This window comes from Oncorhynchus keta, chromosome 22, assembly GCF_023373465.1.
Source record: "Oncorhynchus keta strain PuntledgeMale-10-30-2019 chromosome 22, Oket_V2, whole genome shotgun sequence".
NCBI classification, from domain to species: Eukaryota; Metazoa; Chordata; class Actinopteri; order Salmoniformes; family Salmonidae; genus Oncorhynchus; species Oncorhynchus keta.
Window position 1 is genome coordinate 28,497,343 of NC_068442.1, and position 120,610 is coordinate 28,617,952.

Here is a 120,610-nt window from a genome sequence, read left to right on the forward strand (position 1 = left end):
AACGCCGCAGCCCGTCTGGTGTTCAACCTTCCCAAGTTCTCTCACGTCACCCCGCTCCTCCGCTCTCTCCACTGGCTTCCAGTTGAAGCTCGCATCCGCTACAAGACCATGGTGCTCGCCTACGGAGCTGTGAGGGGAACGGCACCTCAGTACCTCCAGGCTCTGATCAGGCCCTACACCCAAACAAGGGCACTGCGTTCATCCACCTCTGGCCTGCTCGCCTCCCTACCACTGAGGAAGTACAGTTCCCGCTCAGCCCAGTCAAAACTGTTCGCTGCTCTGGCCCCCAATGGTGGAACAAACTCCCTCACGACGCCAGGACAGCGGAGTCAATCACCACCTTCCGGAGACACCTGAAACCCCACCTCTTCAAGGAATACCTAGGATAGGGTAAGTAAGGGTAAGTAATCCTTCTCACCCCCTTCTCCCCCAACAAGATTTAGATGCAAGTGGCTGTTCCACTGGTTGTCATAAGGTGTATGCACCAATTTGTAAGTCGCTCTGGATAAGAGCGTCTGCTAAATGACTTAAATGTAAATGTAAATGTAAGGGTGAGTTTTGTGTTTTACTGAAGGGAAATAAAAGAATGTGCAACTTTCGTTTATTTTTTCAGTGTTTGGTGTACCAACAGGCCCATGCAAATCAAGCTAATGTTTCATGTTCTTGTTGAGAGAATGTTGCTTTTGTTTCATTGTTTTATCTATACCACATAGGGAAATCTACTGTACTGTATCAATCAGCCTCTCTCTTATCCATTTTTCTCCCTTTCTATTTGTCTCAAGTTCTAAGAAAAACATTGGACTGACTGTCAGGTATGATATTCTCTGTTTGGTTCTTTATAAAGAGCTTTTGAATACCAGGAGTAACATTGCTGTTGTTTGTTCCCTCTCTTTATGTGTCATACAGCCTATTAAACTGCAGTTTGAGTACCGATCAGATGACTGGACTGTCAGTTGCTAGCGAGAAGTCCTGGCCTCACTCTCCTAGAGTAAGTACAAATGTACCCAATGTTCTTGAGCAAGTCACATCACACTGTGGGTAAGGACACTAGATATGTCAAGAGAATCTGACTTTCTGTTTGGTGTTATGTTGTGTCCCCTGCAGTCTGTCAGAAGACGACATCAAGGCCGGTACTCTCAAGGCCCTGACTGACTCTCTACAGAAGCTGAACATCTCCAAACAGATTGTGTAAGACTGATCTTTTATTTGAAGTGTTAGACTTTTGATAAAGTCATGATCTTGTGCCTGTCCCGTATTATGTTTGAAACTAGTTATGCTGCTTAATACGGTTATTGTCTGTGTCTTGACAGTCTGAATGACAGCCACATATCTGTTGATGGGCTGATGATTCTGACCAGTTTCCTGTCTGTATGTCCTGATGTGGTTCAAGTGGACATCAGGTATGTTGTGCATAACACCCTTTATTTTCTTAGATAAGGCCAATATAGACAGCACCCTTGTTGTGTGCGTAAACTGCAACCAGACTAAAACCACCACACTACCCCATCACTTCCTGGTGGCTTCACTATTCAGAGGGTGTCTCCTCTGCCAAGGGATTTGCTGTAGGCCCAAACCAGACGTTTTAATCATGTAAGAAATGATGATACTACTGTGGTCCCTATTATACAACTTTTTTTAGAATGTCCTGTAAATTCCTCTCAGACCCTTCCCACTGGGCTCAAACATCAATTCAATGTCTATTACGTTAGTTAAACGTAATTTCATTGAAATGACAGAAACAACACCGATTCAACCAGTCTGTGCCCTGTGGGTTACCACTCACTGTTGTGCATTTTCCCCATACATCCCCATGACAGGCTGCATGACCCTGTTCTTGTCCATGCATTTTTTCTAGGGGATAGAGAAACACCAGATTTCTAAGAGACTTTGGTGTGTACAATATTGTGGATAATGATAATGATGTGGATAATGTTTTAAACTGTAGGTGGTATGACATTGTCTCTGCTTTCCATCCTCTTTTCCCATGGTCCCTGTGTGCAGTCTGACGGGCTGTGCTCTTCGTCTCCCTCACTTGGACCGTCTGTGTGAGAATCTGAGGGACTGCTCTGCTCTGACTATGCTGGAGTAAGTGTTCTCAGGGAGAGGCTTTGGAGTGTGAAATAGCAATAAGGATAATTGTTGGAATGCACATATACAAGGACCTGTTTGTTTTTGTTTACAACCCCCCCACCCCCCACCGTTGTCAGTATTTCCAACAATGCTTTGGAAAACAAAGGTCTGAAGAAGTTGTTGGACCTCATGCCTCACCTTAGCAACATACAGGAAATCAAGTAAGAATTTCTATAGCAACTCAAATGTCTTTCTTTTCTTCCTTTTTTGTCTGTTTTTTTTCCTTAAAAGCTTTTTTTCTGACCAGGGAGTTTCTGTATACCCTCATTTTGTTTTAGTGTCAGTGAGAATGCAGTCCGCATGGAAGGAGTTGTGCAGCCTAGCTGGAACCCTGAGCTCACACAGGAACATGAGTGAAGTGAATATCAGGTATTCACATCCCATTACTGTCTTATACAGACCAACACTTATGTAAACAAACAGACATGCTTGAAACCGGCATGGTAGAAAGTGTTTGAATTCATGTCTAGTAATATGTTTGCATTTGTGATGATTATTAACTATAAAACGGTTATATTTATCAGTCATGGGGGGAATAAGAAGCTGTTTCTGAAATTCCTCTCCATTAAAATGTAATAGAGCAACAGAGTAATAGCAATATACTGTATAATAACACCTCTTTCTGATGATGTTGCTTTCAAAATACAAATTCTATGACTCAGTAAGATGTTGTAGTCCTAATAACCGTTCACTGAATCTCTGTCATTTCAGAATACAATCAACAGGATTGGAACAGTGTAAGAAACTCAGGTAGGACAAAGAACGATATGTAACTTTTTGGGCGACCCGACCAAATTCACATAGAAACGTGAGTTATAGATCTGTCATTCTCAATTCGAGCTTTCGGTGGCGCGAATGCATAGTGCAAAAAGCCACAACATTTACTACTAGAGTTCTGCGCGGTTAAGATAAAATCATGCATCAAATTATCTTGAGTACCTGTGGCGGTCCTGCGGGTGGTTGGGTGGATACAACTGTTCTGTGGGGGAGGGGTGGGTGGGAGTAGTGGTCCTGTGGGGGGGCTATTCTACTTTACACTTTTTCTCTTGTAGTTGTTCTGCATCTTATTGAATGTGTGAGTGGGCGGGGCTCGGGCTGAGGGAAATTGGGATGAGGGAGGGGACGGGTGAGGGTAAAGGTCTAGCATCCTGCTCTTTTATTTTTTATTTAAGTTCCTCTGTCAATATAAATAAAATAAAATAAAAATGTTTTCACAAAAATTGTACCTATCATTCTCATTGAAAGATCAAGTCTAAGAAGCGGTATATCTGTTCTATGTGCTCTATTTCAATGCTTTCCGTGTTTAAGATTTGTTTTTGTGCCTTTTACTTTTGGTTTTGTACACCAACTTCAAACAGCTGAAAATACAATATTTTGGGTTATGGAAAATATATTTCAGAGGTTTAGACGGTACAATGATTCTCTACACTATACTTGCTTGTTTTGTCACATAAACTGAAATTAGACAAACTATTAGAGTTTTAGCAACCAGGAACCATAGAGCATCTTTAACTGAATTTATGTCCCATTCACTTAACCCTGAAATATAATCCCAAACATGTTTTTGTTTTAGTCTAACTCACAGTGATATCCATCCCACTGACATGAATAAGCTATGTAGAAGACTGGTACAGTGTCCCAGCCTACTTGAGCTAGAGTGAGTTCTACTGTTACCTCTATCTCTGTCAGTGTTCCGTCTCTGTCTTTCAGGGTTTACTACAGTATCTGGGGCTGTGTTCTCTTCTCTCTTTATTTCTTACCAGGTTATACGTTTTCCTCCTTCCCAATTCTCTGAAAATATTCTGCCTGTTGTCTGTTGTAGTTCTTTTCTCAGCAGTCTTCAAACATAATATTGTGATATTATCAGTTTCTCCCATGGATCCCTGAAAGACGACGCTATTGAAAATCTATTGAAGATCCTGCCAAAGATTAAATCTCTTCAGCTGCTTAAGTAAGAACACTTCACCCTGCTCAGTAATGATAATCTCAGGGTCACAACACCGGTAAAGTTAGAAAGTGAATGATATTAATTTCTCATCATTCTCCTTCGCCTCCCCCCTGCCTCCCACAGTATAAGCCATGTCCAGATGTCTACGGATGGAGCATTGTTATTGGTCAGATCTCTGATAGACTGCCATCGTGTCAGAGCTGTGGAACTCCGGTATGTATGGCTCAGGATGCTCAGGTCACCGCTCATTCATGTGGTTCATAAATTTGGTTTTATATAATATATATATATATTAACTGTGTTTACATTAATACCTTAAATATTGATGTGCTTTTAAGGCCACAAGGAGAAGCCTTCATCAAGTTTGTCAACATGAATGCAGAACAAGCAACTTGCAGGTGAATGTGTTTTATATGCTCATGCTGTTCCCACATATAGAAATGCCATATTACATTACATTACAGAAATGAGGTTGTAGGTTAACTGACAGTTTAAAAACAAAATCGGTCAGATCTTATATTGAGTTCTTTCAAAACTCATGTATGTATGTCTGCCTGCCTGCCTGCTTGCCTCCTCTGCAGACTCTGAGTACACACTGAGCAGTGGGGATGTGGAGATACTCTCTGGGATCCTGGAGCAGTGTCCTCATCTGTCTGTCCTGGAGTGAGTGCCTGTCCTCTCTCCTCAAACACATCCCTGTACCTGGGTCACACTGCCCACATTTTAGCAAAAAGAACAGTGTTTATAAATGATGATGTACTCACAACTACTGCACTGTATTCACAGAAATACTTTACACTACTAGTGTATATGTCTTCCTCAATGATCGAACTGTGTTTTCCCTCGCTGAAAATTAGGGTTACAGTATCTTGGCAGTTTTTCAACACATTTTCTACCAACTTTTCTCGTTATGGATATTAACCCATTCTATTAAACGGTGAAGTTTATCCAGTAACCTTCTGAGAGACGAGGGAGTGAAGAGATTTGTGGATTCTCTGCCAAGGTTGCGGATTGCTAGCTCAGTGAAGTAAGACTCATTACAATGACAAGTTACAATAGGTAACAACACATCTGCCACTCTGATCCTCAACACGGGGGCCCCTCAGGGGTGCATGCTCAGTCCCCTCCTGTAGTCCCTGTTCACCCATGACTGCATGGCCAAGCACGACTCCAACACCATCATTAAGTTTGCAGACGACACAACAGTGTCGGCCTGATCACCGACAACGATGAGACATCCTATAGGGGGGAGGTCAGAGACCTGATATTGTGGTGCCAGGATAACAACCTCTCCCTCAATGTGATCAAGACAAAGGTGATGATTGTGGACTACGGGGCTGTAGTGGATCAGGTTGAGAGCTTCAAGTTTCTTGGTGTCCACATCACCAGCAAACTATTGTGGTCCAAACACACCAAGACAGTTGTGAAGAGGATACAACAACTCCTATTCCCCCTCAGGAGACTTAAATGATTTGGCATGGGTCCTCAGATCCTCAAAAAGTTCTACAGCCGCATCATCGAGAGCATCCTGACTGGTTGCATCACCGCCTGGTATGGCAACTGCTCGGCCTTCGACCGCAAGACACTACAGAGGGTAGTGTGAACAGCCCAGTACATCACTGGGGCCAAGCTTCCTGCCATCCAGGACCTCTATACCAGGCGGTGAGGAAGGCCCAACAAATTGTTAGAGACACCAGTCACCCTAGTCATAGACTGTTCTCTCTGCTACCGCACGGTAAGCAGTACTGGAGCGCCAAGTATAGGTCAAAACGGACGTAAGAGGTCCACAAGACTCCTGAACCGCTAATCAAATGGCTACCCGGACTATTCGTATTGTCCGCCCCCCCACCCCCATTTTTACACTGCAGCTACTCTGTTTATTATCCATGCATAGTCACTTTACCTCTACCTACATGTACATATTACCTACATTACCTCGACTAACCGGTGCCCCCGCACATTGACTCTGTACCGGTACCCCCTGTATATAGCCTCCACATTGACTCTGTACCGGTACCCCCTGTATATAGCCTCCACATTGACTCTGTACCGGTACCCCCTGTATATAGCCTCCACATTGACTCTGTACCGGTACCCCCTGTATATAGCCTCCACATTGACTCTGTACCGGTACCCCCTGTATATAGCCTCCACATTGACTCTGTACCGGTACCCCCTGTATATAGCCTCCACATTGACTCTGTACCGGTACCCCTTGTATATAGCCTCCACATTGACTCTGTACCGGTACCCCTTGTATATAGCCTCCACATTGACTCTGTACCGGTACCCCTTGTATATAGCCTCCACATTGACTCTGTACCGGAACCCCCTGTATGTAGCCTCCACATTGACTCTGTACCGGTACCCCCTGTATATAGCCTCCACATTGACTCTGTACCGGTACCCCTTGTATATAGCCTCCACATTGACTCTGTACCGGAACCCCCTGTATGTAGCCTCCACATTGACTCTGTACCGGTACCCCCTGTATATAGCCTCCACATTGACTCTGTACCGGTACCCCTTGTATATAGCCTCCACATTGACTCTGTACCGGTACCCCCTGTATATAGCCTCCACATTGACTCTGTACCGGTACCCCCTGTATATAGCCTCCACATTGACTCTGTACCATTGGTACCCCCTGTATATAGCCTCCACATTGACTCTGTACCGGTACCCCCTGTATATAGCCTCCACATTGACTCTGTACCGGTACCCCCTGTATATAGCTTCCATATTGACTCTGTACCGGTACCCCTGTATATAGCCTCCACATTGACTCTGTACCGGTACCCTCTGTATATAGCTTCCACATTGACTCTGTACCGGTACCCCCTGTATATAGCTTCCACATTGACTCTGTACCGGTACCCTCTGTATATAGCTTCCACATTGACTCTGTACCGGTACCCCCTGTATATAGCCTCCACATTGATTGACTCTGTACACATTGGTACCCCCTGTATATAGCCTCCACATTGACTCTGTACCGGTACCCCTGTATATAGCCTCCACATTGACTCTGTACCGGTACCCCTGTATATAGCCTCCACATTGACTCTGTACCGGAACCCCCTGTATATAGCCTCCACATTGACTCTGTACCGGAACCCCCTGTATATAGCCTCCACATTGACTCTGTACCATTGGTACCCCTGTATATAGCCTCCACATTGACTCTGTACCGGTACCCCCTGTATATAGCCTCCACTTTGACTCTGTACCGGAACCCCTGTATGTAGCCTCCACATTGACTCTGTACCGGTACCCCCTGTATGTAGCCTCCACATTGACTCTGTACCGGTACCCCTTGTATATAGCCTCCACATTGACTCTGTACCGGAACCCCTGTATATAGCCTCCACATTGACTCTGTACCGGTACCCCCTGTATATAGCCTCCACATTGACTCTGTACCGGTACCCCCTGTATATAGCCTCCACATTGACTCTGTACCGGTACCCCCTGTATATAGCCTCCACATTGACTCTGTACCGGTACCCTCTGTATATAGCTTCCACATTGACTCTGTACCGGTACCCCCTGTATATAGCTTCCACATTGACTCTGTACCGGTACCCTCTGTATATAGCTTCCACATTGACTCTGTACCGGTACCCCCTGTATATAGCCTCCACATTGACTCTGTACCGGTACCCCCTGTATATAGCCTCCACATTGACTCTGTACCGGTACCCCCTGTATATAGCCTCCACATTGACTCTGTACCGGTACCCCCTGTATATAGCCTCCACATTGACTCTGTACCGGTACCCCCTGTATATAGCCTCCACATTGACTCTGTACCGGAACCCCCTGTATATAGCCTCCACATTGACTCTGTACCGGTACCCCCTGTATATAGCCTCCACATTGACTCTGTACCGGTACCCCCTGTATATAGCCTCCACATTGACTCTGTACCGGAACCCCCTGTATATAGCCTCCACATTGACTCTGTACCGGTACCCCCTGTATATAGCCTCCACATTGACTCTGTACCGGTACCCCCTGTATATAGCCTCCACATTGACTCTGTACCGGAACCCCCTGTATGTAGCCTCCACATTGACTCTGTACCGGTACCCCCTGTATGTAGCCTCCACATTGACTCTGTACCGGTACCCCCTGTATATAGCCTCCACATTGACTCTGTACCGGTACCCCCTGTATATAGCCTCCACATTGACTCTGTACCGGTACCCCCTGTATATAGCCTCCACATTGACTCTGTACCGGTACCCCTTGTATATAGCCTCCACATTGACTCTGTACCGGAACCCCCTGTATATAGCCTCCACATTGACTCTGTACCGGTACCCCCTGTATATAGCCTCCACATTGACTCTGTACCGGTACCCCCTGTATATAGCCTCCACATTGACTCTGTACCGGTACCCCCTGTATATAGCCTCCACATTGACTCTGTACCGGTACCCCCTGTATATAGCCTCCACATTGACTCTGTACCGGTACCCTCTGTATATAGCTTCCACATTGACTCTGTACCGGTACCCCCTGTATATAGCTTCCACATTGACTCTGTACCGGTACCCCCTGTATATAGCTTCCACATTGACTCTGTACCGGTACCCCCTGTATATAGCCTCCACATTGACTCTGTACCGGTACCCCCTGTATATAGCCTCCACATTGACTCTGTACCGGTACCCCCTGTATATAGCCTCCACATTGACTCTGTACCGGTACCCCCTGTATATAGCCTCCACATTGACTCGGTACCGGAACCCCCTGTATATAGCCTCCACATTGACTCTGTACCGGAACCCCCTGTATATAGCCTCCACATTGACTCTGTACCGGTACCCCCTGTATATAGCCTCCACATTGACTCTGTACCGGAACCCCCTGTATGTAGCCTCCACATTGACTCTGTACCGGTACCCCCTGTATATAGCCTCCACATTGACTCTGTACCGGTACCCCCTGTATATAGCCTCCACATTGACTCTGTACCGGAACCCCCTGTATGTAGCCTCCACATTGACTCTGTACCGGTACCCCCTGTATGTAGCCTCCACATTGACTCTGTACCGGTACCCCCTGTATATAGCCTCCACATTGACTCTGTACCGGAACCCCCTGTATGTAGCCTCCACATTGACTCTGTACCGGTACCCCCTGTATGTAGCCTCCACATTGACTCTGTACCGGTACCCCCTGTATATAGCCTCCACATTGACTCTGTACCGTACCCCCTGTAGCCTCCCCCTGTATATAGCCTCCACATTGACTCTGTACCGGTACCCCCTGTATATAGCCTCCACATTGACTCTGTACCGGTACCCCCTGTATATAGCCTCCACATTGACTCTGTACCGGTACCCTCTGTATATAGCCTCCACATTGACTCTGTACCGGTACCCCCTGTATATAGCCTCCACATTGACTCTGTACCGGTACCCCTGTATATAGCCTCCACATTGACTCTGTACCGGTACCCCCTGTATATAGCCTCCACATTGACTCTGTACCGGTACCCTCTGTATATAGCCTCCACATTGACTCTGTACCGGTACCCCCTGTATATAGCCTCCACATTGACTCTGTACCGGTACCCCCTGTATATAGCCTCCACATTGACTCTGTACCGGTACCCCCTGTATATAGCCTCCACATTGACTCTGTACCGGTACCCCTGTATATAGCCTCCACATTGACTCTGTACCGGTACCCTCTGTATATAGCCTCCACATTGACTCTGTACCGGTACCCCCTGTATATAGCCTCCACATTGACTCTGTACCGGAACCCCCTGTATATAGCCTCCACATTGACTCTGTACCGGTACCCTCTGTATATAGCCTCCACATTGACTCTGTACCGGTACCCCTGTATATAGCCTCCACATTGACTCTGTACCGGAACCCCCTGTATATAGCCTCCACATTGACTCTGTACCGGAACCCCCTGTATATAGCCTCCACATTGACTCTGTACCGGTACCCCTGTATATAGCCTCCACATTGACTCTGTACCGGTACCCCCTGTATATAGCCTCCACATTGACTCTGTACCGGTACCCCTTGTATATAGCCTCCACATTGACTCTGTACCGGTACCCCTGTATATAGCCTCCACATTGACTCTGTACCGGTACCCTCTGTATATAGCCTCCACATTGACTCTGTACCGGTACCCCCTGTATATAGCCTCCACATTGACTCTGTACCGGAACCCCTGTATATAGCCTCCACATTGACTCTGTACCGGTACCCTCTGTATATAGCCTCCACATTGACTCTGTACCTGGTAGCCCCCCTGTATATAGCCTCCACATTGACTCTGTACCGGAACCCCTGTATATAGCCTCCACATTGACTCTGTACCGGTACCCCCTGTATATAGCCTCCACCTATAGCCTCCTGTATATAGCCTCCACATTGACTCTGTACCGGTACCCCCTGTATATAGCCTCCACATTGACTCTGTACCGGTACCCCTGTATATAGCCTCCACATTGACTCTGTACCATTGACTCTGTACCCCCTGTATATAGCCTCCACATTGACTCTGTACCGGTACCCCCTGTATATAGCCTCCACATTGACTCTGTACCGGTACCCCTGTATATAGCCTCCACATTGACTCTGTACCGGAACCCCTGTATATAGCCTCCACATTGACTCTGTACCGGTATATACCCCCTGTATATAGCCTCCACATTGACTCTGTACCGGAACCCCCTGTATATAGCCTCCACATTGACTCTGTACCGGAACCCCCTGTATATAGCCTCCACATTGACTCTGTACCGGAACCCCCTGTATATAGCCTCCACATTGACTCTGTACCGGAACCCCCTGTATATAGCCTCCACATTGACTCTGTACCGGAACCCCCTGTATATAGCCTCCACATTGACTCTGTACCGGTACCCCCTGTATATAGCCTCCACATTGACTCTGTATATAGCCTCCACATACCGGAACCCCTGTATATAGCCTCCACATTGACTCTGTACCGGAACCCCTGTATATAGCCTCCACATTGACTCTGTACCGGAACCCCCTGTATATAGCCTCCACATTGACTCTGTACCGGAACCCCGGAACCCCCTGTATATAGCCTCCACATTGACTCTGTACCGGAACCCCCTGTATATAGCCTCCACATTGACTCTGTACCGGTACCCCCTGTATATAGCCTCCACATTGACTCTGTACCGGAACCCCTGTATATAGCCTCCACATTGACTCTGTACCATTGGTACCCCCTGTATATAGCCTCCACATTGACTCTGTACCGGAACCCCCTGTATATAGCCTCCACATTGACTCTGTACCGGTACCCCTGTATATAGCCTCCACATTGACTCTGTACCGGAACCCCTTGTATATAGCCTCCACATTGACTCTGTACCGGAACCCCCTGTATATAGCCTCCACATTGACTCTGTACCGGAACCCCCTGTATATAGCCTCCACATTGACTCTGTACCGGTACCCCCTGTATATAGCCTCCACATTGACTCTGTACCGGTACCCCCTGTATATAGCCTCGCTACCGTTATTTTATTGTTGCTCCTTATTTATTTGTTATTTGATTTGTTTAATTTTCACTTCAGTTTATTTGACTGATTTCACTGTAAGGTGAAATCTGAACATCTGTTGCGTTCGGCGCATGTGACAAATACAATTTGATTTGATTTTGATTCTTGCCATCAATTTGTACAAAGTATTTATTACTATGTTCCGGCTCCCCGACCATCCGCTCAAGGAAACATCATCCAACAGCTGAATGTAACTGGGGACCCCTGCCATATAGTTTGTGCTGTAAGTCTGTGTATTGTTTTGTCTGTCTGTAGTTTGGGAACTGAGAAGAGGTTGCTCATCCGCTTTGAACTGGACAGTGACTGTGGCAAAACTCTGAGATAAGACACCAAAAAGGCTACTTTCTGCTCATCAATTGAAGTAACAACACAAATACCACAATGTGAACTCATTTAGCTAGGCAAACAGGAAGCATTGTTTATTTTGTTCTCGGAAAAAGAACGTATCGAAACTGGAAGGATTGCCAGTATAAATATCAGACCTCTCCCATAACTCATAGACATGACATCTATCTCCCCACAGCTTCAGTCTCTCACCTTCTTTTTCTGCTTCATGTTCCCTGGATCCTTCAGTCTGAGAGAATGTCATTTTGGGGCTGACCATCTGTAGAAACTAGCAGAGATTCTGAAGAGCTGTTCTGCTCAGTTGGTCAAACTGAGGTGAGAATGGGACTGGGAAAACTGCCTGACCTTTGAGATAATGAACCTGAAACTCATCAAATTTGAAAAAGTTAAAATAACACCACTGAATTTGAAAGAATCACAGAAGTACAGCATGATTGGCAGTAGAAGGATGATAATACACTGAACAAAGATATAAATGCAACATGCAACAATTTCAACTATTTTATTGAGTTACAGTTTATAAGGAAATCAGTCAATTGAAATCAATTAATTTAGGCCATAATCTATGGATTTGACATGTCTGGGCAGGGGTGTAGCCATGGGTGGGCCTGGGAGGGTATAGGCCCACCAACTGGGGAGCTAGGCCCAGTCAATCAGAATGACTGTTTTCATACAAAAGGGCTATATTACAGACATAAATATTCCTCAGCCCCCTCTCCCCTCAGACGATCCCGCAGGTGAAGAAGCCGGATGTGGAGGTCCTGGGCCGGTGTGGTTACACCTGGTCTGCGGTTGTGAGACCAAATTCTCTAAAACTAAGTTGGAAGCAGCTTCTGGTAGAGAAATGGACATTCAATTCTCTGGTAGGCATTCCTGTAGTCGGCATGCCCATTGCACGCTCCCTCAAAACTTCAGACATCTGTGGCATTGTGTTGTGTGACAAAACTGCACATTTTAGAATGGCTTTTTATTGTCCCCAGCACAAGGTGCACCTGTGTAGTGAGCATGCTGTTTAATCTGCATCTTGATATGCCACATCTGTTAGGTGGATGGATTATCTTGGCAAAGGAGAAATGCTCACTAACAGGGATGTAAAAAAAAATGTGCAAAGAATATGAGAGAAATAAGCTTTTTTTGTGTATGGAACATTTCTGGTATCTTTTATTTCAGCTCATGAAACATGGGACCAACACTTTATAGTATTTTTTTCCTCTATGATTCTGGGGAACACTGTTTTCTCTTGTGTATGTAGGTTATCCTGTAACACCATGCAGAGAGAAGGCATTTTGGCTCTACAGAACAGCCTGACTGCACTGTCCTCATTACACACCCTGGAGTGAGCCCGCACGCACGCACGCACGCAAGCACACACACACACACACACACACCCACACACATACACTGATGATTAACTCTGCAAGTTATTGGAAGTGAAATTACTGACTTTTTCCCTTCAGTATAAGAAACAACGGACTGAATGTTCAGGTGATTGAAGACTTGGTGAAGCAGCTGAGGTGTGGTCATGTCCAACACTATATCAGGTGAGGAGGATATGGGAATAGCATTTGTGTGTGGGATCTCTTGTGTGAGTGTGTATGATTCAGGTTAACAGACTGTGTGTATTTCCCATCAGTATTGAGGAGACGTGGATCACAGCAGAAGCAGCTGTTAACCTGGTCTCCTGCTGCTTGAACCTGAACCACAACATACACACCATCAGGTGAGAATTCATGTTGGCATTGGGGTAATATTTAATGTATAGTAAAATAGAACATAATATTCATAATGTATGTGTGAACTTATTTTGCAGGGTAAACCACACCACTGTACACATTACTGTGGAAAAACGCACAAATCACACTCCTACCAGGTAAAGCTAAAATACATTTTCGTTATCTATTTGCAAAATATTTTTAGATGTGAAGATAAAGATAACAGCTCTTTCTGTTTTAACTGAGCTGGCTTCATTTGTGTTTCAGTGGTGATTCTGCAGACATGGCTAGCTCTCTGTCTACCGTGACCATCAGGTGAAAGCAGAGTCCTCTGTTATTCCAACATCAACAGGAATGTGTGTAAGATGGCTCACAATTGGTTACTGCATATTCTCCCTGTTGTATGTTCCTGCCTCTTGTGTTTCAGCCTAGTAGACTGTGCAGTACAAGGGCACCACCTAGTGTCTCTGCAGACTGTGCTCCAGAGATGCCCTCTTTGCTGCAGGACCTAGATTAAGTATCTGCGAGAAGGGACCTGGGAATACTTTGGAAGTAGTTAAAGTGTTTGTAATGTCTAATTTAGTTGTGTTAAGTTATACCTATTTCTTATTTTCCTCTAATTTGCCACACAACCGCATCGGTAGAGTGGGAGCAGAGTTGCTCTGCTCTGTCCTACCATCCTTAGTTAGTCTGAGGAAACTCTGGTGAGGCTTATGTTGTTGTGAATTTGGGGGTTGGAAGAGCTTTACATGGGTTTTGTAGGCCAAAGATGAATATCTTAGGATGCACATGAAAAATATAAACATGTTTATATTTTTCTCTAGTCTTGAGTCAAAAGAAACATCTGAAGATGTGGTATTGCTCCTTGCCGAGGGGTTGTTGCAGGCTAAAAGCCTTGAGAGCTTCAAGTAAGTGATTGTCAATTCTCTATTCCTACTTATGTTTCATTTCTGGCCCTGACTCTGACCTTTCACCACTCCCTCCCTCTTAGTTTTTCTGGTCATGTGATCAGTGACAGAGGAGCTGTAGTTCTGACCAGAACACTCCAGAACCTACCAAATATCAGAACAATCAAGTAATAACTGACACGCTTTGTTTCTCTACATATCACCCCTACCTGTATTCCCCCACCTGGCCAGTGACACAACAATACTTCTGCGGATCCCTCTGTCCCCCAGTCTGTCCCTGTGCTCTGGTTGGACAGCTGAAGGAGCATTGGACCTGGTCAAAGGGCTTGGACAGTGTCTCTCTCTGGAGGGGATCAGGTAAAAAACTTTCGCTCTTGAGATTCCCTCACCAACTCTGACCTCCCACTGCAGCACAGCATGACCACCATGACTGACAGCTATTCCTATGATATACTGTGTGTCCTGGGGTAAGGGTATGAGCTAAATACCTGTATCCTGTCTACAGCCTTGACTCTGCACAGCTGGATCAAGAGAGCACAGTCTCCTTGGCACAGGGACTATGACCTTCTTGACGAGGCTAAAGTGAGTAGAGCTTCCTGATAGAGAACGTAGTGGGCTTTGCCATGCCTGAGACAAATGTGGTGTAGAGTTATCTTTGCCAATGATTTGTGATCTGTCCGTAGTCTGAATAAGTATGTAACCATGGTGACTGGATCCCCAAGGGAGGGGACCACACTGGTCCTACTGGCCTCTCTGGAGGGGCTCAGAGCAATGGAGGAGAGTGAGTAGAATAATGATAACACGCATGTCAAGTAGTATCTGACTTCTGCATGAACTAGCCATCTCTTCTGATGTGGTATTGTCCATGTGTGTCCTGCAGGTTGGAAGGGATGAGGATGTCAGATAAATGAGTGGAGGAGCTTATCAAACACCTGCCCATCTGGACAGGCCTGAGGAAGATCAGGTAGGCTCCAGGGATTATTGAACTGGAGGAATGTCTAGGGAACAGACTTGGACAAAAAATAGTCAACATAACATGTGTCAAATTAAGCTAAGACATGCATCAGCAATCTGTCAAATGATCCAATGTTAGAACCTGTCAAAGTACCAGGTAATATTCAAATGGGCTTCATGGGTACAACTTTGGTGTGTTTAGGATTAAGGCAGACATTTTAAATTTGTCATCATGAAAGAGGTACAGTGTATTCAGACCCCTTGACTTTTTTCACATTTTGTTACGTTACAGCCTTATTCTAATATGAATTCATTTTTGCCCCCCTCATCAATCTACACAAAATACCCCATAATGACAAAGCAATATCACATTTACATAAGTATTCAGACCCTTTACTCAGTATTTTGTTGAAGCACCTTTGGAAGCTATTACAGCCTAGAGTCTTCTTGGGTATTACGCTACAAGCTTGGAACACCTGTATTTGGAGTGTTTCTCCCATTCTACTCTGCAGATCCTCTCAAACTCTGTCAGATTTGATAGGGAGCATCGCTGCACAACTATTCTTATACATTTTCACACACAATACATAGATTTTTATGTTGTGTTATTGACTTGACGTTTGTTTATGTGTAACTCTGTGTTATTGTTTTTTTGTCGCACTGCCTTGCTTTATCTTGGCCAGGTCGCAGTTGTAAATGACAACTTGTTCTCAACTGGTTGACCTGGTTGGTGAAATAAAAAAAATACAATTTTTAAATGTTCAGGTCTCTCCAGAGATGTTCGATCCGGTTCAAGTCCAAGCTCTGTCTGGGCCACTCAAGGACATTCAGAGACTTGTCCTGAAGCCACTCCTGCATTATCTTGGCTGTGTGCTTAGGGTCATTGTCCTGTTGGAAGGTCCTGAGCACTCTGGAGCAGGTTTTCATCAAGGATCTCTCTGTACTTTGCTCCATTCATCTTTCCCTCGATCCTGACTAGTCCCCACAGCTTGATGCTGCCACCACCATGCTTCACCATAGGGATGGTGCCAGGTTTCTCCAGACGTGACCCTTGTCATTCAGGCCAGAGAATCTTGTTTCTTATGGTGAGAGTCCTTTAGGTGCCTTTTGGCGTACTCTAAGCGGGCTGTCATGTGCCTTTTACTGAGGAGTGGCTTCCGTCTGGCCACTCTACCATAAAGGCCTGCTTGGTGGAGTGCTGCAGAGATGATTGTCCTTCTGGAAGGTTCTCCCATCTCCACAGAGGAACTCTGGAGCTCTGTCAGAGTGACCATCGGGTTCTTGGTCACCTCCCTTACCAAGGCCCTTCTCCACCGATTGCTCAGTTTGGCCGGGCGACCAGCTCGGTTCCAAACTTTTTTCATTTGAGAATGATGGATGCCACTGTGTTCTTGGACCTTCAATGCTGCAAAAATGTTTTGGTATACTTCCCCAGATCTGTGCCTCTCCTGTCTCAGAGCTCTACGGACAATTATTTTGAACTCATGGTTTTTGCTCTGACATGCACTGTCAACTGTGGGACCTTATACAGACAAGTGTGGGCCTTTCTAAATCATGTCCAATCAATTGAATTCACCACAGATGGACTCTAATCAAGTTGTAGAAACATCTCAAGGATGATCAATGTAAACAGGATGCACCTGAGCTCAAGTTCAAGTCGCATAGAAAAGAGTCTGAATACTTGTGTAAATAAGGTATTTCTGTTCTTTATTTGTATTAAATTTGCTAAAATGTATAAAAAACTATTTTTGATTTGTCAGTATTGTGTGTGGATTGATGAGGGAAAAAAATATTTAATCCAATTTAGAATAAGGCTGTAACGTAACATATGTAACAATAAGCCAAGGGGTCTGAATACTTTCCGAAAGCACTGTATAGAGAGGGTTCAAAGTTCTGATTGGTTTGTAAAGACACCTTTATTATACATTTAAATTATACCTTTATTATATTGTCCTCACAAAGTTCAGCTTATTCTACTTCCTGAACTGGTTCAGAGGAAACATACTGATATCATGAGCTATGATATGAAGTGAACCTGTTTCTCTCTCAATCATTAGAAGAGGAGAGTGTTGACCCAGATTTCTGTGTAAAACACAGACTGGGGCATCATTTAACTTCTTTATCTTTGTGTGTCAGCCTGTCATAACTATATTGGTGACCAAGCAGGAGAGGGGCTGATCCAGACCCTGGGTAAGACTGAGATGTCTTATTTGAGATAATATTTGAAGAGGTAGGGTTTCAGACATTTTCGGAAGACGGGCAGGGATTCTCCTGTAGGGGTGGAACGGCCAAGAGACCAGAGGTGGCTTGGAAAAGTAGATGGAAAATGTTTAGTTGAATTCTGTCAATCGTATTAATGTACTTATGCTGACTATCAATCAGCAATTGGGGTACTATCTTTGCTGTGTACAATGCCAGTAATACTCATTTGCTCTCCCTGTTTGACCAGACTGTGGAGGAATAGTATCTCTGCCAGTGATGCCCAGAGACTGAGACAGAGGGAGAAGAGGTTTAACTTCTCCTCCACGTTGCCTATGATCTACTCATTCAGCAGAACAGTCAACTTGCACTTTTATTTTTATCATATTTTATGCACTTAGAGACCACATTTCCTTAAAATTATAGCAGGTCATCAAATCAAACAATAAAATGATCCTTGTAGGGGGGGCAGTGAACCTTTATTCCAAACCTGGGAACTGGTCTCTATCGCTCTTTCTTCCTCTTCCTGGAAAGGTCTGTGTGTTGTCTCTATCCACTCTCATATTTATTTCTGCATTGATTTTGAGTCTGGGATTCATTGATTGCTTAAGGTTTGCAGAATGATTTATTTTTCACATCTGACTAAAAGGGCCTGTGAGACAAGTCAATTTGTTCTCTTGAACTGCTGGATTCTAATTCTGTCATTGCTCATGTTTCAAATCAAAGTTTATTTGTCACATGCGCCGAATAAAACAGGTGTAAACCTTACAGTGAAATGCTGACTTACAGGCTCTAACCAATGGTGCATTTTATCTACTAATTTATTCCTTAAACTTGTTGTGTTTTGTTTTGTGTGGCATATTTCTTGTTTACTTGTTTTTGTAATGTCAATTTTGATGTTTTATTATGACATGCACTGGTCTAATAAAGTGGGAGACAAGTCTTCTTCTTCATATTCTATGCTATGTAAATAGTGATTTTCTTTATCTGAACTTACCTCTAGATGGCAATACAATTTCACAATATACGGTTCTATTCTGAATCAAGACATAAATAACCTCCAGTCATCTCCATTTGAAATGTTTACACAATTAATATTTGTTTTTGTCTTCTTTATTTGACAAAATAACCAATACTCACTGATGTAAATGATGAGCTGTTTGACTATATTGTACCTTGTAAATTGAGACTGACAGAGTGTTTTGGCAAATGAGACAGCAGTGCACCAGATTCAATCAAACACTGGGGTATATTCTCCCACAAAAAGTTGAGTGACCTTCAACTATGTCATGTGATGTAATATACTGTACTTCTGTGTCAAACATATTGGCACTGAGATGTACAGAATTGGTCCCTATTTGAGTGATACCTGATTACACAAAAAGCCTATATGTTAAGAAAATATGTAGCTTAGTCTATGTATTACCAAACCAGAGCATTTATATTTTCATTTTGCTGAAGGCAATTATCCCAGAATAGAGCGCGTGTGATTCGGGCGGAGTTCAGAGCAATGCGCGACTACTAGTATCGCTCCTCTACACCACTCGGCTAGAGACTGTAACAGCGCAGAATGACCTGCCCCCGTGGCGAACTACAACAATTTGTTTTCCCCTGATGATATTTTTTGACATCATGAAAATAACTTCAATTTGTGCATAGGGAGAAAAGTGTTTGAGCTATCAAGAAATAAGGAATCTTCAGAGAAGAGAAGTGGGTAGAGTAGTACTTAAATCACGTTTACTAAGGTAAGTGAATATTGGGGCTCTTGGGCAGTGTATTTTTGTCATGTGCTATTCACGGTATGCATATTATGTCTGGAAATATGTAGATTAAGTAAATTAATGACTCTGAAATTAAAATGCAAGGTGTTCAAAGGTGTGCTGCAAATTCAAATATTACCAGTGAATTTGGGATATTGATATATTGTAATTCTCAATGTACTACTTCTGAAACTGTAAACTGATGTAAATATTTAGGCTTGCACACAGGATATGTCAGTGGTTATTGTGAACATAATGTTTGTGTCACATACAGATCTACAGAAAACTCTCACAAAGCTCAAGCTGTCAAGCACAAGAGTAAACAGAGACAGTTGTCACTAGCTCTAAAGCAGAAATGTCAGTCTTCTCATAGACCCATGTCTTTACTTCTCTGGTTCTCTCCTGTCTGTCTATTAAAATGGGGACGTAGCTTATCTCTGTTGGTCTCTTGCTCTCTGCATTGCTCCATCTCTCTCTGGATTTTTTTCGTTGTTAAAATATATTCTGAAATCTATACCATTTCTATTGTACGCCATCCATCAAAGGTGGAGAAACTCTGTTCCCTTCTCACCCACCCTCATAAGTATTCTCCAGTGACATTTGCACTCTCACAGTAGAGCAGATGATGCAGATGGGAATTCAATTTACATCATGGGTTGAAAATGGTCTTGATAGATAATAATCTTGATAAATAGCAATCTATGCATATTTCTCACAGTTTGTGTTGATTTAGCCTGGACCATTTGCACATGTAGCATTATTACTGGCACAAGAGCCAATTTAATATTTTTACCATCTGAATGGTCTGAGAAAAGGTTGCCCAAGGGGCATCTGGGGGGGGGGGGACAACCAGCCCTGTATTTACCTGTGGGGAGGCCACTTCCTCTGCCACACAGACAGGAAGACAACATGACACTGAGGGTGGTGACCTGGGTCTGTAACTCACAGATCGCCAGTCTTTAAGGTTGCCTACTGTATTCAACTCAGTTTTCGGTAAAGTATCAAAGTTCCTATTTGAACTTCAATACACAAACAGTATGTGGCATTGTCTTTTGACATTCCAATCACTGACAGTTCTAGGCTTCCTTAAAATTGCAGTGTCTGCCTCTCCTCTGTAGCCACTTACTTATATCCCATAGCGATGTTTCCCCTATATTTTCCCCCTACATGTTTCCCCAGCATCCATTTAAAAGCGAGATGCGCTTTGGCTCAATAACTGGAAGTCTATGGGAACAGCTAGCATGTCATTGTATTAATGCTAGTAGCAATGCAGCCCCCTCCTCCCAACCCGTTACCGTTACCACCACTACTGAAAAAAATCCTAGGGAAAACACTGCATAGTATTGCCCCATTCCCCTATTCCCCACAAATATGCATATTGTACCCTGGCAAAGAAAATGCTCAATTTCTGCCACTTGTCAGCATACACCAGGGCAGACACGTAATTAGAGTGTTAGAGTAAATTACCATGTACGTTGTGTTTACTGTGCTATTAAGGTGAGTGAGGCACAGTTTACAGTTTGAGCGATAAGGAGTTGTTGGTGTGTGTGTGTTTGGATTGTCGATCTCTCTGTTTGTATAAGGATAAGGATGATTATGCTGTTGATTTGGTAACAATACAAGTTTTCCATGACATCATCAGCCATCAGAAGTGAACAAATAGAATGTGGCTATTATGCTGAAAATGGCCCTTATGGTCAGGTTATATATGGCCAAAGCTTTGCCTTAGGTGTGAAGAGTGTTTCAGTCACTCCAGTGACTGTAATGTTGGATGGACTGAACCTGAGGGGCTGTTTAGGGATATGGGGTGAGTTATCCCCCTTTTTACTTTAGGTATGTGAGCAATACTATGCTGATGTCTTCAGTATAATATTTTTACGGATATCAAAACAACATTTAACCGTTTACATTATACAAGCGAATGAGAATATGATACTTTACTTTTGCGCACTTGCTTGCGCATACATACATCCATGAAGATTGATTATGATTTGGTTGGCAGTGTGTGATGTGTGTGTTTGTGTGACGGAACACGTCCGTATGCTCCCTTTGTACACTTTTTCCATTTGCTTTGGTTGAACCTAATTATTGGTAACGGAAGACCTTCATATGGTAAGAGCTTCATAGAGAGCCTCATCTATAGTGCTTATATAAAAAAGTCCATTAACCATATCAGAAAATGACAATGTAGGTAAATAATCATTTTGGTTTTAGTTGGATTTACAGTGGTTTTATTAAAACCTTATATTGAATTACTTAAGTTAATAAATGATGCTATAACATATGCAGTTGCACATCTGTGATCTCTAGGGAATATAACCAATTTCCTGGTTCCACTAGTAGTGGAAGGAGGGTCTTCCACAATGGCACATCAGTATCTTAGCAACAAGAGCTCTCACCATACTCATCATGTCCTTACAAATTACATTACCTGTGCATGAATGTTTGACAGAGTACAGATCTCATTAGTTATTCTCTCATATGACACATGATGGACCACTGTACTAGATAAATTATTGTGTGTGTGGCCCTGACCTTTGTTTTTCTTGCAGCTGAATTGATTTAGGTAACTCTCTGGATACTGCACATGGATAAAATTACATTTTTATGTTCTATTGAATATGGAATATGAGGTCTCTGTAGGTCTCAAATGTTCTGTCATTAACCACCCTGCATTAAGGATCCCCATGTTTTTGTCAGTCTCTCTACCTTATTTTGAATCTATGAGTCTACAGAACGCCCAGTGCTACAGTAATGTCATTCATAGTGCTGTTTCTCTTTGCTGTGTATGTTCCCAGGCTGTGGGAGGGCTGACAATCCTGCCGGCATGGCCTACACGCTAGGCACGGGGCCCGACTCTGGGCCAACCGTGAGTCCCCAGCACTGCATCACCAGGGTGGAGCTGTCTGTGTGCTGCGGCAACCTGCTGGACAGAGATGTGACCTCCAAGTCAGACCCCTTCTGTGTGCTATTCAATGAGGTGGACAGCAGCTGGGTTGAGGTGATGAGGGGAGGGGTGGACATGGGTGGAAAAGGGTGGATGAATAATGATTCATGGCGAGAGGAGGGAAATGGTTGCTGGAAAAGTAGAAGGAATGGGTGACTGACTGGAGGGTAGTATAGAGGTAAAAAAAAAAGAAGAATTTGTGGTTATGATGAAAGTTGGAACAAGGATGATACTGAGAGATGCTAAAAGAGAGAGTTAAAAATGAAAAGCAAACTACTTGAGAGGGTGAAATAAACATTACGAAGAAATTTCCTCTCACTGTTGAATGCTCTCAATGTTTTATCACTTACTAGTCAAGTTTGCAATAACACTGAGTGTTCTGTATAAACCAGGGAAATTGTGGATTTTTTAAAACCTTTATTTAACTAGGCATGTCAGTTAAGAACTAATTCTAGGGACACTGCCTTGTTCAGGGGCAGAATGACAGATTTGTACCTTGCCAGCTTGGGGATTTGAGCTTGCATCCTTTCATTTACTAGCCCAATGCTCTACCCAGTAGGCTACCCTGCCATCCACCTTTCTGCACCTATCAATATACTATGGAGAAACATTAATCCACAGCTGTCTGAAGCCATGTTGCCTAACACAGTTACAAAGTCATTTTGGCTATATTGTAAAAATGCATGAAAAAATAAGCTTTCTGGCCTTACTATAAGGTTAGAGTTAGCAGTGTGGTTAGGTTTAAAATCACATTATAAGAAGAGAAATTGTAGAACTAGGCAGGGCTCATGTGTGTGTGTGTGTGTGTGTGTGTGTGTGTGTGTGTGTGTGTGTGTGTGTGTGTGTGTGCGCGCTCTGGGTACCCTCTCAGTGCCAGGGAAAAACATGCCTGCCTGCCTGGGTAGTGTTCTGTTGAGGCAGGCTGAGTGTGTTCCTGCAGGCCTGAGCTGTCGGTCAACAGGGCAGGCTCCAACATGAAACCAGCATAGCGGTTGCTGCAGTAACCATGGAAACGTGGATGGAAACAAAGGAATCATGATGTTCTTAATGTGTGGAAAGAGAAATGTGGAATGGAACTAACAGGCAAACAGGGAAGGGACATGGATTTGAAAACGGGTAGCCTATGTATAAAAAGTACGTGTGTGCTATTCCGGGGGTGTAAAATAGTCATCCTCACAATGGTTTCTCTTTGGATCATGATGAAAGCTACAGCATATGAAACACAAAACGATACACACACAGCCAGAAAACATACGGCAGAGCAGGCATTGAGAAGTGAAGGGTTTTTCTCCCTGTCCGTCTAGGCGTGAGAGAGGGGTTCACTCTGGGTGGAGTGGCCATCTGTTCTGTGGGGGTAAAGAGGGACGTGTGATAACACAGAAAGGGGAGGGGGTAACAATCAGAAGGTGGTTGGAGAGACACAGAGACTCAGGGTTCCAGTCAAACAGACAAAGCAGAGAAGAAACATATACAGTCTGCCCCGCTCTAGGCTCAGCGATGGGAGAACAAGAGGGGGTGATGAGTATGTGTACATCTTCTATCAGTCTGAGTCAGACATACACTGTGTTAGTCACCACCACCTGGTTTTATCTTTCACATGAACAAGACCTTATCAACCTTCAACACCCCCACATGTCCACCCTCCACCTCCGCTGTGTGCGCGCGGTGGTTGTGTGTGAGTACAGTACTTGTTTGAGAAAAACATAGTGTATTCCTGTGTATTATTTTCAGATTGGTCGAACAGAGACTGCAGTGAATAACCTGAATCCAGTGTTTGGGGTGAAGTTTAAGGTGGACTACCATTTTGAGGAGGTCCAGAAGCTCAAGTTTGCCCTGTTTGATGAGGACAAGTGCAGCAGCCAGCTGTATGAGCATGACTTCCTGGGAGAGTACATCTGTACACTGGGGGTGGTATGCTACATGTCACACTGTTCTTGGAGTCTGTCTGTGACCCCTTTCTGCATCTGTTTATCACTTGCTTATGTTTATCTGCAGTTGGGCATTTCACTCCTCACTCACTTCTCTCTCTGGTCTGTGACCTTTAGATTGTGTCCAATAAGAAACTTCACCGACCACTAACCTTGGCCAATAGCAAGCCAGCTGGGAAGGGAACCATCACAGTGAGAACATCATACTTATATACCTCATTCCCACAAAGAAATCCAAGAACCATAAACATGTCCCCACACACACACACACACACACACACACACACACACACACACACACACACACACACACACACACACACACACACACAGTAACAGTTGGTCTTGTATGCAGATAACTGCGCTGGAACTGTCAGACAATAGAATAATCACATTGACATTGTGTGGGAGAAAGCTTGACAAGAAGGTAAGAGTTACTGCTACTATATTACCATCTCTGTTAAAAGGTTCTTACTTAATATATGGAACAACAATAATATTTTGTCCATTTATATTTTACATTTGAGTCATTTAGCAGATGCTCTTATCCAGAGCTACTTTAATTAGTGTATTAATCTTAAAGTTGCAAAGTCAGAGATAGTAAGAGGAAAAAACAGTCAAGTGCAAGAGTTAGTTCACACAATTGTATTTGTATTTTTATAGTGGTATGCTGGCAGCTTTGTGGGCCATTGTCAAAACAGATTGTTTTGTTTTGTAGGATTTCTTTGGTAAATCAGACCCCTACCTAGAGTTCCATAAGCAAGGAGATGATGGGAAATGGATGTTAGTCCACAGGACAGAGGTGAGTTGGTCGGGGGTGGCTGTTTAAACTATTTAAATGTCAATACTGCAGAACTGTGTGTTAAATCACCAAACGAGGTGTCTTACCACCTGCTGTCAACAGTAACTGGATAGGCTTGGATTTGCTTCTGAGTTCTGTATTCCAAGTAACATGGAAGAAGTGTTCTCACTGTACCCGTTTTTGTGCTGCAGGTGATAAAGAACACTCTGGACCCGGTGTGGAAGCCCTTCACAGTACCACTCATCTCCCTCTGTAACGGGGACGTGGACAGGAGCATCAAGGTGAGTAAAGGTTTATCAACATGTACATTCATCTGAGGGCGATGGTATGAAAATGGAATCCCCTTTAGATACAGTATGTAAATAGCCAAATACATTTTAAGAAGTTATTTATTGTGGTATTACTGTATGTTGTCTCGTATTTTAGGTACTGTGCTATGATTACGACAACGATGGAGGCCATGACTTCATTGGAGAATTTCAGACCACTGTCAACAAGATGAGTGAAGCCCAAAATTCACTGGAGGTGAGGGATGGATTTGAGAGCTACTCCAGTTTATCTATGGGGGTTTGTTCTGCATGCTTTAGTCGTGCTGTGGTGTGGATCAAACACAATTTTTACATTGTCTCAACTCTCAGTGTTCTCCACACTGTGAGTGGATGACTCACTTAAGACACTGCAGTTAACACAGCAGTTAACACAGCTCAACCATTTCTGAATGGAAGACACCTGTTCATTTGGATATTCACAAGAGCTTATTTACGCCTTGTTTTTAACCTCGTTAATACATGTTGGGTTATGCTTTATTTTACAGCCCGGCCACACCTGGAGAGCTCTGTATTTGACTTACGTTTTTCGCTCCTGACTTCCTGTTGAAAACCTTGTGTCATTAGCTAATGGCAGAAATGCAAATACAGCCGATGTGAGAGTGTACATTGTGTGGATGTGCAGAGGGGTCCCAGTGGTAATTTCTTACTCTGTTCTTCTGCTCCAGATCGAATTTGAATGCATTAATCCCAAGAAACAGAAGAAGAAAAAGAGCTACAAAAACTCTGGAATCATCATTCTGAAGTCATGCAAGGTGAACCAAAACACATAGAGTCTAATAGATATAGTGTACACTATCCCTCTTAATGACTAATTAGTCAACACACTATGGCAACTGCAAAATGCATATTAAGTCTAAAAGGAGACTGCCTTTTAATTAAATTATGAATGCACATTAAATCCTTATGCACACAGCTAATGACTTTCCTTCATAATATTTTTTTTATTACAAACAAAATGCCTGTAATTTTGGTTTTGCTGCAGGCAGCGATTAGAGTAATGGCTCAAATCGCTATTAAATGTATTTATTAATATCAGCACAAAACACCTGTCAGTCTCACACAGTCAACCAGGGGCTGCTGCAGTAATCACCTTTGTTCAGGCAGCCAATTACTGAGTATGGAGACTACTCAATCCTATCAAAGTGCCACTTCCGTGCCTTCTCCAATTATTTATCTATAGGAAAAATCATTTGAACTTGATACAGTATAGATGAAATGGTATGAGCAGAGTTAGAATAATCTTTGAATACTGCATCCTCAGGTTGAAAGGGACTATACCTTCCTGGACTATATTTTAGGTGGATGCCAAATCATGTTCACTGTGAGTATGTCATCACTTACCTCAATGTGTCTCCCATGTTTTACCTGTAAACTCTGACCCTGTACTCCCACTCTCTACCTGTAAACTCTGACCCTGTACTCCCATTTTCTACCTGTAAACTCTGACCCTTTACTCCCACTCTCTACCTGTAAATTCTGACCCTGTACTCTCACTTTCTACCTGTAAACTCTGACCCTGTACTCTAACGCTCTACCTATAAACTCTGACCCTGTACTCCCACTCTCTACCTGTAAACTCTGACCCTTTACTCCCACTCTCTACCTGTAAACTCTGACCCTGTACTCCCACTTTCTACCTGTAAACTCTGACCCTGTGCTCGAACGCTCTACCTGTAAACCTGTAAACTGTGACCCTGTACTCTCACTTTCTACCTGTAAACTCTGACCCTGTACTCCCACTCGCTACCTGTAAACTCTGACCCTGTACTCTCACTCTCCTAGTGGTATATACTGCACTCAATACCATCTACTGTATCTTGCCTATGCCGCTCTGTACCATCACTCATTCATATATCTTTATGTACATATTCTTTATCCCCTTACACTTGTGTCTATAAGGTAGTAGTTTTGGAATTGTTAGCTAGATTACTTGTTGGTTATTACTGCATTGTCGGAACTAGAAGCACAAGCATTTCGCTACACTCGCATTAACATCTGCTAACCATGTGTATGTGACAAATAACATTTGATTTGATTTGGCTGGTTATTTAATGCAGGAAAACTGAAATCCGTTTTATCTCATTTCTACCAGCATGTCACCTGTGCAACTAGAGGCTAAAAACTCTAGATAACCTTTACTCCACAAACAGAGATGCATACAAAGCTCTCCCTCACCTTCCATTTGGAAAATATATGCTAATCTACTTTCGCTAGCACTGCCTGGAATATGTTCCGGATCTCAACCGATGGTCCTTCTGTGGCTCAGTTGGTAGAGCATGGCGCTTGTAACGCCAGGGTAGTGGGTTCGATTCCCGGGACCACCCATACGTAGAATGTATGCACACATGACTGTAAGTCGCTTTGGATAAAAGCGTCAGCTAAATGGCATATTTTTTATTTTTTATTTTTTTTATTGAGGAGTTTACCACATCAGTCACCGGCTTTATTAATATGTGCATTGATGACGTCGTCCCCACAGTGACTGTACGTACATATCCAAACCAGAAGCCATGGATTACAAGCAACATCCGCACTGGGGCTGAAGGCTAGAGCTGCTGCTTCAAAGGAGCTGGACACTAACCCCGACTCTTATAAGATATCTTGCCAAATCATAACCACAAACCATCAAATAGGCAAAGTGTCAATACAGGACTAAGATCGAATCCTACTACACCGGCTCTGATGCTCATCGGATGTGGCAGGGCTTCAAATATATCACGGATTACAAAAGGAAACCCAGTCATGAGCTGCCAAGTGACGCAAGTCTACCAGTTGAGCTATAAATGCCTTCTATGCTTGCTTCGAGGCAAGCAACACTAAATCATGTGTGAGTGCACCAGCTATTCCAGATGACTGTGTGATCACGCTCTCCATAGCCGTGTGAGCAAGACCTTTAAACAGGTTAACATTTACAAGGCATGTCGAATTACCAGTACGCGCACTCAGAGCATGTGCTGACCAGCTGGCAAGTGTCGTCACTGACATTTTCAACATCTCCCTGACCAGTCTGTAATACCTATATCTTTGAAGCGGACCACCATCCCTGTGCCCAAGAACGCCAAGGTAACCTGTCTAAATGATTATCGCCCGATAACATTCACATCTGTAGACATTAAGTGCTTTGAAAGGCTGCTCAGGACTCACATCAACACCATCATCCCATCATCCCTGGACCCACTACAATTCACATACTGCCCCAACAGATCCACAGATAACGCAATCTCTACTGCTCTCCACACTGCCCTTTCCCAACTGGACAAAAGGAACACCTACAGTATGTGAGGATGCTGTTCATTGACTACAGCTCAGTGTTCAACACCATAGTGCCCTCCAAGCTCATCACTATGCTAAGGACCCTGAGACTGAACACCTCCCTCTGCAACTACTCCAACTAGATCCTGGACTTCTTGACGCCCCCAGGTGGTGAGGTTAGGCATCAACACGTCAGCCACGCTGACCCTCAACATGGGGGCCCCTCAGGAGTGGGTGCTTAGTCCCCTCCTGTCACTAGCGTAACGCAGTTTCTCTGGGCCTCCGCAAGGTTGAAGTATAGACTACCGATCTCTGTCCATGGTGCTGAAGTTTAGACATGTCTATGCGGCTTCATGCCTATCGAATCGATGATATGCTTTCTGTGGTGCCAGGGCTTAGCTTAGCTTTAACTAAAGGATACATGCTTATTGGTAGGCCTATTTGATCATAATTTTCTCATGTTATGCCTAACATTTCACGAAGCTATACACAGTGTTGCAATGCTGCCATTTTTAGACTTCTGGCTGACTTGTTCAGTAATTAATGTTGGATATTCGAACATAGCTATGTACCGTATATAGCTGCTACTTATAAACGTTTTATAAAAATGTACACATTAAATAGCCAAACAATGACGAAAAAAGTAGTCGACTTGAGGATAAATTCAGACACTATTTATCGTTGAACGGGTTTTGTCTAGCTGATAGCCTACACAAATGGGCTGCAATATTCAAGGTAAATTAAATTCCATTTGAGAGTCTCCCCTGGTGTTTTGTGTGAAAATGCTTTCCCCACGGCCTGTAGTCCAGGTTGCGGGCCTGACTGTTTTCTGTATTGACAACCCACATAGTCTTTCCTGAGATATTGGGCATTATATGTCCGTTGCGCTGCACACAATTTAAACCTAGTCTTGAATGATGCAAGCCAAGATAGACCAGAGATACGGGACTGTTGATATTGCAACCACTAAACTCAAACACCGGTTCACCAGTATGAACGAAATCGCAAACTGCTTTTTTTGTTGTTCTTTTTTTGCCCTCAAGAACTGTTTCAACTGCTTCCTATACTGTTAAACTCTTTCCGTAATGTATTTAGGCCGGCAATTGAGGAGAATGAGAGGCTCAATTAAAGATGTTACAGAACGGCTGTATTTGAAGGGCAACTCCCTTCTGCCCTGATGTTGCTACGGCAATCATGCTGTTTTTTACCATCCCTGTGTCGCTTCTGCAGAGAGATCATTTCTAAACTAAATCTCCCTAAGAAGCGTTAGGCTCTCGGTCTGATATGCACTTTTGAACACCTGAGTAAGCTCCACTCACTATACTGGCTCCGTCATAGCCTTGACTATGGCATTTGTCCACTGATTTGTCCAGGCTGTATCACATCCGGCCATGATTGTGAGTCCCATGGGGTGGCCCAGCATCGTCCGGATTTGGCCGGGGTAGGCCGTCGTTGTAAATAAGAATTTGTTCTTAATTGACTTGCCTAATTAAATAAAGGTAAATAAAATAAATAAATAAAAACATCCCCGCATACTTTATTTTTTATATATCACTTTTTTTAGTCACATTCCTGAAGAAGGAAACACTTATGGAAATGTGTATGAATTACTTTTTGGAGGGTTACTGTCAAAATGATTTATTAAATTCATAAAAAATAGACATCTGTGAAAGGCACATTGGCCCCCAGAACTCGTGAGCCTTCCGCGGGCTGTCGGGTACGTCAGTGCCTCCTGTACTCCCTGTTCACCCACGACTGCACCCAGGCCTAATCACTGTTGACTATTAGACAGTGATGAGACAGCCTAAAGGGAGGAGTTCAGAGGCCTGGCAGTGAGGTGCCAATACAACAACCTCTCCCTCAACATCAGCAAGACAAAGAAGCTGATCGTGGACTAAAGGAAATGGAGGGCCCAGCACATCCCCATTAACATCGGCGGGGCTGTAGTGGAGCACGTTGAGAGCTTCAGGTTCCTCAGAGTGCTTGGCATCAACTGTAAGGCACTACAGAGATTAGTGCGTACGACCCAGGACATCACTGGGGCCGAGCTCTCTGCCAACCAGGACCTCTATACCAGGCGGTGTCAGAAAAGTACCTTAAAAACTGTCAGACTCCAGCCACCCAAGTCATACGACAAGTCTGTAACCAACAGGACCCTGAACAGCTTCTACCCCCAAGCTACAAACCTGCTTAATAGTTAGTCCAGGTAGCTATTTCTTAACTATCTGCATTGACCCTTTTTTCACTAACTTGTATATAGCCAAATTATTGTTACTCATTGTGTGTCTATTATTACTTTTATTATTATTACATGTTTTATTGTTCTATTATTATTTCTCTATTTCTTTGTCTCTTCATTGTCAGGAAAGGCTTGTGAGTAACCATTTCACTGTTAGTCCACACCTGTTGCTTACGAAGCATGGGCGTCATGTGACAAATATAATTTTAGTTTCTTTTTTGACATACACCAACAACAAAAAAACAAACACACTTGCATATGTTACTTCATTCATTGAATGCACACTATCGTACTGTAAATCGGAGGATCTGTTCCCTTTGTGGTGCCAAAATATGTGCATGATCTATTTTCCGATTTTCTCAGCAAAATAGCTCCACCTGTATTTGATTATTTCCTGAATGGCAACATTAACTTTCCATGAATGTTTTATTCTGCCACACCTCTTTAGTTACTTGTATGTGACCAGATGTGTTTATTTATGTGGTTGTGGACCACAGACATGGTTCTGATTAGCAGGCTCTATGTGTGGTCCTGTTCAAGAAATGATTTTCTCCCCATGTTATTGTCAGAAAAATGTTTAAAGCAAATGGAACATTTGTGTTGCCATAGTTACTGTGATTTGTGCCGAAGCCAGACTGTCTTTGCAGGAATAAACGAGGGAGAGACTGAAAACAATAATAGGAACATGACTGGAGACTATCTCCATGGTTTGGCTTTTGTGTTTGTAATGTATCCATAATGTTTTTGTCCTTTTAGTTTACATTTTCTAAAAACCTAGCTGCTAGGTAGGACATTTGAAATGAACCCTGACAGTTTTACTAAATGTTTCCCATTTTAAAAGAGGAGGTACTACAATTTATACTGGGACAATTATATTTGTATTAAAAGAATTAATTAAAAACACCAGTAGTCACACCTTAATCATCTACCTTAATCCAATATGATAATTTAAATTATTTAAAGAGTTCACACCTGCATGTTATAATTCAGTCAAGATCAGTGTCTGAGAAAGAATGTGAATCTAAATCCTCAAAGGTGCATCCTGCAGTTCTCTTAACCTGCTCTCTTTTGTCAGAGTCCTTTGATTTGTCTCACAGAGAAAGATGTTCTCTCTCTCTGTTCCACTGCATTCAATCAGATTTAGCATGCACCTAATCCTAATCTGTTAGAGGGGAAATCTTCTCTACAGAGATGCAGATGAGAACCCTGCTCATATATAGACTGGAACAAGAGACTACAATGTTTGCAGTAGTTGCATGGGAAAACATATTGACTATATAACACAGTAGTATAGCATTGTATTAAAAGCAGCTTTAGAGTATTTGTCAAACTAGCCTAGAGGTCAGACCTGCGGTGTGGAGTGGTGCTTAGTAGACCAGTGTTAAGACTTGTAGTCATTCATGAGATCATCTGATTGTACATTAGGTTGTTATCACAGCACCGGCCAGCCCTTTCAGAACCCTGTACCCAGAGTTAAAGGTATGGTTAAGAAACATCGTCATTCATCTGGACTAAATTGAGATAAAGCTAAAGATTTGAGTCAGTTCCCTGCTCATGCAGAGTAGCAGCACACTCATCACATTGCCTAGGGCTTGATTGAGATGCAGGGGATTGGGCATATGAAGTGGCACCCTGATTCTGTCAGATCGCATCTCTCTCTCCCTTTCCCTCTCTTTCTGTCTTTCTCACCCTCTCTTTCTCTCTCTCTTTCTCTCTCTCTCTCTTTCTCTCTCCTCACCTTGTCCATCTATTGTCTAATAGAGGCTGTCCAGTTATCAGCCACAACTTTGGTAGGAACTGGAGGAGATCTGAGTAGAAGCCATGCTCTCTGATAGGATTGTTGGTTAAAGGCATTAGCATGGACTGAATGAAGATGTGGGCTTGGGAGGGCTTGTTGAAATCTTTGAGTTAATGACCATGGTTATATTGTAACCATCTTTGCCTGAGGACAGGATCCTGAAATAAGGCTCTGTAGGATTCACTGGATTCTTTTTATATGCTCCACACCTTTGTTCATATTTAAGCTGATTTATAGGCTTTGTTTGTGTTTGTGAGCATGTCTGTCTCCTGTCTTGCTATTCCTGTAGGTTGGCATTGATTTCACAGCGTCTAATGGGAACCCTCGGGAGGCCTCCTCTCTTCACTTCATCAACCCTCTGGGCAGCAATGAGTACTTGTCCGCCATCCTGGCTGTGGGCCAGATCATCCAGGACTATGACACGTGAGTCCCATTAGTGTAAACAGTAATAACAGGACTCAATATGATCAAATCACAGATAAATAAAGTATTATATTTTATACATCACAGTCATAAGTCACTAAAAGGTCCCTTCAACTCTTCTAATTCTGTCTACTCAGTCATATTCTTTGTCACTCATTGTTTCTGATAAAGTACCAATCCGAGTTTATTGAGAAATTCCATAATGCAAAATTGCATGTTGAATTCTGATGAAGTTGCTTTTTACTCATCCCTGTCAATCTGTTGCCCTCCTTCCTCAGTGACAAAATGTTTCCTGCTCTGGGATTTGGGGCTCAACTCCCTCCAGACTGGAAAGTAAGTGTATAAACTGTCTACGTGTGAGAGTGTGTCTTCACGGCACACTACATATGATAGACGTAGAGCCAAAAGTAATGCTAAAGAGAAGAGGGAGACTGGAAGACAGCGGCATCCCAGAGTATGTATAAAACAGACATATTCCAATAATTATGCAACTGTAATCCCATCTGCGTTGCCATGGCACTGCACTGATGTAAAGGACAACTGAATAAGGAGGCAGAGCAACAGAAATGGACAGAATATTTAGCCTTGCGATCAGATACTTTATGGGAAGTGTTTAGGGAGGATAAATCCATCAGTGGTCGGAGAGGACTAGAGGAAGAAGAGAGGGAGAGGTTGAAACAATTAGAATGAAAGGGCAGTGTATGTGATGGATTTGGAGTGGAGGAAAGCAAGAAAGAACAGATCATGTGAAGCAGGGGGAATGGAGGAAGAGAAAATGCTTGTCACACAATTCACTGCTTTTCCCACCTGCTACAATCATACAATGGAAATGCATATTTCTAGTGCTCCCACATTGCTCTACAGTCTCTTACAGCCATTGGAAATTCTCAATGTACAATTTCTGCACCTGAGGAGACCTATTTTTGTCTCCTGTACCTGCAGGTGTCTCATGAATTTGCCATCAACTTTGACCCCACCAATCCCTTCTGCCAAGGTGAGCAACTATTATGTTTTCTGTAACCCCTGTTAAAAACCTTATTACAATGTACTCACTGCAGGTTGCACTTATTAGGGTTTGTTTCTTCCTTTATCCATGGAGTGGGTGTTATTTCTCATTTATTTGAGAACTACCATACTTAGCCCTCTGTCTGCTGGTGAGGGTGCTGGTTTCCATGTGTGATTCCTGTTTCCTATGGTCAGGCGTGGAGGGGATTGCCCAGGCCTACTCTGTCTGCCTGCCTCACATCCGTTTCTACGGCCCCACCAACTTCTCCCCCATCATCACCCATGTGGCCCGCTTTGCCACCCAGGCCCTTCAACAGGAGACTGCTGCGGTGAGGATTGCTTGTTATCAGTATTAGGATTTCTAGTTTCATTCTTTATATATTATTATTATTATTATATTATTTATTGCTTATCCATTTTCATTTGATTGAATCTGTCATTTTCCTGTTAAAGATGTCCATCCGACTCATGTTATTAGTATGGGTCAACATTACCAGTTCCAAATGATATGTAAATCCCCCCACATGACCAATGCTTATTAACTTTAAAGGCGGGTGCACTTTGTAGTAAACACAAGCACTGTTCCACTGTCCAGGGCCAGATGTGGTAGCACATGCTGATCATGTGATGATGGTTTGCCAACAGTAACCCAGAGCTCCTGAAGTCACAGAACCTTTAAACATGCACAAGGTTGAAGAGGTATATAGGGTACTAGGGGGTAACTGCCCCCACCCCCGGTAATTCACATTAAGTCCACAAGATGTCACCAAATAATTTTTTCAACACTTTCCTTGGCTGCAACTGCTCTGTGTCATCACAACTTCTGTGTCATCACAACTTCTGTGTCATCACAACTTCTGTGTCATCACAACTTTTGGAGATATTTAAACAAAACGATTTTGTGGTAAGTTAATACAATTTTCTTACATTTTGAAAAAGTTGTAGATATATTCCAATGAAGTTAGATCTATAATTGTTTTAAATATACAAGTAGGAAAGCCTTAAGATCTAAAAAAAATCTCGAAAAGTAGTAATATGTTGGATGAGTGTGTTGGGGGCAACAAGCCCCCCATTTATAGTTATGAATGTGTTTCTACTAGTCATTTAGACAATGACTAGCCTAGTTAGTGCTAGTTTATGCTAACTTTCTAGCTAGAAACTTCCCTAGCAGTAAATGCTAGCCAGCTAGCAAGTTAGCATAAGCTGCTAGAAGTGCTAGCTAGCAACCTTACTACCAGATAGTTTGACGTAACATACATAAAAAATCGAACGTAACTTAATTGCAGTTGTCAATGTGTCCACAAGTGACTGATAGCTTTACAGTTAATGTTACTTTATAGCCATTTGCATTTCATGTCATATAGCTAGATACGTAGCTAGCTATGTTTTTAAGAGAAAGCTTTTCAATTGGCATCTCTCCCCTTGTTTTCAGTCACAGGTGGGGACATGGATTAGGTGTGAGCAGTGCAGGAGGTGGACTCATGAGTTGTGCTCCAATTTGACTGGGGATAGCTTGTTTTGTGACCTATGTACAACTTAGAATTGTGCAATGGCAGAGCATAAGAGAGTTGCCTCCAATGTTACGCTGAATGAATTAGTTAAGTTATTATTATGAATTATTCAATTCCAATGTTATTTAATGTCATTAGTTATATTCCATTCCAATATTATATTCTAATTAATATTTTTTGAATGAATTAAAAACAACTATTGAAACCTTTTTGCCCCTGAATGTAATTTTAAAAACTGCTGGGATTGAAAATCTTGCATTATATAAATCATATTTAGTGTAATTGTACAAAATGGATTGTATGGAAAAGGAACAACAAAGAAAGAACAAATCAAATGAATATGCAGGTAAGTTAAAACAAGGGACTTAACATCAAATCTCCTCATAGTGCGGATGACATGTGCAACGCCATTCCTCCTCCCCATATTTTATTTAAATAATACAAATAAGACATCTAGACTTTGCTTATAAGTATTACTTACTAAAGAACTTTAAGATAAAACGGATTAAATGCATTTTAACACCCTATGGGGGGGCAGTTACCCAGGTACTTTTTTAAAGCCCCCTCTCTAAAACAACATTTTATGAAATTACAATTGTAAACTGTAGCCATTTATTTCCCTTTATAGTTTATTTGCCTAAGTATGACCTTCATCCGCATACCAATTTTTTTCCCAAATGTTGCTTTTTTTGTGTCAGCAATTTGACATTGCTGGTTACTCCCAGGTACCCTACCACTGAGCCATTACATGACGTCTTCTTGTTCCAGGTAGAGGTTTTTATAGAAAGATTCCGTATCCATGGAAACCTACCCTCACCCTTGCTGAAGCAACTCAAAAAACATATTTAACAATATTGGAAATAGCTGGAGTGATGTCTACATCATCAACTCTATACGCAACCTATTCAAACACTTTGTACTCATGCCTGTTTTTACAACAATAGTGCTCTGTATTCTGCCTCTCATGCATCATGAGACATAACATAACAGGCTCTAGCTTATTGGTAAAGTCATAACAGTTACAGAGTAAAGAGTCCATCTCATTGGACAGCCTTCCTTGTACGAATAATTGTTTTCTGTGTCCATCAGACAGGCTTGTTTCCCTCAGAGCTGCTCAGCATGCTGTAATTAGAAAATAATGAGTCCCCTTACTGCTGTTCACACGGGCCTATCAGCAAGCTGTGTGTTTTCTGTTTTCTGTTTTGTGTGTGTGTGTGTGTGTGTGTGTGTGTGTGTGTGTGTGCGCATTTTGGACTCAGGGTATGTAAGACTGGGAATTGGATCTAGCACTAACAGATCCTAATTGCTGTGTGGAAAAACCTCAAAACTCTGATTCTGCTTGTCAGTTTAAAGTCAGCAGAGGCATTTTGAAAATCGCTCTTATTACCAGCCCAGAGCAGCTATTAAAACCCCCCTTTCAATTCTAGTTATTTATAGAAGGTGATTCAGCGAACAAATGTTCCCTCTTTTCCTTTTGTTGTTCATGGGTTTTAATGACTAATGAGGCGAAGGCCCAGAGTTCTGCTCCATTCTGTTGCCGTCTGTCTGTCTCTGCTACAGGAGAGGTTCTGACTCTAGACAGAGATGCAGCACTGGAGAGTGTGACAGTAAGGATGTGACAGTGGCCACGTTCGAGGAGATCACTTTTGTCAAGTCGGGTACCATCATTGGTCACCGTCTTTTAAAGTGTGTTGCATTATGGGGATAGAAATGGTGTGACTTGTGCCTGCATGTTATCAAAAATCATGTGATCAAAGGTCATTAAGTTTCGGCTGCAGTCGTCTGCGCATTTCTACAGTTGCTCTTCACCAATTCATCCTGGAGCATCACCTGCATTGTGGGAGGCTCTATTGTCAACCAATCATTAGGGTGTTTTTGTTTGACACACACGAACGTGACACTCATGTTCATGAGTGTGTGAAATGGGGATTGGAGACATGTTTATTTCAACATTTGAAATAGCAACTTTTATAAACGATGGCAACGCTGGCATGTTGCACCGAGCCTTGCTGTTGGAAAACCACCTCGGCTTTAGTCTACAGTCTGTTGCTTTCTCCTTACCACTCAAACAAGCTCAGTGACTCTTACATTTTATCATTTAACAGATGCTCTGGATTTACAGTACTGAGTGCATAAATGTTACTACTTTTCCCCCTTGGGAATCAAACCCACAATCCTGACATTACAAGCGCCATTCTCTACCAACTGAGACACAAGAGACTCTAGTGTAAACAGACTAGAATGAGACTGTTAAAGAGTATTTTCCTCCAGGGAAGGAAGACTGACCAGGACATAATGTGCAAAGTTAAGGATATACAGTAGCTAACATTCTTATACCCTAAAAATAGTGAAAATACAGCCCAGACCCCTCATTGGACCTTCTGTTTCCTGGCTTCACATTCAGATGTACACAGCATGTGGGTTTGACAAGTAATAGCTTGTTATTATTAAGCATTCTTCACAGGCTCCTGGGAGCTTTATGTCCCTAATTGCACCCTGTCACCCCAGAGAAATAGGAGAGAACTAGAGAAAGACCAAGGAGAATTGTACTGCAATTTGCTGGTATATTAACTGTAAAAAACAAGATAAATGAGCTATTGTGTTCACTTCACAAGGTTTTAGAAATGGAAGAGATAAATACCTTGATGTGTGCACTCTCAAATCACCTGCTAGGCACTGAAAATGTCTGTCCCTGTCCCTGCCTTTGATAATGATTTTGGCTGTGTGAGTGTGTGCAAAACGTCTGCGCTTCAGCGTGGTAGCTGTGTCTGTCTCTGTCTCTTAGATAATGATTCACTAATGAGCGTGCCTGTAAGTACATTAAAGGAGCAGACTTCACAGTGTCCACAGGAGCGGGGGCTTCTATCAAACATAGGCCAGCTCTGGTGGCCCTTCTGACGGGAAGCAGGCAGGAGCAAGGGGGCGCAACAGCAAGTAAATCTGTGGGACTGTGTTTGTGTGGGAGGAAACTACTGACAAGACTACAGAGATGACTAGAGAGCAGTCAGTACAGACAATAGCCAAGCCGTGTGTGTGTTGCTGTGTTTGTGAACTTGTCATGGTATATCTGTCTGTGTGTATTTGAGTAAAATCATGTATATTTGTGCACAGTGTTGGGTTTGTTACCTTCTAATGTAATCCATTGCAGTTAGAGTTACTTGTCCAAATTGTTTATCAATAATGTAACTTTTGGATTACCCGAACTCAGTAACATAATCTGATTACTTTCAGTTACTGTTAGATTGCTTTCCCCTTCAGAGGCATTAAACGAAGACAAAAATGAATATCACCAATTGAACAACACCTATTGCAAGATAAATCAATGACAGTTTACATAATGTGAGCCCCAAAATATTGGGACAGCGATCATTTGTTGTTGTTGTTTTGGCTCTGTACTCCAGCACTTTGGATTTGAAATGATACAATGACTATGTAGCCGAAACATCAGCTGCTAAACTGGACCTTGATAAGCTCAGGTGTGTTTCATGGCTGGATGAAAAGCCAGCACACCCAGTAGCTCTCCACATTTATGCTGACCTTTTGTATGTAGGTTACATAGAGACCACACCAATTATTGGTCATAGAAATGTGGTTGTCATGGAGAAGTCATGAAATTCCATCTGTCAAAATGTGTTAACCCTTTATTTAGTGAATAACCAGAGGTCTCTGTAGAATACTCTATTCTGGTATTTCTAGCATTCTAATGGACCTACTTGAAAAAAGACAGCTCCTGCACCTTTGTCATGCCAATTCAAGCACTGGGTAGCATCCACATTAGTGTAGAAGTGTTTGCAAACATATTCTATTTACAATAAAAGTTACTCCAAAATGACACCATTTATTTCTATTGGGCACAAAAGAATGATAGACACAACCAAAACAAACAGCAAGTGCACCCAACACGTTTGTACTGTCACAAACTTAATATAGTCATTGCGCATTAGGAATATGGGACCAAATACTTAACCTTTTACTACTTCAATACACATAAGTGAATTTGTCCCAATACTTTTGTTTTGTACAAAACGTGCAGTAATTTCTAAATGGTTCACCCGATATGGATGAAAATACCCTCAAATTAAAGCTGACAGTACAGAGCCAAAACAACAACAAAATATGTCACTGTCAAAATACTTCTGGAGCTCACTGTAGCTGGCCGTAAACAAATGTAGCATTTTACTTTAGGGATTATGTAGGCTTCTAACACATTGCTTCCTACTTCATAATAAAACCATAATAAAATGATTAGGCTATATATTTACATTAAAAACCAAAGTCTGTCAGATTTCCAGTCATTCCAATGTATTAAATACTCCTTGATCTTCAAGATTAGGACTTGGAAATAAACTCAGCAAAAAAAGAAACGTCCCTTTTTCAGGACCCTGTCTTTCAAAGATGATTCGTAAAAATCCAAATAACTTCACAATCGTAATTGTAAAGGGTTTTAACACTGTTTCCCATGCTTGTTCAATGAACCATAAACAATTAATGAACATGCATCTGTGGATCGGTTGTTAAGACACTAACAGCTTACTGTCACGCCCTGGCCATAGAGAGGCTTTTTATTCTCTATTTTTGTTAGGCCAGGGTATGACTAGGGTGGGCATTCTATGTCCTTTTTTCTATGTTTTGTATTTCTATGTCTTGGCCTGGTATGGTTCTCAATCAGGGACAGCTGTCTATCGTTGTCTCTGATTGAGAACCATACTTAGGTACCCTTTTCCCCAACCTGTTTTGTGGGAAGTTAACTTTGACTTTGTTCAGGGCACATAGCCCAAAGCTTCACGGTTTGGTTTTGTTCTTTGTTTTGTCAGCGTCATTTTTAATAAAAAGAAAATGTACGCTTACCATGCTGCACCTTGGTCCAGTCCTTCAGCCAGCCGTGACACTTACAGACGGTAGGCAATTAAAGTCACAGTTATGAAAACTTAGGTCACTAAAGAGGCCTTTCTACTGACTCTGAAAAACACCAAAAGAAAGATGCCCAGGGTCCCTGCTCATCTGCGTGAACGTGCCTTAGGCATGCTGCAAGGAGGCATGAGGACTGCAGATGTGGCCAGGGCAATAAATTGCAATGTCCGTACTGTGAGATGCCTAAGACAGCACTACAGGGAGACAGGATAGACAGCTGATCATCCCCGCAGTGGCAGACCACGTGTAACAACACCTGCACAGGATCGGTACATCCAAACATCACACCTGCGGGACTGGTACAGGATGACAATAACAACTGCCCGAGTTACAACAATCCCTCCATCAGTGATCAGCCTGTCTGCAATAGGCTGAGAGAGGCTGAACTGAGGGCTTGGACAGGACTGGCAAAAAGTGCTCTTCACTGACGAGTCGCGGTTTTGTCTCACCAGGGGTGATGGTCGGATTCGTGTTTATCATCGAAGGAATGAGTGTTATACCGAGGCCTGTACTCTGGAGCGGGATCGATTTGGAGGTGGAGGGTCCGTCATGGTCTGGGGTCGTGTGTCACAGCATCGTCAGACTGAGCTTGTTGTCATTGCAGGCAATCTCAACGCTGTGCGTTACAGGGAAGACATCCTCCTCCCTCATGTGGTACCCTTCCTGCAGGCTCATCCTGATATGACCCTCCAGCATGACAATGCCGCCAGACATACTGCTCATTCTATGTGTGGAACCTGTTGGATCAGAGGTTGAGGACTTGGGCCATTCCCCCCAGAAATGTACGGAAATTTGCAGGTGCCTTGGTGGAAGAGTGTGGTAACATCTCACAGCAAGAACTGGCAAATCTGGTGCAGTCCATGAGGAGGAGATGCACTGCAGTACTTAATGCAGCTGGTGGCCACACCAGATACTGACTGTTACTTTTGATTTTGACCCCCCTTTGTTCAGGAACACATTATTCCATTTCTGTTAGTCACATTTCTGTGGAACTTGTTCAGTTTGTCTCAGTTGTTAAATCTTGTTATGTTCATACAAATATTTACACGTGAGAGGACGTCTCTTTTTTTGCTGAGTTTATACATTAGTCTATCTGTTTTACCTGAACAAAACCCCAAAACAAAGGATATAGTAGCCTATTCTGTTGTTTATGTTTTTGTCATGGAGGACTGATTGGGCTCATTGCTTCAAAACATGGTTGAAAAATAAATGCTGCTCTCATAGAATGGCATGCTTTGAGCACTACCGATAAGTGCTATTTGCACAGTGGTGGAAAAAGTACCCAATTGTCATACTTGAGTAAAAGTATATATACCTTAATCGTCAGCCAGTAAAATACTACTTGAGTAAAAGTCTAAAAGTATTTGTTTTTAAATATACTTAAGTATCAAAAGTAAATGTAATTGCTCAAATATACTTAAGTATTAAAAGTCAGAGTATTTTTGGTTGTCAGGAAAAATGTATGAACTAAAAAGTACAATATTTTCTTTAGGAATGTGATGAAGTAAAAGTGGTCAAAAATATAAATAGTAAAATAAAGTACAGATACACCCAAAAACTCGTACTTTAAAGTATTTTTACTTAAGTACTTTACACCACTGTATTTGTATGACGTGAAGAATTAATGCCATATGCTGCATTTGCTATACAGTAGGCCAATTGTTTACATTTTTGTTGGTGACACCCTAGAATAGGAATTAGAATACTTAATTAATTTAATAGGATCTCTGGGTGGCACATCTCGATAATTTGCAGCTGTTGAAGTCTATCAAAATTGAGTTTAAGCATGTGTCCCAGTGGAGGCCGCTGATTGGCTGAATACCCAGGGCGCGAGGTGGTTGGAGTTATCAACAAAGTAGCATGACAGAAATATGATGTCAAGTTTTCCAAAACTAACAATAGTTTCTTTGAGAAAATATAATGCATAAAGTGATCTGTGCATTTGATGATTTGCATGTCAAAAAATGGATGACCACTGATACACATGCAGCCACTGTTTTGAACAGATTAGATTATACTATTTAGAATGAGCAGCCAGCTCACGGACGAACAAGTGCACCAGGGAGAATGCAACAAGCAGCATAAAGATGCAATAAGTGAAAACACATTATTTAACTGGGGATATCTAGCTAACATAATGTCACAAAGCATTATATGCTAGCTTGTCAAAGGTGCAATATGCATAAATTGCTCCACCATTTCCTAGTTTCTAAAATTCTAGTAGTTCACCTAATTTCAGTTTATGTGACAAAACAAGCAAGTGTAGAGAATCATTATACCATTAATCCACTGTGAAATGTATTTTCAATAACCAAATACATTGTACTTTCAGCTGTTTGAAGTTGGTGTACAAACCAAAAGTAAAAGACGCAAAAACTAACCTTAAGAACTTGAACAATAGAAATAGCTTACATAGAATAGATCTGCCGCTTCTTAGACTAGCTTTCAATGAGAATGACAGATAACTCACATTTCTATGTGAATTTGGTCAGTCACCAAAAAATGTACGTATTGCAGCTTTAACATTCATTCATAAATAACTTCATATTTAAGTTAGTCAGATATTAGTTTAGAAAAACTTGAGATTGGAGCTGGGAGCTAACTAGCTAGCTAGCTGCTTCTCAAATTTAGATCATAGTTAATTTGACCCAGAAAATGTGCCAAACTATTTTTCAATGTTTCTCAATTCATTTGATCATGCTTTGTGATACACCTGGTTTTATGGTGTTTTAGTCCACACCACATTGCCTCATCACCTACAATAGAACCTGATGAACAACATGGGGGGAAACAATTGGCCATTTTTGTCCTACCAGATCTGCATTGAGACGGTTCCAGCTAGTGTATCCCTCTGTCCTTCAACTGTTGTTGGGTGTAGTTGTCCGGTTTATCAGGTCCCAGGCTCCCATGACTGTTATGATTATTGATTTACATGTTAATTACAATTAGCTTCTTGCTTTAGCGCCATCGGTACCTGATAGAGCAGATTTAGTCTCACATGAGGTAAGCTGTCTGGCGCCAGCAGTGGGGATTTTAGCATGTAAATCTTGGGGGGGGACCTCAACCGTTTTTCTTAGATGCATGCCAGCAAAGCCACTACACTACACAACACTAAGCAATACATTAATTGCACTATAACAGTGACAAACGGTGCCCACAAACTGTTAGGGTCTACATAAAGCTGTTCTGACAGCAGAGCTTTCCTTCAGCACCATGGAGAAAATCCTTATCACTGCTACACCTGGTTATCAACGGAGCCTCCTCTGCAGCAAAAACGTTAATTCAGCCTCATTTACTGCCTCTTTAAAAACCATAGTTGACATGGCTGACTTTAAATAAATTTGGTTTCTACTGACTCCTTGACTCCTTCAACAATAACTAATGCCGACATGAGTTTAGACTTTTGAATCGTACACAAACCTTTTTACATTTATGTTCAGTAAATTCATAATGTTTATTCTTATATCATTAACACTTAGCTGTAAGTATAAGCAAGTGCAAGCAAACAAGCTGCAATAAGGTAGGTCTTCATTCAGCACTTTCAAAATGGACACAGACGGAATTTAAATAGGTGTTAGTTTAAATAAATTCAGCAGATGTTGAGGCCTTCACTTTACCCTTCTTTAAGTCACCAGAGAAAGAGAGCGAGCGAGAGAGAGAGATGTGGTTAGCTTACCATATGGAGTATTTTATTAGGCCTATGTGGTCTAAAAGACAAAACAACCTTCGCAATATAATCTGGAATTCTATGGGTCAATAACTGGACTTTCACTGGGAAACATGGTTACGGACCCAACAACATTATAGTATCCCCTTGTTGTGGAGAAAAGCAATGAGCTAATTATAATACACAAAGTAAGCAAAACAAAGAAATGCATCATTCCAACATTGCCTAAAATTATTAATAAGTTACTAATGAGATATACCTATATAAGCAATATAACAACTGAGATGTACAAACTATAGCATAATAGAATGGTGAGTGGATAAGAGGCAAGCCGTAATTTTGAATTAAGTCATGACCTAGCAAGCTTTTGTTCAGCACTTTTGAAATGGACAGTGACATAATACAGAACATGGGCAGTTGTTATAGTATTCTCCCTGTACAGTTATGGCCAAAGGTTTTGAGAATGACACAAATATTAATTTCCACAAAGTTTGCTGCTTCAGTGTCTTTAGATATTTTTGCCAGATGTTACTATGGAATACTGAAGTATAATTACAAGCATTTCATAAATGTCAAAGGCTTCTATTGACAATTACATGAAGATGCAGAGTCAATATTTGCAGTGTTGACCCTTCTTTTTCAAGACCTCTGCAATCCACCCTGGCATGCATGTAAAGCTCACCATCATTGGACTCTGGAGCAGTGGAAACGCGTTATCTGGAGGGATGAATCACGCTTCACCATCTGGCAGTCCGACAGACAAATCTGGGTTTGGCGGATGCCAGGAGAACACTACCTGCCCCAATGCATAGTGGCAACTGTAAAGTTTGGTGGTGGAGGAATAATGGTCTGGGGCTGTTTTCCATGGTTTGGGCTAGGCCCCTTAGTTCCAGTGAAGGGAAATATTAACACTACAGCATGAAATGACATTCTAGACTATTCTGTGTTTCCAACTTTGGGGAAATAGTTTGGGGAATGCCCTTTCCTGTTTCAGCATGACAATACCCCTGTGCACAAAGCGAGGTCCATACAGAAATGGTTTGTCGAGATCGGTGTGCCTTATCGCCCAACATCAGTGCCCAACCTCACTAATGCTCTTGTGGCTGAATGGAAGCAAGTCCCCGCAGAAATGGTCCAACATCTAGTGGATAGCCTTCCCAGAAGAGTGGATGCTGTTATAGCAGCAAAGAGGGGACCAACTCCATATTTAATCCCATGATTTTGGAATGAGATGTTCGACGAGCAGGTGTCCACATACTTTTGGTCATGTAGTGTATCTCCATGGAATATTACATCATTTATGCAGGAGCATACAAGACAGAGACCTATTTTTAGACTCCTTGTTGTTGTGCTTCGCTCACTCGAACAGAACGGTGGTGCAGTGGTCCTTCTTGTGGGCAAACTTTGACATCAAACATTGTTATCAAAATCTGGCATTCTCTGGATTTATGGTTATTTCAAGACAACTGGGAACTCTGGAAAAAAAACAGGTTGAATCATGATGTCAGGGATCCTCAGGTTGGAAAGTTGAAGCTCTAGAAGAGACCCGAGTTCCTGACTTGGAATTCCGAGTTGGATGACCATTCAAAACGTATTTTCCCAGTCTTGAACGCACTGAAGTCGGAAATGTCTAATTTCTGAGTTTCCAGTTGTTTTGAACTCAGCATGAGTCATGCTGGATTAACAGCATAGCCACTGTATTCAACCTTTTCTGGCCCATGGTGTTACGCGAGGATGTTTATCCATTTAAGCTTGGAAAAGTGACCCTTTCACACAGACGTTTTAAATCCTTAAACCCAGACTTGAATTCCCGACTTGTTGTATAATGTTTATGTCCAATAGCCAATGAGCACCGATACGTTTTATCTACAGTTTCTCTTCATATGACAAGGACTGAAAAGGATTTGCCAGTAGATTGTCAACATGATTCATGGCTAGCTAGCTAAGATTTTGAAAGTATGATGTTGACATTATCAGTCCAATCAAATCTATGGTAGATATAGAATGATTTGATGTCATTTTATCTGTGGCCAATGACCTTGAGCCTTCCTGGATGGGCGCTTCTAATGTAAATCTGTGGCTGCACCCAAGGGGGCTTGAACTGCCTAGCTCTACTTGAAGATTCTGTGGCGACGTAGTGTCCCCATGAGTGACAGAACACTGAGACAATCACGGCGCAACTAGAGAAAATTACCAATGTCTAAGCGCTGTGTTTTGCTGGCTGCCCCTCCACTACTGAAAGCACTGTTCTAGGCTGAAACAGCTGCATTTTACTCAAGAGACCATGTTTGTATGCAGCTTTATTAACTCAAGAAGGATAAAAAATGTTTTACATTGTTTGAAAACTGCTATGTAACACAAATGAATGCCAAAATAAAATGCAAAATAGGCCAATTATTACAAATAAATAAATGCTAAACAGGTAGGGCTCGAAACCTGAATGACAGGTCACCACATTTACATTTACATTTAAGTCATTTAGCAGACGCTCTTATCCAGAGCGACTTACAAATTGGTGCATTCACCTCATGACATCCACTGGAACAGTCACTTTACAATAGTGCATCTAAATCTTAAAGGGGGGTAGGAGAGACTCATTGGGAGGAGGGGACTAAAGAATACCCAGAAGTTCTGACTGAATGCACATTTGAGCGCCCCAGCACTGTCCATTTACTTTGTAAAGCAATCCAAGCAATGTTCGCATTGCCTGTCGGTCCATGGAGCTGCCAGTGACTGAGGCACAGAGTATTAAGTAACTGAACGGCTTGTTTTGAACAATATATTTTTTTAACAGGAAAATGTACACTTTTACTGCACTTTTATGAGCATTTAAAACATAATCCATGAATTATATAATCTTTTTAAATACAAAAAAAGACCAAAGATTGGGAACAATCACAAGTGGGGTGCCACCCCTAACGCCCTAACGGGTGGGGTACCACCCCTAACGCCCTAACGGGTGGGGTACCACCCCTAACGCCCTAACGGGTGGGGTACCACCCCTAACGCCTTAACGGGTGGGGTACCACCCCTAACGCCCTAACGGGTGGGGTACCACCCCTAATGCCCTAACGGGTGGGGTACCACCCCTAACGCCCTTACGGGTGGGGTACCACCCCTAACGCCCTAACGGGTGGGGTACCACCCCTAACGCCCTTACGGGTGGGGTACCACCCCTAACGCCCTAACGGGTGGGGTACCACCCCTAACGCCCTTACGGGTGGGGTACCACCCCTAACGCCCTAACGGGTGGGGTACCACCCCTAACGCCCTTACGGGTGGGGTACCACCCCTAACGCCCTAACGGGTGGGGTACCACCCCTAACGCCCTTACGGGTGGGGTACCACCCCTAACGCCCTAACGGGTGGGGTACCACCCCTAACGCCCTAACGGGTGGGGTACCACCCCTAACGCCCTAACGGGTGGGGTACCACCCCTAACGCCCTAACGGGTGGGGTACCACCCCTAACGCCCTAACGGGTGGGGTACCACCCCTAACGCCCTTACGGGTGGGGTACCACCCCTAACGCCCTTACGGGTGGGGTACCACCCCTAACGCCCTAACGGGTGGGGTACCACCCCTAACGCCCTAACGGGTGGGGTACCACCCCTAACGCCCTAACGGGTGGGGTACCACCCCTAACGCCCTAACGGGTGGGGTACCACCCCTAACGCCCTAACGGGTGGGGTACCACCCCTAACGCCCTAACGGGTGGGGTACCACCCCTAACGCCCTAACGGGTGGGGTACCACCCCTAACGCCCTTACGGGTGGGGTACCACCCCTAACGCCCTAACGGGTGGGGTACCACCCCTAACGCCCTTACGGGTGGGGTACCACCCCTAACGCCCTAACGGGTGGGGTACCACCCCTAACGCCCTAACGGGTGGGGTACCACCCCTAACGCCCTAACGGGTGGGGTACCACCCCTAACGCCCTAACGGGTGGGGTACCACCCCTAATGCCCTAACGGGTGGGCCACCGCTGATGGTTCCATTAGGCCTTTGAATTATTTTTTAAATCAGCATGAAATAGATTGAGCAATAAAAGCTCTACTCATGGGTCTTCTTAAATTAAACTTGTTTCCACAGTATGTGTGGAGCACAATACCACAGAGGAGTTTACAAGGGAGGAACTCCCTCAAACTGTTATTCCATTGGCTGGGATCTGCACACAGCTGTTGCAAGAGCTCATTTTTCACTGGCTGTCCAAAATCTAATTCAAGTTTATTGGTTGCGTACACAAATTTGCAGATGTTATCGCAGGTGCAGTGAAATACTTGTGTTTCCAGCTCCAACAGTGCATTTATATCTAGCAATACAAATAAATACACACATAATCTAAAAAGTTAAAAGAAAGATATTAAGAAATATCAGAAGAAGCAATGTCAGACTTGCGTTTAAAAGTATTCCGATAGTATCTGTAATCTGATTGCAGTATTTTATCTTATAACGTAATGGATTACAGCTACCAGGTTTTTTGTAATCAGTTACATCAAATCAAATGTATTTGTCACATCCACATGGTTAGCAGATGTTAATGTGAGTGTAGCGAAATGCTTGTGCTTCTCGTTCCGACCATGCAGTAATATTTAACAAGTAATATAACCTAACAATTTCACAACAACTACCTTATACACACAAGTGTAAAGGAATGAATACGAATATGAACATAAAAATATATGAATGCGTGATGGCAAGGTAAGATGCAGTAGATAGTATACAGTACAGTATATACATATGAGAAGAGTAATGTAGTGTATGAAAACATTATATAAAGTGGCATTGTTAAAAGTCGCTAGTGATACATTACATCAAGATGGCAAGATGCAGTAGATGGTTTAGCATACAGTATATACATATGAGATGTGCAATGTAGGGTATATAAGCATTATATAAAGTGGCTAGTGATAAATTGATTACATCAATTGTTCCATTATTAAAGTGGCTAGAGTTGAGTCAGTATGTTGGCAGCAGCCACTCAATGTTAGGGATGGCTGTTTAACAGTCTGATGGCCTTGAGATAGAAGCTGTTTTTCAGTCTCTCGGTCCCAGCTTTGATGCACCTGTACTGACCTCACCTTCTGGATGATAGCGGGGTGAACAGGCAGTGGCTCAGGTGGTTGTTGTCCTTGGCCTTCCTGTGACATCGGGTGGTGTAGGTGTCCTGGAGGGCAGGTAGTTTGCACCCGGTGATGCATTGTGCAGACCTCACTACCCTCTGGAGAGCCTTCCGGTTATGGGCGGAGGAGCTGCTGTACCAGGTGGTGATACAGGATGACAGGATGTTCTCTCGATTGTGCATCTGTGTTTTTGGTGAAAAGCCAAATTTCTTCAGCCTCCTGAGGTTGAAGAGGCGCTGCTGCGCCTTGTTCACCACGCTGTCTGTGTGGGTTCACTAGTGGTCCTTCTGTGGCTCAGTTGGTAGAGCATGGCGCTTGTAACGCCAGGGTAGTGGGTTCGATTCCCGGGACCACCCATACGTAGAATGTATGCACACATGACTGTAAGTCGCTTTGGATAAAAGCGTCAGCTAAATGGCATATATATTATTATATATATATATTATTCACAATTTCAGTTTGTCCGTGAGGTGTACGCCGAGGAACTTAAAAAATTCCACCCGCTCCACTACTGTCACATCAATGTAGATAGGGGGCTGCTCCCTCTGCTGTTTCCTGAAGTCCACGATCATCTCCTTTGTTTTGTTGACATTGAGTGTAAGGTTATTTTCCTGACACCACACTCCGAGGGCCCTCACCTCCTCCCTGTAGGCCGTCTCGTCATTGTTGGTAATCAAGCCTACCACTGTAGTGCCGTCTGCAAACTTGGTGATTGAGTTGGAGGCATGCATGGCCATGCAGCCGTGGGTGAACTGGGAGTACAGGAGAGGGCTGAGAACGCATCCTTGTGGGGACCCAGTGTTGAGGATCAGCGGGGTGGAGATGTTGTTACCTACCCAAACCACCTGGGGGCGGCCCGTCAGGAAGTCCAGGACCCAGTTGCACAGGGCATGGTCGACCCAGGGTCTCGAGGTTAATGACGAGTTTGGAGGGTACTATGGTGTTAAATGCTGAGCTGTAATCGATGAACAGCATTCTTACATAGGTCCGCCCATTCCTCTTGTCCAGATGGGTTAGGGCAGTGTGCAGTGTGATGGCGATTGCGTCATCTGTGGACCTATTGGGGCGGTAAGCAAATTGGAGTGGGTGTAGGGTGTCAGGTAGGTTGGAGGTGATATGGTCCTTGACTAGTCTCTCAAAGCACTTCAGGATGACGGAAGTGAGCGCTACAGGGCGGTAGTCATTTAGCTCAGTTACCTTAGCTTTCTTGGGAACAGGAACAATGGTGGCCCTCTTGAAGCATGTGGGAACAGCAGACTGGGATAAGGATTGATTGAATATGTCTGTAAACACACCAGTCAGCTGGTCTGCGCATGCTCTGAGGACGCGGCCGGTGATTCCGTCTGGACCTGCAACCTTGCGAGGGTTAACATGTTTAAATGTTTTACTCATGTTGGCTACAGTGAAGGAGAGCCTGCAGGTTTTGGTAGCGGGCCGTGTCAGTGGCACTGTATTGTCCTCAAAGCGAGCGAAAAAGTTGTTTAGTCTGTCTGGGAGACAAGACATCCTGGTCCGCGACGGGGCTGGTTTTTCTTTTGTAGTCCGTGATTGACTGTAGACCCTGACCGCTCATGTCTGAGCCGTTGAATTGCGACTCATCTTTGTCTCTATACTGGCTCTTAGCTTGTTTGATTGCCTTGTGGAGGGAGTAGCTACACTGTTTGTATTCGGTCATGTTTCTGGTCACCTTATCCTAATGAAAAACAGTGGTTCGTGCTTTCAGTTTTGTGCGAATGCTGCCATCAATCCACGGTTTCTGGTTGGGGAATGTTTTAATAGACTCTGTGGGTACAACATCACCGTTGCACTTGCTAATATGCACTTGCTAGTAAACTCGCTCACCGAATCAGCGTATTCGTCAATGTTGTTGTTCGACGTTATGCGGAACATATCCCTGTCCACGTGATCGAAGCAATCTTGAAGCATGGAATCCAATTGGTCGGACCAGCGTTGAACAGACCTGAGCGCGGGTGCTTCCTGTTTTAGTTTCTGTCTATAGGCTGGAAGCAACAAAATGGAGTCGTGGTCAGCTTTTCCCGAAGGGATGGCGGGGGAGGGCCTTATATGCGTCTCGGAAGTTAGAATAAAAATGATCTAGGGTTTTGCCAGCCCTGGTAGCACAATCAATATGCTGATAGAATTTGGGGAGCCTTGTTTTCAGATTAGCCTTGTTAAAATCCCCAGCTACAATAAATGCAGCCCCAGGATATGTGGTTTCCAGTTTACCTAGAGTCGAATGAAGTTCTTTCAAGCCCGTCGATGTGTCTGCTTGGGTGGGAATATACACAACTGTGATTATGATCGAAGAGAACTCTCTTGGTAGATAATGCGGTCGGCATTTGATTGTGAGGAATTCTAAGTCAGGTGAACAAAAGGCCTTGATTTCCTGTATGTTGTTATGATCACAACACTTCTCGTTAATCATAAGGCATACACCCCCGCCCTTCTTCTTACCAGAGAGATGCTTGTTTCTGTCGGCGCGATGCGTGAAGAAAACAGCTGGCTGTACCGACTCAGATACCGTGTCTCGAGTGAGCCATGTTTCCGTGAAACAAAGAACATTACAATCTCTGATGTCTCTCTGGAAGGCAACTCTTTCTCGGATTTCGTCTACCTTGTTGTCAAGAGACTGGACATTGGCGAGTAGTATACTCGGGAGTGGTGAGCGATGTGCCCATCTACGGAGCCTGACCAGAAGACCGCTCTGTCTGCCCCTTCTGCAGCACCGTTGTTTTGGGTCGCCAGCTGGGATCCGATCCATTGTCCTGGGTCGTGGACCAAACAGAGGATCCGCTTCGGGAAAGTCGTATTCCTGGTCGTAATGTTGGTGAGTTGACGTTGCTCTTATATCCAATAGTTCCTCCCGACTGTATGTAATAAAACCTAAGATTTTCTGGGGTACCAATGTAAGAAATAACACAAACAAAATACTGCATAGTTTCCTAGGAATGCGAAGCAAGGTGGCCATCTCTGTCGGCACCGGAGGTGTTCCACATGTGATTGATTACATGCAATCCGTTCCTCCCCAACCCTGTTTGTGCATGTTTAGTGCGATTGAGAGTGAATGTGTGCGTTTGCATTTGTGAGCACACATGCATGTGCTTCTGTATGAACTTAGTGTGTGTGAGCTTCTGTGTGTTTGCAATGTGAAAATAAGTCAGCCCCCCTTCTCTTCTTTGCCCAGTGCCCTTGATAAGTGTGAGGATGGTGGGGAACTGTGACACATTGGCCCGCAGAGCTTGACGTCACAGCATCACATCAACCATGCCAGAAGGCCAGGAGAGTTAATCATGGTCTCCGAATGTGTGTATTCCACACTTTATGTCTCAATGTCTGTATTCCACATGTAAAGCACTTATTACCAAGCAGTAATAGAGCTTTTTTTCACAGAGAGGGATATGTTTGTGTGGTCTGTTACACTGACAAATGAATTTGCATGGCCAGAGATGGACAAAAAACAGGGTATTTTATTAACATAGGTCTAGCCCTCCCATTTTGATGATTACCAGGACTGGAAGGGAGGCTATTTGATGTGTCAGATTGCTATGTTTCCTTTCGAGAACAGAAAGAAGCAGTGGGTTGGAAGAAAGAGAGAGACGCCATTTAGGGAGGGGGGTAAAATTGTGTTTATTTTAGTTTTTGTTATGCAAGGCATGTTTGAAGTACTCTACATAGATACAAGTTCTCTGTGTGAGTATGGAACGTGGGAACTGCTGAGGGTCTGTGTGTCAGTGGCTGTTTCCTGTGTTCAGAGAGTCAGCTCGAGACCCTCTCATCCTGTACAAGTGCTGCTCTCTCCGACCTTCATGGTTTGGACCTGGCCATAATAAACCCACAGGACTGAATGAAGCTCAACAGACCATTGCTTTACACTGACTCACACCGTTGACCATCACACACAGACATGATTTTACTGCTTGTGTTCTGCTTACCAGAGTATGATTAAGAAATCATTGGATTCCTTAAGACCAGTACAGCCTTTTGACATTTGTACATATGGGACTGGGTCTTTCTTGGGCTCCAGTCAGTTAATTCTCCTGGTCATGCGTGAGATCGTTCAGTGTGAATATGCTGCTGTCTGCTCTCTAACCAGCCTTACAGCTGGAGGAAGATTTCATCATGATGCAACACTGAGCAAATGTAAATCTCCATTCTAAATATGACAATCAGCAAACTGCAGCAGAAAGAACAGGAGATGGGGATTGTGTGACTATATAAATCCTTCTTCCCCCACCCTCCTCTTTTGCAGGAGTGGAATGGGATAGTATTGGAGCTCCTTCTTTCTCCTTCTCATCTTCACATGTACAACAATATCTCCGCAATGTAATGCAATCATCACTAATCTGACTGTGCTGTTCTAGGGTGTTTGGAGTTAATGTGCATAAAAAGCAATGAAAGAAATGTGTGTCTACTGAGCACTGTGCAAGTTCACAGTGAGGACACAGCTTGGACATTAATTGCATTCATTTGAATTTATTCCAGTGACACCTCCGAGGTGTGGTGGTAGCCATCATACCTACACAGTAATCCATGTGTCTAAACCGAACAGTTGAATAGATTGTGGCTAAACGTAATTTCTGTTTGAACAATTTGTCCAGTCTTTTCTGCTCTGTCCCAACATGATTATATTCCCTTCAAGTCTCCTTCACATCATCCCCAAAGCTTAATCCCCGTTCTCTCTCCCCTTCCGCCCTCCCCCATCTCTCTTCTTCTCTCTCTTTTTCTTTCTCCCCCTGCAGCAATACTTCACTCTGCTGATCATCACAGATGGGGTGATCAGTGACATGGATGAGACCCGCCACGCCATTGTTCAGGCAGCCAAGCTCCCCATGTCAATCATCATTATTGGAGTGGGCAATGCAGACTTTGCTGCCATGGAGTTCCTGGATGGGGACAGCAGCGTGTTACGCTCTTACACAGGAGAGGAAGCAGTCAGAGACATCGTGCAGTTTGTTCCCTTCAGGGACTTCCGAAATGTGAGTGTCTCATATGTTTAATACACTTAGGGGAAACAAAAGTGGTGTATAAATGAGTCTTGTTTTTATTCCCCTGTAGTCTAAAATACATTGTGGTTGACTGTTTAACGTTATGATGTCAACCTGTTGCACTATACTCAGATATAACGACAGGTTGTTGTTGCAGGACATATTAGAGATGACACATCCTGATATGGTTTGACTTTGTGAGTGTAAACAGCCTTGGGAGTGGGTGATCTGTAGGCCATGTGACTTTCTCAACAGTAGGAGAGAGCACATCCTAGCTTCAGTCCATCTGCTGAAAATGAGAAATTTTTTCCATACAGAGTATGGAGAGCCATATCTTACTTCTAAACCATTAACTGGATGACTCTAATGCATTCTTATTGTAAACATTGATATTTAGAGATCTCAATGTGACTTTTACTTTTCTGTCTTGTTCTCACAGGCTCCAAAGGAAACTTTAGCCAAATCAGTATTGGCTGAGCTGCCGCAACAGGTCACACAGTATTTCAAACAGAGGAACCTGTCGCCTAGCAACACAGCATCGGAGTGAAATCCCAAGGCCTTGGTTCATCATCATGCATGTTGCAAATGTCTATTCACTGTTTACAAGAAAAACACAATGAAAAAGTGCATGAAAAGGTTTTTTAATATTTATTCATCTGATTTTTTAACCTTATCTGAAAGCAAGACTTTGTGGAAGAGAAATACAGTATGTGTCAAAGAATACTACTTTGCAGTCCCCTGAAGAGAAAATTAGAAATGCAGATACTCTACCCTGAATGTAAATTTATACAATGTTCTGTTTTCAAAAGAAACTGTTTATGAAAAGTTTTTCTGTACCTTTTATGCAGTGAATTGTAATTTGTTGTACTTGTACTGTACCTTGAAGACGTTATTGATTTTATAATGTTCACCATGTATTCGTTACCACTCAGGTCAATAAACATACAGAAATGTCACTGTGCTGTGTGCTTGACTGAAACATAAGGTCGAGGCAACACAATGAATTCATTCTGCTTGAACATTTCAAAAAGAAACAATCACTACAACCTTATCCTGGATATGCCTGGTTAAAATCAACTCTTCACTTTATCCAATTGAGAGGATTTTCTTAAGATGTGTATGCAATACCAACAAGGCTTCCTACAAAGAGCACCCTGAGAAACCTATTCCTACATTCTATTCTTATTGGTTATAGACTTCACGTGAATGAGTACAAACAGAAATCACTTCCATTTTATTCAAACTGTATTCCATTCCATTTATCATTCATTCATTATTCAACTCTTCACACCAAATACACAAAGAAAACGCTTTGCTTTCTTCTCCCCAAGCCTCGACCTTCCAATGAGCAAAACACACATTTCAATGGAGAGAAGTCCATTCAAATCCAGAATTATTTGCACTGACACATTCAAAAATACACAAAAATAAAAGGAAAAATATTTCCACACACATTGCATCTGAGACTGCCCACAAAGCTCAGGCTTGCTTTCTTGATGTTTTCTAAGGTTTGGTATGAATGTGATGTGGCAGTCCTGTCCTTGATCCCAAGCTGTCAGTCACTGTTCCCTTGGCCAATAGCACACAGCTTGCAGCCGCAGGGGGATGTCATCAGGTTAGGCTGCCAGGGATTTAAACTGTGTGAGATGTCATATTGGGAGGAAGGGAGGGGGGAGGGGGGGGTCATATTTGGATGCACAACATCAAAACCACAATGACATTGAAGTTCATTTAATTATTTAGTGATTATGAAGAAAGTAAATCACAACTAACTATGCAGCTTTGGGCTGGAAAACACTTGATAGAAACGCTGCAAAATGACAGAGCAACAGTAACTCATACGGGAGTAGAAGTGTTGGCAGACTGTGTGAATGTGTGTGTCTATCTGCAGACTCTCTCTTTATAGGTCAGATGCTCCTGTCCACGCTACCTTCGCTGTCGCTACTGGACTCAGAGTCACTGCTGCCGGAATAGGCTCCCAGGCCCGGCAGGATGCCTACACACACGGCGGCCGATGGCAGGTGGAGGATGCCTGTCGTCTTTACTGTGGAGGTCTGCTTACCCGCATCTCCGCCCGCCTCCTGCTCTGAGAGCACAACACACCGTCAGTCACACTTACTGATACCAGTGAACACATAATGTGTGAGGCATAGGACTTTGTGTTATTACTGCATTAAGTTGTGACATTATGAGTAGCCGTGATACGAGATGCTTCCAGCCCACCTGTCTGGCCCCCATTCCATGCTGCAGACTCCTCAACCTTCTGTTTCTTGCTATTGTCTGAGGACTGTGATGAGCTGCAGGAGAGAGAAAGGTAAGACAAGGCACAGAAACCTACAGATCAATTCACTGTTTTCCATAATGAAAGTCATCATGAAACTCCACCACTCCCCCATAATTGTGACCTTCTCTAACACAGGTATTCCCAAACTGGGGTACGCACAATTCCGTCTGGGGTACACAAAATTGTAAAAAGAAAATCTATTTATATTTTCTAACGGTGCTACACATTGGGTGAGTTTTCCCCCCCATCCCCCTCGCCTCATTTCTCTGCCAAAAATAAAAATGAAACCATCCAGTGTTAAGCGAAATATCAATGTCAATTACAGGTAGTCAAATAATTAACCGTTACTCTCGTGGGAATTTCACGACCGGCCCGTGTGTAGCCAAACGTAGCTGCTGTCCATTCCGTTTGCTCTAAAAAGTAAGGCCCGCGTCCATAGAGACACATACCAACTCTACTGAGGCGGCAGGTAGCCTAGTGGTTACAGCGTTGGACTTGTAACCAAAAGGTTGCACGATCGAATACCCGAGCGGACAAGGTAAAAATCTGTCATTCTGCCCCTGAACAAGGCAGTTAACCCACTGTTCCTAGGCCGTCATTGAAAATAAGAATTTGTTCTTAACTGGACTTGCCTAGTTAAATAAAGGTTAAAAAAAATATTACAAAAATTAAATATTGGTAGTCCTTTTACTACCAGCAGTACTACACTGCTCCTCCCAGAGCGCTGCTCCTCCCAGAGCGCTAAGAACCTTGGCGTGATCCTGGACAACACCCTGTCGTTCTCAACTAACATCAAGGCGGTGGCCCGTTCCTGTAGGTTCATGCTCTACAACATCCGCAGAGTACGACCCTGCCTCACACAGGAAGCGGCGCAGGTCCTAATCCAGGCACTTGTCATCTCCCGTCTGGATTACTGCAACTCGCTGTTGGCTGGGCTCCCTGCCTGTGCCATTAAACCCCTACAACTCATCCAGAACGCCGCAGCCCGTCTGGTGTTCAACCTTCCCAAGTTCTCTCACGTCACCCCGCTCCTCCGCTCTCTCCACTGGCTTCCAGTTGAAGCTCGCATCCGCTACAAGACCATGGTGCTTGCCTACGGAGCTGTGAGGGGAACGGCACCTCAGTACCTCCAGGCTCTGATCAGGCCCTACACCCAAACAAGGGCACTGCGTTCATCCACCTCTGGCCTGCTCGCCTCCCTACCACTGAGGAAGTACAGTTCCCGCTCAGCCCAGTCAAAACTGTTCGCTGCTCTGGCCCCCAATGGTGGAACAAACTCCCTCACGACGCCAGGACAGCGGAGTCAATCACCACCTTCCGGAGACACCTGAAACCCCACCTCTTTAAGGAATACCTAGGATAGGATAAGTAATCCTTCTCACCCCCCCCCCCCAAAAGATTTAGATGCACTATTGTAAAGTGGCTGTTCCACTGGATGTCATAAGGTGAATGCTCCAATTTGTAAGTCGCTCTGGATAAGAGCGTCTGCTAAATGACTTAAATGTAAATGTAAATGTACACCTAGCATGGACACTGACAGATATGAATCTGATGCAGCCGAAGAGCTACTGCCTCCTTACCCAGGAAAGCACCGAACAAAAGACAGGGACGTTGAACCATCGAAGAGGCTCTAATATGAGGAGAAATACATTGATATGGGGTTCAATTATATTTGGAGTAGTGCCTTTCCTCAGCCACGGTGTGTTATATGTGCAAAAGTACTATCTCACAACTCAATGAAACCTTCACTCTTGCGTAGGCATTTAGAAACATGCCAATTTGAAAAATAAGACGTTTTTGAGTAGTAAGACATGAATAAAAGCAACAGCTACCATTAATAAGAAGGGGCTAGAAGAGTCTTACATGGTGAGCTACCGAGTGGCTTGGACAGGCAAGCCCCATACTATTGTGGAGGACTTCATTCTTCCTGCCGCCGCAAATATGGCTGGGACAATGTTGGGGAAAAAGGCCAAAAAAAACTATACAGACAATGTCTCCACCAAACAAAACCGTTTCACGATGCATCAGTGACATGGCAGGAGATGTTTTGAAGCAATTACTGCTTTGCATACAAGCCATTTGACATCAAATGGACTTTGGTGGTCAAGATGTATTGGTATCTGTACCGATGGCGCAAAAGCCACGACAGGGAGACATAGTGGAGTGGTAACGCTCGTGCAAGCAGTTGCTCCCGACATGGGTACACTGCAGCATCCACCGAGAGGCTCTTGCTGCCAAAGGAATGCCTGACAGCTTGAAAGACGTTTTGGACACTACAGTGAAAATGGTTAACTGTTAAAGCGAGGCCACTGAACTCTCTTGTATTTTCTGCATTATGCAATGATGTGGGCAGTGACCATGTAACACTTTTACAACATACAGAAGTGCGCTGGTTATCAAGGGGTAAAGTATTGACACTTTTTTTTTTAAATTGTGAGATGAGCTTAAAAGTTCTTTACTGACCATTATTTTCTGACCATGATGATGAGTTTCTCACCTGACTGGCCTGTCTGGGTGATGTTTTTTCTCACCTGAATGATCTGAATCTAGGATTACAGGGACTCTCTGCAACTATAGTCAATGTTAGGTACAAAATTGTGGCTATGATTAAGAAGTTGGAGCTCTTCTCTGTCTGCATTAACAAGGAAAACACACAGGTGTTTCCATTATTGATTGATTTTTTTGTGTGCAAATGAACTCAAGCTTATGGACAATGTCAAATGTGATATAGCAAAGCATCGAGTGAGTTGGGTGCGCAATTCATTTCCCAAAAAAGATGGCACATACAACTGGATTCATTACCCCTTTCATGCCCTGTCTCCAGTCCACTTACCGATATCTGAACAAGAGAGCCTCATCGAAACGGCAACAAGCGGTTCTGTGAAAATTTTGTTTAAATCAGATGCCACTGCCAGATTTCTGGATAGAGTATCCTGCCTTGGCAAATCATGCTGTTAAGACACTAATACCGTTTGCAACCACGTACCTACTTAAGAGTGGATTCTCAGCCCTCACTAGCATGAAAACTAAATACAGGCATAGACTGTGTGTGGAAAATGATTGAAGACAGACTCCAATACAACCCAATACTGCAGAGTTATGTGCATCCTTTCAAGCACACCCTTCTCATTAACCTGTGGTGAGTTATTCACAATTTTCGATGAACAACATTTTTTATATGCAAGATGGATAAATAAAGAGCAAAATTATTGATTATTATTTGTGCCCTGGTCCTATAAGCACTCTTAGTCACTTCCTGCAAGACAGGTTGTGACAAAAACTCACACTCATTCTTATGTTTAATAAATGTACCATATAGTGTGTGTGTGTGGCAGGCAGTGTGCTGACCCTGGTGCTAGAGGGGGTACACAGCTGGAGGTTTAATGTTTGAACTGGTATGAGAATATAAAAAGTTTGGGAACCACTGCTCTAATAGTATATTCAGATGCAGTAAAAACTGTGACCTAGGTCTAAAAGGTATTGTGGCACCTGGCCTCACCTGCGTCGCTTGACTGCCCCGGCCAACAGATGGGCCTGGGACAGGTGACTGGTCTTGACCTCAGCTGGTCTCGGTCCCACTCTCCTCTCTGGCTCCTTCCGACTCTCACTGGATGCCAGCTTTTTCAGAGCACTGTGAGATCCTGGAGTTAAGGAGGAAATGGAGAACACACAGACGTGCAGATCCTAGATGTGACAAACTGCTGATAGGAGTGATGGGGACACCAGCTGACTCACAATTAATTCACATCTCACTTGACTCAAGCAGGATACTGCCCACTGGGCTGGCACTGACTGTCAGAATGGAATTTCCAATAGGTTTGGGTGAGTGAGTAAAGGAAAACACAATGGTACACAGAGCTCTAGCCACAGTCCAGGTGTGACCTCATAAACCCAGCCTGTTCCTTGCACTTACTAGTCTATGGGCCTCAATCACTGCCCTGGAAAAGTGACACACTTTGGAGCTAAGAAAAACCTGTGACACTGGTGGGGAAACTATCTTAGGACAAATGACTATATTACGAAAGAGGGCTTGATGGAGGTTCTCAGCGGTAGGCGCTTCAACTGCCTCCCATCAGCGTACAAGCCAGCCCTCTGTAGGATTTGGTTGCCACGACAACACATCCTCCTCCATCTGCAGACAAACCTGATTGTCAGTGGAAAGAGAGAGGCAACATGTATCTTCTTGCTTACATGATAGCATCATGTTCTGAACATGCCCCCTGCATCATGTTACATGACAGCCTAACCGAGACAAAGGAAGGCTATCAAGTCATTGACGTTATTAGCTATGGCTGAATTTAGAATGACTCAACACAGGACCACAGCTCAGAGCAGTGCTGAGATATCTAACATGAGAGTGGCTTTGCATACATTAACATACATTCATATCAGTTAAGTGGACACGCAAAGCATACAGCACACTTTAGAATAGATGCATTAAAATCACTACAAGTCAAGAGAAAAGACCATACTTTGCTTAACAAAATGACATGCTACCAGTGTCCTTCCTGAGGAACAAACCAACAAAAATCAAATTGCAAAGCGACTTCAACAAGAAACAGTGTCAACTTAGTGACTAATCATCTCCTCGCTGTGAGGAGATCATGATCATCGGCCAAATCAAGTTCTCACTAGTCACTACCTGTCTGTCACTGTCTATGCAGGCATCTTTGAACTATAATCTTACCCATACTGTATATTGTTTGATCTAATGGTTTCTCATCATGTAGAATGTGGTTCTCTGTGTTTCAGTGTTTGAGGTGTGCTGTAAGTCATGTTTGAGAACATGAGCACTAACAAGGTGGTTGAACACCCATTCTGACCTGAAGTGTGCAGACTGACAACTCCTGGCTATCAACCCAACTAAGGTGAAAGTGGGAGTAGAGGGGTAGGACAAGCCTACATATACTGCTATAGAGCAAATATCTCAACACCAAAAAACTGTGACGGAGAAAGAAACACATGGAGAGTATGAGAGTAGCTGGATCACACATAAAGTGCATTTGGACAGTATTCAGACCCCCTTGACTTTTTCCACATTTTGTTAAGTTACAGCCTTATTCTGAAATTGATTAAATACAAAATGTTGCTCATCAATCTACACACAAAACCCCATAATTACAAAGCCAATACAAGTTTTCAAATTTAGTTTGAAAAAAACACAAAAAAAAAACAAACACCTTCACATAAGTATTCAGACCCTTTGCTATGAGACTCAAAATTGAGCTCAAGTGCATCCTGTTTCCATTGATCATCCTTGAGCTGTTCCTATAACCACCTGTGGTAAATGTAACTGATTTGACATCTTTTGGAAAGGCCAACACCTCTCTATATAAGGTCCCACAGTTGACAGTGCATGTCAGAGCAAAAATCAAGCCGTGAGGTCGAAGGAATTGTCTGTAGAGCTCTGAGACAGGATTGTGTCGAGGCACAGTTCTGGGGAAGGGTACAAAAAAAATGTCTGCAGCATTGAAGGTCCCCAAGAACACAGTGGCCTCCATTATTCTTTTTATTTCTTCTTTATTTAACCAGGTAGGCTAGTTGAGAACAAGTTCTCATTTGCAACTGCGACCTGGCTAAGTTAAGCAAAGCAGTTCGACACATACAACAACACAGAGTTACACATGGAATAAACAAACATACAATCAAAAATACAGTAGAAAAATCTATATACAGCATGTGCAAATGAGGTAGGATAAGATAGGTAAGGTAATAAATAGGCCATGGTGGCGAAGTGATTACAATATACCAATTAAACACTGGAATGGTAGGATGTACAGAAGATGAATGTGCAAGTAGAGATACTGGGGTGCAAAGGAGAAAGATAAATAAATAAATAAATACAGTATGGGATGAGGTAGATTGGATGGGCTAATTACAGATGGGCTATGTACAAGTGCAGTGATCTGTGAGCTGCTCTGACAGCTGGTGCTTAAACCTAGTGAGGGAGGTAAGAGTCTCCAGCTTCAGAGATATTTGCAGTTTGTTACAGTCATTGGCAGCAGAGAACTGGAAGGAGAGGCAACCAAAAGGAGGAATTGGCTTTGGGGGTGACCAGTGAGATATACTTGCTGGAGCTCGTGCTACAGGTGGGTGCTGCTATGGTGACCAATGAGCTGAGATAAGGCGGGGCTTTACCTATCATAGACTTGTAGATGACCTGGAACCAGTGGGTTTGGCTTCCATACGAAGCCTCCGACTACATTTTTGGATCAAGCATGAATTGGCTTGTAATGTTGCCATATTGACAAAAATGTTCTACCAATAAATGACATGAAAATGGATACACTGTTTTTGCTCTATGTGTGTGATAAAGAATTACAGTGATGGAGTGAGTATACAGCTGAAACTGAAAGGATATTCTGTACTCTTTTAGCTCATGCTGCTCCTCATCTCTGCGTTGTTTCTCCACCAGGCTCTGTTGCCTGGAGACCTCATCCAAGAAGTGAGACTCATCCTCATCCAGGCCTTTGACCATGTTCTCTGTGGTGAAAAGACATTTCTATGGAAAAAATATCTAAGCACTATAGTACCAATACAACAATACTCTCTGATCATTTCAACTGAAGTCAAGCGGAGTTGGGGAAGGGTTGTGCCATATGAAAATACAAAACGAAGCTCTTTCTAGTTTCCTGAAATGGCCTTACTTAAAGAGCAAGACCCATTCGGCCACAAGGGTAACTACTAATAGTAGGCTGGTCACCAGGGAAACTGAAAAGCAGGGAAGCTGCTATGCCAGGAAGCAGGTTTGAGTCATTTCCAAGACTAGATCATATTTTCCTCTTCTGATGTATTACATAGTTCCATCTGTTCACATAAACAGGTTCATAATATAAACATGTGCACATATACACACAACCAGAACATGAAATACTTTGTCCTCAACGGGTCCAGACTCTGACCAGTGTTCAAAAATTCCTCAAATATTAATTTAGAAGCAGCGCCCCACTGCTGCTAAATCGTTTCCACCACTCCAATAAATGTTTATTATATATACAGTACCAGTCAAAAGTTGACACACCTACTCATTCAAGGCTTTTTCTTTAGCAGCAGACTGGGGTGGCTGGAGTCTGACAATTTTATGGGCTTTCCTCTGACACTGAATGGTACAGAGGTCCTGGATGGCAGGAATCTTGGCCCCAGTGATGTACTGGGCCACTCTGTAGCGCCTTCCGGTCGGAGGCCGAGCAGTTGCCATACCAGGCAGCGATGCAACCAGTCAGGATGCTCTCGATGGTGCAGCTGTAGAACGTTTTAAGGCTCTGAGGACCCATGCCAAATATTTTCAGTCTCCTGAGGGGGAATAGGTTTTGTCGTGCTCTCTTCACGACTGTCTCAGTGTGCTTGGACCATGTTAGTTTGTTGGTGATGTGGACACCAAGGAACTTGGTCTCAACCTGCTCCACTGCAGCGCATGCTCGGAGTATACATCCTGGTAATCCGTCTGGCCCTGCGGCCTTCTGAATGTTGATCTGTTTAAGGGTCTTACTCACATCGGCTACGGAGAGCGTGATCACACAGTCATTCGGAACAGCTGATGCTCTCATGCATGTTTCAGTGTTACTTGCCTCGAAGCGAGCATGGAAGTAATTTAACTCGTCTGGTAGGCTTGTGTCAATGTGCAGCTCATGGCTGTGCTTCCCTTTGTAGTCTAATAGTTTGCAAGCCCTGCCATGTCCGACAATGGCATAGCGGGATTTCTTATAAGCTTCCGAGTCCTGCTCCTTGAAAGCGGCAGCTCTACCCTTTAGCTCTGTGCGGATGTTGCCTGTAATCCATGGCTTCTGGTTGGGGTATGTACTGTTGGATTCTGGATTAAACTTGGAACATTGTTATACTCAGAAGTATAGGAACATTACTTACAAAAGAGACACGAGGGGTGCCATAATGAAGCTTGGGAGGGGCTGAGTGCAGGGAACATGTGGCAGTACTGGTAAGGGGAGAAACCGTTGAAGGCTCATATCACTTAGCTCCCTGCCTAGCAATAATGATGCAATGTTTACCGATAAGGAGAAGACTCCACCCAAAGTGGGGTATGAATACTACCACGGTGGAAGCCATGTATGTTTCTGAATTACAGCTGTATCGACCCTTTGGGAAGAATTAAACTTGGTTAAGCTTCTCTAGTGTTCGTGAGTTATTTACTCTGAAAATTAGAACCTAACAGTACGTACAGTCACTGTGAGGACAACGTCATTGAGGCACTTATTGATGAAGCCAGTAACTGATGTGGTGTACTCCTCAATGCCATCAGAAGAATCCCGGAACATATTCCAATCTGTTCTAGCAAAACAGTCCTGTAGTTTAGCATCTGCTTCATCTGACCACTTTCTTATTGACCGAGTCGCTGGTGCGTCCTGCTTTAATTTTTGCTTGTAAGCAGGAATCAGGAGGATAGAATTATGGTAAGATTTGCGAAATGGAGGGTGAGGGAGAGCTTTGTATGCGTCTCTGTAAGTGGAGTAAAGGTGGCCTAGTTTTTTTCCCCTCTGGTTGCACAGTTAACATGCTGGTAGAAATGAGCTAAAACTGAATTAAGTTTCCCTCCATTAAAGTACCCGGCCACTAGGAGTGCCACCCCTGGATGAGCGTTTTCCTGTTTGCTTATGGCTGTATACAGCTCAGTGAGTGCGGTCTTAGTGCCAGCATCGGTTTGTGGTGGTTAATATACAGCTACGAAGAATATATATAAACTCTCTTGGTAAATAGTGTGGTCTACAGCTTATCATGAGATACTCTACCTCAGGCGAGCAAAACTTTGAGAATTCCTTAGATTTCGTGCACCAGCTGTTGTTTACAAATATACATAGATCTTCACCCCTTGTCTTATCAGAGGCCGCTGTTCTATCCTGTCGAAAAAGCATAAAACCCGCCAGCTGCATGTTATTCAAGTCGGCGTTCAGCCACTGAGATATTACAGTTTGTAGTGTCCCGTTGGTAGGATTTACTTGATCGTAGTTTGTCTATTTTATTTCCATTGATTGTACGTTGGGTAATAGGACCGATGGTAGAGGCAGATTACACGCTCAACATCGGATCCTTACAAGGCACCCAGACCTTCGTCCCCGATATCGCTATCTCTTTCTTCTGTGAATGATGGGCATTATTGGGCGACTGAAGTACATCATTCCCGTTCGACTCGTAAAAAAAAAAGTATTCCTCCAGTACGGGGTGAGTAAACGCTGTTTTCAGAAGCTCTTTTCAGTCATAAGACACGTTGGCAGAAACATTATGCACAAAATAAGTTACAAATAAATGCAAAAAAACACACAATAGCACAATTGGTTAGGGGATTGTGAAAATGGCAGCCATCTCCTCCGGCGCCATTAAGACATCAAAACTATGAAATAACACATATGGAATCATGTAGTAACCAAAAGAAGTGTTAAACAAATCAAATAGTTTATATTTTAGATTCTTCAAAGTAGCCACCCTTGCCCTTACGACAGCTGTGCACACTCTTGGCATTCACTCAATCCCCCCATTCCATAGATGCAAGTTTAATCTGAGAAAGCCAATGTGACATCTCAGAATGTGATAGGAACAAAAGTGGAGAAGGACAAAGAAACGAGAGAGGAACCCTTACTGAATTTAAACTGCTCATCATACTCCTCCTGCTTCTTGTCCTTCTGCTCCTGTAGCCGCTCAAAGAGTGAACGCCCATCATACTCTTCCTCAGGAGCCTCTGTATCAGGGAGACATCACAAACACACAGAAACAAGAGGCATGCAGATGTTTAGAAGAGACAAGTGCACAGGCATGATGTAAGATATTGCTTGTGTCTGTGTGCATGTTTTGCAGAAGAGAGGAGTTAATGGCAGATGGCTTACCCTCTGGGTCCTCTGGCTTCCTAACTTTTTCCCATTCCTCCTGGATTTGCTTCCTCTTCTCCTCGATCACAGTCTCTGACACAAATTTCCGACTGAGGTCTACGCCCCCGGCCGCTGGCACTGCCATCTCCCTCCTTGAAAAGTAACGGTGCATGCCCAAATCTGAGCTTTAACAGCAGCAAGTAGCATCCACAATAGACTAACCAAAGAAAATTGTTATGAATCTTTACTAAGAAAGAGTTTTTATCATTGATCAAAGTGGGCGTTTTTATCCATCAAAATAGAGGTATACAGTGGAGATTGAGAACTTACTTTATTTGTCTCAACTCAACCAAGTAGACAACAGACACCAAGTCAAGAAATCATCTGTTGAATAGAAAATAACTCAGAGTGATGTGTTGAAAAATTTAAAGCATATGAATGCAAAGGAAAAGGGAGACATGTAGGAAGTCAGATTAACAATTAGAGTATAAGAGTCTAAAAAAAAATTCTACACACAACACTCTACATGGTTGGTTAGAGTATAAACCTTGTAAAAAAATAAGTAAAAACATTGCAGCCTGTTGACAATGGATAAGGCTATGCCTCCCTCTAGTGGTCGATTCAATACATTTGTTTGTAGCAAGTGTAATTAAATAGCGGTCTACTATCAAATTATATTTTAGCTAGCTTCTACCAATCATACAACATCAAACAAATTACTGAAGTATGGGTTGTTTTTATTATGGTTGATACTCATTCTATTTTTGTAACTTGCGTTTCCAAATAAGTATCTCGGTATAACATTACCTACTAATAAACAAGTCGTTCCCTGGGGTACTTGGCCTATCCATAGGGGTGGTACTGGAGAATACTTATGTCATGAAACCATAGGTTTACTGGTAAAATACACGGGGGGAGGGGTACTTCAGGGGTACTCCGGGCAGATCAAAATTATGTGGGTGGTAGAGTAACCGTTAGGCCTAAATTGATACATAATGGCTAGGTTTTCTATATCCTAACTGGTCACTCAATAATTATTAATTATTATTATTAATAATAATTATTATGGCTCAAATCAAGAGAATGGATCAGCTAACCAATTAGAAACGAAACACGAAGACGTTAATGTTAGCTAACATATGGGACACATTGACAGACACTGATAACAAAAAAACAGCGAGAAAAAAACAGAGAGCTTTCTAGTAGCCGACACCAAACATACTAGCTACAGTTTAAAACGCTGTGCCAACACCATTAGCTAAAGCCAGCACGAAACACGGTGATAAATCGTGGCAATACCGCTTCGATCATGTCCAAACAAAACCTCATGAGGTTCGAAAATGATTGAAATAGTTCAACTTAACCAATGATGTTACATTATGTCATTTCGTTTTAACGTAATAGTTAGTACAAAAACAACAACATAGCTAGCTGGCTGTGTTAATGTTACCTAATCCACGGAGCCTCGTCGTGTCACAGTAAATATGCTCCGCGCATACTATAGTTTGTGAAGGACCAAGGGCGATAGTTTAATCCGATCTTCGATGGGCTGAATAATTGTAGCAATCTATGATAATACATACTTATATAGTGTCTAAAATAGTGTAACTCCAACGAACCATTATTTGAACTGCAGTATACATTTTCAGAGTAAAATAACTACCGGTATGCTGATAAAACAACTGAAGGCTGTGGTTGAATGGACGCACATACTTTATTTTCATTTAGGCTACCTGTAAAACAATATCGTTTCCACATACATATTACACATTCTAAATTACAAGACCGTAATTTACTGGTTGTAGAAGAATGCTGGGTGTCGTGTTGAATGTTGAGAACTTCCATTGGCATTGACATCAGCGTCACCCCATTACATTTGAAGACAGCTGATCGTGGGGGGGTGGGGGGGTAGCTGACGCTACGGAACTAGGCTAGTTAGTTATCAGTATAGCCGTACACAAAACGAAATAAATGGGTTTGAGGGCGTTATACCCGCTTGAATCAATAAAGAGCAGATTAAATTGGATTTTTAACCATCTAACGTTACACTAACTAGTTTGTGCTTGCAAGCTCCCCTTTTTGTTTAGTTAGCTACCTAGCTAGCTTGGCTAACGGGTAGACAGCTTGTTTAAAGTAAAAGCGTTTTCAGGGGCCTATTCATCTTCATGATTGTCGTAACTTGTTAACTATCAGAGGACATAACCAGCTATTTTGCAAGGTAAGTAGCTAGCTCACGCCCATATAGAACCAACAAGCATCTCATGAGAGCAAACATTAGCTAGTTTAGCCACATTTAATGTTGTCATGTAACATGGGGGTGTGAAAAATGGCTAATGTTAGCTATTAAGTTAGCTAGCTATCTGACTAACAGTCAGCAGGTTAGCTTACTCATTTGGTAACGTTCAAATAATTGTAGTTAGCTACAGTTCAATAAAACGTCTCTCATTATATACAAATAGCTTCAAGTGGGGTCACCACATACAAAAGGGTTAGCTATATACCAGTATCTTTGGTGTAACGTAAACGTTAGCTGCTAACCAGACAACTAACTCGCATTTGCAGTTTCAACATGGCTGTTGTTTTAGCCATTTGCCATTATTTTGTGTAACGTTAGCACTAGCTAACTCTCATTATCCTTTTCAACATGAATGTTGTTACAGCCAGTCAATTTAGCCTTGGCATAAATTAGTCATAACAAGCTTATCTAACTAACGTTAGCTAGCCATGTAAATTTGACTGAAATCTAACAACTAAACTGTACCAAATAGCCGTATATAATGTTAGCTAACTAGTATATTCTGTAATGTTAATCAACAACACTAGCTAGCTACATATTTTAATTTCTCAGTGCATTTTGTTTATCTTGAACATGTATTCTTTTCATCAATGTTATTTTACACGGGTCAGAGTTTGGAAACTGCACGTGGGCTTCCTTCCTGTATGACGATTATTGTTCACTGTAACACTGCTGATCTGTGCCACTCCTCCTAGTTGCCATCCATCTGCAGAGTAGTAGCACCATGATTGACGTCCCCACCCGGATCGTCATGAGACGCCTCCACGAGTGCTCCAAATGATATGATAGTAGCTTCTTGGATTGCATTCTGTGCTAGCAGGAGCCTTGAACAGGTTCTACTGCTCTCTTTGGAGCAGCAACATTCACTACGGGTTTGGAAAGCCTCGGGACAACCAGAACCATGGGAAACAGCTGTGTTTGTAGAGAAGACAGTGATGTGGATGATGGATCGGCAACTCGCGGGCAGCTCAGGCGAGTTGATCACACCGCTGCTGATCACCCGGAGGCACGAAGCAGTCGGCCCCGGGACCCAGTCAGACCGCCCCGCCGTGGACGGGGACCCCATGAACCTCGCCGGAAGAAACAAAATGTGGACGGGCTGGTGCTGGACACACTTGCTGTCATCAGGACTCTAGTTGACAAGTAAGTGTTTGCAATATAATTTCCAACTAAGCAAGTGGCCGCGGCATGCATAATAAACATTGCTTCCCTTCACAAGTGTAGTTGAATATTATGTGTCAGGACTGTAGTACAGTTTGTTCAGATTATGCACTCCCTTTTGTTGGCACTTCAGGCACGAACATGGTCATTAACATGGTCTTGAGGTTTCTATTTTTGTTCAGTGAGTGTTTATGTATGTATGCATACATATACACTACTAGTCAAACGTTTTAGAACACCCCCATTTTTCAATTTTTTATTGAAATTGAAGCAGATCAAGTCTAATAAGGTAATAACCTGAAATGGTACAAAGGTAAGCGGTAAACTGCCAGAGGTTAAATATATAAAATACAAGTTTGTTACCAAAAACTGAAAAATAATGTACATTTCAGAGTTTTATTTTTTTTAAAGGCCTTTTTCAGGGAACAAGTAATGGGTTAACAACTTACAGCTGTTCTGCAGCAGTGGATGTAAATTGGGCCTTGATACTAACAATTTCTACAGGTGTCCCAACTTTTGTTGATGACTTACAAAAACCTTCTGTCTGTATAAAAGCAGTGTTGGAACAGACTGTTACTACACCCTCTTAAGCATTATTGTACAGCAGGAAGTACTATATTGCTATCATAGTGGTGAGGAAAAGGCATTAACAAAAGGAGACACAGACCATTATAACCCCTAAAAGTGTAGTTCTTTCCTTTAAGAAATTGCAAAGAAAGCCAAGGTCTCAGTGAGTACAGTTTCCTACACCATCAAAAGGCACTTGGAAACTCTGATGGAGGTCTGGCAGACCCAAAGCCACAACAGAATCAGAAGACAAATTTCTGATAGTCAACAGCTTGCGTGATAGGTAGCTCACAGGACAACTGCTTCACGCACAGCTAAACACTGGTCGAAGTAAGCAAGTTCCAACTGTGAAGAGAAGACTTCAAGCTGCAGGTTTGACAGGTCGAGTGGCAGTAAGAAAGCCATTGCTAAGATGGCAAAATAAGAAAGAGGCTTGCCTGGGCTATGAAGCACTGCCAGTGGACTACTCAAAATGTTCAGTCTTTGGTTCATCACACAGGGTTTTGTATGCTGTTGAGTAGGCGAAAGGATGGTTCCTCAGTGTGTGACACCAACTGTCAAACATGGAGGAGGATGTGTGATGGTCTGGGGCTCTTTGGCTGGATCCTGAGTCGGCACCCTCAACCAAAACGGCTACCACAGCATTTTGCAGTGCCATGCCATACCCTCTGGTGTATGCCTAGTTGGTCAGGGGTCCATCCTACAGCAAGATAATGACCCAAAACATATCTCTAGGCTATGTCACAACTACCTTAGAAGAAAAGAACAACACTGTAGGCTTCAAATCATGGAATGGCCGGCATAGTTTCCAGACTTAAACCCCATCGAGCTGGTTTGGGATGAACTGGGCACAAAGGTGAAAGTAAAGCAACCTACAAGTGCAACACATTTGTGGGAACTTCTGGAACAGTGTTGGGAAGAACTTTCCGAACAATATTTGATTTCCATTGTAGAAAGAATGCCTTGAGTGTGTTCGGCTGTTAAAACTGCAAAGGTTGACCACTTTGAGTAAAAAATGTAGATAACAACAGTTTGTTAAACAAAACTATTACATTATTTTTTTGGGTCCCCAATTGTTTATTTGTTCTGTGATTTAATATCAGAGTACATTAAGACATTAAAATGTGAATTTCATTAACTTTTGACCGTGTATGTATATATTATACACACAGTACCAGTCAAAAGTTTGGACACACCTGCTCATTCAAGGGTTTTTATTTTTACATTTGTAGAATAATAGTGAAACTATTAAATAACACATGGAAATCATGTAGTAAACAAATCAAAATATATGTTATATTTGAGATTCTTTAAAGTAGCCACTCTTTGCCTTGACAGATTTGCACACTCTTGGCATTCTCTCAACCAGCTTCATGAGGTAGTCACCTGGAATGCATTTCAATTAAGTTAATTTGTTGAATTTATTTTCCTAATGTGTTTGAGCCAATCAGTTGTGTTGTGACAAGGTAGGGGTGGTATACAGAATATGGCCCTATTTGGTAAAAAACCAAGTCCATATAATGGCAAGGACAGCTCACATAAGCAAAGAGAAATGACATCAAGCGCTTTGATGAAACTGGCTCTCATGAGGACTGCCACAGGAAAGGAAGACCCAGAGTTACCTCTGCTGCAGAGGATAAGTTCAGTCAAGTTACCAGCCTCAGAAATTGCAGCCCAAATAAATCCTTCAGAGTTCAAGTAACAGACACATCTCACCATCAACTGTTCAGAGGAGACGGCATGAATTAGGCCTTCATGGTCGAATTGCTGCAAAGAAACCACTAAGGTAAATAATAAGAAGAGTCTTGCTTGGGCCAAGAAACACGAGCAATGCTCACCTTTTGAGCAATGCTCATGGACATTAGACCGGTGGAAATCTGTCCTTTGGTCTGATGAGTCCAAATTTGAGATTCTTGGTTCCAACCGACGAGTCTGTGAGACTCAGAAGGTGAGCGGGCGATCTCCGCATGTGTGGTTCCCACCGTGAAGCATGTAGGAGGAGGTGTGATGGTGTGGGGGTGCTTTGTGACACTCTGTGATTTATTTAGAATTCAAGGCACACTTTTCCAGCATGGCTACCACAGCATTCTACAGCGATACGCCATCTCATCTGTTTTGTGCTTAGTCCCACTATCATTTGTTTTTCAAGAGGACAATGACCCAACACACCTCCAGGTTGTGAAAGGGCTATTTGATCAAGAAGGAGAGTGATGCAGTGCTGCATCAGATAACCTGGCCTCCACAATCACCCAACTTCAACCCAATTGAGATGGTTTGGGATGAGTTGGACCGCAGAGTGAAGGAAAAACAGCCAACAAGTGCATATGTGGGAACTACTTCAAGATTGTTGGAAAAGTATTCCTCATAAAGCTGGATGAATGCAAAGAGTGCAAAGCTGTCATCAAGGCAAAGGGTGGCTACTTTGAAGAATCTCAAATATATTTTGATTTGTTTAACCCTTTTTTTGTGGTTTCCACATGATTCCATATGTGTTATTTCATAGTTTTGACAATGTAGAAAATAGTCAAAGAAAAACCCTTGAATGAGTAGGTGTGTGAACCTGAATAGTACTGCATATTCCGGACTAATTATTTGTGTGTATTGTCTATTACTGCACTGTTGGAGCTTGAAACAAGGATTGCACCTGTGATGACAGCAGAAAAATGTGTATGCAACCAATAAGATTGGATTTGAAGACAAATTCTCGTCTTGGGTTATCCAGGAGGGGTTCCCCAGGGATCAGTATGACTGCTGTTAGTGGTCAGATTTACGGGCAGGGTGAGGGAGGCCGGTGGGCCAGTCTCGCTCACAGACAAAATGACAAACGTTGCACGCCCATCCATCACACTGCTCCACTCTCCCTGCCTCCGACTTGTCATCTGAATTTCGTAACTGCTTAGACCAGACGTAACCAATAATTGAACTTCATTGTCACAAGATTCTCTATTCACCATCACTTCCCCCCCAGTGACCAAGAGCCTCCCTACTCCATGATCACGCTGCATGAGATGGCAGAAACGGGTAAGACTGAAGTACTTATGATTGCTCATATACAGTACCATGATGTAATACATGGATTTCAGGCCAGATTAAGAGGTTAAGAAAGATACTGTCATTTTCTTCAGTAAGAGGAACTCTGTCCTCTGATGCTTTATCTCCTCTGTTAAATTAAATAATTAGTGAGTCCTCTTGTCAGCTGTAACCTACGGATATCGATGACTAGTGGATCTTAAGGTTGTTCAAGGCTCTTCAAGCCGACATAATGATGCTAATGCTGGCTGCCCAGTCAGTCCCTGTCCTCAGGCCATAATGTGCCTTTCTGCCTGCCTATTAGTCAGTCTCATCTGGTCCTTCAGCTAGAATGTGTTCATTCTACATTAATGAGCCTTTTATTTTTGATTTAACCTTTATTTAACTAGTCAAGTCAGTTAAGAACAAATTCTTATTTATAATGACGGCCTACCAAAAGGCTAAAGGCCAGCTGTGGGGACGGCGGCTGGGATTAAAAATAAATCAAATAAATAAGTAAAATGAAAACCCACATCACGACAAGAGACAACACTACATAAAGTGAGACCGAAGAGCCTTGTTTGTAACCTTTTACTATTATTCCCTGTTAAGGCTATTCATTTTGAGAACAAGACCCATGCTTCCAGAGCATTATGCTAGTGAGTGGCAGGTCTGGGTCTTTCTTTGGCTGGTATCTAAGAGGTGGATTTAGCATGGCCTAACTGGGTCTTAACTACTGTATCCTGCCCGCCAGCATGTCTCGTCCCCTCTCATTGCCACAAATGTGTGCTGTTTACTTTAAGTGCATCTCTTCCTTTGATGGTTGAGAGAGTTGTAGGTTTGGGGCAGGGCAGTCAGGTGTTGACTCTCCGCTATGGAAAGTGAAGAATGGAGTTATTCCTGGACCTTGAATCAGGGATAGGGGTGGGGTAGGATATGGTGGTGGTGGTGGGATATAAAGGGTCACTAGTATTTTATTCACCGCATTTCAGATTTTCTTATGTTCACCAATGATGTTGTGGATATCTGTAAAAGACATCAATCTGCCTTAAGCGGGAAATGCACAGTAGGTTGCATCGTCTGATTACAGGGAAAGGTTAGAAATTAGTCCATTCTTTTGAATTGAGGATGGCCAGGAGGAAGAGAAACCCCCAAAAATTCCTCCCTTTCAACAGAATTCAACCGTAAATTACTTTCGGTTTCTGACTAGTTGAGTGATGATGCACAAGAAAGCCCCCAAGCAGACATGCTTAAACAACCTCAAAGACCGCATATCTGCATCAAGTGTGACAACTAACTACAAAGAGCAATGGGGCTGTTAATTACCAGTTTTGCTCTCCCCTGCTAACCTCCACTCCCTCCCCTGCCCCATCCCCTAAGATGATGGCTGGTTGGAGGTGGTCCAGTCTCTGATTCGGGTGATACCACTGGACGACCCATTGGGACCAGCTGTGATCACCCTGCTGCTTGACGAGTGCCCACTGCCCACAAAAGTAAGTTCTGGGTCTCTAGTTTCCTCTAGGGCCTGATAAAACCTGCATTCTGGAGAATGTGGACAAAATCCAGACATTTTAAAAAGGAATTCAACAATGTTCAAAAATGTATTGAAATGTAGGAAATCAACTAAATGTATTCAAGTTATTAGAAAATGCGTTCATTTGCCCACGATTTTCACAAGACAAATACATCAGTCACTTGTTTTTTCCCTAAAACGTTCCTTGTATTTTTTACCCCCTTTTTCTCCCCAATTTCGTGATATCCAATTACAATCTTGTTTCATCACTGCAACTCCCCAACGGGATTGGGAGAGGCGAAGGTCGAGTCATGCTTCATCTGAAACATGACTCGCCAAACCCCGCTTCTTAACACCCACTCGCTTAAATCAGAAGCCAGTCACACCAATGTCTTGGAGGAAACACTTGTGGTGGGCCTGCAGGCGCCCAGCCCGCCACAAGGAGTCGCTAGAGCGTAATGAGCCAGGTAGAGCCCCCTAACCCAGATGAGTGGGCCAATTGTGCTCCGCCCTATGGGACTCCCAGTCACGTATGGTTGTGACACAGCCTGGGATCGAACCCGGGTCTGTAGTGCTTTAGACCGCTGCACCACTCGGGAGACATCCCTAAAACTTTCTGAAGAGGCAACGGCACAGGAATGCCCCTCTGTGTGTGTTTGTCTACCATTTTGTGTAGCTGTTAGCTATGATGCTAATGTAATGACAACCGTACTGGAGGACTTATTATTAGGCAGACGAGGCAATTGCCTTAGGCCTCACATCATCAAGGGGCCTCATGAGCTGGGCATAAAAATGTTTTATCTGCTTGATGCCCACCAAGCTTTGCTCGAGGTATAATAAATGCTAAAAAAATCTGCATGTTAAGCTAGAGATGTTTTTTTTGTTGCATGGGCTGTGTCTCTATCCACCGCATCAGCCGATGTCGGTCTTCCGGAATCCGTGGTGGAAGGTGGCAATGCTACAGCACTGTTTGTCAGACCTGGAGATGTCTCAAAAATAAATGTCTTCTCACAGAAACGTCTGTAGCGTCCAAACGGTTTGGCCTACAAATTAGTATTACTATTGAAAGATGAGACTCCCACGAACACTATGGTGTACTCCGTTTTGTTCTACACACACACAACACACACACAAGTGTCACGGGGACGAAAAATGTATGGAATTTATAGTATACAGGTAATTCCACAGTTAAAATATTTAGGCTAATAGCAGTAAGACCAAACTCAATGTTTCTTCATGTTTCCTTTATACAGGGGTCCTAAAATTCCAAATCAAATACCTAAATTATCCTTGGTATGACCATCTTAAAAAATTGCATATGTTAGTTTAGTAGTAGTCTCATGTCGGCAATGACATACCTAAAAATCATGTTGCTGTCACGCCTCTCTTGGTCTGGAGGATTTTGTATTGTAAAAATGGTTTGAATGGTTCGCTGGCTGCAAGCGGCAAGATTTTGATTGGATGTTACATTTCAAGAACCCTCCCCCCACATGCCTGTTGTTGCTACATGTTATGTTCATCGCTGTTTTCAGATGGGGAAGGACACATTTTGCAGAGTGGTTCCGTATGCTAGTTTGCAACATTGCATTCTGTTATGAGGTGTCCTCTTTACACAATCGACATCAACCTATTTTGATTGGGTTTTAATCAGCGATTTCCTGACCATCCTTACCATAGACTGTAAAAATAATCATCACACACTGTTGCACCTAAGACACTAATCTAGTGAGCACTATTGGAGCACCACCTACTTTCTGGCCAAAAAGAGTACGGCAATGAATCCGATACATGTTCTACATATACTTAGTGTACAAAACATTAGGAACACCTTCCTAATAATGCTTTGCACCCCCTTTTGCCCTCATAACAGCCTTAATTCATTGGGTCATGGACTCTACAAGTTGTCAAGTGCTCCACAGTGATGCTGGCTCATGTTGACTCCAATGCTTCCCACAGTTGTCTGATTTTGGCTGGATGTCCTTTGGGTGGTGGACTATTATTGATAAACACGGGAAACTGTTGAGTGTGAAAAACCTGCACTGTTTCAGTTCTTCACACACTCAAACCGGTGTGCCTGGCACCTACTACCATACCCTGTTCTACAGTGTCTTGCAAAAGTATTCATCCCACTTGGCATTTTACCTATTTTGTTGCATTACAACCTGGCATTTAAATTTATATATATTTGGATTTCATGTAATTGAAGTACACAAAATAGTCCAAGTTGGTGAAATTAAATGGGGGAAAAAACCTAGTTTAAAAAATAAATAAAAAATAGAAAAGTGGTGCGTGCAACCCCTGTATTCAACCTCTTTGCTATGAGCTCCCCTAAATAAGATCTGGTGCAACCAATTTACCTTCAGAAGTCACATAATTAGTTAGATTGCACAGAGGTGGACTTCTTTTAAGGGTCACATGATCTCAGTATACATACACCTGTTCTGAAAGGCCCCAGAGTCTGCAACACCACTAAGCAAGGGACACCACCAAGCAAGCAGCACCATGAAGACCAGGGAGCTCTCTAAACAGGTCAGGGACAAAGTTGTGGAGGAGTACAGATCAGGGTTGGGTTATAAAAAAAAAAAGAATATCTGAAATTTTGAACATCCCACAGAGCACCATTAAACTCAAAAGAATATGGCACCACAACAAACCTGCCAAGAGAGGGCCGTCCACCAAAACTCACGGACCAGGCAAGGAGGGCATTAATCAGAGAGGCAACAAAGAGACCAAAGATAACCCTGAAGGAGCTGCAAATCTCCACAGTGGAGATTGGATTATCTGTCCAAAGGACCACTTTAAGCCGTACACTCCACAGAGCTGGGCTTTGCAGAAGAGTGGCCAGACAAAAGTCATTGCTTAAAGAAAAAAATAAGCAAACACGTTTGATGTTCGCCAAAGGCATGTGGGAGACCCCCCAAACATATGGAAGATGGTACTCTGGTCAGATGACACTAAAATTTAGCTTTTTTTTTTAAATAGTTATGCACACTCAAGTGGTAGGCACGTTGTGTTAATCAAATGATACAACCCCCCCCCCCCCAAAAAAAAAAAATCTAATTTAATTCCTGGTTGTTAGTCAACGAAATCGGAAAAATGCCAAGGGAGGTGAATACTTTCGCAAGCCACTGTAAGTCACTTAAATTTTCTGTCTTGCCCATTCACCCTCTGAATGGCTGACAAGCACAATCCATGTCTCAAGGCTTAAAAAATCCTTCTTTAACCTTTCTCCCCTTCATCTACACTGACTTGAAGTGGATTTAACAGGTGACATCAATAAGGGATCATAGACTGACCAGGTGAAAGCTATGTCATGGAAAGAGCAGTGTTTTGTACTCCTTGTATAGTAAGACAGAGGGGAGCTGTTTTGCTCGCTCAGGTACTTTCTCCAGTGAGAGAGTTTTTGCTAGAAAGTTAGTGAGTGCGCTGTTCAGATGTTGAAATTATTTTGGATAAATGTGCAAACGTAACCTACTTTTTGAAGTGATTTGTTTTGACAATCCGATAAACATGACTGGTTGTGTTCATGGCACATTTAAAAGGGTCTTACATTTTTACAGTTAAAGTACGTCTTTACTATTAAACTTAGGGGGGGGGCACTGCATTCACATGAGCGCTACAGAAACATCGCTAACAAACGATGGTCTCTGGCTGGTGCGCATTTGGATTAAAGGGTAAATTTCTTCTATTTTTTCCAGACCTCTAAAGAGGTCTCCGGATGTGGTATAATCATTGTTGTGGATTTAGTTTATAGAAAAACTCAATTGGATGTTCTAAGTGTGATTTTGAGCGAAACCCTGAAAAAATGGGGAAAACCGAAACTTGGAAAATCAGAAAGGAGATAATGGAATTTGGAGGAAAACTAAATGGAATTCTGTTTTAAATGTTGTTGTTTTTTACAGATTTTATTGGGCCCTACCTGTAATGTCGCTACAATCCATCTTCCTTGCCTAATGCCGTCACAGTACTTTTAATTCAAAGCGCAAATTCCCAAAGCATGATTGTCCACTCCTACGCACTCCTTGAGAGGAGCTGATCACAACAAGCCAATCTTATTGTCAAATACAGGGTTTTTCTGCTGGAGGCCACCTTTTTTAGTTTATTTCTCTGCTTTGAGTCAGCACTGTACTTTTGTCTCTTAAAGATTCTTCTTTTGAAAAAGAAAAACTCAGTCTTGGCTCAGAATTTTTACTCTATTGAGAGGGATTCAGTGTTTTTGTTAATCTAGTCAGTGTAGCCTGTTGCTTTACCCGTTGTATTCCATATAGGCGTGCAGAGAAAGTGGGTATTAAGTAGATTTGAAAGGTTTTTCTGTGCTGTGCTTTCATAACAGTGCTTGTTTCCCTTACTTTGTTAGGACGCTCTACAAAAGCTGTCCGGGATGCTGAGCCTGAGTTCCACTGTGGCCCGCCAGGATGCTGTCATCCCTTCCAAGCACCGCAACACTACAGCTGTACTGGGCTGCCTGGCTGAGAAACTGGCTGGTGAGTGTGGATGCAACCTGATCTCCCTCATTCTCTTACACACACACACACCAACTCACAGAATATACAGTGTGAATATGTATGAAAATGCTCCAGGTTATTTGACCCTAGCTGCTCAACCAGTTTTTAGCATATCAAGTGGTCAGTGTGAACTGAAAGCGCTGATCCTGCAAGTTTGAGTTGGTCTGTCATGACATGGCCAAAGTGCTCTGCCTTTGCTCTGACAGCTCTGCTAAGCCTGCAGCACTGGGCTGTGGAGGGTGGTCAGGGTGAAACGATTTAGTCTGTCTGACATACTCAACAGGGGTTGCCTCTACTAATTAATGTAGGGGCGGCAAGTAGCCTCGTGGTTAGAGCGTTGGGCCAGTAACCGAAAGGTTGCTAGATCGAATCCCCGAGCTGAAAAGGTACAAATCCGTCGTTCTGTCCCTGAACAAGGCAGTTTAAAAATATATTTATTTCACCTTTATTTAACCAGGTAGGCCAGTTGAGAGCAAGTTCTCATTTTCAACTGTGACCTGGCCAAGATAAAGTAAAGCAGTGCGACAAAAACAACAGAGTTATTAACCCACAACACAGTTAACCCACTGGTCCTAGGCCATCATTGTAAATAAGAATTTGTTCTTGACTGACTTGCATAGTTAAATAAAAAAAATGTCTGTTTACAACCCAAACTGAACTACACCTTTTCTTTCTCTGGAAGATCTGAAGTAGCCTTGGTGCAATCCTGTGCTTTTACTCTGGCCCTGAGCATTGTTTCTCCTCCTAACGCCCACTCCACATGTCTCATCTCTCAGGTCCAGCGAGCATTGGACTCCTGAGCCCTGGAACCCTGGAGTACCTGCTGGAGAGCCTGGTGAGAGAACACACAGATCTAGAAGATCATAAATTCTGTTACAAGCGGTCAATAGTCATGTACTCGTGTTGCATGTTGTTTTTCTGTAGGGTGAGGATGAGACCTTGTCTAATTTATGTCAATCTCTGTTCCCAGAGTTCTGAGGCACATCCTACTGTCATGCTCTTTGCCCTCATAGCCTTGGAGAAGTTCTCACAGACCAGTAAGTTTGTCCCCATCTTCTGTACAATGGCCATGAAACGGACAACTAACTGTCATATTTCACTGTTGCAGGTGAGAACAAGCTAACGGTGTCCGAGTCGTGTATAGGTGACCGGCTGGGGATTCTGGAATCGTGGGCTGACCACACAGACTACCTGAAGCGCCAGGTCGGCTTCTGTTCACAATGGAGCCTGGATAACCTCTGTGAGTAGTCGACTACATCATGTTATTGAGGACAGTTCTCATCCATATTTCCCCACACAACAGATTTCCCCACAGTGCTCTTGGCTTTAGCAGCAGTCCATTGTTCATTGTGTGAAGAGGCTTTAAGCTCCTTGCAGGGTGTGATGTGCCTTCAGAATATGCACTTAGCAGCACAGTTGAGGAGACAGAGGAGACTTTTTTCATGTGTGTGTGTGTGAGACTGACTTATACCATTCCCTCTCCTCAGTCCTGAAAGATGGTCGTCAGTTCACCTATGAGAAGGTGAACCTGAGCAACATCAATGCCATGCTGAACAGCAACGACGTCAGCGAGTATCTTAAGATCTCTCCTAGTGGACTCGAGGTGAGGGGTGTCTATGTAGAAGGGCCGAGACAATACCAATATCTCAATACTCATTAGTATCATGGCAAGAAAACAAAACACGAAGCGGATGTAACTTCTTTAGGAAAACATCCCCGATGTTGGAAACAAACATTATGTTGTCATCCAGAGTCACATATATTTATTTTCAAAGCTATAACACAATATTTTACATACAGCAGGTTTTTAAAGGACCAAAGAGTTTGTTCTGCTTCGTGTTTTAATTTTTGCCATGGAAAGAATATTGTGATCCTGGTATTGTCCCAGCCTTACTATCTAACAAGCCTAACAGAGGAGTGGTCTTGTGACTAGAATGATCCAAACTCAACTTTCTGTAGGGGCACTGTGTTTCTGTAGGGGCACACACAAGGAATGATTATATTTTATGTTCCAGTCATGGGAAAGGCCAGCATTACACTGTAGCCAGTTTATTAGGTACACCCATCTAGTACCAGGTCAGACACCCCTTTGCCTCCAGAACAGCCTAAATACCTAATAAACTGTTCAGTCGTGGCCAAAAGTTTTGAGAATGAATATTAATTTAACAAATATTAATTTCCAAAGTTTTCTGCTTCAGTGGCTAGATATTTTTGTCAGATGTTACTATGGAATACTGAAATATAATGACAAGCATTTCATAAGGGTCAAAGGCTTCTATTCACAATTACATGAAGTTGATGCAAAGAGTCAATATTTGACTTCTTTTTCAAGACCTCTGCAATCTGCCCTGGCATGCTGTCAATTAACTTCTGGGCCACATCCTGACTGATGGCAGCCCATTCTTGCATAATCAATGCTTGGAGTTTGTCAGAATTTGTGGGTTTTTGTTTGTCCACCCGCCTCTTGAGGATTGACCACAAGTTCTCAATGGGATTAAGGTCTGGGGAGTTTCCTGGCCATGGCCCCAAATTATCTATGTTTTGTTCCCCGAATCACTTAGTTATCACTTTTGCCTTATGGAAAGGTGCTCCATCATGCTGGAAAAGGCATTGTTCGTCACCAAACTGTTCCTGGATGGTTGGGAGAAGTTGCTCTCGGAGGATGTGTTGGTACCATTCTTTATTCATGGCTGTGTTCTTAGGCAGAATTGTGAGTGAGCCCACTCCCTTGGCTGAGAAGCAACCCCACACATGAATGGTCTGAGGATGCTTTACTGTTGGCATGACACAGGACTGATGGTAGCGCTCACCTTGTCTTCTCCGGACAAGTTTTTTTCCGGATGCCCCAAACATTCGGAAAGGGGATTCATCAGAGAAAATGACTTTACCCCAGTCCTCAGCAGTCCAATCCCTGTACCTTTTGCAGAATATCAGTCTGTCCCTGATGTTTTTCCTGGAGAGAAGTGGCTTCTTTGCTGCCCTTCTTGACACCAGGCCATCCTCCAAAAGTCTTCACCTCACTGTGCGTGCAGATGCACTCACACCTGCCTGCTGCCATTCCTGAACAAGCTCTGAACTGGTGGTGCCCCGATCCTGCAGCTGAATCAACTTTAGGAGATGTTGCTGGCGCTTGCTGGACTTTCCTGGCCACCCTGAAGCCTTCTTCTCAACAATTGAACTGCTCTCCTTGAAGTTCTTGATGATCCGATAAATGGTTGATTTAGATGCAATCTTACTGGCAGCAATATCCTTGCCTGTGAAGCCCTTTTTGTGCAAAGCAATGATGACTGCACGTGTTTCTTTGCAGGTAACCATGGTTGACAGAGGAAGAACAATGATTCCAACACCACCCTCCTTTTTAAGCTTCCAGTCTGTTATTTGAACTCAATCAGCATGACATAGTGATCTCCAGCCTTGTCCTCGTCAACACTCACACCTGTGTTAACGAGAGAATCACTGACATGATGTCAGCTGGTCCTTTTGTGACAGGGCTGAAATGCAGTGGAAATGTTTTGGGGGGATTCAGTTAATTTGTATGGCAAATAGGGATTTTGTAATGAATTTCAATTCATCTGATCACTCTTCATAACATTCTGGAGTATATCCAAATTGCCATCATAGAAACTGAGGCAGCAGACTTTGCTTTGTGAAAATTAATATTTGTGTCATTCTCAACTTTTGGCCATGACTGTACACTGCCGGGTATAATACTTGTGTTCTATAGAGATAATGGATCTGCCCTTTTCTTCCCTCCCAAGGCACGCTGTGACGCGTCCTCCTTCGAGAGTGTCCGCTGTACCTTCTGTGTGGACTCAGGCGTGTGGTACTATGAGGTCACTGTGGTCACCTCAGGGGTCATGCAGATTGGCTGGGCCACCAAGGACAGCAAGTTCCTCAACCATGTAAGTGTTCACATTCTTTACTGATACACACAGCAAGCAGTGTTTATTCATGCTAGACTGAATGCCATAATGTGTGTGTTTCAGGAGGGCTATGGGATAGGAGATGATGAATATTCATGTGCATATGATGGCTGCAGGCAGCTAATCTGGTACAATGCTCGCAGTAAGCCACACTCCCACCCTTGCTGGAAAGAGGGTAAGTTCAACCTGAACTTTGGATTCATGTAGCTCAGAGAGGCAGGCTGTAATGGGAGATGACTGTTGGGGCCTCAGCTTACACACATTTGTTACTGAGCTAATGGCCCTTACAAGCCTTAAGCTATACACTCATGTTGATCTGTAGGAGATGTCATCGGTTTCCTACTGGACCTCGGTAAGAAGCAGATGCTTTTCTTCCTGAATGGACATGAACTTCCCCCAGAGAAGCAGGTGTTCTCCTCAGCAACGTGAGTATACACACCCTACTCCTGCTCGCTCCCTTCTATGGACATAATCCACCCCACACAAGTATTCACATGCTGTACATTTCACTAACTCACCGCCACATCCAATGTCCTCCCTATTCTTCCACTTACCTTAGTCTCTTTACTTAATCTCTTTCTCAGGTCTGGCTTCTTTGCAGCAGCAAGTTTCATGTCCTACCAACAATGTGAGTTTAACTTTGGAGCGAAGCCCTTCCGCCACCCCCCATCTGTTAAATTCAGCACCTTCAATGACTTTGCCTCGCTGGCGTCTGATGAGAAGATTATCCTTCCCAGGTAAGTCTGAGGTAATGGAGCCTTGAGGGAAATGGTTAGGCTCTAAATGATCACTCTGGTTGAACAACTGCACATTACAACTGCACATTATGTGAACTCCTATGTAGCTTTTCATGACTGTGCTTGTGTGTTTCCCTCAGACACCGGCGCCTGGCTCTGCTGAAGCAGGTGAGCATCAGAGACAACTGCTGCACCCTCTGCTGTGACCAGATGGCCGATACGGAGCTGAGACCCTGCGGACACAGGTACAACAACTTCCCTCTCTTTTTCACCACTTGTACCTATCTAGCCATTTGTCTATCTGTTACAGCTCCTTACTTGGCCTCTGTGTGTTTGTCTCTGTCTCCTTAGTGGGATGTGTATGGAGTGTGCCTTACAGTTGGAGACATGCCCACTGTGTCGCCAGGACATTCAGACACGTGTCAGACTCATCTCACACGTGTCCTGACACTTCGCCTCCAAACCAGGACATGAACACTCCTCCCCAACCATCCCCTCCTCCAATCCCAACCAATAGGACAATGGGGCTGAGCTAGGATTTGTGATCGGACCCTGGGCCTAATTTGAGGAGGGAGTGGTGGCACCTGACGAAGACCCCCAGGAGAGAGACTGTAGGGAGAATAGAACAAGGAGGGGGAACCTTTCCTTTATCTGCACTCCATGGAGCGTTCTCTCTGTGAGGAGATGGGCCCCTCACCAGTCTGAGAGCAAGAAAGTGCTGAGAGAGTGAGAGGGCAGGAAGGCAATTTTGAGATATTAGCAGGCAGCAGCATTTCCAGAATTGCCTCATCAATCTTAATTCATAAACTCCCACAGTATCTGCACATGGATCTGCCTAATGTTCCCTCAGGCTCTGGTCAATGTGTCCTGTGTATCTCTGTTTTAAATGTATCTGTGATTCTCTTGTTTTCTGACTAAACGTAAAGGCACAACAACAAAAAGACTATGTTAACTCCCTGCTCAAACATACAATACCAACTGAGCACAGATTTGTCTATTACTCTCCATCTCTCGCTCTCTCCTTTACTTGAAGCATTTCTGAGTTGATTGAATAATCATTCTGTTATAAATGAGATTGCAAAATTTACAGAACTCTGATTCAAAAAGTACAGAACTCTGATTCAAAAAGTATCATATTTGTGTACGTATAATTAAAACTAAATTGAGTTGATTGAAATTAAGTTATTAAAATCACAGTTAACTGGGATAGTTTTGATTCCCAGGATAGCCTGAAGTGGTTGTGGAAAATCATTCAGAATCAGAGGATGTTGTCAGAAGATATCACACATCTCTGTTAGTATGAATGACTACAAATTGGTCAAATTTGGAGGGCCAATTGTCTCCATTCCAGAAAATTAGTCATGGAAGAAATTAAGAAAACGTGAAATTGTATCTTAATGTCTTAATGGAGTAGCCCCAGGGGTCCCAAAGATGTGATTTACTGATTGATCATTGTTTTCTGAGTTGTGATATTTGTAATAATAAATATTCAAGTAACTGTCCAGTATATCCAGATTTCTATGAAATATGACCTAGAATTAAAAACAATGAGTGAAATAGTTTTCCTTCCAAAAAATGTTAAGTAATGATCTTAAAAAGCATTTTTTTTGTGTTTGAATGTTGTGGGAGTGCCCCAACAACAGAATGGTGTGGGTGTAAACCGGTCATTAAAACTATTTATGGGAGCTCATCCCACAGAAAGCGTTTCTGAAACAGTCCGTTTTTTCTCCAATGTATGCTTTGACTACAAATACGATTATAGGATGAGTCAGCATTATTTGGAAATATTAACTTTTAAAAGTGATATTTTCACTGGATAGTTACTTTAATGTTATGTTGCTTGTCAAAGATGCCATTATTATTGACATGATTTAGCCATGGGCTACATTCACAACTAAACCCATCAGTCAGAATGAATTACATGATATGTACTCTACATTATCATGGGACAGAAAAGGGAAAATTAATTTACAGTCCATGATTGCAATAAAGGACTTAAACGCACTTAACATTAATTTCAGTTTACACGACGTTGAGTGCCAGACCCATAGAGGTGCTATAAAATTATTATAATTCTCAATTCTATGGCCTGACCGTACTGTACTCTACTGTACTTCCGGAACTAATCAGCTGGGATCTGTTTCTTTACCGGACTGAATTTACTGAAGGGAGCGTTTTTTTGTTGTTGCCTTGGTAGCGATTACAGAAAATCAATCAGCTGGACAGCCACGTAGTTTGCTAACTAAATAGATTAAGAATGGACGTTAAAGAGCGAAGTGAGTTATTGACTGATTTTAAATCATACGAAAATAGCCAGAGAAATATAGCAATGATTGCTCAGCTAGGCTAGCTAGCATGAAATGCTATCGTTATCTAATGTATTATTCAATGTCTTGTCTTTTTGAAAGATCTGCTGGGTGGTGGCGAGAACATCGTTGAAATGGTGGATTTGGATGAGGAGAATTTTGCTGTTTCAAAGTATGTATGTATGCATGCATGTATGTATGTGTGCATACGAGTCAGTATGTCTATGAGGAAGTGAGTGAGTGAAGTGACGTTAATTTAGAAGATAATGATTAATGTTTATATGTTTGGTTGCTGACTGATTTATCCTCCCCAGCTCATCAGATTCAGATGCAGCCTTTGATGCTGTCATTGGGAGTATTGAAGACATCATCATGGGTAAATTGGACCAAAAAAAACGTTTTTTTGTGTTCTAGACATGTTTTAGTGTATCAACGTTAAATGGATAGCTCTCTAATGCTACTCAATTTTCTCCTCAGAGGACGACTTCCAGCACATGCAACAGAGCTTCATGGAGAAACACTACCTGGAGTTTGATGACTCCGAGGAGAACAAACTCACCTATACACCCATCTTCAACGAATATGTAAGGCACTATACTCTGTTCATCTGCCTGCCTCATCAACTGTCAAGGTAGAAGGTCTGAAAAAACTATCTATGTGAACGTGTCATACATATTCTGATGTTTACTTCTACCTCTTCAGATTGAGCTGCTTGAGAAACAACTTGAGCAGCAGCTGATGGAGAGAATTCCCGGTTTCAACATGAGCGCATTTACTCAGTTACTCAAGTATGTAAACCATTTCCACTCAGGAGTAACCTTTTTCGGTTACACCAGCTCTTTTGTTCTTCCAGTAAGCCTATGGTCTCATGAGTCTTCATGAATACACCCAGGGGTCCTAGCACCCACTGCACTCTGACACATTAGGCCAGTAGGTGGCACACCAGGCGGCACATTGCCCCTGGGGCGGCAGGGTAACCTAGTGGTTAGAGCGTTGGACTAGTAACCGGAAGGTTGTGAGTTCAAACCCCCGAGCTGACAAGGTACAAATCTGTCGTTCTGCCCCTGAACAGGCAGTTAACCCACTGTTCCTAGGCCGTCATTGAAAATAAGAATTTGTTCTTAACTGACTTGCCTGGTTAAAAAGGTAAAATAAAAAATAAAATAAAAAAATACATCTAACTGCAGAGTGCAACGTTTGTTTCTCATTTCACAAAAATACATTTTCACTCTCTCTTTTCTATGTTTCAGGCAGCACAAAGACGAAGTGTCCGGAGACATCTTCGACATGTTGCTTACTTTTACAGACTTCATGACCTTCAAGGAAATGTTCATTGATTACAGAGCAGTGAGTAAAAACTCAATGTTTGGAATTGGATGTACATTATGACAGTATATTTTAGGATGTGTACTAGTGATTTGTTGAGGATTGTGTCTCTTTGTGGTTGTGTGATGTTGTCACAGCACCCATACCTCCTCTGTCTGCAGGAGAGGGAGGGCCGAGGGCTTGACCTCAGTGATGGCCTAGTGGTGAAGTCTCTCAGCTCTACATCCTCCAAAGCCATCACCGCCAGAACAACAACAAAACTGAAGTAACTAATGAAGAGTCATCCCCAAACACATGAACATACACATGACCAATAGTGCACTGTGCTGCTGACAACAGAACAGAATTGTTTGTCTTGTCCATGCCCTCCAGTCACAGGGGACCACAGGGAACATCCGTCTTTCCCCCAGCTTTTGTATTTCAACTGTTGTAGGTTTGCAATGGGAATGTATCAGTCAGGTTGGTCTTTGTTTTACAATATTTTACAAATAGCCTTTCTCTGGTTAAGATAGACACCTTTGTCCTCAGGGTGGGGTACAGCGTTTATTAAATTTGTGCTCAATGCCTTGAGTTTTGTGCCTGTTACATTATTAACACGTATGCCAGAAGGTGTTTGTAGGTCAAGCATTTTAGACAGACTAAACAGTAGCCTAGTTGCTCAGCCCTTGGCATTGGTGGTTAGGAGAACTATATGCACCAGCAATGGGAAAACAATTTAGAAATGTTTTTATTATTATTGTACTCATAGCCCTCCACAACAAACCGTATATGAAGCCTGAAAGAAGAAACCTGGTACATTCAGTCCTAGGCTGTTTGGTCGATGGTGCTTTCTCAGATCCTTCTTTCTCATTTGAACCAATGGAATCCCTTTCTGTAAAATAATTTCAATAATATTAGTACAACATTTGTCCTACAGTGGGGAGAACAAGTATTTGATACGCTGCAGATTTTGCAGGTTTTCCTACTTACAAAGCATGTAGAGGTCTGTAATTTTTATCATCGGTACACTTCAACTGTGAGAGATGGAATCTAAAACAAAAATCCAGAAAATCACATTGTATGACTTAAGTAATTAATTTGCATTTTATTGCATGACATAAGTATTTGATAAATCAGAAAAGCAGAACTTAATATTTGGTACAGAAACCTTTGTTTTCAATTACAGAGATCATACGTTTCCTGTAGTTCTTGACCAGGTTCACACACTGCAGCAGGGATTTTGGCCCACTCCTCCATAATGACCTTCTCCAGATCCTTCAGGTTTTGGGGCTGTCGCTGGGCAATACGGACTTTCAGCTCCCTCCAAAGATTTTCTATTGGGTTCAGGTCTGGAGACTGGCTAGGCCACTCCAGGACTTTGAGATGCTTCTTACGGAGCCACTCCTTAGTTGCCCTGGCTGTGAGTTTCGGGTCATTGTCATGCTGGAAGACCCAGCCACGACCCATCTTCAATGCTCTTACTGAGGGAAGGAGGTTGTTGGCCAAGATCTCATGATACATGGCCCCATCCATCCTCCCCTCAATATGGTGCAGTCGTCCTGTCCCCTTTGCAGGAAAGCATCCTCAAAGAATGATGTTTCCACCTCCATGCTTCACGGTTGGGATGGTGTTCTTGGTGTTGTACTCATCCTTCTTCCTCCAAACACAGCGATTGGAGTTTAGACCAAAAAGCTATTTTTGTCTCATCAGACCACATGACCTTCTCCCATTCCTCCTCTGGATCATCCAGATGGTCATTAGCAAACCTCAGACGGGCCTGAACATGCGCTGGCTTGAGCAGGGGGACCTTGCGTGCGCTGCAGGAACTTAATCCATGACAGCGTAGTGTGTTACTAATGGTTTTCTTTGAGACTGTGGTCCAAGCTCTCTTCAGGTCATTGACCAGGTCTTGCCGTGTAGTTCTGGGCTGATCCCTCACCTTCCTCGTGATCATTGATGCCCCACTAGGTGAGATCTTGCATGGAGCCCCAGACCGAGGGTGATTGACTGTCATCTTGAACTTCTTCTATTTTCTAATAATTGCGCCAACAGTTGTTGCCTTCTCACCAAGCTGCTTGCCTATTGTCCTGTAGCCCATCCCAGCCTTGCGCAGGTCTACAATTTGATCCCTGATGTCCTTACACAGCTCTCTGGTCTTGGCCATTGTGGAGAGGTTGGAGTCTGTTTGATTGAGTGTGTGGACAGGTGTCTTTTATACAGGTAATGAGTTCAAACAGGTGCAGTTAATACAGGTAATGAGTGGAGAACAGGAGGGCTTCTTAAAGAAAAACTAACTGGTCTGTGAGAGCCGGAATTCTTACTGGTTGTTAGGTGATCAAATACTTATGTCATGCAGTAAAATGCTAATTAGTTACTTAAAAATCATACAATGTGATTTTCTGGACTTTTGTTTTCGATTCCGTCTCTCACAGTTGAAGTGTACCTATGATAAAAATTACAGACCTCTACATGCTTTGTAAGTAGGGAAAACCTGCAAAAGCGGCAGTGTATCTAATACTTGTTCTCCCCACTGTATGTAGCAGTCTTTACTGAGAATAATATGTTAAGTGTTTTGATTAAATGTATTTATTTCACTGGTTTGTACATAGTCTTGTGTCCCATTGCCTGTAAATAAGTGTTTCAAATAAAGACATGAAATAATTTTGTAAAATCACAATCTACTTTATTTGAAAAGGTGTACTGATATGGATAAACAGTACACATGATTATTTTGGTCTTCACAATGGTGAAAAAAATTATCTATAAAAATATGTTTCTGAACGTGTGTTGCACACAGACCGTGTAACCCATTGGGATTCCTGTGTATCTACAAGTATTATAATAATTAGGTGGGTGCTTACATTTGTCCTATTTCACACATACACAAATGTGTATTATACACATGTGAATTAGAAATGTGTTTTTTTGCATATCACCACCCCCACGTCAGCCGATTTTTCACCTAGTTGGATCAGGGATTCGAAACAGCGACTTTTCGGTTACTGGCCCAACACACTGAACCGCTAGGCTACCTACCTCCTTTATTACAGTATAAATAGATGTATCATTCATTACACTTTCCTACAGTATGCGATCATAGTGGTTATGTTATGTATGGGAGCATGTATGTGAGTGAGTCATGATGAGTGAATGTACTGATGGATGTGCAGTGGTAGGGTTACCATAGCAACACACTTTGTAAGGGTCTGCAAAATGCTTCCAGTCTCCACTCCAGTCAACATTTTGACATTAGGCTATTGATGTCCTGCTTCTTTAAAAAAAAGTATACCGTATATAAAAACACTCGTCCTTTGATGAACAGGTTTGGAATCTCCTCTACTTGTCACACTGTTCGGTTCACACTGTCCAAGAGTCTCTGTTTGGAGAGGGTTTATCAGGACAGATAGTAGAGTAGTCCTATGCAGGAACAGAGTTGCTGGCTGCATTACCTCCATCCCCCTTCCATGCCAAATAGGAAAAGAAGGTGCTGGCTCCATATAACAAAGTCACCACAATGCCAAAAAACTGAACAAGAGACAAACACATAGTAAGAGACAATCAGATGAGAAAAGAATGTTATTATCATAAGATACAGTACATGCCTGCGTTAATTATTCTTCCTCGAATGTCAGTTAATTGAGATTGTTGAATCTTTGACTAGCAATGTTGATGGTATGCAGGCAGGCTGCCAGTACTAGGTGCCAGATCTCTTTGGGCTGTAGCCAACTCCTCTGTCATCATTTGTTGTCATGCCATATGCCTTGCAACAAAAATGACACAAACATACAGTACCAGTTAAATGTTTGGACACACCTACTCATTCAAGGGTTTTTCTTTATTTTTTCTACATTGTAGAATAATAGTGAAAACATCAGAACAAATAATACATATGGATTGATTCACATACAAATCCAAATATATTTTATATCTGAGATTCTTCAAGTTAGCCACCCTTTGCCTTGTTGACAGCTTCGCACACTCTTGACATTCTCTCAGCCAGCTTGACCTGGAATGCTTTTCTAACAGTCTTAAAGGAGTTTCCACATATGCTGAGCACTTGTTGGCTGCTTTTCCTTCACTCTGTGGTCCAATTCATCCCAAACCATCTCAATTGGGTTGAGGCCGGGTGATTGTGGAGGCAAGGTCATGTGATGCAGCACTCCATCACTCTCCTTCTTGGTCAAATAGCCCTTATACAGCCTGGAGGTGTGTTGGGTCATTGTCCTGAAAACCAAATGATAGTCCCACGAAGTGCGAACCAGATGGGATGGCGTATCTCAGCAGAATGCTGTGGTAGCCATGCCGGTTAAGTGTGCCTTAAATTCTAAATAAATCACTGACAGTGTCACCAGCAAAGCACCCCCACACCATCACACCTCCTCTTCCATGCTTCATGGTGGGAACCAATCATGCGGAGGACATTCGTTCACCTACTCTGTCTCACAAAGACAAGTCGGTTGGAACAAAAAATCTCAAATTTGGACTCATTAGACCAAAGGACAAATTTCCAATGGTCTAATGTCCATTGCTCGCGTTTCTTGGCCCAAGCAAGTCTTTTCTTATTGTTGGTGTCCTTTAGTAGTGGTTTCTTTGCAGCAATTTAACCACGAAGACCTGATTCACGCAGTCTCCTCTGAACAGTTGATGTTTAAATGTGTCTGTTACTTGAATTATGTGAAGCATTTATTTGGTCTGAAATTTTTGAGGCTGGTAACTCTAATGAACTTATCCTCTGCAGCAGAAGTAACTCTGGGTCTTTCTTTCCTGTGGCGGTCCTCATGAGAGCCAGTTTCATCATTGTGCTTGATGGTTTTTGTGACTGCACTTGAAGAAACTTTCAAAGTTCTTGACATTTTCCGGATTGACTGACCTTCATGTCTTAAAGTAAAGATGGACTGTCGTTTCTCTTTGCTTATTTGAGTTGTTCTTGCCATAATTTTTAGTCTTTTACCAAATAGGGCTATCTTCTGTATACCACCCCTATCTAGTCTCAAAACAATTGATTGGCTCAAACGCATTAAGAAGGAAAGAAATTACACAAATGAACTTTTAACAAGCCACACCTGTTAATTGAAACGCATTCCAGGCAACCACCCCACGAAGCTGGTTGAAAGAATGCAGTGTGCGCAAAGCTGTCATCAAGGAAAAGGGTGGCTACTTTGAAGAATCTTAAATAAAACATTTAACACTTTTTTTCATTAGTACATGATTCCATATGTGTTATTTCATAGTTTTGATGTCTTCACTATTATTCTGTAGAAAATAGTAAAAATAGAAAAACCCTTGAATGAGTAGATGTGTCCAAACTATTGACTGGTACTGTATATTAATATTGTAGCTACATTCTCCCCAAAGCAAAAATAAAATATTTTATCTACATACACATAAATACTGACCCCTGACCTACATCAAACTGTGATGTTTGTGAAAATAGGAGGAGAATCTTTATTGGCTAGAGTCACCTGGCTACTGTTTTCCTGGGTTGTGAAAGGAAGGAGATACAAGTCTTTGAACACGCTATGATGTAGGATCTTAATTTGATCACTTTGTTCTAGGAGAACTGTAGTGTATTTTAGGTGTAAAAAGGCTTGTAAAGTTTTTAATATCCATTTAGATTTTGTTTTTCTTTCGAAAAATGTATCAACCCCAGAAAAAAATGTCAATTCTTATAATAATAATAATTCACATTTCCTGTTGCAGTAGGATTATTTTCCTGCTGTATCAAACTGGCTCAAATTAAGATCGTACATATGTATGCATGGTGAAACATTAACATGTTAGTAATTTAGCAGACACTCTTATCCAGAGCAACTTACAGGAGCAATTACTGTTGACAAACCCTGTTAGATATACTCTAATAGCCCTGGGTCTTGTGCAACAGGGCCAACGTTATGGTTACTGGCTTGTTCCTCCCAGGAAGATCAACGGGCTTGGTCATGTGCCTCATTGTAAATAGCAAATGGACTTTGGCCAGGATTGCCATGGAGAGAGACCACACCATAAAAGCACATCTACCTTATATTTTTTCTAGCTCCCTCTCTCTTTATCTTTGAACCTGTCACAGTCAGGTGTGCACATGACGCATCAGTCCTGCCTCTTTAGTCAAATATTTAGGAGTGCCAGAAAGTGGAAGGGAAGGAAACACACTTTTGTGTTTTCTATTCATCCTACCCAGAACATAGATATCAGCACATCCCGTTGAAGGTTATCTTGTGACAATACAAAAATGTGCAAGTATCGAACGTAATGTACTCAGTCTCAATCTATGTGGCCCTATGTAAGGGAGCGCTTGTTTAAACAAGGGCTTCTCATGTGTTTCTGTCGCTCATCAACTGATCAGAACTGGTCAACCAATTAACAAGTAAGCTAGCCTGCATGTGCCTATGTTTCAGTCTAGTGTCTGCATGTCTTTGTATATCTGTAGATATTAAGTTGTCTGTTCTAGACTTACCGCAGCAGCTGCCATATGGCCGTAGAAGTATGTTGAAATGTAAGGAGCGACTGATGCAGCATTGGCCAGAAATGCTGTGAGGTACAAAACGGTTGCCATAGCATTATACACCATAACCTACAAGATAGAAGACAGATGTTGATGAATACAGCCTAAATTTTATTTAAAAGTTACTTTACATTGAATAACTATTACAAAATAACTTTGAAATAAATGTATAGCAAAAATGCAGCATAGCAGAGACGACACGGGTCATTCTACGACAATGGTGACTTTCCTGTACTCTTTAAAAAGGCAGATATTTTTTTATGTTTTAATTGAAGTGTTTTATTGTTAATGAATCATATGTCAGACAGTTATATTGCAAAAATCTAATCAAATATATTTCAAATCAAATCAAATGTTTATGTGCCAAATACAATAGGTGTGTAGACCTTTACTTAGAAGCCCTAACCAACAATGCTTTAAGAAGTTTTAAGAAAACAAATGAAAACAAGTGGAAGGAATCTTATGGCTTAGGGGTAGAAGCTGTTAAGAAGCCTTTTGATACCAACACTTGGCGCTCCGGTACCGCTTGCCGTGCGGTAGCAGAGAGAAGAGTCTATGTCTAGGGTGGCTGGAGTCTTTGACAATTTTTAGGGCCTTACTCTGACACCACCTGGTATAGAGGTCCTGGGTGGCAGGAAGCTTGGCCCCAGTGATGTACTGAGCTGTACGCACTACCCTCTGTAGTGCCTTGCAGTCGGAGGCCGAGCAGTTGCCATACCAGGCAGTGATGCAACCAGTCAGGATGCTCTCGATGATGCAGCTGTAGAATTGTTTGAGGATCTGAGGACCCATGCCAAATATTTTCTGATGGGTATTAGGCTTTGTCTTGCCCTCTTCACGACTGTCTTAGTGTGTTTGGACCATGATAGGTTTTTGATGATGTGGACACCAAGGAACTTGAAGCTCTCAACCTGTTCCACTTCAGCCCTGTCGATGAGAATGGGGGCACAATCATCTCCTTTGTCTTCATCACATTCAGGGAGAGGTTGTTGTCCTGGCACCACACTGCCAGGTCGCTGACCTCCTCCCTATAGGCTGTCTCATCGTTGTCGGTGATCAGGCCAACCCCTGTTGTGTCATCGGCAAACTTGATGATAGTGTTGGAGTCGTGCCTGGCCATGCAATCATGAGTGAACAGGGAGTACAGGAGGGGACTGAGCACTCACCACAGACAGGCCCCCGTGTTGAGGATAAGCATGGTGGATGTGTTGTTCCCTATCCTTACCACCTGGGGGCGGCACATCAGGAAGTCCAGGATCCAGTTGCAGAGGGAGGTGTTTAGTCCCAGGGTTCTTAGCTTAGTGATGAGCTTTGAGAGCACTATGGTGTTGAATGCTGAGCTGTAATCAATGAATAGCATTCTCACATAGGTGTTCCTTTTGTCCAGGTGGGAAAGGAAAGTGTTGAGTGCAATAGAGATTGCATCATCTGTGGATCTGTTGAGGCGGTATGCAAATTGGAGTGGGTCTTGGGTTTCTGGGATAATGGTGTTGATGTGAGTCATGACCAGCCTTTCAAAGCACTTCATGGCCACAGACGTAATCATTTAGGCAGGTTGCCTTAGTGTTCTTGGGCACAGCGATTATGGTGGTCTGCTTGAAACATGTTGGTATTACAGACTCAGTCAAGGACAGGTTGAAAATGTCAGTGAAGACAGTTACTAGTTGGTCAGCGCATGCTCAGAGTACACGTCCTGGTAATCTGTCTGGCCCTGCGGCCTTGAGAATGTTACTTGCCTCGAAGCGAACATAGAAGTAATATAGCTTGTCTAGTAGGTTCGCAGCTGTGCTTCGCTTTGTAGTCTGTAATAGTTTGCAAGCCTTGCTACATCCAACGAGCGTCGAAGCCGATGTAGTACGATTAAATCTTAGTCCTGTATTGACGCTTTGCCTGTTTGATGGTTTGTCGGAGGGCAGAGCGGGATTTCTTATAAGCTTCCGGGTTAGAGTCCCGCTCCTTGAATGCGGCAGCTCTACCCTTTAGCTCAGTGCGGATGTTGCCTGTAATCCATGGCTTCTGGTGTGGGAGTGTACGTGCAGTCACTGTGGGGACGACGTCATTGATGCACTTATTGATGAAGCCAGTGACTGATGTGGTGTACTCCGCAATGCCATCGGAAGAATCCCGGAACTTATTCCAGTCTGTGCTAGCAAAAACAGTCATCTGCTTCATCTAACTACTTTCTTATTGACCGAGTAACTGGTGCTTCCTGCTTTAGTTTTCGCTTGTAAACAGGAATTAGGAGGATATAATTATGGTCAGATTTTCCAAATGGAGAACGAGGGAGAGCTTTGTATACGTCTCTGTATGTGGAGTAAAGTTGGTCTAGAGTTTTTTCCCTCTGGTTGCACATTTAACACACTGTTAGAAATTAGGTAAAACGGATTTGAGTTTCCCTGCATTAAAGTCCCCGGCCACTAGGAGTGCCACCTCTGGATGAGCATTTTCCAGTTTGCTTATGGCTGTATACAGCTCATTGAGTGTGGTCTTAGTGCCAGCATCAGTCTGCGGTGGTATATAGACAGCTACGAAAAATATAGATGTAAATAGTGTGGTCTACAGCTTATCATGAGAAACTCTACCTCAGACGAGCAAAACCTAGAGAACAACACCAGATGTTGTTTACAAATATACGTAGGCCACCGCACCTTGTCTTACCAGAGGTCGTTGTTCTATCCTGCCGAAAAAGCTTAAAACCTGCCAGCTGTATGTTAATCATGTCGTTGTTCAGCCACGACTCGGTGAAACATAAGATATGACAGATTTTAATGTCCCGTTAGTAGGATATACGTGCTCGTAATTTGTCTATTTTATTATCGATTGATTGTACGTTGGCTAATAGAACCGATGGTAAAGGTAAATTACCCTCTCGGTGACAAGGCACTCGGACTGTCGTCCCCGATATCTCCATCTTTTCCTCCTGCGAATGATGGGGATGAGGGCCCTGTCAGGCGTCCCAAGGAAATCCTTCCAGTCCGACTCCATGAAGAAGAAGAATTCCTCCAGTACGGGGTGAATAATTACTGCCCTGATATCAAGAAGCTCTTTTCGTTCAGAAGACACAGTGGCAGAAACCTTATATACAAAATAACTTACAAATAACACAAAAAATATATACACAATAGCACAATTGCTATTGCTATAACATGGGTCCTGAGATCCTCAAAAGGTTCAACAGCTGCCACATCGAGACTGGTTGCATCACTGCCTGGTACGGCAACAGAGGGTAGTGCGTATGGCCCAGTACATCACTGGAGCAAAGCTGCCTGCCATCCAGGACCTCTACACCAGGCGGTGTCAGAGGAAGGCCCTAAAAATGGTCAAAGACCCCTGCCACCCCTACCTCAATTGGGCCGACCAACCAGTGCTCCCGCACAGTGGCTAACTGGGCTATCTGCATTGTGTCCCACCCACCACATGCCAACCCCTCTTTTACGCTACTGCTACTCTCTGTTCATCATATATGCATAGTCACTTTAACCATATCTACATGTACATACTACCTCAATCAGCCTGACTAACCGGTGTCTGTATGTAGCCTCGCTACTTTTATAGCCTCGCTACTGTATATAGCCTGTCTTTTTACTGTTGTTTTATTTCTTTACCTACCTATTGTTCACCTAATACCTTTTTTGCACTTTTGGTTAGAGCCTGTAAGTAAGCATTTCACTGTAAGGTCTACCTACACCTGTTGTATTCAGCGCACGTGACAAATAAACTTTGATTTGATTTGGAATTGGTTACGGGATCGTAAAATGGCAGCCATCTACTTCGGCGCCATTATATACACAGATTTGTCACTGGTGTTGTCGTCACTGGTGTTACGGTCACTGGTGTTACGGTCACTGGTGTTGTCGTCACTGGTGTTACCGTCACTGGTGTTATTATTTTAATTATTTTAATTTTCTTTAATGTCAATTATTACTAATCAAAAACATTTCTTAATATTATTATTAACGCTTTATGTCTTTGATTATATATGGAAATTAAATAGTCAAATTACATTCTGTAAAGCCGGAATCATCATTAAAATAGAGGTAACGCCAGTGACAAAAATGCAACACAAGTATTTTTCTTTTATTTAATGTAGTAAAAACACTAAAATACATAAAGCTGTTAAAAAAGCCACAATTTTCATAGAACAACCCACTTCGACATAAGCCTGAGGTCAGGTCAGCAATCACACCAGAGGTTAGTGGATTAGGACACTCACCAACATTGGCCAGGGCACAGAGCTGAGTTTGTGATAGGCGCCAAAGAAGAGCATGAAGAAGAGGATAATGGTGAGCAGCCACAGTGTAACGGCTACAAACATCACCCAGCCATAGGCAGGAATAAGGGAGGAGGCACTGGCAATTAGAGCCCATTGCAGCAGGCCCAGACCCTGAGGAGAGTGAGACAGAACAAGGTACATGTTCACAAACATTTAGCTGACATTTGAACAGGTGAACCTTCTATTGAGTCTCTAATCCAAGTCTTCACGCCAGATCAAGCCAGTGTCCTCTTGAAGAGCAGTGTAGAATACCTGGGAGTAATCTACACTACCCACTGAGCATTAATCAGCAGCACAGGCAGGAATATAATAGTTATGTCAAATAACCTTGACAGTATTACTTACTACCCTAGACAAGATCAGGAGGGCAAACAGAATCAAACAGGATCAAGTTTTGATCTGCAGGTTAACCCACATACCTGGTAAACGTGTCAAAGATTGATAATGGTAAGCATAACATCCTCATTCTTATACCCTCTCATATTGTACCTCTAACTTTAACCACTAGGCTATCCTGCCACCCCAGTAGTCTTAAACAAAGCTACTTCAAAACAGAAGTATACACCTCACACACATGGTTATGAGCTTAAATAAAAGAAGACACCTGTACCATGTCGGATATAGAGTTGAAATGTATTCAATTTTGAGTTTGCATCCCAATATTACACTTTCTATACATCACAGAAGACTGAAATGTAACAAAACTGTTTGACATTGAAACACCAGGTTTTCATCAGCTTATTAAAGAAATCTTAATTATGAAATCATGAGAAATATTAATAACATTCCACCCATGAGGCAAAATAGGTCTCTTTTGGTCATTGACAGCTGGAAAGGACTACAGTGTACTGTCATGTAGGCCTACGTTTGTCTACAGTGTACACGAGGACATAATATTGCCAAAGTATAGGCCTACATTCTGGAGAATTTATACTTTTATACAGTATATGACTTAATTTAGCATGATCACTTCCTAAACAAATGTTTTTCAAACTAACCCCTTTTCAGGTAGTCCCTCGATTAATTTCTCTTCGCTCAGGACAGACTGGTATTGTGAAAGGCTTTATTAGGAGTAAATCTGAGGCCTAAGGCAGGTTTGTTTAAGTTGTGTCAATTTAAGGTGTGTGTGTTTGAGTGTGCCTGCCTGGTTTTGTGTAGGGTGTGTGGGCGTATATCCGTGAACTGTTAACAATCAACTGCAGTAAACCTATAATGAATATAGAAGATCCAAGATATGGGCTCACAAAATCATCAGGGTTCAAAATATCTGGCTGAGTTGACATGATTGAACAATACCATCACAGGGTCCAGCAAATCATATTAGTGTTATTGGTAATGCTCAATTATAGTAGGAATGTGATGTCTTGTGTTATGAGATGTCTAAAATCATGGGTAATGGCTGTTTGACACACACATTTAACACACACATACAGTATGTACCACTATACTCAAGTGGAACAGTGTGAGTCCTGATATTTCTTTCTCATGTAATTATTGAAATGGCTATCAAGGGTGTGATATAAAGCCTAGTGCAGTGACCCACCTAGCCGGGTCAGTCACATGTACTACAGGTTCAAAGGGAGTGGCATCATATTGAAATATGTGCTTTATATATGACTCTCTGAATGTACTGTTAATTATCAATACATTATGTAAATATGTAAACATAAAACATATTCAAGACACAGGACGTTTTGCATAAAACAATTCTTAATTTATGTTATGTTAAAATAAAACAAGCTGTCACCTGATTAATGTCCCAGTGTGTGTCCATTACTACAACTCTTAGCAACCACTAGGTATAACTCAAGCCCATACAAAACAATAAGATAGAGGAAAACAGGGATTCTGAAAAGATACATTGATATAGATTGGCCTAGAAGATGAGGAGTAGGACAGAAAAAGAAGGAAAAATGAACTGGGTACAGGAGACAAAAACATTTATTGCTAGGTTTACTGCACTGTTGGAACTAGAAACACAAGCTGCACCTGCGATAACAACTGCAAATCTGTGTACGTGACTGATAAACTTGATTTGATGATGGATAAAGTAAATACAAAGGTGAAACTGGTATTTGTCACTCACTATCTCAGCCAACATCAGGATTCCAGGAATGCTCTTGATCAAGCCCAGGTCCATGGAAATACTGGCAAGCTGAAAGCTGGACCGTCCCTGTTGGGACTGGGTTGAGCTGGTCTCAGTGGCCACATTATCTGGAAAGTCTGACATCACTCCCTCAAATCCACACAATAATAAACTAACTTTCCTTTTGTCCCTAGTCAGAGAATAGAACCCTTACAGAGCAAATATAAAGATCTGGGGAATGCAGCCGTTGTTACCACCTGGGTTGCTTTTCTAGACTGGCTTGTGTTTTTTTCTCTCTCTCTCTCTCTCTCTCTCTCTCTCTCTCTCTCTCTCTCTCTCTCTCTCTCTCTCTCTCTCTCTCTCAGTGACACATTAACAGCAGCCACCAGTTTGAGTACAGGTAGGTAGGTATATACAGTTGAAGTCGGAAGTGTACGTACACCTTAGCCAAATACATTTAAACTCAGTCTTTCACAATTCCTGACATTCAATCCCAGTAAAAAAATCCAAGTTTTGGGTCAGTTAGGATCACCAATTTATTTTAAGAATATGAAATGTCAGAATAATAGTAGAGAGAATGATTTATTTCAGCTTTTATTTATTTCATCAAATACCCAGTGGGTCAGAAGTTAACATACACTCAATTAGTATTTGGTAGCATTGCCTTTAAATTGTATAACTTGGGTCAAATGTTGTTTCAGGTAGCCTTCCTCAAGCTTCCCACAATAAGTTGGGTGAATTTTGGCCCATTCCTCCTGACAGCTGGTGTAACTGAGTCAGGTTTGTAGGCCTCCTTGACTTTGTTGTCCTCAAGCAATTTTGCCATAACTTTAGACGTATGCTTGGGGTCATTGTCCATTTGGAAGAACCATTTGCGACCAAGCTTTAACTTCCTGACGGATGTCTTGAGATGTTGCTTCAATATATCCACATAATTTTCCTTCCTCATGATGCCATCTATTTCGTGAAGTGCACCAGTCCTTCCTGCAGCAAAGCACCCCACAACATTATGCTGCCATCCCCGTGCTTCACGATTGGGATGGTGTTCTTTGGTTTGCAAGCCTCACCCTTTTTCCTCCAAACATAACCATGGTCATTATGGCCAAACAGTTCCAGTTTTGTTTCATCAGACCAGAGGACATTTCTCCAGTACGACCTTTGTACCCACGTGCAGTTGCAAACCGTAGTCTCCACCGGGCACAGCCAGAAGAGGACAGGCCACCCCACATAGCCTGGTTCCTCTCTAGGTTTCTTCCTAGGTTTTGGCCTTTCTATGGAGTTTTTCCTAGCCACCGTGCTTCTACACCTGCATTGCTTGCTGTTTGGGGTTTTAGGCTGGGTTTCTGTACAGCACTTTGAGATATCAGCCGATGTACGAAGGGCTATATAAATACATTTGATTTGATTTAGTCTGGCTTTTTTATGACGGATTTGGAGCAGTGGCTTCTTCCTTTCTGAGCGGCCTTTCAGGTTATGTCGATATAGGACTTGTTTTACTGTGGATATACATACTTTGTACCTGTTTCCTCCAGCATCTTCACAAGGTCCTTTGCTGTTGTTCTGGGATTGATTTGCACTTTTCACACCAAAGTACGTTCATCTCTAGGAGACAGAACGTGTCTCCTTTCTGAGCGGTATGACGGCTGCGTGGTCCCATGGTGTTTATACGTGGTCCCATGGTGTTTATACTTGCGTACTATTGTTTGTACAGATGAACGTGGTACCTTCAGGCGTTTGGAAATTGCTCCCAAGGATGAACCAGACTTGTGGAGGTCTGCAATTTTTTTCTGAGGTCTTGGCTGATTTCCTTTGATTTTCCTATGATGTCAAGCAAAGAGGCACTGAGTTTGAAGGGAGGCCTTGAAATTCAGTGGGGCAAAAAACTATTTAGTCAGCCACCAATTGTGCAAGTTCTCCCACTTAAAAATATGAGAGAAGCCTGTAATTTTCATCATAGGTACACTTCAACTATGACAGACAAAATGAGAAAAAAAATCCAGAAAATCACATTGTAGGATTTTTAATGAATTTGCAAATAAATTCATTAAAAATCCTACAATGTGATTTTCTTTATTTTTTTTCTTTCTCATTTTGTCTGCCATAGTTTAAGTGTACCTATGATGAAAATTAACCATTTGTTAAGGCTACACCTTGTTCAGTCAACAACGTGCCGCGTTCAGCAGGATGCAGTATTTTAGAATGTTCAGATAGAAATATGCTATTTAGAACATACTGAATAAGGAATAACGTGAGAAGGGTGCAATTGTGGCCTGTAATTACGGGCGTTCCTGCATGTTGGCATTCCTGCATCTGCAGGAACCCCTCTTAATACTTCTATTGGTCAATTTATAAACTAAATCCAACAGAAGAAGGGGAGGGGGTGACAATGGTAGCTAGTTAGCCTTACACCGGTAGACATTGTCCTTTGTCCTTTGTTCTGTTAACGACTGCGAGGGCAAGTGTTTGGCAGGCGGTAGAAAAGGAGACTGTGTGCTAGTTTAGCCAACTAGTCCAGTACACAGCAGGCGGGAGAGGGTGGCGACGCATGGTGTCCCTAACAAGCAAGCTAGCTAGTTAACTAACACACGTGTCGCCCCAGCCTCCCTCCCTCCTGCTGTGCTAGCTGAAGGCGGGGGCGACCGGTAGACAGTGTCCTTCGCCTCCACCTGTCGTGCACGGTTTTCTCAGTTCATGCAAAAACCAATGGGATACAGGAATGCCCACATGCAGGAACGCCCTGAATTGCACACTATTGAATGTCAGCTCTATTCAAGGAATTTCTATCTGCAATGTTTGAGAACGTTTTTGGTGGAACATTTGGTGGCACAGAAAGAAAGGATAAATAGATAGCAAACAATTTGTTGACTAAATCCCTCTTGTCACAACATTATCTCTGACTGGATAAATAACTTTATTTTGAGTTAATGTGGTCCCAGTGACTCAGACTTGAGTATTTGAACCAAGACTCGAGCATATTGGACTAGTCATAGGGACTTGTGACTCAACCATTGGTGACTCGGACTTGGACTCGAGCACAGGGGACTTGGGACCTGGGCTAAACAGTCATTAGCTCACGTTATAAGTCATTATCCCTATTCTATGCCTGCTGGCTGCAACCTTGACAAAGGGGTAGACGTAACATAGTAAATGTAAATTATAGTATGATATGTTACATTCGTATGGTACTGCCACATTCAAAACAACTTGTCTGAATTATCTGACTTCAGTGCTTTCAAAACAACTGGGAACAAGCTCCTTATGGGAAAAATAATTTAGAACGTTCATCCAACTCGGATACCCGGGCATCTTTCTAGAGCTTCGACTTTGACCTAGTTTTTGAGCTGTTTTTTTCCCCAGTTGTCTTGAATTCACTTCAAGTATTAATTTGTGGATGTCCGTCATCCATTTAAAATGATCTGTTACGAATTGCAATTTGTACAATATGTTACAAATTTGCTAAACGTATATGTTACGAATTCCAATTTGTTGTGGCTAACATTAGCTAGGTGGCTAATGCTAAAATTAGCTAGTTTTTTAAAAATTACCTTTATTTAACTAGGCAAATCAGTTACAATGACAACCTACTCCAGTGAAACCCAGATGACACTGGGCTAATTGTGCGCCGTCCTATTGGACTCCCAATCACGGTGTGATACAGCCAGAATTCAAACCCGGTACTATAGCGATCACCTCTTGCACTGAGATGCAGTGCCTTAGACCGCTGAGCAACTCAGGAGCCAAGGGTTAGTTAGGAGTTAGGTTAACGGATTAAGGTTTGGCGAAGTGTTAGCTAACATGCTAAGTAGTTGCAAAGTAGCAAACAAATGGTAAGTTGTTGCAAAGTTGCTAATTAGCTGAAATGCTAAAGTGGTCAGTGATGAGATTCAAACACGCAAGCTTTGGGTTACTAGACGTTCATGTTATAGGTCGTGTTATAGCCTATATTTGGTCAGTACTTTATAAAGTAGTGTGTGGAGATACACATCTACCCCCAAATACATTTTTACATTGGTGTTTGATTACTATCATAATTAACTCTCTTGAAAATCCATTATATGTGCATAAACATCTTTCATATCCAACTGTGACAACGTTGATCTATGTCTACTTTGGCTAACCTGATGTCAGCTTTACTTTTATTGCTCGACATGCCTTTTTGCTGCTGTGCTTTCAGGTGGACATTTCACCTGAGAGCAGTGTTGCCAACTAATTTTCAGGGGAAGTTGCTAGAGGCAGGTCGATTTGTTGCTAAAAGTTGCAAAATGACGTTGTGATGTCATTGCGTGATGACGTCATTACGTAATAACGTAAAACTGCGTCATTACGTAGAATACACAATAACGTTACTCAAATTGACTGGCCATCTCGGCAAAAAATATGATTTGACATTTGTTAGTTTAGATTTGTTTGTTTATTATCATATATTTTTATTTGTAAAAGTAATATAAACACAACACATTTTTATATGATCACATTTTTTATTTTTAAACAACACATTAAATTATTGAACAATTACAATTACACATTATTGCACAATTAAATTTGATTATTTTCTTTTTAACTAGCAAACCTACATTCTGAACATTATAGTTTTAAGCAGTGTATTGGTAGTTAGTTAACATGCTACCTAACTGATCAACAATTACAGGTACAGGCTAATAACAAGGTATATATGCTATCTTATTGAATAAGCAACTTAACTCAAATAATGATGTATGCGCTAGGCATCTCTCTCCAGCTCTCTCCAGGTTGTTGTGCTGCTTGGCTGGCTAGCTACTCAATGGTTTCCTCCAGATATTACCTCTGTTTCACACACGCTGCAGTACACACTGCCACCATCAGCTGTGTATCTCTGCCAGTTCCAGAAAGTCCACTCCTTGCATATGTACTGTAAATATGATGAATCATAGATTGGCAAGAAAATCGTCTTCATCTTCACTGTCCAACTGCATTGTCACAGAGCTGGAACCAGCAGTGGAGGATAGAGTGGTCTTAACTTATTTTGTATTTTGACATTCGGATGAAAAGCGTGCCCAAAGTAAACTGCCTGCTACTCAGGCCCAGAAGCTAGGATATGCATATAATTGGTAGATGTGGATAGAAAACACTCTAAAGCTTCTAAAACTGTTAAAAATGATAATAATGTCTGTGAGTATAACAGAACTGAAATGGCAGGCGAAACCCGAGGACAAACCATAAAAAAATATAGAAAATTCAGCATACCACTGATTTCAATGGCTGGCACTTTTATAATAGGACGAATGCATCCCCGATTGCAGTTCCTAGGGCTTCCACTAGATGTCAACAGTCTTTAGAAAGAGTTTCAGGCTGGTTTTTGGAAAAATTAGGGAGAAGTTGTAGTTTTTCTAAGTGGCTCCCATTTTGGCTGTAGTGTTTCCAAACGCATGGCCGAGAGAGCGCGTTCTTTTTGTTTATCTCCGGTAAAGACAATAACGATTCTCCGTCTTAAATTTGATCATGTATTTGTGTATTAGGGTACCTAAGGTCTGATTATAAACGTTGATTGACTTGTTTGGATAAGTTTATTGGTAACGTTTGGGATTCTTTTTGTATGCATTTTGAAGGAGGAAACCGAGTGGATTATTGACTGAAGCGCACCAGCTAAACTGAGTTTTAATGGATATAAAGAAGGAATTTATCGAACAAATTGACCATTTGTAATGTAACTGGGACCGTTTGGAGTGCCAAAAGAAGAAGATCTTCAAAGGTAAGGCATATATTCTATCACTATTTCTGACTTTCGTGTCGCAACTGCCTGGTTGAAAATGATTTGTTATATATTTGTGTGCTGGGCGCTGTCCTCAGATAATCGCATGGTTTGCTTTCACCGTAAAGCCTTTTTGAAATCTGACACGGCAGCTGGATTAACAACAAGTTAAGATTTATTTTGATGTATTGCACTTGTGATTTCATGAAAGTTAAATATTTATAGTAATTTAATTAGAATTTCGCGCTCTGCAACTTCACTGGATGTTGGCCAGATAGTACGCTAGCGTCCCAATGATCCGCAAGAAGTTTTAAAGCTGTATGCTTCTATGGTGCCAAACTGATGCATAACTTTACTGGGTAGTTTATGCTGGTAACAGGTATCACCAGCCACTTCAAGTCCATACCGCACCAGGAGTATGGAGTTGAGAGAGTGCAGTGACATTCTATTTGTTAATTTTGACTCGACCACACTCCTTAGGCTGAACAGCCGTTCAACCTCCTCATTTGAGTGTGGCAAGGAGAGGACAGCGAGTGCAGCTTTGCACAGTTCTTCAAATGGATTTGAACCGGAAGAGTCCGTGTAGTTATTGACTCCACTCCAAAACTCGACTGTATTTTCAGTTGAGTCCCACCTAAACAGATGGATGTTTCTCCATTGGGAAACAATTGTATCAATTGTTTGGGGCTGGTATCCCAGTCGCTCAGCTACTTTAATCATTTCAGTGGTGCCCTTATTGTGCTTTAGTGTTTCCTTAACACTGAACAAGGCCATGTTTCACAAGGCTCCTCGGTTGTCTGGGAGCCTTGCTTGCAGCTCCTTGCTTAAAGCAACAATTTAGTTGATGCACTGTCTCTGAATTACCTTTTTGTCCTCTGGCACAAGACTGAGTTGGTACACCGTGCTCTCGAAAAGGTACCGAAGGTATGGTGATGGACTGAGATGTCCATCAATGGCATCCTTCAGGACATAGGGTTGACTACTCTGCTGCAAATTGATGTTAAGAGGTGTACCAGATTGTCCAAAAGCTTGACAGGATCTGTTTGCTCTCCCTCAAATGACTTCACTGCAACTTGTACGTCAGACAGGATTGATTTCAAGAATGTCAGGTAGACATAGTTGGTCTTGTCCATGTAGCAACACTCACTGGCCTAGGTCAACTCAAAGTGCAGTTTCAGTTCTTCCCACTGGCTCAATATATGAGTTACCGCAGGCTTAATCAATAGCCGACGTGTGGCACACACTTTGGTGATCTGCAGGGGTTTCTGGCCACAATTAATGGTGGCATACACTGCTTTGTACCGTTTTTGGGAAATGTAAAACCAGTTGTAGGTTTCCCTGATTAAGTACTCAACACTCCTAGGGACGGTCTCTTTGAATGCTGCGACAGACAAACAATTGTAAAGACTGGCACACACAGCGGATGAGTACCAAATTGGGCAATGAGACACTGTCATCAGTGGACTCATCCAAAAGGAGACTGAACTTCTCATACTCACATCTGATGTTACCCTTTTGAGAAAATAAGGAGCCAGTACTCCCCTAATCATTTCTGTGCACTTGGTGCGGTGCATTTGGAAGTTTGTTGCTGTCACAGAATCTGAAAAGGCAGCTTTGCAAGCCATACCTAAATGGTCGCATGCTAGCAGCGAACAATGCTCTGCAGTGGCCATTGCCATAGTAGCTTCTGCGCTTTTGCAGTCATCCACTTTCTTAATCAACTGTGGTAATGTAGACTGCGTTGTGGGGTTGTACGGTTTTGATTTATTTATATGCTTTGCTGTAGCACAATGTTTATTGATGTCATACATTTTTGCAAGCATGTCTGATTTGCAGTACGCACAGTATGCCCGGCAATCATCCCCAATTACTGGCTTCAGCCACCCTTTAAATTCAGGTACAGACTCCCACTCTTTTCGGTACTTCTGGCTGTAGAATTTTGATTGAGACATGTTGATTGATGTTTTAAGTTCTGTTCAAGATCAAACATTTGTGACCAACTATATTCATTGGGTTCGTCTTGTCGAACGCATATTACTGCTGCTGCAGTCAGTCAACTATGTTCATTTGCTGAAATTGGTGCTGGCCTGCTGCTGCCTGTGCAAGAGTGCCTGCTGCTGACGTCACTCACAATGCACTTTTGCAGCCAGGATGTGTGTCGTGACTGAGTTTGTGACAGAGACCTGGACCTGACTCCATCTATCGGAACTCCTTGTTCCGGAGTTCTAAATTGAGCAGCTGCTGAAAAATGAGCTCCTGTATATATTGAGAGTTAAATGTTTTTTTAGAGTGAAGTACATCAAAAAAATCAAGAGAAAACTGCAAGACTCAATAGAAGACAAAACAAGGAACAAACCAAAAAAGACAGGCTTTTGAAAAAGTAACTATTTTTCATAAAATTGTACAGTTATCTTAGCTAGCTGAATTGCTAGCAGAATTGTTTACTTGTTGCTAAGCAGTTGCTAGGGACTCTCCTGGAAGAAGCTAGCTAGCTTACAAAGAATAACAACAAAAAATATCTAGTTAACAGAAGAAAGGAAGACAAAATAAGGACAAAAGAAGGACAGAAGAAAAAGGAAAAGAAAGAGGACAACAAAGTGAAACAGTCAGCACTTCTATTGCAACTTCGTATTTCGTCGTCCTAACGTAGTCTACACTGCTATCTGCCCAGCAGCTAGCCAGCTAGCCAGCTAGCAAACGTCCACCGTCTACCGAATAGCAGCACTGTAGAAACTATTACACTCAACTGAACGACTTGATTAGTGTAGTGTTAGCTAGCTACATAGTTGTCTTTGCTGTCTTCGTATCCAAGATAATTGTGTAGTTTAGAGCGTGTAGTCTTAGAGTGATTATCTTAATTTACCGAGATTAGCTAGCCAGCTATTTGTCGTCCTTAACGTAGGAGACACTGCTAGCTAGCCAACAGCTAGCCAACGTCTACTGAATAGAACTTCCGCACTCAACAACCCGGTCGCATTCTGCTTCGCTCCACAGGTAGTATCACATTTTCATTTCATTTCATTACAGCACAACGGTTTGATTTGTTTGATCGTAGCTAGCTACATAGCTAGCTACATAGCCGTCTGTGTATCAAAGATAATTGTGTAGTCTAGAGCGATTTTCTAGGTTAGCTAGCCAGCTATTGTCGTTCTTTTAACGCAACGTAACGTAATCAACACTGCTAGCTAGCCAGCTAGCCCCGAATAGCAGCACTGTAGAAACTATTACACTCAACGGAACGACTTGATTAGTGTAGTGTCAACAACGCAGCCACTGCCAGCTAGCCTACAAAGTCAACAACGCAGCCACTGCCAGCTAGCCTACTTCAGCAGTACTGTATCATTTTAATCATTTTAGTCAATAAGATTCTTGCTACGTAAGCTTAACTTTCTGAACATTCGAGACGTGTAGTCCACTTGTCATTCCAATCTCCTTGCATTAGCGTAGCCTCTTCTGTAGCCTGTCAACTATGTGTCTGTCTATCCCTGTTCTCTCCTCTCTGCACAGACCATACAAACGCTCCACACGCGTGGCTGCGGCCACCCTAATCTGGTGGTCCCAGCGCGCACGACCCACGTGGAGTTCCAGGTCTCCGGTAGCCTATGGAACTGCCGATCTGTGGCCAACAAGGCAGAGTTCATCTCAGCCTATGCCTCCCTCCAGTCCCTCGACTTCTTGGCACTGACGGAAACATGGATCACCACAGATAACACTGCTACTCCTACTGCTCTCTCTTCGTCCGCCCACGTGTTCTCGCACACCCCGAGAACTTCTGGTCAGCGGGGTGGTGGCACCGGGATCCTCATCTCTCCCAATTGGTCATTCTCTCTTTCTCCCCTTACCCATCTGTCTATCGCCTCCTTTGAATTTCATGCTGTCACAGTTACCAGCCCTTTCAAGCTTAACATCCTTATCATTTATCGCCCTCCAGGTCCCCTCGGAGAGTTCATCAATGAGCTTGATGCCTTGATAAGCTCCTTTCCTGAGGACGGCTCACCTCTCACAGTTCTGGGTGACTTTAACCTCCCCACGTCTACCTTTGACTCATTCCTCTCTGCCTCCTTCTTTCCACTCCTCTCCTCTTTTGACCTCACCCTCTCACCTTCCCCCCCTACTCACAAGGCATGCAATACGCTCGACCTCATCTTTACTAGATGCTGTTCTTCCACTAACCTCATTGCAACTCCCCTCCAAGTCTCCGACCACTACCTTGTATCCTTTTCCCTCTCGCTCTCATCCAACACTTCCCACACTGCCCCTACTCGGATGGTATCGCGCCGTCCCAACCTTCGCTCTCTCTCCCCCGCTACTCTCTCCTCTTCCATCCTATCATCTCTTCCCTCTGCTCAAACCTTCTCCAACCTATCTCCTGATTCTGCCTCCTCAACCCTCCTCTCCTCCCTTTCTGTATCCTTTGACTCTCTATGCCCCCTATCCTCCAGGCCGGCTCGGTCCTCCCCTCCCGCTCCGTGGCTCGACGACTCATTGCGAGCTCACAGAACAGGGCTCCGGGCAGTCGAGCGGGAATGGAGGAAAACTCGCCTCCCTGCGGACCTGGCATCCTTTCACTCCCTCCTCTCTACATTTTCCTCTTCTGTCTCTGCTGCTAAAGCCACTTTCTACCACTCTAAATTCCAAGCTTCTGCCTCTAACCCTAGGAAGCTCTTTGCCACCTTCTCCTCCCTCCTGAATCCTCCTCCCCCCCATCCTCCCTCTATGCAGATGACTTCGTCAACCATTTTGAAAAGAAGGTCGACGACATACGATCCTCGTTTGCTAAGTCAAACGACACCGCTGGTTCTGCTCACACTGCCCTACCCTGTGCTCTGACCTCTTTCTCCCCTCTCTCTCCAGATGAAATCGTGCGTCTTGTGACGGCCGGCCGCCCAACAACCTGCCCGCTTGACCCTATCCCCTCCTCTCTTCTCCAGACCATTTCCGGAGACCTTCTCCCTTACCTCACCTTGCTCATCAACTCATCCCTGACCGCTGGCTACGTCCCATCCGTCTACAAGAGAGCGAGAGTTGCACCCCTTCTGAAAAAACCTACACTCGATCCCTCCGATGTCAACAACTACAGACCAGTATCCCTTCTTTCTTTTCTCTCCAAAACTCTTGAACGTGCCGTCCTTGGCCAGCTCTCCCGCTATCTCTCTCAGAATGACCTTCTTGATCCAAATCAGTCAGGTTTCAAGACTAGTCATTCAACTGAGACTGCTCTTCTCTGTATCACGGAGGCGCTCCGCACCGCTAAAGCTAACTCTCTCTCCTCTGCTCTCATCCTTCTAGACCTATCGGCTGCCTTCGATACTGTGAACCATCAGATCCTCCTCTCCACCCTCTCCGAGTTGGGCATCTCCGGCGCGGCCCACGCTTGGATTGCGTCCTACCTGACAGGTCGCTCCTACCAGGTGGCGTGGCGAGAATCTGTCTCCTCACCACGTGCTCTCACCACTGGTGTCCCCCAGGGCTCTGTTCTAGGCCCTCTCCTATTCTCGCTATACACCAAGTCACTTGGCTCTGTCATAACCTCACATGGTCTCTCCTATCATTGCTATGCAGACGACACACAATTAATCTTCTCCTTTCCCCTTCTGATGACCAGGTGGCGAATCGCATCTCTGCATGTCTGGCAGACATATCAGTGTGGATGACGGATCACCACCTCAAGCTGAACCTCGGCAAGACGGAGCTGCTCTTCCTCCCGGGGAAGGACTGCCCGTTCCATGATCTCGCCATCACGGTTGACAACTCCATTGTGTCCTCCTCCCAGAGCGCTAAGAACCTTGGCGTGATCCTGGACAACACCCTGTCGTTCTCAACTAACATCAAGGCGGTGGCCCGTTCCTGTAGGTTCATGCTCTACAACATCCGCAGAGTACGACCCTGCCTCACACAGGAAGCGGCGCAGGTCCTAATCCAGGCACTTGTCATCTCCCGTCTGGATTACTGCAACTCGCTGTTGGCTGGGCTCCCTGCCTGTGCCATTAAACCCCTACAACTCATCCAGAACGCCGCAGCCCGTCTGGTGTTCAACCTTCCCAAGTTCTCTCACGTCACCCCGCTCCTCCGCTCTCTCCACTGGCTTCCAGTTGAAGCTCGCATCCGCTACAAGACCATGGTGCTTGCCTACGGAGCTGTGAGGGGAACGGCACCTCAGTACCTCCAGGCTCTGATCAGGCCCTACACCCAAACAAGGGCACTGCGTTCATCCACCTCTGGCCTGCTCGCCTCCCTACCACTGAGGAAGTACAGTTCCCGCTCAGCCCAGTCAAAACTGTTCGCTGCTCTGGCCCCCCAATGGTGGAACAAACTCCCTCACGACGCCAGGACAGCGGAGTCAATCACCACCTTCCGGAGACACCTGAAACCCCACCTCTTTAAGGAATACCTAGGATAGGATAAGTAATCCTTCTCACCCCCCCCTTTAAGATTTAGATGCACTATTGTAAAGTGACTGTTCCACTGGATGTCATAAGGTGAATGCACCAATTTGTAAGTCGCTCTGGATAAGAGCGTCTGCTAAAAGACTTAAATGTAATGTAAATGCCAGAAAAAACAGCTTTATAGTGCTGTAGTCTCTAAATTCAGTGTAAATATGTTTTTCTTTTTTTCACACTGGAAGCATAGAAGGAGGAACTGGTTTGCCTGAAGCTTCGTAATAATCAGCTCATCTGGCTCCTCTGCAGGTGCAGCCTCACTGTAACACAGACAAATGCATTACAGTTGATGAACAAGTCTACCTGACAAGTGGTACAATTAAGCAATAAGGCACGAGGGGGTGTGGTATATGGCCAATATACCACGGCTAAGGGCTGTTCTTACGCACCACAAACCCCCGAGGTGCCTTATTGCTATTATAAACTGGTTACCAAAATAATTGGTAACCGCCCCCAGGTGGTGAAGGTAGGAAACTACATCTCCACTTCGCTGATCCTCAAAACTGGGGCCCCAAAAGGGTGCGTGCTCAGACCCCTCCTGTACTCCCTGTTCACCCATGACTGCGTAGCCATGCACGCCATCAATTCAATCATTAGGTTTGCAGATGACACAACAGTAGTGGGCTTGATTACCAGCAATGACGAGACAGCCTACTGGGAGGAGGTGAGGGCACTCGAAGTGAGTGTGGTGTCAGGAAAACAACCTCTCACTCAACGTCAACAAAACAAAGGAGATGATTGTGGACTTCAGGAAACAGCAGAGGGAGCACCCCCTTATCCACATCGATGGGACAGCAGTGGAGAAGGTGGAAAGTTGTAAGTTCCTCAGCGTACACATCAGACAAACTGAAATGGTCCACCCAGACAGACAGGAGGCTGAAGAAATTTGTTTTGTTACCTAACATCCTCACAAACTTTTACAGATGCACAATTGAGAGCATCCTGTTGGGCTGTATCACCACCTAGTACGGCAACTGCACCGCCCACAACTGCAAGGCTCACCAGAGGGTGGTGCGGTCTGCACAACGCATCACCGGGGGCAAGTGCCATCCATAAACCACTCTCATTAGCAAGCTTTCCAACTGTCCAACCAAAACCACTGCCTTGTCTACTAGTATATTCCCAACAGTCATCTAGAACAGTAGCAGTGGGATGCTGAAACCTCACAGCTTTTCAACCTAACCCAATAACCTAACCCAACCTAACCCATTTTTATACGGTATATCCAAAGACATCTCACCTGCCTCCAGTAGTAAGGCACATACAGATCTTGATTTAAATGCACCAATACATATCCTTAAATCTATATAGTGGATTCTGCCCAGCTCTGAAGCCAAGTCTTCAACGCTGTTCATAAACTATACACCTGTAATCAATTGTCTGTCAGCACCCCATTCGTAACCAGAGACCGAGTGCATAAGATTCACTACCTTCTTACACTTTGTTTAAACATTTAGGACATGATCTTCCCATGTATATCACTCATTGAACCATAGACCCAAACATTTGTTGTAAGTCGCTCTGGATAAGAGCGTCTGCTAAATGACTTAAATGTAAATGTAAATTTGTCCTTAACTCTCCCCATAGGCTGTCCATACAGAAACAACTGTATATTATCAGCAACTTTCTTCTTCGAAAACATAAAGTAAGTCTTTGCCACTGACAATTTAAAACCCCAGTCAATCGACCATCTTTCAACATCCACTATAGCTTGTTGTATAGATTTGATCACATGAGAGACATTCCTTCCCCTCTTCCAAATAGCTCCATCATCAGCATATAGGAAAGCCCCCCACCTACATTCAAAAACACATCTTTAATCATATTGTTGAACAAAATTGGACTGATGGCACTGCCTTGAGGAGTACCATTGTCAACTCCATAGAGCGATTCAATTAGTAGGTCAAAACCCAGTTATATAATCTCCCACCAATACCAAGTCTTTCCATCTTAATCAGTAGGCTTTCTCTCCACATACTGTAGTGTCATAAGCCTTTTCAATGTGAAAAAAAGACAGTAGCCATTACTTTCTTTGTGATCAGAGTTTTTTCAACTTCATTGCTCACCTTTACTAATGCATCCAAAGTAGATCAACCTTTACGGAATCCACTTTGACATTGACTCAATAAACCTCTATGTTCCAGGAAATATGACTGTCTATTGACTGTCGTCTTTTCCATCAGTTTACACAGGTTAGAGGTATTGGTCTATAACTGTCAGCTCATGAAGGTCTCCAAATCTTATTAAATAATCCTAGAAGAACATGTATGACCTCATCAGGTAGTTGCTAAAACATTACATGGCACAACCAATCATGGCCTGGGGCAGTATATTCACAGCCTAAAAGCTGAACGCATCTCATATACAGTAAAATCAGTATCCAAAAAAGAGTCAGCAGTATCTCTTTTCTTATTAACATTAACATGAGCATTTAAAATCTCACACCTGCGTTGCTTATATACTTGATCCAAAGTAACCCCACTATGTACCCTAGCAAATGTCTTCCCCAACAAGTCAGCTTTTTCTTTATCAGTTACGGCCATTTTTTGACCCACAACCAAAACTGGAATGCAAGTTGACTTGCTTCTTTCAGTCATTTTCTTCAACATAGACCATACACCCCCCAGCTCAGTACCCCTGCCCATTGTAGAGCAGAACTGTCTCCAAGCATTTCTCTTGACAGACTTAATGATCCTGCGTACTAAAGCTATCTTCCTTTGGAAATCAACTAGATTCTCAGGAGTAATATTCCTATGCAACACTCTGTAATCCGTATTACTGTCTTGAATAGCTGCAGTGCACTCTTCAGTACACCAAGGAACCCCCTTCCCTTTCTCACCCACTTCACTCACTGGTACATATACACTTGCAGCACTCAAAATCTGAGGTTACAGAGGCAGCACATACATCCACCAACAGACTTTAAGCAACGATCACCATCTTCTTCAGGTTTCTGTCTCCTGATGTGACCTCCTGGCATCACTGCAGCACGCACTCAGCCTGTGTTGATGGAGATGTCTCCAGGTGCCACTTCTGCATACTTGGGGGAAGGAAGGAGCAAGAACAAGACCTCCTGAGGACCATAGACAACTTTAAATATCTTATTCATAGTCTGTGTACATGTTGACAGAGGTGTCTGACTCGCTGTCTTTACTTCAGTGTTACTGTTGTAGTGAAAGAGGGGATTCATGACTCACCTGAAGTGTAATTTCAGGGAGTCACTCGATCTGGGTTGTCCCTGCCCTGTGTGTCTACACAACCAGCCTACAGGCAGCAATGCTTCCTAAGGTAGGATGGGCTATGCTCCAAAACTACTCCCGCTCTGTCAGGAGAAGAGTGTTTATGTCTCAGCGTTTGCACAAGCATGAGAGAAAAATAAGATGAAGGATGCATTGTTTCAGTGACGGTCTGAGGAGAGTTTAATCAAATCAAATCAAATGTATTTATATAGCCCTTCGTACATCAGCTGATATCTCAAAGTGCTGTACAGAAACCCAGCCTAAAACCCCAAACAGCAAGCAATGCAGGTGTTGAAGCAAGGTGGCTAGGAAAAACTCCCTAGAAAGGCCAAAACCTAGGAAGAAACCAAGAGATGAACCAGGCTATGAGGGGTGGCCAGTCCTCTTCTGGCTGTGCCGGGTGGAGATTATAACAAAACATGGCCAAGATGTTAAAATGTTCATAAATGACCAGCATGGTCAAATAATAATAATCACAGTAGTTGTCGAGGGTGCAGCAAGTCAGCACCTCAGGAGTAAATGTTGAGTGGCTTTTCATAGCCGATCATTAAAAGTATCTCTACCACTCCTGCTGTCTCTAGCAGGTCTGGGACAGGTAGCACATCCGGGGAACAGGTCAGGATTCCATAGCCGCAGGCAGAACAGTTGAAACTGGAGCAGCAGCACGGCCAGGTGGACTGGGGACAGCAAGGAGTCATCATGCCAGGTAGTCCTGAGGCATGGTCCTAGGGCTCTGGTCCTCCGAGAGAGAGAAAGAAAGAGAGAAAGAGAGAATTAGAGAGAGCATACTTAAATTAACACAGGACACCGGATAAGACAGGAGAAGTACTCCAGATATAACAAACTGACCCTAGCCCCCCGACACACTACTGCAGCATAAATACTGGAGGCTGAGACAGGAAGGGTCAGGAGACACTGTGGCCCCATCCGATGATACCCCCGGACAGGGCCAAACAGGAAGGATATAACCCCACCCGCTTTGCCAAAGCACAGCCCCCACACCACTAGAGGGATATCTTCAATCACCAACTTACCATCCTGAGACAAGTCCCGAGTATAGCCCACAAAGATCTCCGCCACGGCACAACCCAAGGGGGGGGCGCCAACCCAGAAAGGAAGATCACATCAGTGACTCAACCCACTCAAGTGACGCACCCCTCCTAGGGACGTCATAAAAGAGCACCAGTAAGCCAGTGACTCAGCCCCTGTAATAGGGTTAGAGGCAAAGAATCCCAGTGGAAAGAGGGGAACCGGCCAGGCAGAGACAGCAAGGGCGGTTCGTTGCTCCAGAGCCTTTCCATTCACCTTCACACTCCTGGGCCAGACTACACTCAATCATATGACCCACTGAAGAGATGAGTCTTCAGTTAAGACTGAAGTCTTAAGACTCTGCGTCTCTCACATGGGTAGGTAAGACCATTCCATAAAAATGGAGCTCTATAGGAGAAAGCCCTGCCTCCAGCTGTTTGCTTAGAAATTTTAGTGACAATTAAGAGGCCTGCGTCTTGTGACCGTAGCGTACGTGTAGGTATGTATGGCAGGACCAAATCAGAGAGATAGGTAGGAGCAAGCCCATGTAATGCTTTGTAGGTTAGCAGTAAAACCTTGAAATCAGCCCTTGCCTTGTCAGGAAGCCAGTGTAGAGAGGCTAGCACTGGAGTAATATGATCAAAGTTTTTGGTTCTAATCAGGATTCTAGCAGCCTTATTTAGCACTAACTGAAGTTTATTTAGTCCTTTATCCGGGTAGCCAGAAAGTAGAGCATTGCAGTAGTCTAACCTAGAAGTAAGCATGGATTAATTTTTCTGCATCATTTTTGGACAGAAAGATTCTGATTTTTGCAATGTTACGTCGATGGAAAAACGCTGTCCTTGAAACAGTCTTGATATGTTCGTCAAAAGAGAGATCAGGGTCCAGAGTAACGCCGAGGTCCTTTACAGTTTTATTTGAGACGACTGTACAACCATTAAGATTAATTGTCAGATTCAACAGAAGATCTCTTTGTTTCTTAGGACCTAGAACAAGCATCTCTGTTTTGTCTGAGTTTAAAAGTACAAAGTTTGCAGTCATCCACTTCCTTATGTCTGAAACACAGGCTTCTAGCGAGGGCAATTTTGGGGCTTCACCACGTTTCATTGAAATGTACAGCTGTGTGTCATCCGCATAGCAGTGAAAGTTAACATTATGTTTTCAAATTACATCCCCAAGAGGTCAAATATATAGTGAAAACAATAGTGGTCCTAAAACGGAACCTTGAGGAACACCAAAATGTACAGTTGATTTGTCAGAGGACAAACCATTCACAGAGACAAACTGATATCTTTCCGACAGATAAAATCTAAACCAGGTCAGAACTTGTCCGTGTAGACCAATTTGGGTTTCCAATCTCTCCAAAAGAATGTGGTGATCGATGGTATCAAAAGCAGCACTATGGTCTAGGAGCATGAGGACAGATGCAGAGCCTCGGTCTGATGCCATTAAAAGGTAATTTACCACCTTCACAAGTGCAGAGTTAATAGCTCCCCCTGGTGTGAACACTTGGACCAGTGATTATTTTATTAAAACGTGGCTTATCCACTCACTGACTGTATATCACTATACACCAGACTTGACCTTTACAGCCTGCCATGTTGTTTTCATATCCTCTCTGACCTCCCAAAAAGGGAGTCACATAGTAATGGTGTGTGACTAGTCATACTGGTCAACTGTCATCGTCACCTAGGTGCTATGTGGAAGAAGTTCTGTGAGCGGTGGACACCCCATTTTCCCGAAATCTTACTGTCACAGCATTCCTCAGTCTCTCTTTTGGGTGGGGCAGAATGATCACCGGGTTGTTTGCCCCCTGTGTCAGCAGGACAGAGGGGCTTCTGTGTGTCAGCAAAAGCAAGCACAACCCTAGAGATGTAACAGCACAGTGAGAATCTGCTACCATCAGAGTGATTAGAGATGTTATTGTTAGAGATGTTATTGTTCCCTCCACTTTCCACTCACGCAATTCCATAGGCCTCATTTCCTATTTATAGTCACTGAGAATTAACCAAATATGTCACACACTGTAGCAAGGAGGCTCGGTGCTGTCATGGTGATGAAGACATTCCCCTCATATTGTTTCTCTTGTAGTGTGTCTCCTTACTCCAATATTGGAATATGACTTCCTGACACACGGTCTGGCTGGCAAACACACACTCACCATTCAATTACTCCTAAATTGTAACTTCACACAGCCTAATAAGTACAACTGATAGTGAGCATGTACACACTCAAAAAGTACTCTATTATATTTTATTACTATATTGTATATTAGTAGTAGAATGGTGGACTTGAATCCTATGACTTGGACTTAAGTTGAGTCTCACAAATGTAATAACGACTTGAACTTGGAGCGTTGACCCTCATGACATGACATTGAACGACAGATGATACATGAGATGATATTTCAACAGCATGCGTTCCAGTATAAACATTTCCCTTCTTGCTTTTGCTTGTTATTCTTTAACATTGGGACATAGACATCATATGGATAGGTAAAAAGATCACCGTTATGATATTTCAACACAATGTATTTTAGTAAAAGTACCCTTCCCACTTTTCACATAATTTCAGTAGAAATACACTTTCAGCTTTTTAATTAACTAAGCAAGTTAGTTAAGAACAAATATTTTTTTACAACAACAGCCTACCCCAGCTAAACCATAACCTGGACAACACTGGGGCAATTGTGCCTCACCCTATGGGACTCCCAATCACAGCCAGTTATGATACAGCCTGGAACTGAGTGCCTCTAGCACTGAGATGCAGTGCTTTAGACCGCTGAGCCACTCAGGAGCCCCAGATTTCACTGTATTGGATGTGTAATCGATGTCCTATAGTTGATGTTAAATGTTTGTTTAAATGGATGTTGAACTTTTTAAAATTTAAAACCAGCTTGGGTTTGATTGTTTTGCTTTACCATGTGCCAGGAAAAATAGCTCCAGTCAATGTCCTGGACTGCAATTCAGCTGAACAACATTTGAATTTCCTTCTCAAGTATATCATGCTGTAAACTTATTCAACTTGTATATTTTGTAATTGGTGACTTTCAGGCTTTATACATAAAGAATAAAAGTGGCCATGTATGCAAAGCATTTAGTGGAAAACTGTTGGATTAGTAAAAGTGTGCCCTATGCCCTGAACCCTTTATCCGCTTAACAGAGAACACTTAGATCACCGTGGGAGAAAAAGGTTCCCGCACACGGCTGACACAAACTATAGCAAATATTTGGGCTCTCATGCTTTTTTTCAGTAGAAGTAAAATATTGAAGTAGGCAGAGCTTGTGCTTCCCAATTCAAGCTTGTACACATACGCACGCACGCATGGGCACGCATCCAATCACGCACGTACACACACACACACACACACGCACGCACGCACGCATGGGTACGCATCCAATCACGCACGTACACACACACACACACACGCACACGCACGCATG

General features: G+C 43.0%; 6 protein-coding genes and 2 long non-coding RNA genes across 18 annotated transcripts; 6 read left to right on the top strand and 2 right to left on the bottom strand.

The window, feature by feature from the left end:
• The first annotated feature begins 937 nt into the window (after positions 1–937).
• Positions 938–3,072, top strand: LOC118400853 (protein NLRC5-like). Its single transcript, XM_052475795.1, has 7 exons — positions 938–948; positions 1,105–1,188; positions 1,311–1,400; positions 2,002–2,085; positions 2,208–2,291; positions 2,409–2,499; positions 2,842–3,072. The coding sequence occupies exons 1-6, from the start codon at positions 938–940 to the stop codon at positions 2,485–2,487; spliced, it is 432 nt and encodes a 143-aa protein (XP_052331755.1). The 3' UTR covers positions 2,488–2,499; positions 2,842–3,072.
• Positions 3,073–3,341: 269 nt separating this feature from the next.
• Positions 3,342–4,292, top strand: LOC127910623 (uncharacterized). The gene is made up of 3 exons (XR_008075474.1): positions 3,342–3,787; positions 3,998–4,081; positions 4,202–4,292. It is a non-coding gene; the product is annotated as an uncharacterized LOC127910623 (long non-coding RNA).
• A 9,759-nt stretch (positions 4,293–14,051) lies between these two features.
• LOC118401287 (uncharacterized) lies at positions 14,052–18,727 on the top strand. 5 transcript variants are annotated; one of them, XR_008075472.1, is made up of 6 exons: positions 14,052–14,979; positions 15,128–15,204; positions 15,306–15,403; positions 15,503–15,586; positions 17,713–17,766; positions 18,026–18,727. It is a non-coding gene; the product is annotated as an uncharacterized LOC118401287 (long non-coding RNA). The 5 variants fall into 5 exon arrangements; XR_004829224.2 differs by lacking the exon at positions 17,713–17,766; XR_008075473.1 differs by having other exon boundaries at positions 14,052–14,622; positions 14,854–14,979; positions 15,503–18,727.
• A 574-nt stretch (positions 18,728–19,301) lies between these two features.
• On the top strand, positions 19,302–55,411 carry LOC118401290 (copine-2-like). Its single transcript, XM_035798669.2, has 16 exons — positions 19,302–19,520; positions 22,334–22,536; positions 24,214–24,393; positions 24,528–24,602; positions 24,766–24,837; positions 25,129–25,212; positions 25,404–25,493; positions 25,639–25,737; positions 26,207–26,293; positions 26,803–26,862; positions 33,120–33,253; positions 33,532–33,586; positions 34,196–34,247; positions 34,454–34,587; positions 54,210–54,446; positions 54,895–55,411. The coding sequence occupies exons 2-16, from the start codon at positions 22,363–22,365 to the stop codon at positions 55,000–55,002; spliced, it is 1,641 nt and encodes a 546-aa protein (XP_035654562.1). The 5' UTR covers positions 19,302–19,520; positions 22,334–22,362; the 3' UTR covers positions 55,003–55,411.
• LOC118401291 (PSME3-interacting protein-like) lies at positions 55,081–68,440 on the bottom strand. Of its 6 annotated transcripts, none has more exons than XR_008075477.1 (9): positions 68,002–68,246; positions 66,882–66,935; positions 66,570–66,703; positions 66,326–66,424; positions 63,100–63,222; positions 60,239–60,371; positions 56,679–56,752; positions 56,386–56,536; positions 55,081–56,076 (listed from the first exon to the last, which is right to left on the bottom strand). XR_008075477.1 is itself a non-coding variant. In XM_052474989.1 (9 exons), exons 3-9 carry the CDS (start codon positions 66,694–66,696, stop codon positions 56,088–56,090), a joined length of 717 nt encoding a protein of 238 aa, XP_052330949.1. In that variant the 5' UTR covers positions 66,697–66,703; positions 66,882–66,935; positions 68,348–68,440; the 3' UTR covers positions 55,663–56,087. The 6 variants fall into 6 exon arrangements, 4 of the variants coding, with proteins under 4 accessions (XP_052330949.1, XP_052330948.1, XP_052330947.1 ...); XR_008075476.1 differs by having other exon boundaries at positions 55,663–56,092; XM_052474989.1 differs by lacking the exon at positions 68,002–68,246 and adding an exon at positions 68,348–68,440 and having other exon boundaries at positions 55,663–56,092; positions 56,386–56,541.
• Positions 68,441–68,475: 35 nt separating this feature from the next.
• On the top strand, positions 68,476–85,764 carry LOC118401288 (RING finger and SPRY domain-containing protein 1-like). The gene is given in 16 exon segments (XM_035798668.2): positions 68,476–68,769; positions 69,543–69,707; positions 69,710–69,990; positions 73,544–73,596; positions 74,965–75,077; positions 79,455–79,581; positions 80,379–80,437; positions 80,573–80,639; positions 80,711–80,842; positions 81,090–81,205; positions 83,361–83,504; positions 83,589–83,700; positions 83,848–83,950; positions 84,110–84,262; positions 84,403–84,507; positions 84,614–85,764. Coding segments are annotated over 15 exon segments (1,740 nt in total). The 5' UTR covers positions 68,476–68,769; positions 69,543–69,629; the 3' UTR covers positions 84,711–85,764.
• Positions 85,765–86,370: 606 nt separating this feature from the next.
• arl2bp (ADP-ribosylation factor-like 2 binding protein) lies at positions 86,371–90,534 on the top strand. Of its 2 annotated transcripts, none has more exons than XM_035798675.2 (7): positions 86,371–86,538; positions 86,671–86,740; positions 86,883–86,944; positions 87,046–87,152; positions 87,271–87,356; positions 87,819–87,915; positions 88,032–90,534. In XM_035798675.2, the coding sequence occupies exons 1-7, from the start codon at positions 86,520–86,522 to the stop codon at positions 88,161–88,163; spliced, it is 573 nt and encodes a 190-aa protein (XP_035654568.1). In that variant the 5' UTR covers positions 86,371–86,519; the 3' UTR covers positions 88,164–90,534. The 2 variants fall into 2 exon arrangements, with proteins under 2 accessions (XP_035654568.1, XP_035654569.1); XM_035798676.2 differs by having other exon boundaries at positions 88,056–90,534.
• On the bottom strand, positions 90,535–101,022 carry pllp (plasmolipin). The gene is made up of 4 exons (XM_035798677.2): positions 100,732–101,022; positions 98,586–98,756; positions 94,325–94,441; positions 90,535–91,398 (listed from the first exon to the last, which is right to left on the bottom strand). The coding sequence occupies exons 1-4, from the start codon at positions 100,873–100,875 to the stop codon at positions 91,291–91,293; spliced, it is 540 nt and encodes a 179-aa protein (XP_035654570.1). The 5' UTR covers positions 100,876–101,022; the 3' UTR covers positions 90,535–91,290.
• Positions 101,023–120,610: the final 19,588 nt, after the last annotated feature.

What these genes read in the sequence shown, in the direction of transcription:
- LOC118401291 (XM_052474989.1), bottom strand. Translation starts at nt 66,696, where the DNA reads ATGGCAGTGCCAGCGGCCGGGGGCGTAGACCTCAGTCGGAAATTTGTG. An exon ending in GAAGCCAGAGGACCCAGAGG is followed by an intron (nt 66,425 to 66,569) that starts GTAAGCCATCTG and finishes TCCCTGATACAG; the next exon opens with AGGCTCCTGAGGAAGAGTAT. An exon ending in ATGGAATGGGGGCCAGACAG is followed by an intron (nt 56,542 to 56,678) that starts GTGGGCTGGAAG and finishes TTGTGCTCTCAG; the next exon opens with AGCAGGAGGCGGGCGGAGAT.
- LOC118400853 (XM_052475795.1), top strand. An exon ending in AACATCTCCAAACAGATTGT is followed by an intron (nt 1,189 to 1,310) that starts GTAAGACTGATC and finishes GTGTCTTGACAG; the next exon opens with TCTGAATGACAGCCACATAT. An exon ending in TCTGCTCTGACTATGCTGGA is followed by an intron (nt 2,086 to 2,207) that starts GTAAGTGTTCTC and finishes CACCGTTGTCAG; the next exon opens with TATTTCCAACAATGCTTTGG.
- arl2bp (XM_035798675.2), top strand. An exon ending in TATTGAAGACATCATCATGG is followed by an intron (nt 86,945 to 87,045) that starts GTAAATTGGACC and finishes TTTTCTCCTCAG; the next exon opens with AGGACGACTTCCAGCACATG. An exon ending in GCATTTACTCAGTTACTCAA is followed by an intron (nt 87,357 to 87,818) that starts GTATGTAAACCA and finishes TCTATGTTTCAG; the next exon opens with GCAGCACAAAGACGAAGTGT.
- LOC118401290 (XM_035798669.2), top strand. Translation starts at nt 22,363, where the DNA reads ATGGCCTACACGCTAGGCACGGGGCCCGACTCTGGGCCAACCGTGAGT. An exon ending in GGAGAAAGCTTGACAAGAAG is followed by an intron (nt 24,838 to 25,128) that starts GTAAGAGTTACT and finishes TTTGTTTTGTAG; the next exon opens with GATTTCTTTGGTAAATCAGA. An exon ending in TCATTCTGAAGTCATGCAAG is followed by an intron (nt 26,294 to 26,802) that starts GTGAACCAAAAC and finishes CTGCATCCTCAG; the next exon opens with GTTGAAAGGGACTATACCTT.
- pllp (XM_035798677.2), bottom strand. Translation starts at nt 100,875, where the DNA reads ATGTCAGACTTTCCAGATAATGTGGCCACTGAGACCAGCTCAACCCAG. An exon ending in TCCTGATGTTGGCTGAGATA is followed by an intron (nt 98,757 to 100,731) that starts GTGAGTGACAAA and finishes CACTCTCCTCAG; the next exon opens with GGTCTGGGCCTGCTGCAATG. An exon ending in CTGTGCCCTGGCCAATGTTG is followed by an intron (nt 94,442 to 98,585) that starts GTGAGTGTCCTA and finishes TCTATCTTGTAG; the next exon opens with GTTATGGTGTATAATGCTAT.